The sequence below is a fragment of the Rattus norvegicus genome, chromosome 4, assembly GCF_021556685.1.
Source record: "Rattus norvegicus strain SHRSP/BbbUtx chromosome 4, alternate assembly SHRSP_T2T, whole genome shotgun sequence".
NCBI classification, from domain to species: Eukaryota; Metazoa; Chordata; class Mammalia; order Rodentia; family Muridae; genus Rattus; species Rattus norvegicus.
Window position 1 is genome coordinate 157,210,258 of NC_141537.1, and position 144,179 is coordinate 157,354,436.

The 144,179-nt window shown below is 41.7% G+C and overlaps 1 protein-coding gene and 1 pseudogene across 3 annotated transcripts; one reads left to right on the forward strand and one right to left on the reverse strand.

The window, feature by feature from the left end:
- Nucleotides 1-2,388: 2,388 nt before the first annotated feature.
- Nucleotides 2,389-75,230, forward strand: Mug2 (murinoglobulin 2). 3 transcript variants are annotated; one of them, NM_001395728.1, is given in 36 exon segments: nt 2,459-2,612; nt 3,753-3,936; nt 10,865-11,024; nt 11,132-11,184; nt 19,763-19,783; nt 20,050-20,218; nt 20,586-20,670; nt 28,408-28,516; nt 32,684-32,804; nt 32,944-33,053; nt 33,723-33,884; nt 42,984-43,211; nt 43,549-43,612; nt 44,579-44,721; nt 46,575-46,724; nt 49,095-49,256; nt 49,872-49,953; nt 52,252-52,450; nt 53,034-53,262; nt 53,955-54,081; nt 54,339-54,460; nt 55,364-55,415; nt 57,190-57,273; nt 57,538-57,714; nt 57,929-58,016; nt 59,056-59,212; nt 59,435-59,509; nt 60,328-60,508; nt 68,628-68,851; nt 69,636-69,854; nt 70,007-70,134; nt 71,960-72,050; nt 72,657-72,725; nt 73,532-73,634; nt 74,731-74,772; nt 75,084-75,230. In NM_001395728.1, coding segments are annotated over 36 exon segments (4,473 nt in total). In that variant the 5' UTR covers nt 2,459-2,526; the 3' UTR covers nt 75,101-75,230.
- A 52,726-nt stretch (nt 75,231-127,956) lies between these two features.
- LOC147995050 (uncharacterized) lies at nt 127,957-132,179 on the reverse strand (annotated as a pseudogene).
- Between the last annotated feature and the right edge of the window lie 12,000 nt (nt 132,180-144,179).

The window sequence follows — 144,179 nt, forward strand, 5'->3', positions numbered from 1 at the left end:
CTAGAAAAAAGCTAATGCAAACTTCAGGACATGAGCTTAGAATTCTTTATGACTTAAGAGCCTTGCATGGCAGTGGTGTGCCTATAATCCTACTTCTATGGAGTTAGAAGGAGACCAATCCCTTAGGATTCCTGTGTTAGATGGTCTAAGCTAATTTATAACTTTCAACATCAAGAAAAGGGTCTCCATAAGCAAGATAAAAAGTGGCACAATACTCTTGTCCTATACACAAATGAGTACACACATTCAAGTACTATAACCAGACATAGAAACTTAGACACACATACTCAGATACACACAAACAGACATACACATAAACAAACACACATTCACACAAACAAACACCACACACAGACACACACACACACACACACACACACGCACACACACTCACACACAGAGGCTTGAAAAAGAGGAAAAAGAGAACACTATTGATTAACATTTCATCTTTCTGAAATGACAGTTCTTAACCAGCACCAGATACTCATGGTGCCAGAACAGAATCTGAGAGCACTCTCAAGATGTAGCTATGAATTACACTAGTAAGGGGATTATAAAGGCAAAACTCACAAGGGTATCTACTTCCTGCTTATGTGCAACCAGCCACACATCTGACCTATATGCAGAAAAGCACACATCTTTCATGCTGTCAGAGGCAAGCAAGTTTGTTTACAGGACTGAAAACACCTGATTTGTTATCTTACATAAACAAATCAGGTAATTCCAGGTATAATTTTCTCATTCTAGAAAAGACATTTCTCCTCGGCCGACTGAGCTCCCAGGTTAGAGCCATTTTGTTTTATATTATTTTAATCTTTTAAACATATTATTCATCACACCATGTTCTATTTTTTTCTGATAGTTTTTGTTTGTTTTCCATATGTCTAGGAAATAAGTGTCTCTTGATCGACATACCTTAGACATAACCGATATTTTTAAGTTAAAATATAAAACTACCTCTGTATTTTTCCCACTGTTGTTTTTATTTCTTGTGTTAGTATCTTCGCACATAACTTGAAGCAATAAAATGAACAATACGTCTTAATACATGTCCTGTTTCCCTCATACCTGAGTGTCTCTGACTCTCATGGTCAATGTGAGAGACCAGACCATCTCCAGCATGGGTTCAGGCTCTATCTTAAAGGATCTGACCTGCTCTCTTCCTCCCTTCTTACCCCCTCTTGTTCTATGTTCTTCACTGCTCTTGTCCCCAAACCCCGCCCCCCTCCATGTGCCCATGACCGGCTATCTTTTCGTTTTTTTTTTCTACTCTTCTCTCATTAAACCCCTACACCTGGGAAAAACCAAGTATCTGAACTAAGGTTGAACTCAAGTTAACCAGCAAGCCTGCATCTAGCACAAGCTTCCTATTGATTAATTTGGGTACAGAGGTCAATCAGAGAAATACATAAGTTTTGTGCTGTTTTTCCCTTCAAACCAAGGCATATGTCTGTGAAAGTTCTAGCTGTCCTGGACTAGCTTTGTAGTCTCTCCCCTCAAAATCACAGAGATGTGCCTGCCTCTGCCTCCTGAGTTTTGGGGCTAACGGCATGCACCAGCATGCCAGGCATGAGTTTTAATTTTTTCATCGCTTACATGCTTGCATTACATTCCCTTCTAGCATGTTCTTTCTTTCTACTCAGTGTCTCAACATTAAAGTTGATTCAGCTTATGCTATACCTCCCTCTCAAACCAATGTCACAGGATCATTGCAAAACTAAACAGCCCTCTGACCTAGACTAGAAATTCTAATGTGGTTCCCAACTCATACCTTAATTACCTTCCAAAGGAATGGAGCTGTGTCCCAAATATTGATACCTCATCATTTTACACAATCACCTGTAATTGCACAGGTTACACTGGCCTCCTAGTAAACCGCAGAGATAGAAGATCAGGTTTGTGGGTTTCTGTTCTAACAAAGAAGATTTATGCACAGTGACTTGTAACAGGGGAGTTTTTGAGCTTGCCCAGTATCCACAGTCCCCTTTTTATACACAAGACCCAGAAAAGTAGATACTTGAACAGAGACAGGAGAACTTAAAATCTCCAACCTGGACCACTCTAGTGACTCTCAAATAAGAAAGGAGAGAAACGGAGATGCCACATCCCAGAGCGTGCTACTAGATTCTAAGTGAGTAGAAGAGAGTGAGGTGGTAAATGTCACACAATCATAGCAGAGTCATGCACGGAGAAGGCTTACTGGTCATTAAGATGAGAAAGTCTGCTCTAATTCAGACCAAGCAAAATCTGTGGCCTTGATCCTTTACCAACACTGTCGACAGATCCCCTGGCACCTTTCCTGCAACTGTTGTAATTTATTTGAGTTGTGCTCTGGCCACCACTGAACACAGTGACATTCACAGAGAACAAATATTCTATTTTGCTTTTTGAACACCTTGGGCAGAGTTCTGTTTACAGAGAGGACTCATAAATAAGCTGCTGTGGATTGGAGGACTCTGGAAACAGTGTTAAGGAAAAGAATAGCATAAGCTTTGTCCTGTCGTCCTGTCCTCTTGTCCTTCCATCATGTGGAAGAATAGAGAGGCTCAGCTGTGCCTTTTTTCAGTTCTGCTTGCTTTCCTATCTTCTGCTTCCTTACTCTTTGGAAATTCGTGAGTACCACCAAGGCCCTCTTCCACATTATCCCTCCTCCAATCAGAAACTATCCATTTCCGTTCACAGTTCCTTCCCTTGAAAATCTCCTAAAATTCTTTTTGCTTTTTAATTAACAATTATATATATTTTATCATACGATTCTAGGTGATCTTTTTTCCAACTCTAAAGCAACCAGTGTTAAACTGAGGTGTGCTGTGATTCGGAATAATGTTGCTCTTATTACTGAACAAGTAGTATCTCAAATCCCAATCATCAGAGACATTCTCAGCTGTTGAAACTATTTAATCACTTTGAAAATAAGCATTTAATTGAGTGGCATCCTTGGTTGGGAATGTGTAGCCTTTGGTTTACCCTTCAGATAGATTTAGATGTCTGGCACATCAGAACCCTGTGGATGTTTGTGTCCTAAAACAATACTCTCCTTATATATCAAAGACTTTGGAACTTGTTATTTGATGGCCATAATAACCATATAATTAGGATTATATTGTTGAGTGATTTTATTTGTATCTGTGATCATAAAAATTATATTTAAGGTGGTAAAAATGAAAAGAAAGCTAGTGATATTTTTGCATACTGTGATATAGCAATGACCAACTAGATTTTGGGGGGCAAAAATTTCTAATTATAGGAAAAGGTAGAGAATGATTCCTACAGATAGCCTTTGGCACTTGCTCAAGTATAACATAGGTGAATTATACCAGTGTGAATTTCACAGTCACATTATAAATCATCAGTTGAAAAGTACCCCAAAATAAAAACCGGGTATTGAGTTATTTTTACAGATTAAAAATGTTAATGAAAAAAATCTTGATAAATTTCTATAAAAATAACAATTATTCCTCCCGGATTTTCATTTAAAAAAGTAGAAACTTTCTAGAACGTGCATGCTGGTTGCTTAGTGAAGGGAGTACATGCCATTCAAACCTGCCCTGGCAGGTATCACTGCTGAAGCTGGTGATTGACGAGTTAATAATTGTCTTTCCACTCTGCTGTGTGACAAACTGTGACACTGCCACACTGTCAACCTGCCATCTCAGACTGTTGAAACATGGATGGTAATGGTGACTGTGATGAAACTCCAGTTATAGACAATGACATCTGTCGTCAGCTGTGCGGAACCCCTTCCTTTCCAGGAAGTATATGGTGCTGGTCCCTTCCCAGCTCTACACCGAGACCCCTGAGAAAATCTGCCTGCATCTATACCATCTGAATGAGACAGTGACTGTGACAGCTTCCTTGATATCTCAAAGGGGAACGAGAAAACTGTTCGATGAGCCTGTGGTTGACAAGGACTTGTTCCACTGTGTTTCCTTCACTGTGAGTACTAAGTACCCGTCCTGATTTGTTTACATACTTATGCACATGCGTGTGAGTATGTACATACAATACCCATACATGTTTCCAAAAAAAGGTTAATCTAAAAATATATCTGTGAACTCAAAACAATAGGAATTTAGAGCATTTATCCAAAAAACAAATAGAATACATCATCTCACCCCGAACTGAGAAGGTTCAATACTTGTCCCATTGAATTCCCTCAAAAAAGCCCACATCCCAGAGAAAGAAAGGGTTCTCCAGTTCATAGCACTTCCTGGTGCTGAGTTAGTAAACTTTCAAACAGCACTGATCAAATTAGGACCACAGCTCCTATGCATAATCCTGAGATCCTGAATAAGGGCTGGGTTTCTTCTTCAGGACCTCTCTTCAAGACTTAATTCCTACCACTGTTAAAACATTACCATTCTCTCTACCTCAGTTTCAGAGTTAGAGCTAAGTTTCTCTCATGTCTTAGAGTTAATTTTCTTTCTTTTTTATTAACTTGAGTATTTCTTATATACATTTCAAGTGTTATTCCCTTTCCCGGTTTCCGGGCAAACATCCCCCTCCCCCCTCCACTTCCTTATGGGTGTTCCCCTCCCAACCCTCCCCCCATTGCCGCCCTCCCCCCAACAGTCTAGTTCACTGGGGGTTCAGTCTTAGCAGGACCCAGGGCTTCCCCTTCCACTGGTGCTCTTACTAGGATATTCATTGCTACCTATGGGGTCAGAGTCCAGGGTCAGTCCATGTATAGTCTTTAGGTAGTGGCTTAGTCCCTGGAAGCTCTGGTTGCTTGGCATTGTTGTTCATATGGGGTCTCGAGCCCCTTCAAGCTCTTCCAGTTCTTTCTCTGATTCCTTCAACAGGGGTCCTATTCTCAGTTCAGTGGTTTGCTGCTGGCATTCGCCTCTGTATTTGCTGTATTCTGGCTGTGTCTCTCCGGAGCGATCTACATCCGGCTCCTGTCGGTCTGCACTTCTTTGCTTCATCCATTTTGTCTAATTGGGCGGCTGTATATGTATGGGCCACATGTGGGGCAGACTCTGAATGGGTGTTCCTTCAGTCTCTGTTTTAATCTTTGCCTCTCCCTTCCCTGCCAAGGGTATTCTTTTTCCTCGTTTAAAGAAGGAGTGAAGCATTCACATTTTGATCATCCGTCTTGAGTTTCGTTTGTTCTAGGGATCTAGGGTAATTCAAGCATTTGGGCTAATAGCCACTTATCAATGAGTGCATACCATGTATGTCTTTCTGTGAATGGGTTAGCTCACTCAGGATGATATTTTCCAGTTCCAACCATTTGCCTACGAATTTCATAAACTCGTTTTTGATAGCTGAGTAATATTCCATTGTGTAGATGTACCACATTTTCTGTATCCATTCCTCTGTTGAAGGGCATCTGGGTTCTTTCCATTTTCTGGCTATTATTAATAAGGCTGCGATGAACATAGTGGAGCACGTGTCTCTTTTGTATGTTGAGGAATCTTTTGGGTATATGCCCAAGAGAGGTATAGCTGGATCCTCAGGCAGTTCAATGTCCAATTTTCTGAGGAACCTCCAGACTGATTTCCAGAATGGTTTTACCAGTCTGCAATCCCACCAACAATGGAGGAGTGTTCCTCTTTCTCCACATCCTCGCCAGCATCTGCTGTCACCTGAGTTTTTGATCGTAGCCATTCTCACTGGTGTGAGGTGAAATCTCAGGGTTGTTTTGATTTGCATTTCCCTTATGACTAAAGATGTTGAAATTTCTTTAGGTGTTTCTCAGCCATTCGGCATTCCTCAGCTGTGAATTCTTTGTTTAGCTCTGAACCCCATTTTTAATAGGGTTATTTGTTTCCCTGCGGTCTAACTTCTTGAGTTCTTTGTATATTTTGGATATAAGGCCTCTATCTGTTGTAGGATTGGTAAAGATCTTTTCCCAATCTGTTGGTTGCCGTTTTGTCCTAACCACAGTGTCCTTTGCCTTACAGAAGCTTTGCAGTTTTATGAGATCCCATTTGTCGATTCTTGATCTTAGAGTATAAGCCATTGGTGTTTTGTTCAGGAAATTTTTTCCAGTGCCCATGTGTTCGAGATGCTTCCCTAGTTTTTCTTCTATTAGTTTGAGTGTGTCTGGTTTGATGTGGAGGTCCTTGATCCACTTGGACTTAAGCTTTGTACAGGGTGATAAGCATGGATCGATCTGCATTCTTCTACATGTTGACCTCCAGTTGAACCAGCACCATTTGCTGAAAATGCTATCTTTTTTCCATTGGATGGTTTTGGCTCCTTTGTCAAAAATCAAGTGACCATAGGTGTGTAGGTTCATTTCCGGGTCTTCAATTCTATTCCATTGGTCTATCTGTCTGTCTCTGTACCAATACCATGCAGTTTTTATCACTATTGCTCTGTAATACTGCTTGAGTTCAGGGATACTGATTCCCCCTGAAGTCCTTTTATTGTTGAGGATAGCTTTAGCTATCCTGGGTTTTTTGTTATTCCAGATGAATTTGCAAATTGTTCTGTCTAACTCTTTGAAGAATTGGATTGGTATTTTGATGGGGATTGCATTGAATCTGTAGATTGCTTTTGGTAAAATGGCCATTTTTACTATATTAATCCTGCCAATCCATGAGCATGGGAGATCTTTCCATCTTCTGAGGCCTTCTTCAATTTCTTTCCTCAGTGTCTTGAAGTTCTTATTGTACAGATCTTTTACTTGCTTGGTTAAAGTCACACCGAGGTACTTTATATTATTTGGGTCTATTATGAAGGGTGTCGTTTCCCTAATTTCTTTCTCGGCTTGTTTCTCTTTTGTATAGAGGAAGGCAACTGATTTATTTGAGTTAATTTTATACCCAGCCACTTTGCTGAAGTTGTTTATCAGCTTTAGTAGTTCTCTGGTGGAACTTTTGGGATCACTTAAATATACTATCATGTCATCTGCAATTAGTGATATTTTGACCTCTTCTTTTCCGATCTGTATCCCCTTGACATCCTTTTGTTGACTGATTGCTCTGGCTAGAACTTCAAGAACTATATTGAATAAGTAGGGAGAGAGTGGGCAGCCTTGTCTAGTCCCTGATTTTAGTGGGATTGCTTCAAGTTTCTCTCCATTTAGTTTAATGTTAGCAACTGGTTTGCTGTATATGGCTTTTCCTATGTTTAGGTATGGGCCTTGAATTCCTATTCTTTCCAGGACTTTTATCATGAAGGGGTGTTGAATTTTGTCAAATGCTTTCTCAGCATCTAATGAAATGATCATGTGGTTCTGTTCTTTCAGTTTATTTATATAATGGATCACGTTGATGGTTTTCCATATATTAAACCATCCCTGCATGCCTGGGATGAAGCCTACTTGATCATGGTGGATGATTGTTTTGATGTGCTCTTGAATTCGGTTTGCCAGAATTTTGTTGAGTATTTTTGCGTCGATATTCATAAGGGAAATTGGTCTGAAGTTCTCTTTCTTTGTTGTGTCTTTGTGTGGTTTAGGTATAAGAGTAATTGTGGCTTTGTAGAAGGAATTCGGTAGTGCTCCATCTGTTTCAATTTTGTGGAATAGTTTGGATAATATTGGTATGAGGTCTTCTATGAAGGTTTGATAGAATTCTGCACTAAACCTGTCTGGACCTGGGCTCTTTTTGGTTGGGAGACCTTTAATGACTGCTTCTATTTCCTTAGGAGTTATGGGGTTGTTTAACTGGTTTATCTGTTCCTGATTTAACTTCGATACCTGGTATCTGTCTAGGAAATTGTCCATTTCCTGAAGATTTTCAAGTTTTGTTGCATATAGGTTTTTATAGTAAGATCTGATGATTTTTTGAATTTCCTCTGAATCTGTAGTTATGTCTCCCTTTTCATTTCTGATTTTGTTAATTTGGACGCACTCTCTGTGTCCTCTCGTTAGTCTGGCTAAGGGTTTATCTATCTTGTTGATTTTCTCAAAGAACCAACTTTTGGTTCTGTTGATTCTTTCTATGGTCCTTTTTGTTTCTACTTGGTTGATTTCAGCTCTGAGTTTGATTATTTCCTGCCTTCTACTCCTCCTGGGTGTATTTGCTTCTTTTTGTTCTAGAGCTTTTAGGTGTGCTGTCAAGCTGCTGACATATGCTCTTTCCTGTTTCTTTCTGCAGGCACTCAGCGCTATGAGTTTTCCTCTTAGCACAGCTTTCATTGTGTCCCATAAGTTTGGGTATGTTGTACCTTCATTTTCATTAAATTCTAAAAAGTTTTTAATTTCTTTCTTTATTTCTTCCTTGACCAGGTTATCATTGAGTAGAGCATTGTTCAATTTCCACGTATATGTGGGCATTCTTCCCTTATTGTTCTTGAAGACCAGTTTTAGGCCGTGGTGGTCCGATAGCACGCATGGGATTATTTCAATCTTTCTGTACCTGTTGAGGCCCGTTTTTTGACCAATTATATGGTCAATTTTGGAGAAAGTACCATGAGGAGCTGAGAAGAAGGTATATCCTTTTGCTTTAGGATAGAATGTTCTATAAATATCCGTTAGGTCCATTTGGCTCATGACTTCTCTTAGTCTGTCGACATCACTGTTTAATTTCTGTTTCCATGATCTGTCCATTGATGAGATTGGGGTGTTGAAATCTCCCACTATTATTGTGTGAGGTGCAATGTGTGTTTTGAGCTTTAGTAAGGTTTCTTTTACTTATGTAGGTGCCCTTGTATTTGGGGCATAGATATTTAGGATTGAGAGTTCATCTTGGTGGATTTTTCCTTTGATGAATATAAAGTGTCCTTCCTTATCTTTTTTGATGACCTTTAGTTGGAAATTGATTTTATTTGATATTAGAATGGCTACTCCAGCTTGCTTCTTCTGACCATTCGCTTGGAAAGTTGTTTTCCAGCCTTTCACTCTGAGGTAGTGTCTGTCTTTGTCTCTGAGGTGTGTTTCCTGTAGGCAGCAGAATGCAGGGTCCTCGTTGCGTATCCAGTTTGTTAATCTATGTCTTTTTATTGGGGAGTTGAGGCCATTGATATTGAGAGATATTAAGGAATAGTGATTATTGCTTCCCGTTATATTCATATTTGGATGTGAGGTTATGTTTGTGTGCTTTCATTCTCTTTGTTTTGTTGCCAAGACGATTAGTTTCTTGCTTCTTCTAGGGTATAGCTTGCCTCCTTATGTTGGGCTTTACCATTTATTATCCTTTGTAGTGCTGGATTTGTAGAAAGATATTGTGTAAATTTGGTTTTGTCATGGAATATCTTGGTTTCTCCATCAATGTTAATTGAGAGTTTTGCTGGATACAGTAACCTGGGCTGGCATTTGTGTTCTCTTAGGGTCTGTATGACATCAGTCCAGGATCTTCTGGCCTTCATAGTTTCTGGCGAGAAGTCTGGTGTGATTCTGATAGGTCTGCCTTTATATGTTACTTGACATTTTTCCCTTACTGCTTTTAATATTCTTTCTTTATTTTGTGCGTTTGGTATTTTGACCATTATGTGACGGGAGGTGTTTCTTTTCTGGTCCAATCTATTTGGAGTTCTGTAGGCTTCTTGTATGTCTATGGGTATCTCTTTTTTTAGGTTAGGGAAGTTTTCTTCTATGATTTTGTTTAAGATATTTACTGGTCCTTTGAGCTGGGAATCTTCACTCTCTTCTATACCTATTATCCTTAGGTTTGATCTTCCCATTGAGTCCTGGATTTCCTGTATGTTTTGGACCAGTAGCTTTTTCCGCTTTACATTATCTTTGACAGTTGAGTCAATGATTTCTATGGAATCTTCTGCTCCTGAGATTCTCTCTTCCATCTCTCGTATTCTGTTGGTGAAGCTTGTATCTACAGCTCCTTGTCTCTTCTTTTGGTTTTCTATATCCAGGGTTGTTTCCTTGTGTTCTTTCTTGATTGCTTCTATTTCCATTTTTAATTCCTTCAACTGTTTGATTGTGTTTTCCTGGAATTCTTTCAGGCATTTTTGCGATTCCTCTCTGTAGGCTTCTACTTGTTCTCTAAGGGAGTTCTTCATGTCTTTCTTGAAGTCCTCCAGCATCATGATCAAATATGATTTTGAAACTAGATCTTGCTTTTCTGGTGTGTTTGGATATTCCATGTTTGTTCTGATGGGAGAATTGGGCTCCAATGGTGCCATGTTGTCTTGGTTTCTGTTGCTTGGGTTCCTGTGCTTGCCTCTCGCCATCAGATTATCTCTAGTGTTACTTTGTTCTGCTATTTCTGACAGTGGCTAGACTGTCCTATAAGCCTGTGTGTCAGGAGTGCTGTAGACCTGTTTTCCTCTCTTTCAGTCAGTTATGGGGACAGAATGTTCTGCTTTCGGGCGTGTAGTTTTTCCTCTCTACAGGTCTTCAGCTGTTCCTGTGGGCCTGTGTCTTGAGTTCACCAGGCAGCTTTCTTGCAGCAGAAAATTTGGTCTTACCTGTGGTCCCGAGGCTCAAGTTCGCTCGTGGGGTGCTGCCCACGGGCTCTCTGCAGCGGCAGCAACCAGGAAGACCTGTGCCACCCCTTCCGGGAGCTTCAGTGCACCAGGGTTCCAGATGGTCTTTGGCTTTTTCCTCTGGCGTCCAAGATGTGTGTGCAGAGAGCAGTCTCTTCTGGTTTCCCAGGCTTGTCTGCCTCTCTGAAGGTTTAGCTCTCCCTCCCACGGGATTTGGGTGCAGAGAACTGTTTATCCTATCTGTTTCCTTCAGGTTCCGGCGGTCGAGTTAATTTTCAATGAAGATTATATTTACTCTGTAAAAATGACTGTTTTTATTGTTCACATAAACTCCCACTGACATACAGAAAATGATTTTTCTTTTCATCCCTTTCTTTTCCTGACAATTTTTTCCCTCCATGTAATACTTAAACAGAAACTGATGGAGCCTCCACCTCTTTCCTGGGAGGTGGAAGGAGAAAAGGTTAATGAGGTAATGTAAGAAAGGTAGAGGGAGATGGTGAAGGGTCTGTGTTCCTGTTGTTCTCAGATCCCTAGATTGCCCTCTTCTGAAGAGGAGGAGTCACTCGACATCAACATTGAAGGGGCAAAGCATAAATTCAGCAAAAGGCATGTGGTGCTTGTGAAGAACAAAGAAAGTGTTGTCTTTGTCCAGACTGATAAGCCCGTGTACAAGCCAGGACAGTCAGGTATGAAGCTCCACAGTGGGCAAAGGAATTAAGACACCAACCTAAACATGGTGTGAAGAAGGTCTGGGTCTTTGGAACTCACTAGAAAATTCTTTCTCTTTTTCCAGTTAAATTTCGGGTTGTCTCTATGGATAAAAATCTATACCCCCTGAAGGAGTTGGTGAGTTTTTACACGTGGGTATTGGTTGGTTCTTCAAGACAAAATGTCAGAGCAATATTCTAATTTCCAGCTCCTTCTGGGACATGAGTTAGCCTTTTTTTCTATTCTGTTCTTTTGCCTAATTATACCCCTTACTCTTTTACCTTTGGCTTCCTTATATGTGACTGTTCTTCTTTGGACTCCATTACTGGATAAGTATCTCTGGGTTTTCTTCATACTCTGTGGAGACTTATACTGTATAGAACCTTTTAGGTTTTTCATTCATTTCTTTTGCAGATTCTGTTACTTTGTGCCATCCCTCAGAAATCCATTCCTAGTGTAACAGGGATATTTTTCACACAGTCTCTATTATTTTTAGAACTTTGTATTTAACACTTGGGTTCTTCACTAGATGGATTCTTCTAAGAATAAAATTGCATTTCAATCTCTTGTGCTCTGTGCTTAGGCCAGTTGTGTGTATCTGTGTTAAATATTCTGTCCTATGAATAGACGGTTCTTTGAAGAGGGATGAGGGATGCTTGAATCTAGAAACATAAAGATAAATCAGCAACAGTTGGCTTAAAACTGTGACCTCTAGCACAATGATAGTGTGTTCTCACATGGGGCCTATGATGCATAAAGCCTATGATTCCAAGTGTGTGGGTTTCATCTTTCACAGATTGGACTTAAGTCCAGTCAGACAATGGTTAGTTACTTCCTTGTCATTTGTGCCACTATTGTGCCACCAGTGGGCATGTCTTACCTGGACAGTGGTTCTCATAGTTTATAGGCTTCATAACTGGGTGAGGTTGCTTGTTATCTCCCCCCACTGATACTATGCATCACACCTTCTAGCTATATGGAAACCAGCCCATAGGGGTGATGGTTCCCGTCTGTACCAGCTTTACTGTAGAATATGAAATCCTAAATTAAACATCTAAATCCCATCCTCCCTCCCAAGACACCAAGATTATTGTGTCATGAGGAAAGAAAAACCGTAAGAGGCAGAGGTGAATCCTGTTAGATCCAGAATGCATGCAAGGGAACAATCCCTAACACAGCATGGTGGCTGCACATATGAACTTACAGTTGCATTAGCATACACAAGCATATGCAAAACACTGCTATGGAGAGGGGAGATGGACACGAAGTCCAAACCCTAGCTGAGGAGTTCTTGTTAGGACAGCTACTGGGAGAAAGTCAGTTATCTTTACTAGGATAGACCCTGCTAAGTCAACCATCCTCCAGTGGAAGTCCACTCCAAGAATATAAGGGTATGCAGCACAAATTGTACTTAATGGATAGAGAAAAAGGAGAGAACACTAATCCAGTATGTAGGGAAAGGAAGTAGATCCAGAAGGGATAAAAATCATTAGAAAATACTGTTTAAAAAATCTTAAAAGAAAACTTAAAAAATAAACAAAATCTCAATCAGCTTTTACTTAATTTGTTCTTTACAAATAGAAAATTACAATAGACACAATTTTTTGGAGACTCTAAAAGTTCTACTTATCCCAATAATCTGTTGTAAAATTTTTATCAAATATATATTTTTCTTTTTTCTATGATTTATTCTTCTCTTCCAAAACATCGTGACCTTAGCTTCCCTTCCCCCTGCTCCTCCTAGTCTCCCCGCAACCTCCCCTTTGCTCCAAATCAATTTCCCTTCAGAAAAAAATAGCCCTCCCAGTGTTATCAACTGAATATGGCACAACAAGATACAATACGTCTAGGTACAAACCTTCATATAAAGGCTGGGCAAGACAACACAGTATGGGATAGAGGGTCCCAAGGGCAGGCAAAAGAGTCAAAGACTCCCAGTCCCACTGTTAGGACTCCCACAAACACCCTGAGCTAAACCAGCACTGTATGCAGAGAATCTAGCACAGAGCCCACAGGGCTCCATGATTGTCACTTTAGTCTCTGTGAACTCCTATGGGTCATGGTTTACTGATTCTGAGGGCTACATTCTCTTGATGTTCTTGACCCCTCTATCTCCTACAATCCTTCCTCCCACTTTTTCAGGGTTTCCCAATCTCTGCCTATTGTTTGGATGTGGATCTCTGCATCTGCTCCCATAAGTTTCTGGGGGAAAGCCTTGCTAAAGATGACTGAGCTGGACACTGGCCATTTGAGTATAGCAGGATATCATTAGGAATCATTTCATTGACCCTTTCCCCCTCAGTTAGTCGAGTTTGGTTCTATACAAGGTCCCTGAACCATCTAGCTTCTCATTCCTGGCCTTCTAAGCAGTATGGGGCATGGGCTCCCTCTCATGCCTTGGGCTTCAAGTTAGGGCAGTCATTAGTTGGCTGCTCCCACAAGCTCTGAGCCACCACTGCCTTGGCACATCTTGCTGGTAGGACAGGGGTGAGTCAAAGGTTTTGTGGCTGGGTTGGTGTCAAAATCTCTTCACTAAGAGCCTTGCCTGGTCATAGAAGATGGCCCCATATTATCCATTACTTGGAGTCCTCACAAAGGTCACCCTCATAGATTCCAGGAAGTTTCCACATCATCCCCCAAATGTCTCCTATTCCAATCATCTCACCCTACACTCTCTCCCTCCTCCTCTCCCTTCCTGACCTGATCCCTCCTGTTTCATTCCCCACCCTCCTTGAGTCCACCTGCAAAATCTATTCTGTTTTCTCTTCCCAGGAAGATCCATGTATCCCCTAAAGTCCTCCTTGTTAATTAACCTGTCTGGGACTGTGGATTCAAATATAATTACCTTTTACTTTACAGCTAATGTCTGCTTATAAGAGACATCATGTTTGTCTTTCTCTGTCTGGATTGCCTCAACTTAGGATCATTATGTCTAGTTCCATCATTCATTTGTGTGTGTGTGTGTGTGTGTGTGTGTGTGTGTGTGTGTGTATGTGTGTGTGCTTGATTCTGCTGGACAATCCGGCAATCTCCTTACCTATGACTATAAGCTTATAACACTGTAAACTTTCCATGTAGGTTGTCTTGGGTTTTATTATTCTTCTGCAACACCATGACTATGGCAACTCTTATAAAAAGACAAAAAACAAAAACATTTCATTGGGACTGGCTTACAATTTCAAAGGTTTAGTCCACTTTCATGGTTTGAAGCAGGCAGACATGGTACTATAGATGCTGGAAGTTCTACGTCTTAAACCGCAGACAGCACACTGTGCATAGGTTGAGCATTTGAGACCTCAAAGACCACCCACTCAGTAACATATTTCCACCAATGAGACCACACCTAGTTTATCAAGGTCACACCTCCTAATAGTGCCACTCCCTATGAGCCAAACATTTCAACACATGAGTCTTTGGAAGTCACTCCTACTCAAAACACCGCAGTTGTTGACTCACTTTCTAGTACTTTGTGTGGCTGTGTAGTACGTGTTCAGTTGTGTGTGTGTATGTGTGTGTGTGTGTGTGTGTGTGTGTTTCCCAGAAGACAATCTGACAATCTCAGGTGTCAGTTTTAGGGTATCATTCAACCTGGGTTCTGAGTCACAGCCTCTGACTGCCCTGGGACTTGATGGTCAGGTTAGGCTGCCTGACCTGTGACCCCTTAAAAGCTGTCTGTTCTCCTTGCATCTCCATCTGGGATTACTGAAAATACTTGTGCATCCTAGGATGAAACCCAAGTCCTTACACTGGCAGCCAGAACATTGCCAACTGTGTCTCCCTTCCTTTGTTCACCTCCCCAAAGGAGAGTGGACATCATAGTTTCAATATTTCCTTTTTAATTAGTTAATTTACATCCCAAACACTGTTCCCCTTCCCAGTCCCTCCCTCAGAATCCCTCCCACTTCTCCCCTTCTCTGAAAGGATGAGGCCTCCCCTATGTATCTCCCCCACCATGGCACATCGAGTCTGCCAGATTAATCTCATCCTCTCCCACTGAGGCCAGACAAGGTAGCCATGAAGACTGAGCTGCCAATCTGCTACACATGGAGTTGGGGATGTGAGGGGACGGAGGCTCATTCTAGCTTATGTATTCTCTTTGTCTGATGGCTCAGACTCTGAGAGCTCCCACGGTCGGGGTTTGTTGGTTCTGTTGGTCTTTACATGGGGTTTGTACTTCCTTTGTGACCTTCAATCCTTCAACCTACTCTTCCATAAGTGTTCCTGAGCTCCATCCAATGTTGTCAGTATCTGCATCTGCTTCACTAAGATGCTTGGTTGAGTCTCTCAGAGGAGTGCACTTCCATTTTTATTTAGGATAAATTCGCTTCCGTGAATAAATTTTTTCTTTGGAATTTCATCAACTGCTCCTGAATGTTTTATATAAATTTTACTATCAGGTTGCACTTCTACAGTCAGCCTTGGAGATTTGATTGACATATTAATAACATATTGCTTTTGAAAGAGTATGAATAATAACAACCTTTTCTCTCCAATGCATATATATCTATTATTTTAGATTTTTTATATATTCCTTATGGTTTGCAATATTCTTCTTAGGTATACTGGATTTCTTATCTGAGGTTAACTTATTCCTCAAACAATAGTTGTCATGAGTGAATGAATGTATAGAATTTATAATTTGTTGCCTAAATTTTCAGTGCAATTAAAATTTTTCTAAATGCCTCATTACTTTTTATCATGTTGATCTTGCTGGATTCACTAGTAAAACTGACTGACCTTGGATTCCAATACGTGTAGTGTGCTGGTTATAAGGTGGTCTCGCTATTACTGTTTAGGGTACATTTCTCTGCCACTTAAAGAATAAATGGCAGGAAAAACCTTGAGCACAGAGCAGACAAAAATCGGCCACTGAAGAAAGGCTTTTATCAGAGCCGAGGAAACACACACACACACTGAAGGGGGGGAGGGAAGTAGAGAGGCAGGAAGGGAGGGAGGGAAGGAGAGAGGAGAGAGAGAGAGAGAGAGAGAGAGAGAGAGAGAGAGAGAGAGAGTAGACACATGGGTGAGAAGACTCTGTAGGAGGGGAGTGCGAACTCCTGTCTCTCTCTAAGACTGAGACCTTTAAGGATCTTTGAGATGTCTTCTTTCTTTAATTTACGGTTGATCAGTTTGATCAAAGACAGAAACTTTAGGGTAAACTTGTCCTGGTCTTAGCCTTGTGACAGACTGGTCTACTGCAGAGGTGCCCTAGTATTAGGAGGTAGAGCCCTAAGGCATTTTTCTGAGATCAGGAGTGTGAGGAAGAAAGCAGAATTTCACCATTTTTATGATCTGTTTTTGTTTCCTCTTTCAGTATTTCAACTTGCCTGGAACTGGTCTAATATTTAGTCCCCCAGTCGATAGTAACAGTTTTACTTCTTCACTCACCGTTTTTATAACTTAGTTTTCTTTGATGTCCATATAGGCCAGGGCCTCAAGGATGAGATTAAAGGATATCATATGTAGGACTTCTGTGAATAGTTTTTTACTTCACAAATTTAATTACTTTGCTGTGTCTATTGTTTTGTTTTATTTTGTTTTGTTTCACCATGTAATTCTGGCTGACCTGGAATATTGTATGTAGACCAGGATGGCTTGGAATTCATAGATATTCACCTGCCTCTGCTTCTGCCTCTGCCTCTGCCTCCGCCTCTGCCTAATATTTCTACTTTTAAAACATATGCCACCATGCCTGCCTGACTAAAGTGATGTTCTTAAAGTGTGTTAAGTCAATGAGTACCCCTTTCCCCCCTTCGTTCATCCTAATCCTATAAAATTCAAACTTCAGTTTTCACCTTCCTTCCTCCCCCCCTCCTCCTCCTCCTCTTCCTCCTCTTCCTCCTCCTCCTCTGCCTCCTCCTCCTCCTCTTCCCCTCTTCCTCCTCTTCCTCCTCCTCCTCCTCCTCTTCCCCCTCCTCCTCTTCCTCCTTCCCCCCTCCTCCTCCTCCTCCCCCTCCTCCTCTTCCTCCTTCCCCCCTCCTCCTCCTCCTCTTCCCCTCTTCCTCCTCTTCCTCCTCCTCCTCCTCTTCCTCCTCCTCCTCTGCCTCCTCCTCCTCCTCTTCCCCTCTTCCTCCTCTTCCTCCTCCTCCTCCTCCTCTTCCCCTCCTCCTCTTCCTCCTTCCCCCCCTCCTCCTCCTCCTCCTCCTCTCCCCCTCTTCCTCCTCTTCCTCCTCCTCCTCCTCTTCCTCCTCCTCCTCCTCCTCCTCCTCCTCCTCCTCCTCCTCCTCCTCTTCCTCCTCCATACTTAAAGGTGAAAGTGAAAACAGGAAGGAGAAGGTGTCTGTCCTATTAGCAGTTAGTTCAGAGGTCAGGAGATAAGTCACAAACATGGAGGGTGCCTTTTGTCCAGAAAGCAGGTCACACTGAGTGAAGCTTTTCTCGTTCCATCTGAATGTAGTATTTGTCTATGAATAAAAGCATAAGTCATTAAGAAGGCAGCTTAGCACCATGATTATTAAGTTAAACCAAAGTATCGTCCCCAGGCCCTGACCCTTGGGCTTAAGACTTCCGCAGTCATGGGTTGTTGACTGGGTTTTCAGTACCTGGTATGAACTCCATCTTGCAGAACCAAATTCAAACCTAATCAGGGATCAGTTGGTTGCCACCATAAAAGTTGTGCCGCTAGTGCATGGGCACATCTTACCTGGCAGGTCGGTGTTCTACACCATAGGGTTCTCAGCTGGATGAGACCATAGATGTCTGCTCTCCTGCAGCAATCTCTACACTACCTTGTAGCACCGAGAAAGCTGCTAAGCAGGGAGGAAGCCACAGTATCAGCTTCATTTCTCTCCACCATTTATCTAAGGTGTGCGGTGTCTTGCACAATAGAATATTATCAACTAGTTACTGCAGGCAATCAAGAAGAGTAACAAGATGCTTTATTGTTTCGGGGCATCTCTCTGGCCTCCCTGACAAACACGTCATTGAGTAATATCTCATGCCTAGCACTGAGACCTTTGTTTAGTGACCCTTGACCCTGAGGTACAGCATCATCTAGACATGCAATGCCTCTCCTTCTACCTTTCCTTTCAACTTATGTTTCTCAATTCCTGTGTACAGCAGTGAATTTCCACATGGCTTTTTCACAGATCCTTAGTATTGGTTAGCTCTCCTCTCTCCCTTCTCACACCTTCCCTTGCCTCTCTCCCCTCTCAAACCCTCCTGCTTCTCTTCTCACACCCTCCTCTCTCACCTTTCCCACCCTTCCCCTTCCCTCTCAAACCTTCCCCTCTCCCCTCTCCCTTCTCACACCCTCCCCCTTCCCTCTCACACTCTCACGTCTCACTTCTGTCTCTTCTCACCTCTCTCCCTCTCCTCTCCCACCTCCCACCCCACACACTCATCCCAGTTTCAACTTTCTGTCCCCCACCTAGTACACTGTGATTTCATGTCACCTGCATCACGCTATCTCCCCTACTTGAGGAATTTCCCACCTAGAAGGCAGCCTCCTCTAGTTTTTTTCCTTCCAAGGGTACTCCAGATTAAACACATAGCCCTAAATATTTGAATTGTGGAGCTACATTTGGGAAAGGACCTTTCTGAGCCTGCCTTACCTGTCTAATTTTTGCTGTTGTTGTTTTATCCATTGCATGTTTTCTGACTTCATGTTTTACAGTTGAATAAAATTCCATTTTGTACCCGTGTACCACATTTCCACCATTGCTGTCATGGTTTATTTTCCTAGGCTTTCAGAAGTGAGTTCAACATCACTAAAATTCCCTGACAACTGGATTGTCCTCTCCCTTGTTCACTGCTAGAAGTGGCTGTGTCTTCTTTAAGTTTATGCTCACCTGAAATACCTTGCCACTTCAGACAGCTCAGTTACTAAAGAACCTTTAATGGCTTTGTCCCTGTCTGTCTCTACTGTGTACACATCATCTAATTGATCAAAAACACTTCATCCACAGACACTCAGACCATTCAGCCCTTGCCCTGGTCAGCAGCAACTCTCCTGTGAAGCAAGAGTAGTGACTGAGTCATTTCTTTATATTTCTCAGTCAGAGTTAGGTACTGGTTTATTATGTTGAACTGTTTTCACAAGGTGAGTACTGACTACACAAGGTATTACCCTTTGTAGCTCATTATACAGGGAATGAGAAGGTGCTGCCTGGTGTATTGTGGGTATATATGGCTTACCCAGGACACCCCCAAGTTAGACATTTTGATTACATATATTTAAAGCTTCTAAAGACACTTCACATCAAAAATATTCCTGCTTTGGACATTAAATTTTGTAATCTCCATAAATGCTCAGGGTGGGTCTCCCAGAACATCAGAGAAATCATACTGATGATGTCCCTCAAATTTCTGTTTGTGAGTTCCAATCTATTGAGTGATTCGTAAGAGTTCTAGAAAATATACTGAAAAGTTCTCTTTGGTGGTGAATAGGCTTACACTTGACTTTCTTACTGGATATTAAGTTCATTAAATTTTGGCTGAAACTCCCATCCTAGGGCCTACTCTATAAATCTATTGAATTTGCTGTGTTGGGTGACATTTTTAAATCAGTGGTTCTTATCCTTCCTAATACTGCCATCCTGTGATGTAGTTTTTCATGTTGTGGTAGCCCCCAACCACATTTTCTATTATTTTTATTGCTACTTCATAACCATAATTTTGATACTGTTATGAATGGTAATGTAAATAATTTTGAAAAGAGTTTTGCCAAAGGGGTTGTGACCCGCTGTTCTAACCTAACATTTTTCTTGTGTTTCAGTTTCCTCTGGCTTACATTGAGGTAAGAAATTTAAATGTTTCATAATCAGAGAGAAATCAATCTGATAAAAGTAACCTGATGGTGGAATGTTGTTGAATGTTGTTGGATCAGTAGCCCCCTGCCATTCGAGATAACTAGTTTGCTATTTCCCACTTCACTGTTATTTCTTTTTCCCCAAAGAAATATAACTGAGTTCCCAAGTGCTTCTATCACCAGCACAGTGATCCTAGAAGCATTGTTATACTTAACACTACAATAACTTAGAAAATTTACACCCTCATTCACAGGATCCGAAAATGAACCGAATTATGCAGTGGCAAGACGTTAAGACTGAGAATGGGCTTAAGCAACTGTCCTTCAGCCTGTCAGCAGAGCCCATTCAGGGCCCCTACAAGATAGTGGTTCTCAAACAGTCAGGAGTGAAGGAAGAGCATTCCTTCACCGTCATGGAATTCGGTATGGATTGGGGAAACCAAAAAGAGAAAGTGGGTATCATAGGTTTCTTTGGGTTTTAGGCTGGGTTTCATCTGACTCTAGCTAAGGCTATTCATCTCCCAACTTCCAGAAAGTCCTGGGATTTTTCAGAAGCAAATTACTTGTTTTGTTGTTTTTCTGTTTGTTTGTTTAATCAAGTAGATACCCCTGTGGTTTGCAAGAAGTGATATAGCACATAACCACTCAACATTCTAACTTTATTGGGGGTGAGGACATTGCCTTAATAATGTGAAATCTCTATTTCTGGACAGAGTATGATCCTTTAGGCAACAAGACAACACATTTCACATCTCCTCTCTGAGCATCTCCTCTCTCTTTCTCCCATTAGTGCTTCCCAGATTTGGTGTCGATGTGAAGGTTCCAAACGCCATCTCTGTGTACGATGAGATAATCAGTGTGACTGCCTGTGCAACGTGAGTTACCTGCTTCTGTCCTTCTTTCCTTAAGAATGTACTCGGACACAGAAGATCCCTGGAATAATGCCTCATTTTAGAATATGTAGAAATGCTACACTTGTGTCCTTCCCCAACTAGAACATTTCCCCTGTGTTGTTCATTTGTGTCCTTTACTGCTCTGCATCAATCGCAGTGCAATCATTCTCTGCGTCCATTGCTGATATCAATGGATAAAATCAATTGTTTGAGGCAGTAAAGAGCTCCTGCCTTTGGAGACAGGAAGGGACCTAATAAGATCCACTGACCCATGTGAAGAGAACATAAGCACTAAGTCAAGGCATCTCCCTGACCTCTTATGGTCTGACAGAAAGAACAGAGAGACAAGAGCTTCCTGTCTGCCTCCACCTCAAACCATTGCCACCCAAGTTTAACCTTAGACATCTCAGCCTTCTGCTTGAATTTCTGGACCTGATAAATGAGGGCCTTGCACTACAACCAATAAAAGTTCTATTTAAGTCTAGAACCATAAAGAAGGAACTTGCAGTATGTGCCTGAATCAAACAGAAGACACACCCCAGCCTACATTGGCTTTTCATTCCAGAGAACCAGCTCAAAAACTAAACAATAGGACAAAGGCCAAGGACTGAGAGGTGTGTTAGGCTCTGCATTATTTCCCATCCTCCCCACTCATTTCAGCCCCATCATCTAGTAGCTGAGGATCCTGGTTTGGTTACTTAATCTTTTCAAACCACAAAAAGGAGAAAACCAGGTCTTCCTAGGTCCTTAATAGAGCTAAGAACCTATGTTTTTTGTTTATTAATTAATTAATTAATTTACACTGCTAATTCTTTTTTTTTACATTTTATTTTTTTTATTAACTTGAGTATTTCTTATATACATTTTGAGTGTTATTCCCTTTCCCAGTATCCGGGCAAACATCCCCCTCCCCCCTCCACTTCCTTATGGGTGTTCCCCTCCCAACCCTTCCCCCATTGCCGCCCTACCCCCAATAGTCTAGTTCACTGGTGGTTCAGTCTTAGCAGGACCCAGGGCTTCCCCTTCCACTGGTGCTCTTACTAGGATATTCATTGCTACCTATGAGGTCAGAGTCCAGGGTCAGTCCATGTATAGTCTTTAGGTAGTGGCTTAGTCCTTGGAAGCTCTGGTTGCATGGCATTGTTGTACATATGGGGTCTCGAGCCCCTTCAAGCTCTTCCAGTTCTTTCTCTGATTCCTTCAACAGGGGTCCTATTCTCAGTTCAGTGGTTTGCTGCTGGCATTCGCCTCTGTATTTGCTGTATTCTGGCTGTGTCTCTCAGGAGCGATCTACATCCGGCTCCTGTCAGTCTGCACTTCTGTGCTTCATCCATCTTGTCTAATTGGGTGGCTGTATATGTATGGGCCACATGTGGGGCAGGCTCTGAATGGGTGTTCCTTTAGTCTCTGTTTTAATCTTTGCCACTCTCTTCCCTGCCAAGGGTATTCTTGTTCCCCTTTTAAAGAAGGAGTGAAGCATTCACATTTTGATCATCCGTCTTGAGTTTCATTTGTTCTAGGCATCTAGGGTAATTCAAGCATTTGGGCTAATAGCCACTTATCAATGAGTGCATACCATGTATGTCTTTCTGTGATTTGGTTAGCTCACTCAGGATGATATTTTCCAGTTCCAACCATTTGCCTATGAATTTCATAAACTCGTTGTTTTTGATAGCTGAGTAATATTCCATTGTGTAGATGTACCACATTTTCTGTATCCATTACTCTGTTGAAGGGCATCTGGGTTCTTTCCAGCTTCTGGCTATTATAAATAAGGCTGCAATGAACATAGTGGAGCACGTGTCTTTTTTATATGTTGGGGCATCTTTTGGGTATATGCCCAAGAGAGGTATAGCTGGATCCTCAGGCAGTTCAATGTCCAATTTTCTGAGGATCCTCCAGACTGATTTCCAGAATGGTTGTACCAGTATGCAATCCCACCAACAATGGAGGAGTGTTCCTCTTTCTCCACATCCTCGCCAGCATCTGCTGTCCTCTGAGTTTTTGATCTTAGCCATTCTCACTGGTGTGAGGTGAAATCTCAGGGTTGTTTTGATTTGCATTTCCCTTATGACTAAAGATGTTGAACATTTCTTTAGGTGTTTCTCAGCCATTCGGCATTCCTCAGCTGTGAATTCTTTGTTTAGCTCTGAACCCCATTTTTTAATAGGGTTCTTTGTTTCCTGCGGTCTAACTTCTTGAGTTCTTTGTATATTTTGGATATAAGGCCTCTATCTGTTGTAGGATTGGTAAAGATCTTTTCCCAATCTGTTGGTTGCCGTTTTGTCCTAACCACAGTGTCCTTTGCCTTACAGAAGCTTTGCAGTTTTATGAGATCCCATTTGTCGATTCTTGATCTTAGAGTGTAAGCCATTGGTGTTTTGTTTAGGAAATTTTTTCCAGTGCCCATGTGTTCCAGATGCTTCCCTAGTTTTTCTTCTATTAGTTTGAGTGTGTCTGGTTTGATGTGGAGGTCCTTGATCCACTTGGACTTAAGCTTTGTACAGGGTGATAAGCATGGATCAATCTGCATTCTTCTACATGTTGACCTCCAGTTGAACCAGCACCATTTGCTGAAAATGCTATCTTTTTTCCATTGGATGGTTTTGGCTCCTTTGTCAAAAATCAAGTGACCATAGGTGTGTGGGTTCATTTCTGGGTCTTCAATTCTATTCCATTGGTCTATCTGTCTGTCTCTGTACCAATACCATGCAGTTTTTATCACTATTGCTCTGTAATACTGCTTGAGTTCAGGGATAGTGATTCCCCCTGAAGTCCTTTTATTGTTAAGGATAGTTTTAGCTATCCTGGGTTTTTTGTTATTCCAGATGAATTTGCAAATTGTTTTGTCTAACTCTTTGAAGAATTGGATTGGTATTTTGATGGGGATTGCATGGAATCTGTAGATTGCTTTTGGTAAAATGGCCATTTTTACTATATTAATCCTGCCAATCCATGAGCATGGGAGATCTTTCCATCTTCTGAGATCTTCTTCAATTTCCTTCTTCAGTGTCTTGAAGTTTTTATTGTACAGATCTTTTACTTGCTTTGTTAAAGTCACACTTAGTTATTTTATATTATTTGGGACTATTATGAAGGGTGTTATTTCCCTAATTTCTTTCTCGGCTTGTTTCTCTTTTGTATAGAGGAAGGCTGATTTATTTGAGTTAATTTTATACCCAGCCACTTTGCTGAAGTTGTTTATCAGCTTTAGTAGTTCTCTGGTGGAACTTTTGGGATCACTTAAATATACTATCATATCATCTGCAAATAGTGATATTTTGACTTCTTCTTTTCCGATCTGTATCCGCTTGACCTCCTTTTGTTGTCTGATTGCTCTGGCTAGAACTTCAAGAACTATATTGAATAAGTAGGGAGAGAGTGGGCAGCCTTGTCTAGTCCCTGATTTTAGTGGGATTGCTTCAAGTTTCTCTCCATTTAGTTTAATGTTAGCAACTGGTTTGCTGTATATGGCTTTTACTATGTTCAGGTATGGGCCTTGCATTCCTATTCTTTCCAGGACTTTTATCATGAAGGGGTGTTGAATTTTGTCAAATTCTTTCTCAGCATGTAATGAAATGATCATGTGGTTTTGTTCTTTCAGTTTGTTTATATAATGGATCATGTTGATGGTTTTCCGTATATTAAACCATCCCTGCATGCCTGGGATGAAGCCTACTTGGTCATGGTCGATGACTGTTTTGATGTGCTCTTGGATTCGGTTTGCCAGAATTTTGTTGAGTATTTTTGCGTCGATATTCATAAGGGAAATTGGTCTGAAGTTCTCTTTCTTTGTTGTGTCTTTGTGTGGTTTAGTTATAAGAGTAATTGTGGCTTCGTAGAAGGTATTCGGTAGTGATCCATCTGTTTCAATTTTGTGGAATAGTTTGGATAATATTGGTATGAGGTCTTCTATGAAGGTTTGATAGAATTCTGCACTAAACCTGTCTGGACCTGGGCTCTTTTTGATTGGGAGACCTTTAATGACTGCTTCTATTTCCTTAGGAGTTATGGGGTTGTTTAACTGGTTTATCTGTTCCTGATTTAACTTCGGTACCTGGTATCTGTCTAGGAAATTGTCCATTTCCTGAAGATTTTCAAGTTTTGTTGAATATAGGTTTTTATAGTAAGATCTGATGATTTTTTGAATTTCCTCTGAATCTGTTGTTATGTCTCCCTTTTCATTTCTGATTTTGTTAATTTGGACGCACTCTCTGTGTCCTCTCGTTAGTCTGGCTAAGGGTTTATCTATCTTGTTGATTTTCTCAAAGAACCAACTTTTGGTTCTGTTGATTCTTTCTATGGTCCTTTTTGTTTCTACTTGGTTGATTTCCGCTCTGAGTTTGATTATTTCCTGCCTTCTACTCCTCCTGGGTGTATTTGCTTCTTTTTGTTCTAGAGCTTTTAGGTGTGCTGTCAAGCTGCTGACATATGCTCTTTCCTGTTTCTTTCTGCAGGCACTCAGCGCTATGAGTTTTACTCTTAGCACAGCTTACATTGTGTCCCATAAGTTTGGGTATGTTGTACCTTCATTTTCATTAAATTCTAAAAAGTTTTTAATTTCTTTCTATATTTCTTCCTTGACCAGGTTATCATTGAGTAGAGCATTGTTCAATTTCCAAGTATATGTGGGCATTCTTCCTTGATTGTTATTGAAGACCAGTTTTAGGCCGTGGTGGTCCGATAGCACGCATGGGATTATTTCTATCTTTCTGTACCTGTTGAGGCCCGTTTTTTGACCAATTATATGGTCAATCTTGGAGAAAGGACCATGAGGAGCTGAGAAGAAGGTATATCCTTTTGCTTTAGGATAGAATGTTCTATAAATATCTGTTAAGTCCATTTGGCTCATGACTTCTCTTAGTCTGTCGACATCACTGTTTAATTTCTGTTTCCATGATCTGTCCATTGATGAGAGTGGGGTGTTGAAATCTCCCACTATTATTGTGTGAGGTCCAATGTGTGTTTTGAGCTTTAGTAAGGTTTCTTTTACTTATGTAGGTGCCCTTGTATTTGGGGCATAGATATTTAGGATTGAGAGTTCATCTTGGTGGATTTTTCCTTGGATGAATATGAAGTGTCCTTCCTTATCTTTTTTGATGACTTTTAGTTGAAAATTGATTTTATTTTGATATTAGAATGGCTACTCCAGCTTGCTTCTTCTGACCATTTGCTTGGAAAATTGTTTTCCAGCCTTTCACTCTGAGGTAATGTCTGTCTTTGTCTCTGAGGTGTGTTTCCTGTAGGCAGCAGAATGCAGGGTCCTCGTTGCGTATCCAGTTTGTTAATCTATGTCTTTTTATTGGGGAGTTGAGGCCATTGATATTGAGAGATATTAAGGAATAGTGATTATTGCTTCCCGTTATATTCATATTTGGATGTGAGGTTATGTTTGTGTGCTTTCATTCTCTTTGTTTTGTTGCCAAGACGATTAGTTTCTTGCTTCTTCTAGGGTATAGCTTGCCTCCTTATGTTGGGCTTTACCATTTATTATCCTTTGTAGTGCTGGATTTGTAGAAAGATATTGTGTAAATTTGGTTTTGTCATGGAATATCTTGGTTTCTCCATCTATGTTAATTAAGAGTTTTGCAGGATACAGTAACCTGGGCTGGCATTTGTGTTCCCTTAGGGTCTGTATGACATCAGTCCAGGATCTTCTGGCCTTCATAGTTTCTGGCGAGAAGTCTGGTGTGATTCTGATAGGTCTGCCTTTATATGTTACTTGACATTTTTCCCTTACTGCTTTTAATATTCTTTCTTTATTTTGTGCATTTGGTGTTTTGACTATTATGTGACGGGAGGTGTTTCTTTTCTGGTCCAATCTATTTGGAGTTCTGTAGGCTTCTTGTATGCCTATGGGTATCTCTTTTTTTTTTAGGTTAGGGAAGTTTTTTTCTATGATTTTGTTGAAGATAAATCCTGGTCCTTTGAGCTGGGAGTCTTCACTCTCTTCTATACCTATTATCCTTAGGTTTGATCTTCTCATTGAGTCCTGGATTTCCTTTATGTTTTGGACCCGTAGCTTTTTCCGCTTTACATTATCTTTGACAGTTGAGTCAATGATTTCTATGGAATCTTCTGCTCCTGAGATTCTCTCTTCCATCTCTTGTATTCTGTTGGTGAAGCTTGTATCTACAGCTCCTTGTCTCTTCTTTTGGTTTTCTATATCCAGGGTTGTTTCCATGTGTCTTTCTTGATTGCTTCTATTTCCATTTTTAATTCCTTCAACTGTTTGATTGTGTTTTCCTCGAATTCTTTCAGGGATTTTTGTGACTCCTCTCTATGGGCTTCTACTTGTTTATTTATGATTTCCTGACATCCTTTCAGGGATTTTTGTGTCTCCTCTCTATGGGCTTCTACTTGTTTATTTATGTTTTCCTGGAATTCTTTCAGGCATTTTTGCGATTCCTCTCTGTAGGCTTCTACTTGTTTATTAATGTTTTCCTGTGTTTCTCTAAGGGAGTTCTTCACGTCTTTCTTGAAGTCCTCCAGCATCATGATCAAATATGATTTTGAAACTAGATCTTGCTTTTCTGGTGTGTTTGGACATTCCATGTTTGTTTTGGTGGGAGAATTGGGCTCCGATGATGCCATGTAGTCTTGGTTTCTGTTGCTTGGGTTCCTGCGCTTGCCTCTCGCCATTGGATTATCTCTAGTGTTACTTTGTTCTGCTATTTCTGACAGTGGCTAGACTGTCCCTATAAGCCTGTGTGTCAGGAGTGTGGTAGACCTGTTTTACTGTTTTCTTTCAGCCAGTTATGGGGACAGAGTGTTCTGCTTTCGTGCGTGTAGTTTTTCCTCTGTACAGGTCTTCAGCTGTTCCTGTGGGCCTGTGTCTTGAGTTCACCAGGCAGGTCACTTGCAGCATACAAGTTGGTCTTACCTGTGGTCCCGAGGCTCAAGTTCGCTCGCAGGGTGCTGCCCATGGGCTCTTTGCGGCGGCAGCAACCAGGAAGACCTGTGCCGCCCCATCTGGGAGCTTCAGTGCACCTGGGTTCCAGATGGCCTTTGGTGTTTACCTCTGGCGTCCGAGATGTGTGTGCAGAGAGCAGTCTCTTCTGGTTTCCCAGGCTTGTCTGCCTCTCTGAAGGTTTAGCTCTCCCTCCCACGGGATTTGGGTGCAGAGAACTGTTTATCCGGTCTGTTTCCTTCAGGTTCCTGCGGTGTCTCAGGCAGGGGTCCTGCCACTCCTGGGCCCTCCCCCACGGGAGCCCAGAGGCCTTATACAGTTTCCTCTTGGGCCAGGGATGTGGGCAGGGGTGGGCAGTGTTGGTGGTCTCTTCCGCTCTGCAGCCTCAGGAGTGCCCACCTGACCAGGCGGTGAGGTCTCTTTCCCACGGGGTCTGGGAGCAGAGAGCTGCTGCGGGCCAGGATCTGCAGGTGTGGGACTTCCGGTAAACACAGCACATGCCCGGTCCTAGAGGAATTCTGCCTCTGTGTGTCCCGATTTCACCAGGCAGCTTTCTTGCAACAGACAAGTTGGTCTTACCTGTGGTCCCAAGGCTCAAGTTTGCTCGAGGGGTGCTGCCCACAGGCTCTCTGCATCGGCAGCAACCAGGAAGCTACACTGCTAATTCTTAGCATATACACTTAGAATGTGTCAGGAGGCAATGGTGGTCCTTGTTTGTGCCCATTATGAAACCATACAGTCTCAGTGAGAAGACAATGGGTCTCCACTTTAGAAAGACCCTGGGTCTCTGTGACTTTATCTTGTGACAGATATACCTATGGGAAGCCTGTCCTGGGACGTGTAAAGGTAAGACTTTGCCATGGAAATCCGTCCTTTAGCTCTGAGACAAAGTCTGCATGCAAAGAAGAGAACTCCAAGGTGAGTGAATCTGTTCAAAGACCTTTTTTAAATATCTAAGGTTAACCAACAGAAAGGCACACAGCAAAGATCAGAGGAAACACTTAGCCAGATGTTGACAGAGGATGTTCTGGAATTTGGATTGTAGCTCAGGGATGGAACAGTAGTCCAGGCATGTGTGCAATGCCCAGAAGACCATGCTGACTGAAGTGATAATCCTCAGACCCACTACTGTTAAAGGCACATTTCAACAAGTTTACTTGGCCACCAAATTTATGTTAAGCATATATTCATTGTATGAAATAGTAGGTTTACGTCATTTCCATACACGAGTGTCATGTCTTTTAACAGTATTCCCGTCCCATTGCTACTTCTGTTCTCTCGGGTCCCCATTCTTATGTGTCCTCTTCTCTTCCTAGGTAACCCACTACTTTTGTGCCTTGGAGACTATTCTTGGAAGGTGCATTTTAATTAGCACATATAAAATATAAATAGTTGTTCAAAACAATAGCCTTCTTTACAATATATTCATTCATGCACATCATGTACTTGATTACCTATCTCAACACTTACCCAATTCTCTCCATTCTTACTCCCGCCAGAACCTTCCTCCTCCCAAATGGAACAACTGTTTTGCTGTCTTTTGGTTCTGTTTTGTTTTACCTCCCATAGGAGAGAAAGCATGCACTGTTGTGTGTCAGAGTCTGGTATATTTTGTAAAAGGTGGTCATCTCCATACCCCTAACATATTCCTATTTGGTTTGATTATCAGTTTATCTGGTGGACTCACTTGTCTGTGACTCATTTAAATGACAAGTCATGCATGGGAACACATTTTAGTATGCAGATATAGATTCTTTTTGTAGGTTCCTTATAGCTGATCATATGGTACCTGGACCTCTCATTTTCTGAGGATCTTCTAGACTGACTTGGGTGTGGCTGTACTAGGATGTAGCCTCACCCACAGTGTATGAGATGGGTAGGGCATGAGGCTCTTGTGCTCACCTTAAGCATTAGAAAAAACAGGGATGTTAAACACAAGCTTTTCTCCTCAACAGAGGACACAAGGCCACACCTGAACTCTTAAAACTCTTTCTTCTAGACTCTTATCCTGAGCAGTTTCTTTGTCAATAAAACCCATTGTTATGGGAGATGCCAATTGTATATTCCAGCAGCCTGTGTGACCCACATGCTATCTGTAGAGCCAAGTGACTCCTGACTCCCACAGACTTTTACCTTTATCTTAGTCATTCTCAGCAGCTATGGTTACCTGTAGCTCTTGATCTAGGAGTGGAGCTTTGTGAAATTTCCGCTTTCCACTACATTGACAGGTTAACTTGTTTTACCATTATTTATATCTTCTTCTGGCAACCACGTTGTTGAGATTTTTATGGGTGTCTTTCCCTGTTGTGTCTGAAAGACCCTATTTTTGCAACAGGCATTCTGGTCTTTTACAATCTTCTGACTCTTGTTCCATGATTTTCTCTGATCCTTCAATGTAGGGTTATGTTGGAGATGCACTGTTGGGGTTGGGTAATTCTAGGCAACTCTGCACTTTGATGGGTTGTGTATCTCTAAAAAGGTCTCTATCTCTTGAAAAATAAGGTTCTTTGATGAGATGAGACCCTCATGCATCTGTAATGACAAGACTTTAGATACAGTAAACGACTATATTGGTTAAGGAAAATGGCAGTAGTAGGCTGCTCTCTACAGAGTCCATGTGACTGTTGAAGTTATCCATTTCTTCTTAGTTTAACATTTGTATTTTGGATGAATGTAGAAATCTTTTCACTTTTAAGTTTTCTAAATTAATTCAGTATAGGTTTTTGATGTATTCCCTTACAACAGTCCAAATCTCTTTAATGTCTGTATATTACCCTGCACATTTCTGATTCTATTAATTTGGGTCATTTTCTTTCTTTTGTTTGGTTAATTGTTCCAAATATTAGTCTTGATCTCATCTTCTTAAATAACTGTCTTATTCTTTGTATTCTTTCTTTCTCCTCTACTAGTTTCTGCTCTAGTTTTTATTATTTCTTATTATCTGCCAATATAGTGTTTGGATTGACCTTTCTGTTTTTATGAATCCTTGATGTATATTATCAAGTCACTTATTTGTGTTAAATCTTTTCCTTATTTTAAGCAGCACTCAGAACTAGTTATGTCTCCCTTGCTTGGAATACCTTCAAGAGACTTTTGTGTCATGTTTTCATTTTCATTTAGTTCCAGGATTTTCAATTTTATTCTTGAGTTCTTTGAATCATTCATTATTAGGTAGTGTTTTGTTTGATTTTCATGAATTCATCCAATTTCTTTAACTCCTTGTGCTGTTGATTTTAAGGAGGTATTTCTTTCACTAATAGGTAGTGACTATTTTATTCCTTGTAACTAAATTTGGACTAGTCGATTCTATCATATATGAGTATTGATATTTCTGTTTCTTCTCAACTTGGATTTTCTTGAACTATCCCTTCCAATTCTTTCATTTTTGATGTGTGTGTGTTCTTTGGAGTCTAACTAGACAGCATTTTTTTGCCACAAGGTGCATCTTATTTTCACAGTGTAGCTTGTGGCTTGTGTCTGTCCATCTTCCCCATCAGAATGGGGTCTCAGAAATGATGAGGTGAGGAGGAGAAATCCTCCTAGGGTTCTTGGAAATTTTAATCCTCTTTTCCTGCTGAATGGTCTCTTTGGTTGGCTGGTGTTCTTCTCATGCTCTTTGGTTTTCTCCAGCTTGGCTTTATTGAAGCTGGCAATTTCCCCCATGGATGGCTTGTCTGACTTTTTCTTGGAAATCTTGGACTGACTCTCTCTCTCTCTCTCTCTCTCTCTCTCTCTCTCTCTCTCTCTCTCTCTCTGATCTTGTGTTCCAGTTGCTCCCACTCACATTTCTGCAGCAAAGATCTAGCCTGTGTCTCTTAATTAAAGAGTTAAAATCATTTATACTTAGAGTTACTGGTGATAATTACGTGTTCATGGCATTGACTATTGGATGATATTTATCTTTTATTAAACATCACATATGTTGCTGATCTTCTCAGTCTTGTTCTGAATTGAGCATTCAGATCTGTCTCTGCTTGCTTAAATCCTCTGTGAGATCACTAGTCATTTCCAAGACTACATACACTATTATTTGTCCAGCATTATGACAATTTGCATATCCTAGGATTCAGTTAGTGAAGAGCTGTGCCCCTTTGTACATGTCATGTTTCCCTGCTTGTTTGTGTTTACTGTATTTCATTTTTTATTAAATTATTTCCTTACTCTATATCCTATTCACAGCTTCCACTCCTTCCTCACCTCCCAGACCCTCCTTCTCACCTCCTCTCACCCCTCCTCCCTTTCTCTTCAGAAAAGGGATGGTTTCCCATGGATATCAACCAGCCTTGGCATACCAAGTTGCACTAAGACTAGGCATATCTTCTATTGAGGCTGGACAGACAAGGCAGCCCAGAAAGGAGAAAGGGATCCAGACAAACTGCCACAACAGCAGAAAACCAAAGTTGTTAGAGCAATGCAATTTAAATGAAGTAAAGTAGACTACTATGCTGACAATAATTGTAACAATGAAAATGGCACAAAAATAAGCTGTGAAGCTAAACTTTAATTAAAAACAAAATAATGATCCTGGTGACTCTTATCTTTCACATTTCAGAATAATGTCAGTTTTTTTCCTATGAAGGATGTTCTCATTCATAGAACCACAGAATGGCAGCTTCTAAGTACCATTTCACTCTGAAAATGGATTTCACTTTACTTGCTGCCACTAGGTATCAAGCCAACAGGTTCATGTCTGCTAGTAAAAAGTACCATTGAGCTACATCCATGCCTGTATTTGATATTTTAATAATAGAAAGTAATTATTAAGTTCTAATGGCATGCAAGTTAAATGCTCTGTATATTATAATTGTGATATTGTATTATACTTAATATTCCTTATTAGATATATTGAATACTAAGTGAATACTTAGAATATAATCACTGTTTTAATAGATGACCAAAGCAAGGCAGCATTGTGACTGGTCATGCTCACACAGCAGCACAGTGTTTAAGCTGAGTCCCAGGCTTAGAACCAGAAGACCATGCACTAAGCACTCTCTTTCTGAAATAAGCCCTCGTGTGTGGGTTTCAGTAGACCATCAACATGACCAGTGTGCCATGTCACCTTGCTTTTATCTTAAATATCAGCTAGACAACAATGGCTGCAGCACACAAGAAGTGAACATCACTGAGTTCCAATTAAAGGAAAATTACCTCAAAGTGCGCCAGGCTTTCCATGTGAACGCAACTGTTACAGAAGAAGGAACAGGTATGTGAGTAAGAATATAGAAGATGGCACTGTGAAAACTGATACCTTTTCACATAGAGATGGTAGCTCAGAGACGCAGAAAGCAAGCAACTCTCTAACCAGCTTGGGCCTTCAATGTCGTCACTAATTTCTTCCTCAGGGTCAGAGTTCGGTGGATATGGAAGAATTGAAGTCGAAAGAACCAGGAACAAATTCCTATTTCTGAAAGCAGACTCACACTTCAGACATGGGATCCCATTCTTTGTGAAAGTAAGGTGGTTTTTGGTTCATAGGTGGCAGAACTGTGAAAGGTGCTTCAAGGCTGTTCTGCCAATGTTCAGCGTTTCTGACATCATGGGTTGCAAGACTAGAAGTGCAGCTTAGTGGTGGAGTTTGTATTTCACATGGTCAAGCACACGAGTTCAATTCCCAGAACTAAAGTGAAGGCTAGGAAAGTTTATCAAGAGGCTTCAAATCTCAAACCTATGCAGCAGAGTTTTCGTTTATAACTGCTGCGCCTGAAAACCTTAAACCCCAGAGTATCACCGTGTTTCAATGGTGAAGTAACATGAGCTACATATTCATAACACACCCATGCTCACTGGCAGCCTCTGCTCTTTCACAAGCTGTTCTTGTGATGGTGTCAGAGCATGTACTTGCAGTGTTTTACAGGATGGGTTCATTGATGGTCCTTGTGAATAATAGGAAAATAGGAAGCATCTATAAAGCGTCTGTTATGAAATTAAGAGTATGATACCTTCAGTCTCTGTACTTTCACAGCATAGCTAGTTCTACAGGTATAGATTTTCAGAAACTAATTTTTGCAGACTGAATTAGTGACTGCATCTTTGGAATCTTTGTATAATACTGAAACAGGGGTTTCTCTTCTGTGTCATATACCCATCCCTAGACTATACTTTTCTTCCTTGTTCAATTTAGGTCCGCCTAGTGGATATCAAGGGAGATCCTATCCCAAATGAGCAAGTCTTCATCAAAGCACAAGAAGCTGGCTACACCAATGCTACTACCACTGATCAGCATGGCTTGGCAAAGTTCTCCATAGATACCAGCAGCATCTCAGGCTATTCCCTCAATATCAAAGTAAGTCAGAAATGAGGAGGACATAAGATACAAGGTGAGACTTTGCAACAGCTTGAGCTCAATGTGTAGCTTAATGAAAAAAAAGTTTCATGCCAAACTCTTATTTTTAGGCAAAACACAAAAAGTTTCTGAGCACTCATAGAAGTATCAGCATATATTGTGAACACATTTTAAATACAATTATTTTCCATAGTCTCTTTTACTTTATTTATGTTTGAAATATCTCAAGTTAGGACCTTGAAGCAAAAAAAAATGATTAAAGTTCATTTTCATCTACTTAGTCAAGGTTATTTGTTGTGTATCCTCAAATTCATTACCCAAATATGTTGTGCCCATTTTCTCAAACAAGAGATACTTATGTATAACTGAATGTGACTGACATTATACTAGTTCCTACTTGAGATGCACATTTGGGGTGGGGGGTGGGGAGAGGATAGAGAGAGATTCAACACTTTCTAGAAATGCAATTTGGAAATACAAAAACTCTAGAGATCTGCAATCTGCAGTCAGCTGGAATTTGACAGAGTTCCCCCTGTATATCATAGCTTAGTCAGTTATGTAACAAAGGGGAGCCATTTGAAGAGAAGATCACTATCTGACTTTCCAGGAGAAGTCTCTGAAGACCCTGCAGCCTTACATCTCTAATCCCAATAGCCTTTTCCCCAGCTGTCTCAGCAGGCCCCTCTCTGAGAATCCCTGTGGGGACAGCAATGCCAGGGGTGACTTACACACATCTCTGGCTGCAAATTTAAATGGTGGAACTCATAATCTATCTTATAGAAAGAAGCTTAAAAGCATGTCCCTTTGCAAACAACAGATGGACCTAGAGATAGGGTGGAGTGTGGACTTCGAAGGAGGAGGGAAAGAGCAGTGTGGCACTCACTAAGGTGGCCAGCCAGTGTCTCATTACTCAGATGGCTTTGGGTTGGAGGTTTTCTGCAAGCTCAGAGGCTCGGAGTCACATACAGGATAAGATGTCAAACTTAATTATCTCCAGTCCTCCACCACAACACCCGTCCATGCAGTCACACACGCACACATGGACTGATACGGTTCCTCGGTTGTAAGGAGAAACTCCATCAGAATAGGTTTAGCTGATCGGATTTGATCACATGTAGCTCACATTGTCATTATCTAACAACTCCCTACAGAAACACATACCTATACTCAGTGACCAGAAGTGAGCCCTGCAGAGCGGCATACATTATGCTAGCTCAGTTAATGGCTTAGGCAGGTGCGCTCATCCCTCTGATTGCCCATCTGCCTTGATCGGCTTGTCTGGATCTCAGATAGCACAAGGCCCACAACTGTCTACTCTTCTCCTGGGACTCCTGGTGACCCTAGAAATGAAGCCTGAGGGAAAACCCTGTGTCTTCCTAAGTCAAGAAAATTGGTTTTCCTTTTTCCTTTGTGATCTTATTTCAGGTTTTCATCCTTCTCCCTCTTTAAATTTGATATGTTTTTGTTTTGTTTTGGTCTTTACTGAGGATTGAAAGTATCAGGAATGGAATTTCATACATTTTGTCGCTTAATCCTCCTCTCCCGATTATCCCTCCATCCCCCCAAGTTGCTCCCCACTCATATACTTCAGCTCCCAAGAGTCTTCCTTCCATGTCCTCATAACGGAGTGCAGACTCCTCTTGTGTTCTTCACTGATTTTCTTTCTCCTTCTTTGGCCTTGTTTCCTTTCTCTCTGATTTTAATTATTTTTTTCTTTTTCTTCCAGTCTTCCTTTACTGCTGCTTGAGTTATAAAGTTTATTTTTTTCTTGACTTAATGTTTAATGGATATTGTGTTTTCCACTCTCTATGCATTGGACTTTGGGGTAGAGTGGCTATTTTTAATTGTTTTTTAATTACATCCACACATGTGATTTGCTTTGTTGTTGATGGATTTATTAAAATGTCCTCCATGTTCCTGGGGTTTATTGAAAGTCAAGCTTTTGAAAAAGGGTTACTCATGATGAAAATGCCCTTATTATAGCAGATTTTCTATAGCCATCAGGAGAGATGTATACATGGAAACATTGAAATAGAAGGAAAAAAGTTAATGCAAAGCACTTAATTTTTCAATAACTGAGCTCAAAGATATTGAAGCACATGAAATGTTATATAAATAATATTACAGTTAGAATTTTCAAAATTATTTATGACAAAATTGGACACATGTACAACACCTAACACACACACACACACACATACATGCACACACACACACATACACACACATAGACACACACACTGCTCAGTGGAATAAAGAATAGATTATAGATTTTGACCAAGAAATCAACAAACCAAAATTCTGAATATTTTTTTAAAATGTAAATATAAAAAATAACCTAAATAAGAAAAAAACTAAGTAGATGGTTTCACTGATAGACTAGATATAATGGAAGAAAAATACCAGGATTTATAGGTAATGAAAAATTATTATTACACATAATGAGTAGAAACAAAAAAGTAAAAAATTATGGCCCTAACTCTCAAGGCCTCTAGAACTCAGTTAGGAGACAAGGCATGAAGGTGTTGGCATTGCACAGAGTGGAACATGCAAGCAAGTGTCATGGAAACCCACTCAGTGGACGAACAGAACATTCCCCAAGGCTGAGAAAAGATACAGACATGAGAGTACAGGACACATTTAGAATGACAGACAACTAGAAAAGAACTCCTGAATTAAAATGCCAAGAATACAGACACAACAATGAGCAGATTACTAAGTGCTGCAAGAGGGAAGAACCAGCTAACTTACAAAGACAAACTATTAAAGTAGTAACAGTCCTAGCCACAGAAACTCTGAAGGCCTGGACCCTGGGCCTTAAAGTTGAAAATAAGTAAATAAATGGATAAAACAAAACAAAAAGCTGGCATCCAACTTTACTATTCAGATGAAGTTGAATGAATAATTGAAAGAAAATTGATAAGATGAGATGAGACCCAATACAGACCTGAAGAAATACTGCAGAAGTGTTGAGTTCTTGATAACCACGAGAGGACTTAGGTTCTGTTCCCAGAACACACTTGGTAGCTTACAACCATCCATCACTCCAATCTCAAGTGATACAATATCCTCTGCTGACCTCTTCAGGCATCTGGTATATAAATGGTGCACATACATGCATGCAGAAGAAGCATTCATTTAAACTAAACTAAAATAAATAATATTTTAAAATAAGTTGAGTAAATTAAAGCCATCATGAATACCATACCTGCATTGTAGAAGATACTTCAAGAAATACTACTCACAGAAAAGCGAGAAAATATGCAATCATCAGAAGTTAGAAAGAATAATCTTTCATAAAAAGATAAAATAGAAAAACACAAACATTATCAATTCATTAAGCTAAGAAACTTCTAAGATGAACAAAGGAGGAAGAAAATAACAGAGACCATCCAAAACCAGTATGATCGTAATATTTACTTCAACTTGGCAAGATGCAGAACCACCTCTGCAGCAAGTGGAGATATTAGGTTAACCTCTAGTCATGCTGCGAATAAATTCATGGGTTAATTTAAATAAATAACCCATAAATATGGATCTCACTTCCAGCATGGCCATGCTTACCTCCACCTCTCACTATCAGTGCTACTGCTATTGATATTGCAACCATTTGCAGACATCAGAACCAGGTTTGTTGTGGTTGTTTGCTTGCTTGCTGGCTTTGGATATCCAATGTGCTCTAGAGACCAGTGGCTATCCAGGAATACTCCAGGCCTTTGAAACCAGATTGGGACTGCTAAGACACACAGCCTTGTAGTCTGGGGATGTTTACATGTCTCCCAGCCTCTCTAACAGCCTAAGACAACTATTGTTGAACTACCCAGACCACACTGTAAGTTAATCTAATACTCTTTTAGTATGGAGTGCTGTCTAAAAGAAACTCATTTCATAAAAAAGATAGCACAGAGACTGTATCGCGTGAAATAAAAATTACATTTCAGCTAAATAAAACTCTAAAACAAAAAATAATTACTATGCCCTTATCTGACAAGAAGATTTCAAGCATTTTAAACATAAATAATTCATCAGGAAGATCCACATGTAAATGTATATCTCCCAAAAGTTGGTTCAATGATTTTCATAAAAAACATATACAGGTATAGTAATAGGACAAATATGTATAAGTGCAAATTATTGTGTAAGTAAGTTCATATATAGTGTGCATTGATAGATATATCATCCGTACCAAGAAATCTCAGATTAAACTGCACCTTGCATCACACGGCCTTAACATCCACCTACAGAATGCGATATCCAACAGTAATGAGATACACATTCCCATTAGCAACTGATGGGGGTTTCTTTAAGATAGATCTCATTTTAGATCAGAGAGTAAATGTTAACCAGTTCAAATAATTTGAATCATGTTATCATGATATAAAACACTATAATTACAAATAAACAATGAGACAAACTAGAGATATATAAACACATGTATTTATACCAAATAATATTCTTGACAGTGATCATTGAAACACTGACAGTATCAGACACATTTTTTTAATATCTAGAGGCAATAAAGCACACCAGAATTTGTACAGTCTACAGGGAATGAACTTCTAAGAGGTGTGTGTATAGTAAACCCCTACACTAAATAATCAGAACCCTATCAAATAAATAACCTTATGCTGTATCTCAAACCATTACCAAGAATAGGACAAATACAAAATTAGTGAAAGGAAGGAAATAATAGATATGGCTGAAAGTAATGATGGGGACAAAAGGAACAGTAAAGATGTTTGCTAATTGAACAAAACATAAACAAAATTTGGCATAAAGACTCAAAATAAGAAATGTTTTCTAAGCCATTCTATGAATCTAGAATTACCAAGAGACCACAACTACATGAGGAAATACTGACAAGAAACCTTCAGACTAACTTACCACATGGACATTAAAGGAAAGTCTTCATTGAAATTCTTTCATGCCAAATTCAACCACACATTAAACAAATTATGTACCATGATCAACCTGATTTCATACTAAGAATGCATGGGTGGTTTCACATTTGTAAGCTGATAACTGTGAAACAGCATATGAACAGAATCAAGAGTTAAGAATCACATGGTCATCTCAGTAGATCCAACAAATCATCTATTTTCAAGACATTAATTACAAATGGTCAGGGACACCCCTTCATGATAAAAGTCCTGGAAAGAATAGGAATTCAAGGCCCATACCTAAACATAGGGAAAGACATATACAGCAAACCAGTAGCTAATATTAAACTAAAAGGAGAGAAACTTGAAGCAATCCCACTAAAATCAGGGACTAGACAAGGCTGTCCACTCTCTCCCTACTTATTCAATATAGTTTTTGAAGTTCTAGCCAGAGTAATCAGAAAACAAAAGGAGATCAAAGGGATATAGATTGGAAAGGAAGAAGTCAAAATATCACTATTTGCAGATGATATGATAGTATATTTAAGTGATCCCAAAAGTCCAACCAGAGAACTACTAAACCTGATAAACACCTTCAGCAAAGTGGCTGGGTATAAAATTAACTTAAATAAATCAGTAGCCTTCCTCTACACAAAAGAGAACCAAGCCGAGAAAGAAATTAGGGAAACGACACCCTTCATAATAGTCCCAAATAATATAAAATTTCTTAGTGTGACTTTAACCAAGCAGGTGAAAGATCTGTATGATATGAACTTCAAGCCTCTGAAGAAAGAAATTGAAGAAGATCTCAGAAGATGGAAAGATCTCCTATGCTCATGGATTGGCAGGATTAATACAGTAAAAATGGCCATTTTACCAAAAATGATCTACAGATTCAATGCAATCCCCATCAAAATACCAATCCAATTATTCAGAGAGTTAGACAGAAAAATTTGCAAATTCATCTGCAAAAACAAAAAACCCAGGATAGCTGAAACTATCCTCAACAATAAAAGGACTTCTGGGGGAATCACTATCCCTGAACTCAAGCAGTATTACAGAGCAATAGTGATAAAAACTGCATGGTATTGGTACAGAGACAGACAGACCAGTGGAGTAGGATTGAAGACCCAGAAATGAACTCACACACCTATGGTCACTTGATTTTTGACAAAGGAGCCAAAACCATCAAATGGAAAAAAGATAGCATTTTCAGCAAATGGTGCTGGTTCAACTGGAGGTCAGCATGTAGAAGAATGCAGATCGATCCATTCTTATCACCCTGTACAAAGCTTAAGTCCAAGTGGATCAAGGACCTCCATATCAAACCAGATACACTCAAATAGAAGAAAAAGTGGGGAAGCATCTCAAACACATGAGCACTGGAGAAAATTTCCTGAACAAAACACCAATGGCTTATGCTCTAAGATCAAGAATCGACAAATTGCATCTCATAAAACTGCAAAACATCTGTAAGGCAAAGGACACTGTTGTTAGGACAAAGCAACAACCAACAGATTGGGAAAAGATCTTTACCAATCGTACAACTGATAGAGGGCTGTTATCCAAAATATACAAAGAATTCAAGAAGTTAGACCGCAGGGAGATAAATAACCCTATTAAAAATGGGGTTCAGGGCTAAACAAAGAATTCACAGCTGAGGAATGCTGAATGGCTGTAAAATACCTAAAGTAATGTTCAACATCTTTAGTCATAAGGGAAATGCAAATCAAAACAACCCTGAGATTTTCACCTCACACCAGTGAGAATGGCTAAGATCAAAAACTCAGGTGACAGCAAATGCTGGAGAGGATGTGGAGAAAGAGGAACACTCCTCCATTGTTGGTGGGATTGCAGACTGGTACAATCATTCTAGAAATCAGTCTGGAGGTTCCTCAGAAAATTAGACATTTAAATACCTGAGGACCCAGCTATACCTCTCTTGGGCATATACCCAAAAGATGCCCCAACATATAACAAAGACACGCGCTCTTCTATGTTCAAAGCAGCCTTATTTATAATAGCCAGAAGCTGGAAAGAACCCATATGCCCTTCAACAGAAAAATGGATACAGAAAATGTGGTATATCTACACAATGGAATATTACTCAGCCATCAAAAACAATGACTTTATGAAATTCATAGGCAAATGGATGGAACTGGAAAATATCATCCTGAGTGTGGTAACCTAATCACAGCAAAACACACATGGTATGCACTCATAAATAAGTGGCTATTAGCCCAAATGCTTGAATTACCCTAGGTGGACAGAACACACGAAACTCAAGAAGGATGACCAAAATGCGAATGCTTCACTCCTTCTTTAAAAGGGGAACAAGAACACCCTTGGCAGGGAAGAGAGAGGCAAAGTTTAGAACAGAGGGAGAAGGAACACCTATTCAGAGCCTGCCCCACAAGTGGCCCATACATATACAGCCACCAAACTAGATAAGATGGATGAAACAAAAAAGTGCAGGCCCACAGGAACCAGATATAGATCTTTCCTGAGAGACACAGACAGAATACAGCAAATACATAGGCAAATGCCAGCAGCAAACCACTGAACTGAGAACGGGACCCCTGAGAAGGAATCAGAGAAAGGACTGAAAGAGCTTGAAGGTGCTTGAGACCCCATATGAACAACAATGGCAACCAACCAGAGCTTCCAGGGACTAAGCCACTACCCAAAGACTATACATGGACTGACCCTGGGCTCCAACCTCATAGGTAGCAATGAATAGCCTAGTAAGAGCAGGAGTTAAAGGGAAAGCCCTTGGTCCTACCAAGACTGAACCCCCAGTGAACATGATTGTTGGGGGGAGGGCCGTAATGGGGAGAGGCTGGGGAGGAGAACAACCATATAGAAGGGGAGGGGGAGGGGTTAGGAAGATATTGGCCTGGAAACCAGGAAAGGGAATAACAATTGAAATGTAAATAAGAAATTCCCAAATTAATAAAGATAAAAAAATGATCAGGAAACACATGCAAAGATGCTCACCACACTTGGCTCTCAATAAATGCAGGCTAACACTATGTTGAAAGTTCATCTCACCCATCAAAATGGCTATCATCAGGAAAGCAAATGTTGACAAGGTTATGAGAACAAGGGAACCTATGTGCACAGCTGCTCAGAAGGCAAATTAGTATGACCATGAGACTCAGAGCTTCTACAAAAACCCAAAATGAAAGCAGTGTATAGTGCAGGCATGCCACAGCGGTATGCATGTCCATATGAGTCAAAGGTAACATATAATAGAGATCTACATCCCCATGGCAATCTCAGCAGTTCTCAACACAGTTGGGCAATGGAGCCAACTTTAATGCGTAGTGATGCATGAGTGTTTACAGAGACTCTCTTATGCAATGTATAGAAGCATCACCTGTCAATAAAATGCTGTTGGCCTATTACCTTAGGCAGGAAGCAGGGAGGTCGAAATTCTGGCACAGAGAAGATTTCTGGGATAAAGTCAGGCATGGGAGATTCACCCCAAACTGAGGAGAGGTAACCAACAGAATAGAATAAACAGGACAATTAAATTCCATTATAATCCAGTCTCGGAGTCATTATTTCATGGACTTGGGCACAGGTGGAAAAGCCCACTGTTACATGAGTGGATAGAGAAAATTGAAAATACATGCACATTTACTCATAACTTTTAATCAGATGATTATAAGAAAGCCATCTTGCGTATAGAGAGATGAATGGATATAGAAATTGTCAACTAAAGAAAAAAGTATAAGACTAGGAGAAAATGTCCGCCATGTGTGGAAAGAACACAGTGGAAGTAGAAGGGTCTATTAAGGAAGAAGGAAGGCAGCACGAAGCATAGGATTGGGTAGTACGGTGGATGAGTACACTCAGAGTACTTTACATTAATATATGAAAAGGTTCTCATCAGCCCATTAATTTGTACATTCATTATGCACTAAAATTTATATATGTAAAAAAATTCATTATATATTAGATGCACAAAAAATACTTCCTTTGTCTCATAAAAATAATTCACTTCCCTTTTCTCTCTTCCCAAGTATAAATATTTGCCTCAATTCTGAAAATTTGGGGTGTTAGACATCAATTCATTTAATGAAATTTCCCTCCATTTTTAATAAGATATACAAAATATTCAATCATTAAAAGAGATGGGAAAATCTGCTGAGTCATCACAGAAGAGATATTCTGCCTAGGCAGTCTACGGCATAGTATTTTCTTGTTTCTCCAGGTCTACCACAAGGAGGAAAATTTATGCATCCATTCCTCTTGCACAGCAGAAAGACACGCAGAGGCACATCATACGGCCTATGCTGTTTACTCCCTCAGCAAGAGCTACATCTACCTCGACACAGAAGCTGGCGTCTTGCCCTGCAACCAGATCCACACAGTTCAGGCACATTTTATTCTGAAGGGGCAGGTCTTGGGAGTGCTGCCACAGATTGTTTTCCACTACCTGGTGAGTTCTGGGTCCAAATTGGAAAAGAAGAGAAAGAAAAGGAAAGAAAGGAAAGGAGAGGAGAGGAGAGGAGAGGAGAGGAGAGGAGAGGAGAGGAGAGGAGAGGAAAGGAAAGGAAAGGAAAGGAAAGGAAAGGAAAGGAAAGGAAAGGAAAGGAAAGGAAAAAAAGATAAGAAAAATAAATCTTTCCTCTCCTGACCGTGTCTCTCCTGACACATTGAGATCTAGGCTGGGTATTTCTGCCTGGAGTACAATAGATTCTTCTATTTCTCTAGCACAGTTAGAAGAAAGCCTTGCAAAACAGAGATGTAAGTTTGGAAATTACTTTCCATTGTAGGTCATGGCCCAGGGCAGCATCCTCCAGACTGGAAACCACACTCATCAAGTGGAGTCAGGAGTATGTAAGTGTTTCCTCACACCGAAACATTTCTCCAACTGAGTGTCCACATACGCACCATGGAATCTCATGACTGAGCAACTAGCAGTGCCATCATGTTTATGTGTCTCCGTAAACATTCTCCACAGTAGGAACTCATGGCTCTGCCCTCTAATGTGTGTTATTACTCATACCACGCCCTTCAGGGATAAAGTCCCAGAGTCCCAAACTGAGTATCCTTCGACATGGTGAAATATCTATTGTGAATAAGTAACACAAAGTACTCCGAGATACAACCCATGTGCAGAAACTGTGCACTCACATGCAGATTATCCCCAACATGGCAAAGGAGTTATCTTAGTGTCTGTCCAAAAAATAATAATAATCTGTAGCCTTGGTATTTCCCATTCTGGCCACAATGATTTTCATGTATTTGATTCATTTTTATTATATTTAAATTATGTGTGAAGTGTTTGTGGGTAACTATGGGCATGCCAATACAGGTACTCTGAAAGCCTTAGGAATCAGATCCCCCTGGATATCCAGGAGCTAGAATTACAGAGATATGAGCACCCTGGTGTGGGTGCTGGGAATCCAACTTAAAGAGTATCAAGTGATCTTAACTTCTGAACTCTCTCTCCAGTCCTTTATTTTTACCTTTAAAGACATTTTATCTATTCTTTGAAAGTTATATTCATTTATCCAATGTATTTTAATCATACCCTCTCCCCACTAATCCGCTCTCTCCAACTCCTCTCTGCCCACCTCACCAGGCCCCTGTCCTATTTTATGTCTTCTTTTTAACTTATTGAATTCAGTGAGTGCCACGCATACATGAGGAGGTATTGGGCCAGTCCCTGAAACATGGGCAGTCTACCAGGAGCCACATCACTGAAGAGATCTGACTCTTCCTCCTCTCAGCAGCCATCAACTGTGTTAGCTCCTTAGCTAAGAGTGGGTCTTCACAAACCCCTCCTCTTCCATGCTCCAGTACAGGGCAACTTCGCCTTGGAGATCCCTGTGGAGTTCAGCATGGTTCCCATGGCTAAAATGCTCATCTACACCATCTTGCCTGATGGAGAAGTGATTGCAGACTCTGTAAAGTTTCAAGTTGAAAAATGTCTTCGCAACAAAGTAAGGGATTTATTACCTAAAGTTTCTATTTAAAACAGGGGAGTCTTAAAGACACAGATTTCAGATCAATATGCTAAACCCAGTCATTGTTGTGTGCCTATTGGCAAAGAATGGTACCAGAGTGCCTGGTTTGAATTCACAAGCCACACACATGGTCAGAGGTTTACAAGAAAGGAAACAAGGAGATGGACAGCAGGAGAGGAGAAGGACTCCTTAGTACCTACTTTAACATTGTGAAGCTTACTTTGTGCTGTATTTATCTGTGTATGCACAAGCACATGTGAATGAACACTTGTGGCAGAAAGAGAAGTTTTAGAAGTCCATGTTCTCCTTATTCGTGAGTCACAGAGGTCATGCTCAGGTCAACAGATTTGCCAGTAGGTGCCTTTACCCACTGAGTCATCTCATAGACCCTTAATGTCACATGATCTCAGTCACATAATGCAGTCAGAGGATCACAGGCCTATCAATTGTTGGTGCCTTTATTTCCCTCCAGTGTTTCATTATGATTTTTCTATACGTGTGGTAAGAACCTGAGACCCTTGCTATTGAATGTGTGTAGTATCATAGATCTTCAGTACCTGTTCACATTAGGCCGTTGAAACTATGTCTGCTGGTGAGCATCTATGCTTTGCTTGGTCTAGAGTAGTTAACGTTGCCTCTGATCTGCTTTCTCGGCCCCTTTCACTGCAAACCAATTTGTTTCACTCACTGAAATGAAATAGGAAACATTGAGAGATGAAGATGAATGATAGATGATCGGTAGACAGAGAGAGAGAGAGAGAGAGAGAGAGAGAGAGAGAGAGAGAGAGGTAGACATATTTCCAACTAGAATATTGATTTTTCTACCCCATGTATAAGATTCTTTGTTAAAAAAAAAGTCCTTTAAAATGAGTAATTTTGTTGGGGGTTTTTGTTGTGAGCCCTTTATTCTAGCACTCAGGAGGCAGGCAGATTTCTGACTTTGATGCTAGCCTGGTCTACAGAGAGAGAGTTCCAGGACAGCCAGGGCTGCACACACACACACACACACACACACACACACACACACACACACACACACACACATTGTCTCAAAAAGCTCACTAGAGAGAGATACACAGAAAGAGAAGGGGGAGAGCCAGAGGGAGGGATGGAGGAAGGGAGGGAGAAGGACAGGGACAGGGGCAGGGACAGAGAAAGACAGAGATGGTGAGGGAGAAGGAGGGGGAAATGGGGAGGAGAAGATGGGGAGGGGAAGATGGGGAGGCGAGAGGGAGGAGAAGGGGAGGTGGAGAAAGTGTAACTTCAGGGCTGCAGAGATGGCTTGGTAGGTAATGGCACTACTGCCGCTGAATTCTGATTCTAGCACTCATGTAAAAGCCAGGCATGACCAAAGGGTCCTATAACCCAAATGATGTGGAGATTAGAGGCAGGAGAGTTGCTGGGAGTTGCCTGCTGCCAGTTTGGTTTCACAGACATTCTCAAGAGAATAAGGTACTGTGTGGTAGCAGGGCACCCACACCCTCCTGTAGCCTCTGCTGGGTGCATGGGTACATACACCTGCACACGTGTGTGCTTTGCTTCAGTCACTTACATGTGCAAGCACATCAAAAAATGAACTATTCGCAAGATTTCAGGGATCCGAAATCATCATTTGTTGTTTTGGAGTTTGACTGACTCATTTCCTGTCTTCCTAAATTAATCCTAGGGCAGAAAGGGGAAGCAAGGAAACTCAGTTATGCTTCTGACAGTATTCATAATCTGGACAACCAGATGCGTGTGCAGAGTTCCCGAGTGACTTCATTGGGCAGGTTTCAGGGCTGCAAGGCAGGAACCCAACCCCTGCTAAAGCTTGATTTTCCTTCCCGCAGGTGCACCTGAGCTTCAGCCCATCCCAAAGTCTTCCAGCCTCACAAACCCATATGCGGGTTACAGCTTCTCCTCAGTCCCTCTGTGGACTGAGAGCTGTGGACCAAAGCGTGCTGCTGCTGAGGCCTGAGGCTGAGCTCTCCCCTTCCTTGGTGAGTCCCCTTTAACTTCTGTTCAAAAAAGGTCAACAGAGTGGGCTCTGGGACGGAAGTGACCCTAGTTCTTTTTTTTTATCTTTATTAACTTGAGTATTTCTTATTTACATTTCGATTGTTATTCCCCTTCCCAGTTTCCCGGCCAATATCCCCCTAACCCCTACCTGTCCCCTTCTATATGGAATTACCCTCCCCATCCTTCCCCCATTATGACCCTCCCCCCAACAATCACGTTCACTGGGGGTTCAGTCTTGGTAGGACCAAGGGCTTTCCCTTCAACTCCTGCTCTTACTAGGCTATTCATTGCTACCTATGAGGTTGGAGCCCAGGGTCAGTCCATGTATAGTCTTTGGGTAGTGGCTTAGTCCCTGGAAACTCTGGTTGGTTGGCATTGTTGTTCATATGGGGTCTCAAGCCCCTTCAAGCTCTTCCATTCCTCTCCCTGATTCCTTCAATGTGGGTCCCGTTCTCAGTTCAGTGGATTTCTGCTGCCATTTGACTATGTATTTGCTGTATTCTGGGTGTGTCTCTCAGGAGAGATCTACATCCGGTTCCTGTCAGCCTGCACTTCTCTGCTTCATCCATCTTATCTAGTTTGGTGGCTGTATATGTATGGGTCACATGTGGGGCAGGCTCTGAATAGGTGTTATTTCTGCCTCTGTTCTAAACTTTGCCTCCCTATTCCCTGCCAAGGGTGTTCTTGTTCCCCTTTTAAAAAAGGAGTGAAGCATTCACATTTTGATCATCTGTCTTGAGTTTCATTTGTTCTAGGCATCTAGGGTAATTCAAGCATTTGGGCTAATAGGCACTTATCAATGAGTGCATACCATGTGTGTTTCTCTGTGATTGGGTTACCTCACTCAGGATGATATTTTCCAGTTCCCTGCATTTGCCTATGAATTTCATAAAGTCATTGTTTTTGATAGTTGAGTAATATTCCATTGTGTAGATGTACCACATTTTCTGTATCCATTCCTCTGTTGAAGGGCATCTGGGTTCTTTCCAGCTTCTGGCTATTATAAATAAGGCTGCTTTGAACATAGTGGAGCACATGTCTTTGTTTTATATTGGGGCGTCTTTTGGGTATATGCCCAAGAGAGGTATAGCTGGGTCCTCAGGTAGTTCAATGTCCAATTTTCTGAGGAACCTCCAGACTGATTTCCAGAATGGTTGTACCAGTCTGCAATCCCACCAACAATGGAGGAGTGTTCCTCTTTCTCCACATCCTTGCCAGCATTTGCTTTAACCCTAGTTCTGATGAAACTGCTTGTTCGGCCACGAGAGCTCTTGAACACAAAAATACTGCATTTCATGCTGACGGTGTCTGTAAGGGAGCTCTTCATTGTAAAGTCCCAGAGAACAGATTAGAAAACTTTAGCCAATAAACTGAAGACAGAGAAGGAAATGAGGCTCTCTGAACTGCAAAGCCTTCTGTGCTCTTACTGCATCTGTCCTACCCCAGAGGTGGCTTGTCCTCTTCATATGTTCATGACTGAGCTTTTCAGACTCATACTGCATGTGGGAGCCAAACGAAACCGTTTGTACAAATAGAATCTTGCACATCTCAAGAGTTCTCCAGAATAAGAAATAAAAGGATATATAGTGGTTTAAAATTTTAAATTTTAAAATGCAAGGTTCTCACCTCGTTTTGAAAATTCTCAGAAGCACAAATGAACCACGCACTATTTACAAGAGTCTCACCCAAAATAATGAAGAAAACCTCTTCTTTATATTGAATTAAAAACAGGACAGATTAGGAATAATTTTATGATCGCTAATAGTGTAAAAATTATTATTGACACTGGCTAATAGCATGTTTTAGAATGTAAGGTAGATATGTAAATTTAAAAACAGAAATCTTTAGTCCCGATAATGTTCGGAACATACCAGTCCTAAACTGACATATAAATTACACCAGTATTTAATTAGTTTAATGATGAGATTTTGTGATGCACGTGTAGAAAATGCTTTGGAAAGTATCCTGCTAAAATGTTTCTCTGTTTGATTTTTACTTTCCCCAAATATTTTAAACAAGAAATTTCCTGACCAGTTGTTTTTAGCTGACAAATAAAAGCAATTAGTTTGAAAACACAAGGGTTGTTTAAAAGGGGTGGGGTTTCCTTGCTCAGCCCACACTGCCCTCTCCATGCTCTGGGTATCCACACTTTTGATGAGGACAGCTATTTTCTTGAACATTCAGGTATTTGTGGTGATCACAGTGATTTTTTCTTTTGAGAATCCTCGAAGAAACCCAAGAAAGAGGACCCTGCCAGAGCCAACCAGCCAGTCAACTCTGGAACCACAATGTCAGCCAAAGATAACTCGGAAAGTGCTCCAACATGCCTTCTCATCTCCTGTCTCTTACAGATATATGATCTACCAGGTATGCAAGACAGCAACTTCATTCCACGTTCCCACCATCCATTTGAAGACGAAGATGACTGTTTGATGTACCAACCAAGAGACACTGAAGAGCTCACGTACTCAGTACCATATGGACGAGAGAAGGATGTCTACAGATACGTGAGGGTGAGTCAGGCTGTCCATTGACCTGCTGCTATGTGAATTATTTAGGTTTAATGAAACCCTATATTAGTAAAGAATTTTAGGCTTAGGCTTAGGGTTCACTCCTAAGCTTTCCAAAATCTATATCTTGGAAAGTGGACAGTCTAGACTATTGTTTTCTCTCTATGGAGGAACTGGCACAGAGAGGGGAACTGACTTTATTATCATTATCATTATCATTATTATTATTAACTATTATCATTATTGTTAATGGTTTTAAGGACAGGCTCTCATTATGTAGCTCTGATTGTCCTGGTTCTCACTCTGTAGACCAGGCTGGCCTCAAAGTCACAGAGATCTGTCTGCCTCTCAAATGCTGGAATTAAAGGCATGTGCCACCATGCATGGCTGAGAGCGACTTCTAAAAATAGCAGCACTGTACGAGAAAGCAGGCCTGCACATGAGCCTCTCTATAAACTCTGGGTTCCTCACTGCACTCCATGAGTATGAGACAAACAATTGGAGTAGGAATTCTACTTGATAATGTAAAACTGTGTGTAAAATAGTTACTGAGATTTTCATAGACAGGTTTTTTCAGAATTTTGAGATATTTTGCTTGATTAGTACTTTTCTTTCTAGGACATGGGTTTAACAGCATTCACCAACTTGAAGATCAAACATCCTACATATTGTTATGATGATGAAATATTTGAAATATTTGGTAAATATAAATCTGTATTTTCAGAACAAAATAAATGTGAGTGATTTATCAAAGCTGGTAAAATGAAATTGGTGTACATGTAGAGTATCCGAGTAGAGGAAAAGAGCCCAAGCTTAGCAGAACAAAATGTGCCTAGAAAATATGCTGCTACTACAACGAAGTTAAAGGTTGGAGGTCCTTAAGTCAATGTTAAAAGAAGACAAAAAATGCAATAGTCATTGTGGTACAGGATCATTGTGTGAAGTGGGAAGAACTTTTGCAGAAGGGTCATGAGAGGTGAAGAGAGTTCCCTATGCATTAGAGAGGAAAGGGACAGAAAAGTCAGGCATTGCAAATAAAGGAGAGGACAGTAAGACAAAAAGCACACTCATATACTAACCAACTGACCACTTAGTCTTCCCCTCTTCCTCTCATCTGAGCTCCTTTCAGAGTGACTGCACCATTTGCACCCCACCAAGAGTGAATGAGGGCTTCCTTTTTCCATATTTTCTCTAGCACTTGTCAGATATTTTGTGGCCCTTAGCCATCCTGATTCGGATGAGATGAAATCTGGGTTGTTTTAACTTGCATTTCCCTAATTTCTAGCATACAAACAATATTAAAAGGTATGTCTTAACTTTTTATTGTTTTGAAATCATTGTTCAGGTCCACAACACACTTTTTAAGTTAAGCTGTTTGTTTACTCCACTCTTGGTTTTTTGAGTCCTTTATATAGTTGGGATATCTATCCTCTATCAGATACATAGCTAGGAAACATTTTTCTCCCACTCTCTGGGCTTCCACTTCACTCAATTGATTGCCCCCTAGTTGTGCAAAAGCATTTCAGTTTTTTAAAGTCTCCATTTGTCAAGTATGTACCTTAAATTCTAAGTGAATGGATCTCCTTCAGAGAGCCCTTTCCTACACATACATTTTGTAGGGTTGCTGCCTATGTTTCCTCCACTACCAGTTTTGAGTTTCATGCTGAGGGTATTGATCCATTTGGTGTTGATTTTTGTGCAGGGTCATAGATATAGGTTGACTTCCATTCTTCTATATGTGAACATTCTTTTTTCCAAGCACCATTTGTTAAAGACACTATCTTTCCTCTGTCACCTCTGTCCTCTGGCATCTCTGTCAACTATCAGTTGGCTGTGGTTAATTGAGTGTGTTTGGGTCTTGTATTTTTTTCCATTGATCTATATGTCTATATTTTTGTGTTTCCCATGCCAGTTTATTACTCTACCTCTGTAATATAACTTGAAATCATGAAGCCTTATCTTTATTATCATTTATATTCTAAATACTAAAATGTATTATTATAACTGTTAACATAAAATGAAACATTATTCTGACTGGACTGTATTAATTTAACTCATACTGGTTTGAAAGGAAATTGAAATGTCTTCACAAGTTTCTAAAAGCAGCAGAACCTGAGGCACTGTGAGGACTCTAGACAGTGGAATAATAGGGAAACTAGCCCTGTAGCTGTTAAGGTGATGGGTGTAGAATGTAAAATACTAGAAAATATATCTTGAAGGTAAATATAAAGACCGAGGTCGGGTTACAGGTTGTGGCGATCACAGGGATGGAACTATAGAAATGCAGCTCTGTGTGTGTATGAATTAAAAAATAGGGAGAGATTCTCCATGCTTAGAAGTCAATAGGGAATACTTAGGCGAAGCCCTAACTAAATTTGCATGTATAATTGTTCTTGAAAAAAAAAAGCAGAGTACAGAACCTCAATCGCCAGCTTTAAATCTACATTCTTGCCAGTCCAAACTCAAGTCAATGCTATGATTCTTGGGTAATAAACTTTCTGTTTCTAACCCAAGAGTTTGTACTTACACCTATTTCCATTTTTATATAAATTGAAAACCTATTAAAATATTGGGTCAATCCTACAGATCTTAAGAAATAAAAAAGATGGCAAGAGTATCTCCTACGACAATGTAGACATCATTCAACTCTTTTCTGCAGTGATTTTCATTGTAGCCACGAGATCTGTTACCTAGGATCGCATTACGGATATTCATTCCTTCTGTGGGAAACAGTAGATCTGTAAGCATTGACTAACCTTCCAATTTCAACCCAGGAAATATGCTTCATAGTTCCTTCCAATTCCAACTGCTCCAGATGAGGTTTCACCTTGTTGAAAAGATGTTTCTTAGTCTCCTCCAAAATGAGTGATTCAGGGCATCATTTCCAGTGTAACCATAATAGTGTCTAACAGTCAGGAAGAAACTGAAGATTAAGCTACATTTACACTGTACCATTGTGTCTCATTGTGTATTCATTTCTTCCATTGTAACTTCATAGAACCTACTGTGGAACTGAATACTTCACCTATGTGGGAAAAGATTGAAATCATGGCCTTGATAGCAAATGAAAATCCCCTACCTAAAGAGCCACCACGTAAAGATCCACCACGTAAAGATCCAGAACCTAAAGATACAGTTGTTGAGACCATTAGGAATTATTTTCCTGAAACTTGGGTCTGGGATTTAGTCACAGTAAAGTAAGTGATTTCCATTTGTATGCTTTGGGTTTCATATAAAATTTTTCTTTATTTTCTTGTATTTCACTAATTAATTGATTTTTATCATAAGCAAAGAAATTAGTCATTTACAAAACCATAGCATATCAACGCAACAATTATAAAGTACATGTATTTCTATCATTCCCAGAAAATGCACATAAAATGTGTCATGTACCTTTCTGATAGTTAAAACCATTCAGGATCATCATGTTGAAAAGTAGGTGAGGCCATCTTACATGGGGCAGACCATGGGACTGCTGCATGGAGCAGACCATATACATCATAAAACTGTTGAATATTTTGAACATGGGAATTCAGAGAAAACCTCAAATCTATGTTCAGCTTTCCACTAACATATGAACTTGGAGATGTTGTGGGGCTACGACTTGAGTTGGAGAAACAAGATTTCATTCTTCCATCTGGAGCCGCATTTACCCTGTTCACTTCCTACCACTCCTTTGAATGGCTCATGGGATGCTGCCTTGTCACACTCAGTTATCACCTCAGAGAGAACTAACTCATGTGTTCCCTCTCTCTGTGCTTCACTCTTCCGTTCTCCCAGCTCCTCAGGAGTGACTGAAGTGGAAATGACAGTCCCTGACACCATCACTGAGTGGAAGGCTGGAGCCCTCTGCCTGTCTAATGACACTGGTCTTGGCCTCTCTTCTGTGGCAACTCTCCAAGCCTTCCAGCCCTTCTTTGTGGAGCTCACAATGCCCTACTCTGTGATCCGTGGAGAAGCCTTCACGCTCAAGGCCACAGTGATGAACTACCTCCCTACAAGCTTGCCGGTAAACGCCTTTCCGAACTAAGGGTGACCAGAGGGGAAGAGAGCAATTAATGTGTGTAGATTATAACTAAGACTTAAATGAAAAGGAGAGAGAAAGGAAGGAAAAGATTGTATTGGACCAGTCAGCAAGTGGTTCTAAATGCTTAAACAATTTCCAGAGTCTAGCTACATATACACAGCAAAGGGTTGTTCAGTAATATGGACACTACATAAAATTAGGTGATTTGGCCAGTATTTAACCAGCATGTACTGTACTGACAGAGATAGGATATTCCAAGTAGCCTCTGTATACCATCAAAGGACATGGTTCACATAGATATATGAGGTTGTTGTCAGTGGATTTTGCTTTTGTTCCAGGTACGTATACACTTAAAAATAGTAGTTAAAAATTTAGTACAGTAAATGTAGTACTGCCATCAAAATAAGACACATATAAATTGACACATATGTAATTATCTCCTCAATGGTTTGTGTAGATAATACATAGATGACAGCTGAATAAAGTTCTAGACATGTATCTGCAGATGAAATCTAGGCAAGCCTTCTGTGTAACTTACAGGATATTTTAGGCATGTCCTCTATCACCTCCTAGACTCTTTTGCCTACATATCCCCATGCATGCTATTTGACCTTCTATGGCAACATTGGTTTTCATTTATTTAGTTTGCTATTTCTTTCCCTGTGGGGCCACAGATGACAGTGCAGCTGGAAGCTTCTCCTGATTTCACAGCTGTCCCAGTGGGAAATGACCAAGATTCTTACTGCCTTGGTGCCAATGGGAGGCACACCTCATCCTGGTTGGTAACTCCCAAATCTTTAGGTGAGTGAACATTTTGTAAGTGGACTCTACCCAGAAGAGGTGAAGGTAGCAAGGTTCTTTCAGTTACTTTCTTCATACTGGGTTCCCAAGAGGAAGCTCTCAGTCATTGCTACTTCTGGCCAATGCTTGCCACCTTCTTCAATAAAAGACAAGCTATTGACTCACTCATAAAACTGAGGATACCCTGCAGATCTGTCTTTGGTGGATGCCAGGGTCCTGGAAGATCTGAGCTCAGCTCTCTGGACCATGTGTTTCAGGGAATGTGAATTTCTCTGTGTCTGTGGAAGCACAACAGTCCCCAGAGCCCTGTGGTTCCGAGGTGGCCACAGTGCCTGAAACTGGGAGAAAGGACACAGTCATCAAAGTCTTGATAGTTGAGGTGAGTAAACCTCCTCAGTCAGCAGTGTGCTTAGTCCAGAAACTGGAGCAATGTTGACTATATTTAGATGAAAAAGAAAAGATAATAACATAAGACACTGAGATAGTTCATAGCTGGGGACCCCATGCTTTTAAATCCATGTGTTCTGTCTTCTTTTCCCTACCTAGTCTTTTAACTGAAGCATGGGGTAGGGGGGATAATCTAAGCTTGTCTATCTTTCTAAAGCTAAACCTCTTTCTAATGATTATACCCTGCCCATTTTTTTTATTTATTGCGTTTAATATCTGAAATTTGCTTATAGTAGATCATATATACATGTACCTTTAAATGTGTATATACTTGATATCAGAATTTTAGTAGTTTTTATCTTTTTTTTTAATATTTATTTATTATATATGAGTACACTGTAGCTGTCTTCAGACACACCAGAAGAGGGCATCAAATCTCATTACAGATGGTTGTGAGCCACCATGTGGTTGCTGGGATTTGAACTCAGGACCTTTGGAAGAGCAGTCGGTGCTCTTAACCACTGAGCCATCTCTCCAGCCCAGTTTTTATCTTTTTTTCTGGTCACTTATTTCTTTTTTTTTATTAACTTGAGTATTTCTTATATACATTTCGAGTGTTATTCCCTTTCCCGGTTTCCGGGGAAACATCCCCCCCCTCCTCCCCTTCCTTATGGGCCATTTTTCTTTATTATCTTTCCCTATTACCCTTGTTTTGACCTGGCATGCCCAAATTCTCACATGCTGAAACCATTCTAGCCCATGACCTCACAAGGAAATCTGTCACTCAAAAAATTAAGAAAAAAAAAACATAAAACTGCCTCCTGTGTTTGCACACTCAGTGTTTGCACACACTGTGATTTCTCATGTCATGTGATTTCCTATCCTTTTGTCCAAGCCTGAAGGAATCAAGAAAGAGCATACCTTCAGCTCACTTCTCTGCGCATCAGGTGAGAATCTTTCAAAACAAAAATGAAATAATAACTTAAGTTGCCTACTTAGAGATCTTGCAATATTCCTATAAGATAACCAGGATACTACAAACCTTATAGCCCCCAAAAAACTAACAAAACTGAGTCTTATAAATTAAGATCATCACTTACTCAATGCAGCTCTCAAGAGTATTATTTATGCAGAACCTCACACTGTGGCCCTTTTTATTTTTAGAATACAGAAACCTCTTCTTCAATCTCAATACTCAGCAAGTTATAGATAGAAAGTGAGTAAGAAGAGGTCACAATTAAAATTTTATTTTAAAAAAGGTAGGAATGGGAATATAGAGAATACCCCGAGAAACATATTTGTTTTTGTTAGATCATAAATAAAAACAAAGATTTATATGACTGAAAAATTTCGTACGTAAGCCAAGCTAAATTATGATGTGTAATTAGCATATCATTGTTCTCTAGTAGTTGTTTTTATACCTTGCTCTTTTATCCTTGTTCCCCACTGGAAGACAACGATTGCAAAGGAACTATAGCAACACTTGGTACAAGAGGAAACTCACTATCCCCTATGAGGGACAAACATAAGGTCAGGTACTGTCCACTCATAATAGTGGCTCTACAACCAGCACCTGTGTTAGCCAGTGCTTGTAGTGTCTACCCAAAACATATTTGTCAATAGAATAAAAAAAAGCCCTATTTTTTCCACTGGTCAATTGTGCTTCCCCTCCCAATTACTGATTACAATGTAGTCTACCCATCATCCCTGCCTTAGAAAGCCATCATGACAGCTGCATGGGAGGGAACAGAAAGCCTCCCAAGCTGCTCAGGGAACAAGGAAGAACAAAAGCTGGCTCAGGATTTCTCCACTCATTTATTGTGACATATTGGATGTTTCTTCACATTGCTTTGTTGTAGGATTCCGTCATTGTGATAAAACACAAGGACCCAAAGAAAATTGGAGTGTTGATCAGCTTACATGATCACTGTCCATCACAAAGTGAAGGCAGGCAGGGATCTGGAAGCAGGAACTGAAGCAGAAGCTATGGAGGGATGCAACTGCCTAGCTTGCTCTGCTCTGGCTCAGTTTGCTTTCTTAATACAGCACAGATGGTGCACACTGGACCAGGACTTCTCACATGTATTATTTATTGAAAGAAAAAAGAGCTTCAAGACGGGCTTACAGCCCAGTGTCATGGAGGATTTTCACAATTGAGGTTCCCCAGTCCAAGAAAACACAACTTACGACAAAGTTCACACACACACACACAAACACACACACACAAACACACACACACACACACACAGAGCGAGAGAGAGAGAGAGAGAGAGAGAGAGAGAGAGAGAGAGACATGAGGGAGAGAGAGAAAATGAGGGAGAGAGGAAGGAGAGAGAGAGAGAGAGAGAGAGAGAGAGAGAGAGAGAGAGAAGCAGGATGTTCCTAAACCAAAATTCAATAAATAACACATTTTCATGTGTCTATTTAAATAACTAATTAGGGTTTTGACAGAAGTAGAGGAACAGGTCACAGAGCCTCAGACGTTCCGTTTTGGACAGATGCTGCGCTTCAAAACAATAGGTGATAAAGGGGAAGAGGGTGGGGTTTGACAAGCCAGTGGTACCAGGGAATGTCGATTTCTGATATTTAATCTCAAAATCATTTTTCTAGGGAGACAAGAACTCAAAGCTTAGGGCACAGTTTTGAAGCCACTGATCTTAGGGCACTTTAGATATGCAGAGAACAGAGAAGATCATCTACCTGTCTGTTTTGCTTATTAAGATGCTGAGCTATCAGAAACATTGTCTCTGTTGCTTCCACCAAGAGTAGTGAAAGATTCAGCCAGAGCACATTTCTCTGTGATGGGTGAGTCAATCCATCTCTGAAGGACTTGGAACAATCTTCACTACCACTGCCCTGCCCCCACCATGATTTCAAATATAGCTTTCAAACTACTACCCTTGATCTCTTTCACAACCTTCTTCTGACTTTATCCCCTCAATATCCCCTGGGATCCAAAACATGTCACCCATAAAACGCCTTCACATCACTGAGAAGTGATTCTAATAAAGATGTTATTTGGTTCTTAAAGATAATGGCTATTCTGATGTCTGACCCTCTCAATTCCAGGTGATATCTTGAGTTCAGCCATAAAAAATACACAAAATCTTATCCAAATGCCCTATGGCTGTGGGGAGCAGAACATGGTCCTTTTTGCTCCAAACATCTATGTTCTGAAATATCTGAATGAAACCCAACAGCTGACAGAGAATATCAAGTCCAAGGCCCTTGGCTACCTCAGAGCTGGTCAGTAAGTCTCAGAAACTCTGCCTTGTTCTTGTAAACATTCTCTCTAGAAATGTCTAGAAATGGGCTTAGCACTGGATGGGAGAGCTGAGCAGTGTTCTTGGTCAGTTCTATAAGCCAGGGTACATGAGAGTCTTTCTTACCTCAGATTTATAGCCTGCCAGTCTCTACTGTAATCATTTCCTTAGAACACACCCAAAGCCTTCTCTTCCAGGTTATCAGAGAGAGCTGAACTACAAACACAAGGATGGCTCCTACAGTGCCTTTGGGGATCACAATGGCCAGGGTCAAGGAAACACTTGGTAAGAGGAGTCCACTGTGTACCTGGCCTTGTTCAACTCTTGTTCCTCACAGCCGCTCTACATGCATCTAATTTCATGGAAGTCTAGGGGATGCCTGGGCCTGAGAGGAACATGTTTGTGGTAGCACAAATCATTAATTGCAGAAGTAAGATTCCCTTGAGCCTTTGAATCTGCACCATGTGCTTTAGTGGGTTTGGTAAGCCGAATTTTTCATTTCTCTCCAAAATTGTTCATCAATAAGTGCCTGGCTACATTTTACTGAACATTCAAAGATGTTCATACCTCAGACTTAAAAACCTCTTGCCAGTCTTCATGCAACCTTGCATTGCTTAAGAATGTATTATTGACGGCTAGAGAGGTGGCTCAGCGGTTAAGAGCACTGACTGCTCTACCAGAAGCCCTGAGTTCAATTCCCAATAACCACATGGTGGCTCACAACCATCTGTAATGGGATCTGATGCCCTCTTCTGGTGCATCTGAAGAAAGCAACAGTTCTTCACATAAAATACTAAATATTTTTTTAAAAAAAATTACTCACAAACCACAAAGCAAAACAGAACAAAAGGACTGTGTTAATGAGATAAAACATACAGACAACCAACCAACAGGTGACAAAGGAAAAAGAGACTGGCACAAACTGGACATAAATCAAGAAAAGGGACCTAATTTTTTGAGGCACAAAACATATGGCTTTGGCTTTTAGGAAAGGAGATTCCTCCTTCTAAAAAAGGAAATATAGGAAGTGAGGGGAAGCCTAGGATAAGCATGCAGATGTGTTAGAGAAACACCAGAGGGCGCAATATAGGAGCAACAAGAGAGGAAGCAGGAAGCACCTGAAACCACACCTAGTGCATCTCCATCCAAGTGGACCATGGAACGTTTGACCACTTGGGAGTAGCCAGAGACACTGTCCAGCTGGTCTGCTCAGAGACACTTAGACTGATTGCTCATAAGTGTGAACCTGGCCCCTGGAAGCCCATGTGTGGTGATGCTGCCTCAGAACAAAGGCTTCATCTCCACGCTCTCCCTCCCCCATCAGGCTCACAGCCTTTGTGCTCAAATCTTTTGCCCAAGCTCGAGCCTTCATCTTCATCGACGAATCACACATCACCGATGCCTTCACCTGGCTCTCCAAGCAGCAGAAGGACACTGGCTGCTTCAGGAGCTCTGGATCCCTGTTCAACAATGCCATGAAGGTGATCTTTTCTGAAGTGCTTATAAGCATGGTGACCTAGGAACTCCTCAAGGTCAGGTCCTACTACTTACCATGGGGAGGAATAAGCCTCTAGGTTGGGATGTACTTTTTCATAATGGGGATGTGAATGGGAACTTCCATTGAATACTTGGATTGGCCATGAGAGGAGAAGACATCTTGCTTCCTGTATTTTCTGCTGATTACTCTCCTTTGTTGTTGGCAGGGGGGAGTCGATGATGAAATCACCCTCTCTGCCTATATAACCATGGCCCTTCTGGAAAGTTCACTCCCAGACGCGGTAGGTGCCACATTGCTTTCCAGCATCCAAAGTGGTACAAAGCCTGTGACTTCCTATCCTTTCTAAAGCCAAGAGGAAGCTTTCCTTTTTTTTTTTTTTGTTCTTTTTTTTCGGAGCTGGGCTTTCCTTTTTTACAATGCTTTGCACTTGTCAGATTTTGTTAATAATCACCTACTTGCTCAACAAAATCCTGGATATGTTCCAAAAAAATCAACTTGAAATCACAGCCTCTGATGCTGTCCCTGTGCGTCTGTATCTTATATAGAACATAGTTTATAAAAAGGAATGGTTCACAAAAGGTAGCAGAGAAGTAGGCAGATAATCAATGACAGAAAGAAGATAGGGAAGGAGGAATGGAAGAAGGAAAGGAGGAAAGGGAGGACGAAAGGAAGGGATGGAAAGAGAAGGAAGGAGAAAGAGAGGGAGGAAGAAGGGGAGGGAGGGAGAGGGAAGGAGAAAGAGGGAGAAAGAATGGGGAGGATGGAGGGAGGGAAGAAAAGGGAGGGAGGAAATGGAAGGAGGACAGAGAGGGAGAGGCAGACAGAGAGAGAGACAGAGAGGAGCAAATAAGGGAAGAAGGGAAGGAAAAAGGAAGGGAGAGAGATGCATGGAGGAAGAAGGGGGAGGGTAAAGGGAGGGAGGGACAGAGAAAGAGTGGGGAGGTGGAAGGGAAGGAGGAGAATGAATGGGAGGGGATGGGAGGAGAGGGGAAGGAACATTGATTTGAAAATTGTAAACACAGTAGCCTCCATATTTGTCCCAGATCTGCTAGGACCCTTTGTTTCCAAATAGCTCAGTTTTTCTTTTTCTGCCAACAGGATCCTGTTGTCTCCAAAGCCCTGGGCTGCCTAGAGGCATCTTGGGAGACCATAGAGCAAGGAAGAAATGGCAGCTTTGTGTACACAAAGGCACTGATGGCCTATGCTTTCACTCTTGCGGGAAACCAGGAGAAAAGAAACGAAATCCTGAAATCCCTTGATAAGGAAGCTATAAAGGAAGGTAGGAATGTGTGTTCTCAAGTTTGTCTCCATCCAGCCCCCATGAAAGAAAACAGGAGAGCACATGGAGAATGGATACAGCATTACATTTTAGTCCCAGCTCTATGGCACACTGAGGTTTCTCCTTGGACTTCCCCATTACCAAATGACTTTTCCTTCACTACAAAAGCCTTCTGTTCGGCATCTGCTCATAGTGTGACCAAAACCAACAAATATAATATCACAGTAGAATGCACAGAGGTCTACCTGTCTTACTAAGGTGAAGGTAGTTAAGCTTAGCTTTTTTCCTTTTGTGAAAAGAAATTTATTTTTATAATGTTTTAGAACTAAAGAAGGCCAAAGTTTCTAAATTGTTCCTAAGACCAAGAAGGAAAGTCACTCTTTAGGAAAATCTTTCACTGCTTCTCAGTGAATTATGATAGAACTGCCATATTTACATGGATCCTTGACAGTTTAAAAGAGTATCTGAAAAATAAGGATTTTTTAAAACTTTTTAATTAGATATATTTCTTTTTTTTTTTAGATTTTTTTTATTAACTTGAGTATTTCCTATATACATTTCGAGTGTTATTCCCTTTCCCGGTTTCCGGGCAAACATCCCCCTAACCCTTCCCCCTCCCCTTCTTTATGGGTGTTTCCCTCCCCATCCTCCCCCCATTGCCGCCCTCCCCCCAACAATCACGTTCACTGGGGGTTCAGTCTTAGCAGGACAAAGGGCTTCCCCTTCCACTGGTGATCTTACTAGAATACTCATTGCTACCTATGAGGTCAGAGTCCAGGGTCAGTCCATGTATAGTCCTTAGGCAGTGGCTTAGTCCCTGAAAGCTCTGGTTGCTTGGCATTGTTGTTCATAAGGGGTCTCGAGCTCCTTCAAGCTTGAGTTCTTTCTCTGATTCTTTCAACTGGAGTCCTATTCTCAGTTCAGTGGTTTGCTGCTGGCATTCGCCTCTGTATTTGCTGTATTCTGGCTGTGTCTCTCAGGAGCGATCTACATCCGGCTCCTGTCGGTCTGCACTTCTTTGCTTCATCCATCTTGTCTAATTGGGTGGCTGTATATGTATGGGCCACATGTGGGGCAGGCTCTGAATGGGTGTTCCTTCTGTCTCTGTTTTAATCTTTGCCTCTCTATTCCCTGCCAAGGGTATTCTTGTTCCCCTTTTAAAGAAGGAGTGAAGCATTCACATTTTGATCATCCTTCTTGAGTTTCATGTGTTCTAAGCATCTTTAAAAGGGGAACAAGAATGAGTGCATACCATGTGTGTTTTTCTGTGATTGGGTTACCTCACTCAGGATGATATTTTCCAGTTCCAACCATTTGCCTACGAATTTCATAAAGTCATTGTTTTTGATAGCAGAATAATATTCCATTGTGTAGATGTACCACATTTTCTGTATCCATTCCTCTGTTGAAGGGCATCTGGGTTCTTTCCAGCTTCTAGGGGTACTATTCTTAATTCGGCAGTTTGCTGATAGCATTGACTCTATTGTCTTTATTGGACATCCTCTGGATGTATCTCTCAGGAGAAATCTATATCCAGTCCCGTTCAGCAAGCATTTTCTGACTTCATCAATCTTATCTAGTTTTGGTGGCTGTGTGTGGGTCAGGCTCTGAATGGCCTTTCCTTGAGTTGCTGCTCTAAACTTTGCTTCCATATACCCTCCTATGGATTTTTTTTACCCCTTTTAAGAAGGAGTGGGAGCATCTGTATTTTGGTCATCCGTTTTCTTGCGCTTTCTGTGGTCTGTGGATTGCATCTTGGGTAATTTGAGGATTTTGGCTAATATCCACTTATCAATAAGTGCACACCAAGTGTGTTTTTCTGTGCTTGAGTAACCTCACTCAGGATGATATTTTCTAGTTCATTCCATTTGCCTATGAATTTCATGAAGTCATTGTGTTTGATAGCTAAGTAGTAATCCATTGTGTAGATGTAGTACATCTTTTGAATCCATTCCTCTGTCGAAGGGCATCTGGGTTCTTTCCAACTTCTGGCTATTGTAAATAAGGCTGCTAAGAACTCAGTGGAGCATGTATCTTTGTTGAATGTTGGAGCATCGTTTAGGTATGTGCCCAAGAGAGGTATAGCTGGATCCTCAGGTAGTGGAATGTCCAATTTTCTGAGGAACCTCCAGACTGATTTCCAGAGTGGTTCTACCAGTTTGCAATTCCATCAACAATGTAGGAGTGTTCCTCTTTCTCCATATCCTCGCCAGCATTTGCTGTCACAAGTTTTATCTTAGCTATCCTGACTGGTGTGAGGTGGAATCTCAGTGTTGCATTTCCCTAATGACTAAGGATATTGAACATTTCTTTAGGTTCTTTTTGGCCATTCATTAATCCTCAGCTGAGAATATTTAGTTTAGCTCTGTACCCCATTTTAATAGGGTTATTTGACTCTCTGGAGGCTAACTTCTTGAGTTCTGTGTATATTTTGGATATTAGCCCTCTATCAGATGTAGGATTGGTAAAGATCTTCTCCCAATCTGTTGCTTGCCATTTTGTCCTAATGACAGTGTCTTTTACTTTACAAAAGTTTTGCAGTTTTATGAGGTCCCATTTGTCGATTCTTGATCTTAGAGCATAAGCCATTGGTGTTTTGTTCGGGAAATTTTCTCCAGTGCCCATGTGTTCGAGACTCTTTCCCACTTTTTCTTCTACTAGTTTGAGTGTATCTGGTTTGATATGGAGGTCCTTGATTCACTTGGACTTAAGTTTTGTACATGGTGATAAGAGTGGATCGATTTGCATTCTTCTACATGCTGACTTCCAGTTGAACCATCACCATTTGCTGAAAATGCTATCTTTCTTCCATTGGATGGTTTTAGAGCCTTTGTCAAAGATTGAGTGACTATAGGTGTGTGGGTTCATTTCTGGGTCTTCAATTCTGTTCCACTGATCTGCCTGTCCCTGTACCAATCCCATACAGTTTATATGACTGTTGCTCTGTAATATAGCTTGAAGTCAGGGATGGTGATTCCCTCAGGAGTTCTATTGTTGAGTAAAGTTTTTGCTACCCTGCACTTTCTTTTATTCCAAATGAATTTGCAAATTGTTCTATCTCTATAAAGAATTGAGTAGGAATTTTGGTGGGGATTGCATTGAATCTGTAGATTGTTTTTGGCAGAATGGCCATCTTCCAATATTACTCCTGCCAATCCATGAGAATGGAAGATTCTTCCATCTTCTGAGATCTTCCTCAATTTCTTTCTTTAGAGACTTGAAGTTCTTGTCATACAGATCTTTCACTTGCTTGGTTAAAGTCATACCAAGATATTTTATATAATTTGGGACTATTGTGAAGGGTGTCATTTCCTTAATTTCTTTCTCAGACTGTTACCCCTTTGAGTAGAGGAAGGCTTCTGATTTGTTTGAGTTAATTTTATACCCCAAGATTTTGCTGAAGCTGTTTTTCAGGTTAAGAAGTTCTCTGGTGTAACTTTTGGGGGTCACTTAAGTACAGTATCATATCATCTGCAAATAGTGATATTTTGATTTCTTCCCTTCCAATTTGTACCCTTTGACGTCCTTTGGCTGTCTCATTGCTCTGGCTAGGACTTTGAGTACTATATTGAATAAGTAGAGAAAGAGTGGGCAGCATTGTCTAGTCCCTGATTTTAGTGGGATTGCTTCAAGTTTCTCTCTATTTACTTTGATGTTACCTACTGGTTTGCTGTATATTGCTTTTACTATGTTTAGGTATGGGCCTTGAATTCCTGATCTTTCCTGGACTTTTATCATGAAGGGGTGTTGAATTTTGTCAAATGCTTTCTCAGCATCTAATGAGGTGATCACGTGGTTCTTATCTTTGACTTTGTTTATATAGTGGATTACATTCATTGATTTTTATATATTAAAACATCCCTGCATCCCTGGTATGAAGCCTACTTGATCATGATGGAAGATCATTTTGATGTGTTCTTGTATTTGGTTTGCAAGAAATTTATTGAGTATTTTTGCATCAATATTCATGAGGGAAATTGGTCTGAAGTTCTATTTCTTTGTTGGGTCTTTGTGTAGTTTCAGTATAAGAGTAATTGTGGCTTCATAGAAGGAATTTGGTAGTGCCCCATCTGTTTCTGTTTTATGAAATAGTTTCGACAGTATTGGTATGAGGTCTTCTATGAAGGTCTGATAGAATTCTTCACTGAACCCATTTGGACCTGGGCTCTTTTTGGTTGGGAGACTTTTAATAATTGCTTCTATTTCTTTAGAAGTTATGGAGTTGTTTAGATGGTTTATTTGTTCCTGATTTAACTTTGATACCTCGTATCTGTCTAGACAATTGTCCACTTCCTCCAGATTTTCCAATTTTGTTGAATATAGGCTTTTGTAGTAGGATCTGATGATTTTTTTTAATTTCTTCAGATTCTGTTGTTATGTCTCCCTTTTCATCTCTGATTTTATTAATTTGGATACACTTTCTGTGACCTCTGGTTAGTCTGGCTAAGGGTTGATCCATCTTGTTGATTTTCTCAAAGAACCAACTCCTGGTTTTGCTGATTCTTTGTATAGTCCTTTTCCTTTCTACTTGGTGGATTTTACCTCTGAGATTGTTTGTTTCCTGCCTTCTACTCCTCTTGGGTTTATTTATTTCTTTTTGTTCTAGAGCTTTTAGGTATGCTGTCAAGCTCCTAAGATATGCTCTGTCCTCTTTCTTTTTGCAGGCACTCAGAGCTATGAGTTTTCCTCTTAGTACCACTTTCATTGTGTACCGTAAGTTTGAGAATGTTGTGTATTCATTTTTGTTAAATTTTAAGAAGTCTTTAATTTCTTTCTTTATTTCTTCCTTGACCCAGTTGTCATTAAGTAGAACATTGTTCAACTCCCATGTATATGTGGGCTTTCTGTCATTATTGCCTTATTGAAGACCAGTCTTAGATCGTGGTGATCTGATAGGATGCATGGGATTATTTCTATCTTCCTGTATCTGTTGAGGCCTGTTATGTGACCAATTACATGGTCAATTTTGTGGAAGATTCCATGAGGTGCTGAGAATAGGGTATATCCTTTTGTTTTAGGATGGAATGTTCTATAAATATCTGTAAAATCCATTGGGTTCATAACTTCTAGTAGTTTCTCTATGTCTCTGTTTAATTTCTGTTTCCATGGTCTGTCCAGTGATGAGAGTGGGGTGTTGAAATTCTCTACTATTATTGTATGATGTGCAATGTGTTCTTTGAGCTTTAGTAAGGTTTCTTTTATGAATATAGGTGCCCTTGCATTTGGTGCATTGATATTTAGGATAGAGTTCATCTTGGTGGATTTTTCCTTTGATGAATATGAAGTGTCCTTCCTTATCTTTTTTTAATGACTTTTGGCTGAAAGTCAATTTTATTTGATATTAGAATGGCAAATCCAGCTTCTTTCTTCAGACCATTTGCTTGGAAAGCTGTTTTCCAGCCATTTACTCTGAGATAGTGTCTGTTTGTGTCAATGAGGTGTGTCTCCTGCATGCAGCAAAATGCTGGTTCCTCTTTACGTATCCACTCTGTTAGTCTATGTCTTTTTATTGGGGAATTGAGTCCATTGATGTTGAGAGATACTAAGGAATAGTGATTGTCACTTTCTGTTATTTTCATTGTTAGAAGTGGAATTATGTTTGTTTGTCTTTCTTTTTGTTTCATTGCAAGGACATTCTGTTTCTGCTTTCTATATGGTGTAGTTTCTCTACTTGTGTTGGAGTTTTCATCTATTATCCTTTGTAAGGCTGGATTTGTAGAAAGATATTGTGTAAATTTGGTTTTGTCAAGGAATATCTTGGTTTCTCCATCTATTTTAATTGAAAGTTTTGCTGGATACAGAAACTTGAGCTAGCATTTGTGTTCTCTTACGGTCTATATGACATCTGTCCAGGATCTTCTGGTTTTCATAGTCTCTGGTGAGAAGTCTGGTGTAATTCTTATAGGTCTGACTTTACATGTCACTTGACCTTTTTCCCTTACTGCTTTTAATATTCTTTCTTTGTTTTGTGAATTTGGTGTTTTAACTATTATGTGACGGGAGGAATTTCTCTTCTGGTCCAATCTATTTGGAGTTCTGTAGGCTTCTTGTATGTTTATGGGCATCTCTTTCTTTAGGTTAGGGAAGTTTTCTTGAATAATTTTGTTGAATATATTTACTGGCCCTTTAAATTGCGAGTCTTTACTTTCTTCTACACCTATTATCCTTAGGTTTGAGCTTTTCATTGTGTCCTAGATTTCCTGTATCTTTTGGGCTTAGAGCTTTTTGCATTTCACATTATCTTTGACAGTTATGTCAATGTTTTTTATGGTATCTTCTGACGCTGACAGTCTCTCTTCTATCTCTTGTATTCCGTTGATGATGCTTGTATCTACAGTTCCTTGTCTCTTTCTCTGGTTTTCTATATCCAGGGTTGTCTCCCTTGGTGCTTTCTTCATTGTTTCTATTTCAATTTTCAATTCGTTCACCTGTTTGGTTGTATTTTCCTGTAATTCTTTCAGAGATTTTTGTGTTTCCTCTCTAAGGGCTTCTATTTATTTACTTGTGGTTTCTTGCATTTCTTTAAGGGAGTTTTTTATGTCTTTCTTAAACTCCTCCATCATTATCAAAAGAATGTGATTTTAAATCTAAATCTTGCTTCTCTGTTATGTTTAGATATCCAGTATTTTCTTTGGTGGGAGTACTGGGCTTTGATGTTGACAACTAGTCTTGGTTTCTGTTGCTTAGATTCCTGCGCTTGCCTCTAGCCATTGGGTTGTCTCTGGTGTTTGCTTGTCTTGCTGTTTCTGAGAGTGACTTGACCCTGGTGTAGGCCTCTGAGTCAATATTCCTGTAGAACTGTTTTCCAGTTTTCTTTCCAGCCTTTCCTGAGAATAGGGGCTCTGATTTCAGATATGTCAGTTCTCCTGGAGTCTGTCTTCCTTCTCTCGGCGTGGGCAGGAATCAAAGGGTCCTGCCCCTGATTTCTCATGTAGGTCCTTGTACCACACTGGCACAATTGGCACTATGCGATTCCCTCTTGGGTCTGGACTGTTGGCAGAGAGTACTCTCCACTTACTTCTCAGGACTATCCACATTTCTGAGGATCCAGCTCTCTCCCCCATGGGATTTGGGTGCAGGGAACTCTGGAATGGTATCAACTCACTTCTGGGCAGATTCAGAAACAGGAAGTACCCTGACCCAGAGGACTTCTGCCTCTGTGTATCCTGAATCTACCAGGCAGGTCACTTGGTAGCAGAAAAGTAGGTCTTACCTCTGCTCTCAGCTGTGTCAGCGCTCCTGGAGACTGTCTACCTTCTCTAGGTGTGGGCAGGAATCAAAGGGTCCTGCCCCTGATTGTTCCTATAGGTCCTTGCACTCCGAGGGCACAGTTGGCACTATGCGATTCCTTCTTGGGTCTGGACTGTTGGCAGGGGGAATTCTCTAACTTCTCAGGAGTATCCACACTTCTGAGTGTACAGCTCTCTCCCCCATGGAATTTGGGTGCAGGGAGCTGTTTGGCCAGTTCAGTTTGGTTCTGGGCACAGACCAGAACCACAGGTACTGGAGGCTGTCTGTTCCTATATCCCTGTGTCCAGGAGCACTGTGCAGATTCTCCTTGGACCAGTGATGTGAGCTAAGATGTACAGAGGTGGCAGTCTGTCGTGCAGCCTCAAAATGTCTGCACTCCTGTGGTGTCCACTCTCAAAGCTTAGCATTTCTCTCTGCTACATGTATTCCTATCCAGAGCAGCAAAGACTATGAAGAACACACAGAAGAAAGAGGTTTCAAGGTTCTGGTATTTCAACTGAAACTCCGAACCCATTGGGAAACTTTAATAAGTCATTTGGTTTGAATGGTGAACAAGTGACAGTTTGTTGGTTGTGAGGGAGTTAATGAGTAAAAGAGTCGTGTCGGCTATTGTCTCTTCAACAGCTCTGCTAGAGCTCTATTGAGGACTTAATTTAATTAATAACATACTATTTCTGTCCATGGTCTTTCTCAATCACAACCCATCTGCACCAACTGAACATTTTTACTGTAAATTAGTAAACCTGAGTGTATTGTGAGGAAAAACTTTAAAACCTTCTACAACCTTTTACTGGTCCTTCTTTCTAAATACTGTCATGCAATCATTCTCCATTCAGACTTTTAATTTTCTCTCTATTTTTACCCTAAGATAACTCCATCCACTGGGAAAGACCTCAGAAACCCATGAAATCAGAGCACTATCTGTACACACCCCAGGCTTCTTCTGTTGAAGTAGAGATGAGTGCCTATGTTGTCTTAGCTCGCCTCACTGCCCACCCAGCCCCATCCCCTGAGGACCTGGCTTTGTCAACGGGCACCATCAAGTGGCTCACAAAGCAGCAGAATTCCCATGGCGGCTTCTCCTCCACACAGGTCAGTGGTTTTCCTTCAGAATCTACATGGGGTTAGGGGATTTGAACAAGAGACACAGGAACCATAAAAAGGTGAAGAGAAGAGAACAAGGAAATGTTACTCTTAGATAGTTTGTGTCTGTAGGAAGAGAGGGATGATAAAATCTAGCAATAAATTGCCCTCGTTCCTGTTCCCAGCCACAGTTCTCTTGATACCAGGATTAGTTCTATGTTTCTATGTTTCTGAGAACTTCCTAACCCAGATCCAATCATTAATATAGAACAGTGGACAAAATCCTGGATTATCCAGAATCCTAGGCATAGTTCCCTCACCCTAGACATAGCTCCTTCACCCTAGAACAGCATACGGAGACCCAAGACGAAACCGACATGTCTGCTGCCCTACTGACCTTAGGTACAGCTGTTTCCCTTCTCCTGATAGGCCCTCCTAATCTTATGTGGGATAGATCACTCTCAGCAAGGATGTGGTTTTGTGGAGAGATGGACTTGATCACCATGGGAGTTGGGGACAAAGGAGAAAAACAATGAATGCTGGGAGGAAAATCTAATCTATTTCCTCTGGCTAGGGAGGATTTGCATATGACAGAATACTCTAAGGAGGAAGCCATTTTGGAGGTTTTTGACCCTCAAATGTTTCTATATTAAAGCCTGAAATAATGTTTAGAGCTCAAATAATTAGAGACAGAAGTTTCATGACAGTTTGTCACAGCTAGAGCAAACTTTGGGAAGAGCTCAAGGCCTTCCAAATGGATGCTATCCTGAACGTTTTCATTCACTCCTGCCAGGACACTGTGGTGGCCCTCGATGCTCTGTCCAAATACGGAGCAGCTACTTTTTCCAAAAGCCAGAAAACTCCTTCGGTGACCGTCCAATCTTCAGGGTCATTTTCCCAAAAGTTCCAAGTGGACAAGAGTAATCGCCTGTTACTGCAGCAGGTCTCATTACCAGACATTCCTGGGAACTATACCGTCAGTGTGTCAGGGGAAGGATGTGTGTATGCTCAGGTAAGATGCTGGGAAGTTGTGGGTATGTGGCTGTGAGCCTCCTTCCCCAAAATGGAAAGTCTGACTTTGCACACACTATGCTCAAATTGAGGAAAATTGATCCAAGGACTCAGTGAAAAGGAGGTGAAGTATTTCTGTTCACTACTTATCAGACTACGCTGAGATACAACCTGCCCTTGGAGAAGCAGCAGCCTGCGTTTGCTCTAAAGGTGAAGACCGTACCCCTGACTTGTAACAACCCCAAAGGCCAGAACAGCTTCCAGATCTCACTAGAAATCAGGTATGAGATAGGCATGTGTCTCTGTCTCTGTATGAGCATCTATCTCTGTCTTTTTCTCTCACCTACTATAGGACTATCTTCCTAACGCTCTTCATGGAACGCGTTCAAAGATACCTAGAGTGGGTCTCTTCATTAACATTTTTTGCCTGTAAAAATAAATGATTAAAAATACTGGACTTCAACAAAGTGAACAATGAGGAATTGTAAAATTATAATTTCTTATTAGTCTGATTTTAGGGTTCCTTTCTAGTCCACTCTCATAATAAAATAATACATCATTCTTTTCCAGGAGACTTTGACATGGATTGTTCTTCTTCACCAAGAAGGACTATACTTCCTGGGCTTTCAAAATTCCATTTTCTATAAGAAAAAAGATATTCAGTTCCTCTGAGGCTCATCAAAAGTTTCATAGGAAACATAACTAGTACTTGGGTCTAACTGTAGGAAGCAAAGGGATCTTGTGTAGAGATAATACACCCACTGTGTGACTTGCCATACATATGTGCATGTGTGTGTGTGTGTTTGTGTGTGTGTGTGTGTGTGCCTGCGCGCGCCCGCTTGCCCACATGCACTTGTCAGCACACGTGCATGTGACAAGTGACAAAATCAGCCCTCAGGTTCCATACATACTTGTTTTTTATACTAGGTCTCTTACTAGCTAAGCAGACTGCTGACTTACTAACATGGCTGGAGAATCCAGTCATTAATGCACTCTGCACATGATATTATTTTTTTATGCTCCTTTTTGTTTCTACTTGGTTGATTTCAGCTCTGAGTTTGATTATTTCCTGCCTTCTACTCCTCCTGGGTGTATTTGCTTCTTTTTGTTCTAGAGCTTTTAGGTGTGCTGTCAAGTTGGTGACATATGCTCTTTCCTGTTTCTTTTTGCAGGCACTCAGCGCTATGAGTTTTCCTCTTTTTTTTTTATTAACTTGAGTATTTCTTATATACATTTCGAGTGTTATTCCATTTCCTGGTTTCCGGGCAAACATCCCCCTCCCCCCTCCCCTTCCTTATGGGTGTTCCCCTCCCCATCCTCCCCCCATTGCCGCCCTCCCCCCAACAATCACGTTCACTGGGGGTTCAGTCTTAGCAGGCCCCAGGGCTTCCCCTTCCACTGGTGCTCTTACTAGGATATTCATTGCTACCTATGAGGTCAGAGTCCAGGGTCAGTCTTTAGGTAGTGGCTTAGTCCCTGGAAGCTCTGGTTGCTTGGCATTGTTGTACATATGGGGTCTCGAGCCCCTTCAAGCTCTTCCAGTTCTTTCTCTGATTCCTTCAATGCGGGTCCTATTCTCAGTTCAGTGGTTTGCTGCTGGCATTCGCCTCTGTGTTCGATGTATTCTGGCTGTGTCTCTCAGGAGCGATCTACATCCGGCTCCTGTCGGTCTGCACTTCTTTGCTTCATCCATCTTGTCTAATTGGGTGGCTGTATATGTATGGGCCACATGTGGGGCAGACTCTGAATGGGTGTTCCTTCAGTCTCTGTTTTAATCTTTGCCTCTCTAGTCCCTGCCAAGGGTATTCTTGTTCCCCTTTGAAAGAAGGAGTGAAGCATTCACATTTTGATCATCCGTCTTGAGTTTCATTTGTTCTAGGCATCTAGGGTAATTCAAGCATTTGGGCTAATAGCCACTTATCAATGATGCAGATGATATTATTATGCTGTCTATTCTCAGAACTATTTATATTGATGATAAAGGCCACATATTTTAAGATATGGAAAATATCACACAGGCTATATAATGAATTACTGCTGGACCTCAAAGGAAGCAGGATTCAAACTATTAAAATGACTCGTCCTGTGCACTTCTTTGGTCTGTAGTTACACGGGGAGCCGTCCAGCCTCCAACATGGTGATTGCCGATGTGAAGATGCTCTCTGGTTTCATCCCATTGAAACCAACAGTGAAGAAGGTAGGCAGAGACGAGATGTTTGTGTTCCCTGTATCCTCAGACTAGGAGCCTACCAATACCGTCATGATTACGTCAACCCATGTCAAAGCAGGTAGCGCTAATTTAACACACTTGGGTTTGTTAAAATGCTGGTGTAGGTATGGATTGTGATAGCAGCTAGCACAAGAAACATAAGAACGGGATCTGAGTTCACCGAGTCCACAATCTATCTAATGACAACTTTTAAAGTGTGATGAACCTGGTCAATGATTCATGGGAAAATATTATTAAATGGTTGCAGGTGTACTTTAAGAAATATGAAAATTAACAAAAATCTAAGGTTGATAACAGCACATTGAATATGGGGTAGGTACTACAAGATGGGTGACTATTTTTGATGTTCAAACAAAACTCAAAAATGCCTATCACTCATATTCAGCCAGGCCTTCAGTAAAGTAGCAGTCACAATTTTCTAAATATATTTTCATTTTATTGAGAAAGTTTCTTACCATTCATTTAAATGAATTCAATAACATCACCTGTTTATTATCCACCATCCCCCAGTTCATTTATCTCCCTCACCCCCCAAGGCTTTTTCAGTAACTTGGGATTTTCTCTCATTTTCAGCTTGAAAGATTAGAGCACGTGAGCAGAACAGAAGTGACCACCAACAACGTCCTGTTATATTTGGACCAGGTACGATTCTTTCCTGCCTCACTAGACCTGCCGAGGCAGCAGTCCTTGATCTATGTGGGTCAGGTGAGGGTCCTTCCCGCCTTCCTATACATGCCTAGGTGGGCAATCTTTCTTGTGAATCTATGTGGGAAGCACATAGCAGAAGAGAAGCAATTCTAAAGGCTTTATCAATTCTAATTGAGTTAGAGGCATGTTCCCTCTTACTAGATGATGCTGTGAGTTCTTTCTGTCTGGCCTGGAGACCTGATTCAGCAGTTAAGGGCACTTACTGCTCTTGCAGAAGATCAGAATTCAGTTCCCTGAAGCCAACCCAATTCAAAACGCCCTGTAACTCCATTTCCAGGGAATCTGATTCCTCCTTCTGGGCTCCATCAGTACAGAAACACAACACACACACACACACACACACACACACACACACACACACACACACAGAACAACAGTAGTAGTAATAGTAGTAAAACAAATCTTTAAGACTCTTTGCTGGCTTTCCTGGAACATAGCTTTGGGTCCCAAGTCGGCAAGTCAAAGGGTTAACTCTCACAATGGACAAAATCAAATATCAAAGGAGTAATATGGATTTTTGGAATGGTTTAATAGACTGGAAAAGCTTCACATAGTCCCAGGAACCTGTACTTCAGTTCCTCCCACCCCCACTCTAAAACCCATCTCAGCATCCACGTAGGTGGGCAGTTAAGGAACACAGTGAGTGTGAGAGCAAATGCTACCCAACACATAAGTCAGTCAGGCTGAGGAAAAACACTGGCCCCTTTTGTGAGTCCAGATCATTTTTCTCTCTCTCCCAGGTAACCAATCAGACACTGTCCTTCTCCTTCATCATTCAACAAGACATCCCAGTAAAGAACCTGCAGCCTGCCATTGTGAAAGTGTATGACTACTATGAGACAGGTGAGCGAGATGACCCTAAAGAAACTTGTTTGGGTTGTTGTTTTGAGTTGTTGTTTTTTGTTTTTCATTTTTTTAATGCTTTCCCACTATGTAACTCGGGCTGGCCCAAATCCTCAGTCCTCTTGACTCAGCCTCCCAAATGCTAATATTACAGACATACACAATCACACCTACTAGTAAAGACAATTGTTTTTCAGACCCTGACATTTTATGTAGGCCAGAAAACCATGTATAAAATTTCAGTTTATTCAGCCATTTATGCCTTGTTCCTGTGTCTGCAGGTAATCATGTGGGACCAAACATGTCCAAGTAACCCAAGGGACCAAACACTTTACAAAGTGGGGGCTATAGGTTGAAAGACACACAAATCTTAGAAATGCAGCAATGGGAAGAGGAGGAAATGTACAAATAATTAGAGTGGGAATAGAAAGGTGAGAGGGAATTGGAGCCCTTGTGCTTAGTGGTAACCAAAGAAAGAGCACAAAGCCAGAGCTACGGAATTAAATGGAGGGCTTTCTGTCAAGGGAAGAGATACAAACCAAATATTTCAGACTAGAAGAATTCAAGAAATAGTGAAGGAAAACAGGAACATAGAATGGAATCAGAAAGGACCTATGTCTTCAAGGATCGCAGCTAGTCCTCTGCTCAAACACTGTAGGAGAAGTGTTTGATTTCTCCACAGGGTAAATGACTCCACTGTTGTTGTGTTTGTTTTTTTTATATTGTGAGAGGCAGGCACATCCAGTGCTTGTGAAGGTCACCTGGCCATTTCGTTAAAATGGGCTCTCTACTTCTGCCATGCGGATCCTCACTGAGGTCAGAAGGCTTCACAGAAAGCACTTTTCCCCACTGAGCCAACTTGCTGGCCCAGGATAAAAATGCTAAGCAGTTGCTTCAAGGGGAAATGTTCCCTCCTTTGGTTTGTCTGATAACCCTAGAGAGAATGTTTTAGCAATCACCCAGGTCCTGATTGAGGAAGTGGTCAGCCCCAAAACATCACCTACCCTCCACACACCCCTCCCTCCACCTACCTGTCCCTCCACACACTCCTCTCCCAAAAACTCTGATTCTCAGGTTCTAACCCCATGTCTTTCAGATGAAGTGGCTTTTGCTGAATATAGCAGCCCCTGCAGCTCAGGTAAGCACCTAGCACTCCTCGCACAAGCCTTCCTCTGACCTCCTTCACCTCAAAATTATCCCAAACTTTTATTAGATGAGCTCAGACAATTCTCACTGAGCAAAAACACAGAAATGTGCACCTTTGGATTGGTGTACTAACCCTAGGAGACTCCTGTAACATCTCAACAAACATGTATGGTAGCTTATGGTAGAAAATCTGAAGGATGCCATTCTGGACCTTGGCCAGTTTGCTATCCAGCAGAGAACATTGCTGCCTGTACCCAGTGACATTATACTCATCACATGCTGTTTTCTCTTCTCCCCATACAGACAAACAAAATGTTTGAAACTCATATCTGTGGACAAGGCATTGCTGGAATCCCCAAACCAGAGAACTTTCAAGGTTGTGATTTGTGTTTGTCTCTGAAATAACAACTACTGAACAATCTTGGTAAATAAAGACATAATTCTAGCGAATCTCTACCTGTGATTATTTCTCCACTTAATCCAAATTTACTTCTTGCTCAGTTAGTGTTTTGCCCTACGCTCCACATTTTGGATGAACAGAGATGACTTCTAAACAGAAGAGCATGCATTGTGAGCATGGGAAACACTGCAACTGCTTCAATTAAACAGAGCTCCAGACATGGATAACCCCTGCGGCAACCGTACCTCCATAAGAAAATGACCATGGATGTATTAGTGACACAAGACTACACTGCAGGCACAAATTGCAGATTCCAGCTTACATTCAGAGAATTTTTGGAGGATTAGGCAGGAGAGTCAGAAATTCAAGACTGACCTCGGTTCCTTTTGCAAGTGCCAAGTGAGCCTGGACTTTATAACAAGATCGTCTCTCAAAAGTCCATATATTAAACCATTCCTACATGCCTGGGATGAAGCCTACTTGATCATGATGGATGTTTGTTTTGATGTGCCCTTGGATTAGGTTTGACAGAATTTAACTGAATATTTTTGCATCAATATTCATAAGGGAAATTGGTCTGATGTTCTCTTTCTTTGTTGGGTCTTTGTGTGGTTTAGGTATAAGAGTAATTGTGGCTTCATAGAAGGAATTTTGTAGTGCTCTGCCTGTTTCAACTTTGTGGAATAGTTTGGATAGTATTGGTATGAGGTATTCTATGAAGGTATAATGGAATTCTAAATTGAACCCATATGGACCGGGGCTCTTTTGGTTGGGAGACCTTTAATGACTGCCTCTATTTCTTTAGGAGATATGGGGTTGTTTAAATTGTTTATCTATTACTGATTTAACTTTGGAACCTGGTCCAAATTCCTGAAGATTTTCAAGTTTTGTTGAATGTAGGCTTTTGTAGTAGGATCTAATGATTTTTTTTTGTTGTTGTTAGAATATATATTTATATAATTTACATTTACATATATATTTTTTCTTTTTTGTATTTTTTTCTTTATTAACTTGAGTATTTCTTATTTACATTTTGAATATTCCCTTCCCAGTTTCCGGACCAAAATCCCACTAACGCCTCCCCTTACCCTTCTATATGGGTGTTCCCCTCCCCATCCTCTTGCCCATTACCACCCGGCCCCAAACAATCACGTTCACTGGGGGGTTCAGTCTTAGCAGGACCAAGGGCTTCCCCTTCCACTGGTGCTCTTACTAGGCTATTCATTGCTATCTATGAGGTTGGAGCCCAGGGTCAGTCCATGTATAGTCTTTGGGTAGTGGCTTAGTCCCTGGAAGCTCTGGTTGGTTGGCATTGTTGTTCATATGGGGTCTCAAGCCCTTTTAAGCTCTTTCAGTCCTTGCTAAGATTCATTCAACAGGAGTCTCATTCTCAGTTCAGTGGTTTGCTGCTGGCATTCGCCTATGTATTTGCTGTATTCTAGGTGTGTCTCTCAGGAGAGATCTACATCCCATTCTTGTCAGCCTGCACTTCTTTCCTTCATCAATCTTCTCTCATTGGGTTGCTGTATATATATGGGCCACATGTGGGGCAGACTCTGAATGGGTGTTCCTTCTGCCTCTGTTTTAATCTTTGCCTCCCTATTCCCTGCCAAGGGTATTCTTATTCCCCTTTTAAAGAAGGAGTGAAGCATTCGCATTTTGATCATCCTTGAGTTTCCTGGGTTCTGTGCATCTAGGGTAATTCAAGCATTTGGGTTAATAGCCACTTATCAATGAGTGCATACCATGTGTTTTTCTGTGATTGGGTTACCTTACACAGGATGATATTTTCCAGTTCCCTCCATTTGCCTATGAATTTCATAAAGTCATTGTTTTTGAAAGCTGAGTACTATTCCATTGTTTAGATGTACCACATTTTCTGTATCCATTCCTCTGTTGAAGGGCATCTGGGTTCTTTCCAGCTTCTGGCTCTTATGAATAAGGCTGCTATGAACATAGTGGAGCACTTGTCTTTGTTATATGTTGGGGCATCTTTTGAGTATATGCCCAAGAGAGGTATAGCTGGGTCCTCAGGTAGTTCAATGTACAATTTTCTGAGGTACCTCCAGATTTCCAGATTGGTTGTACCAGTCTGCAATCCCACCAACAATGGAGGAGTGTTCCTCTTTCTCTGCATCCTCGCCAGCATTTACTGTCACCTGAGTTTTTGATCTTAGCTATTCTCACTGGTGTGAGGTGAAATCTCAGGGTAGTTTTCATTTGCAATTCCCTTACCACTAAAGATGTTGAACATTTCTTTAGGTGTTTCTTAGTCATTCGGCATTACTCAGCTGTGAATTCTTTGTTTAGCTCTGAATCCCATTTTTTAATAGGGTTATTTGTCTCCCTGCGCTCTAACTTCTTGAGTTCTTTGTATATTTTGGATATAAGCCCTCTACCTGTTGTAGGATTGGTAAAGATCTTTTCCCAATCTGTTGGTTGCTGTTTTGTCCTAACCACAGTGTCCTTTGCCTTACAGAAGTTTTGCAGTTTTATGAGATCCCATTTGTCGATTCTTGATCTTAGAGCATAAGCCATTGGTGTTTTGTTCAGGAAATTTTCTTCAGTGCCCTTGTGTTCCCAACTTTTTGTTCTATTAGTTTGAGTGTATCTGGTTTGATGTGGAGGTCCTTTATCCACTTGGACTTAAGCTTTGTACAGAGTGATAAGCATGGATCGATCTGCATTCTTCTACATGCTGACTTCCAGTTGAACCAGCACCATTTGCTGAAAATGCTCTTTTTTCCATTGGATGGTTTTGGCTCCTTTGTCAAAAATCAAGTGACCATGAGTGTGTGGGTTCCTTTCTGGGTCTTCAATTCTATTCCATTGGTCTATCTGTCTGTCTCTGTGCCAATACCATGCAGTGTTTATCACTATTACTCTGTAATACTGCTTGAGTTCAGGGATAGTGATTCCCCCTGAAGGGCTTTTATTGTTGATGATAGTTTTAGCTATCCTGGGTTTTTTGTTATTTGAGATGAATTTCCAAATTGTTCTGTCTAACTCTTTGAAGAATTGGATTGGTATTTTGATGGGGATTGCATTGAATCTGTAGATTGCTTTTGGTAAAATGGCCAATTTTACTATTTTAATCCTGCCAATCCATGAGCATGGGAGATCTTTCCATCTTCTCATGTCTTCTTCAATTTCTTTCTTCAGAGGCTGGCAGTTCTTATTGTACAGATCTTTTACTTGCTTGGTTAAAGTCACTCGAGGTACTTTATATTATTTGGGACTATTATGAAGGGTGTCGTTTCCCTAATTTCTTTCTCGGCTTGTTTCTCTTTTGTGTAGAGGAGGGCTACTGATTTATTTGAGTTAATTTTATACCCAGCCACTTTGCTGAAGGTGTTTATCAGCATTAGTAGTTCTCTGGTGGAACTTTTGGGATCACGTAAATATACTATCATATCATCTGCAAATAGTGATATTTTGACTTCTTCTTTTCCAATCTGTATCCCTTTGACCTCCTTTTGTTGTCTGATTGCTCTGGCTAGAACTTCAAGAACTATATTGAATAAGTAGGGAGAGAGTGGGCAGCCTTGTCTAGTTGGTGATTTTAGTGGGATTGCTTCAAGTTTCTCTCTATTTAGTTTAATGTTAGCAACTGGTTTGCTGTATATGGCTTTTACTATGTTTAGATATGGGCTGAATTCCTATTCTTTCCAGGACTTTTGTCATGAAGGGGTGTTGAATTTTGTCAAATGCTTTCTCGGTGTCTAATGAATGATCATGTGGTTTTGTTCTTTCAGTTTGTTTATATAATGGATCACGTTGATGGTTTTCCGTATATTAAACCATCCCTGCATGCCTGGGATGAAGCCCACTTGATCATGGTGGATGATTGTTTTGATGTGCTCTTGGATTCGGTTTGCCAGAATTTTATTGAGTATTTTTGCGTCAATATTCATAAGGGCAATTGGACTGATGTTCTCTTTCTTTGTTGGGTCTTTGTGTGGTTTAGGTATAAGAGTAATTGTGGCTTCATAGAAGGAATTCGGTAGTGCTCCATCTGTTTCAATTTTGTGGAATAGTTTGGATAATATTGGTATGAGGTCTTCAAAGAAGGTCTGATAGAATTCTGCACTAAACCCGTCTGGACCTGGGCTTTTCAATTACTGCTTCTATTTTGTTATTTAAATGGTTTATCTGTTCCTGAATTGACTTTGGTACCTGGTATCTGTCTAGGTAATTGGCCATTTCCTGCAGATTTTCAAGTTTTGTTGAATATAGGTTTTTGTAGTAGGATCTGATGATTTTTTGAATTTCCTCTGATTATGTCTCCCTTTTCATTTCTGATTTTATTAATTTGGACACACTCTCTGTGTCCTCTCATTAATCTGGCTAAGGGTTTATCTATCTTGTTGATTTTCTCAAAGATCCAACATTTGGTTCTGTTGATGCTTTGTATGATCCTTTTTGTTTCTACTTGGTTAATTTCAGCTCTGAGTTTGATTATCCCCTGTCTTCTACTCCTCCTGGGTGTATTTGCCTCTTTTTGTTCTAGAGCTTTTAGGTATGCTGTCAAGCTCGTGACATATGCTCTCTCCTGTTTCTTTCTGCAGCCACTCAGAGCTATGAGTTTTCCTCTTAGCACAGCTTTCATTGTGTCCCATAAGTTTGGGTATGTTATACCTTCATTTTCATTAAATTTTAAAAAGTCTTTAATTTCTTTCTTTATTTCTTCCTTCACCAGGTTATCATTGAGTAGAGCATTGTTCAACTTCCATGTTTAGGGCGTTCTTCCCTTATTGTTATTGAAGGCCAGTTTTAGCCCGTGCTGATCTGATAGGAAGCATGGGTTTATTTCTTTCTTTCTGTATCTGTTCAGGCCTATTTTTTTTTACCAATTGTTTGTTCAGTTTTGGAGAAAGTACCATGAGGTGGTGAGAAGAAGGTATATCCTTTTGTGTTAGGATAGAATGTTCTATAAATATCTCTTAAGTCCATTTGGTTCATGACTTCTCTTAGTCTGTCTATGTCTCTGTTTAATTTCTGTTTCCATGATCTGTCCATTGTTGAGAGTGGAGTGTTGAAATTTCCTATTATCATTTTAGGAGGTGAAATGTGTGCTTTGAGCTTTAGTAAGGTTTCTTTTATGTATGTAGGTGCCCTTGTATTTGGAGCATAGATATTTAGGATTGAGAGTTCATCTTGGTGGATTTTTCCTTTGATGACTATGAAGTGTCCTTGCTTATCTTTTTTGATGACTATTAGTTGAAAATTGATTTTATTCAATATTAGAATGGCTACTCCAGCTTGCTTCTTCCGACCATTTGCTTGGAAAATTGTTTTCCAGCCTTTCACTCTGAGGTAGTGTCTGTCTTTGTCTCTGAGGTGTGTTTCCTGTCGGCAGCAGAATGCAGGGTCGTCATTGCGTATCCAGTTTGTAAATCTATGACTTTTTATTGGGGAGTTGAGTCCATTGATGTTGAGAAATATTAAGGAATAATTGCTTCCTGTTATATTCATATTTGGATGTGAGGTTATGTTTTGTTCTTTTCTTCTCTTTGTTTTGTTGCCAAGACGATGAGTTTCTTGCTTTTTCTAGGGTGTAGCTTGCTTCCTTATATTGGTCTTTACCATTTACTATACTTTGTAGGACTGGATTTGTAGAAAGATAGTGTGTAAATTTGGTTTTGTCATGGAATATCTTGGTTTCTCCATCTATGTTAATTGAGAGTTTTGCAGGATATAGTAACCTCGGCTGGCATCTGTGTTCTCTTAGTGTCTGTATGACATCTATCTAGGATCTTCTGGCTTTCACAGTCACTGGCGAGAAGTCTGGTGTGATTCTGATAGGTCTGCCTTTATATGTTACTTGACCTTTTTCCCTTACTGCTTTTAATATTCTTTATTTTTTTTTGCATTTGGTGTTTTGACTATTATGTGACAGGAGGAGTTTCTTTTCTGGTCCAATCTATTTGGAGTTCTGTAGGCTTCTTGTATGCTTATGGTCATCTCTTTCTTTAGGTTATGGAAGTTTTTTTCTATGATTTTGTTGAAGATATTTACTGGTCCTTGAAGCTGGAAATCTTCACTCTCTTCTATACCTACTATCCTTAGGTTTGGTCTTCTCATTGAGTCCTGGATTTCCTGTATGTTTTAGGACCAGTAGCTTTTTCCATTTTACATTATCTTTGACAATTGTGTCAATGATTTCTATGGAATCTTCTGCTACTGAGATTCTCTCTTCTATCTCTTGTATTCTGTTGGTGATGCTTGTATCTACGGCTCCTTGTCTCTTCCTTTGGTTTTCTATAACCAGGGTTGTTTCTCTTTGTGCTTTCTTCATTGCTTCTATTGCCATTTGTAATTCCTTCAACTGTTTGATTGTGTTTTCCTGGAATTCTTTCAGGGATTTTTGTGATTCCTCTCTATAAGCTTCTACTTGTTTATTTATGTTTTCCTGCGTTTCTCTAAGGGAGTTCTTCATGTCTTTCTTAAAGACCTCCAGCATCATGATCAAATATGATTTTAAATCTAGATCTTGCTTTTCTGGTGTGTTTGGATATTCAGTGTTTGCTTTGGTGGGAGAATTGGGCTCCAATGATGCCATGTAGTCTTGGTTTCTGTTACTTGGGTTCCTGAGCTTGCCTCTCGCCATCAGATTATCTCTGGTGTTACTTTGTTCTATTTCTGACAGTGGCTAGACCGTGCTATAGGCCTGTGTGTCAGGAGTGCTGTAGACCTGTTTTACTGTTTTCTTTCAGCCAGTTATGGGAACAGTGTGTTCTGCTTTCCGTTGTGTAGTTTTTCCTGCCTACAGGTCTTCGGCTTTCCTGTGGGCCTGGGTCCTGAGTTCACCAGGCAGGTCAATTGGAGCAGAAAAGTTGGTCTTACCTGTGGTCCTGAGGCTCAAGTTTGCTCATGGGGTGTTGCTTATGAGCTCTCCATGAGGGCAGCAAGCAGGAAGGCCTGCACTGCATTTTCCGGAAGCCCCCATGCACCGGGGTCCCAGATGGCATTTGGTGTTTTCCTCTGGAGTCAGAAATGTGGGCAGAGTGTAGTCTCTTCTGGATTCCCAGTCATGTCTGCTTCTCTGAAGGTTTAGCTCTCCCTCCTATGGGATTTGGGTGCAGAGAATTGTTGATCCGGTCCCTTCATGTTCAGGCAATGTCTGGGGTACAGGGGACCTGCGGCTCCAGTACCCCTATCTTCTGGTTCCCAGACGCCATATATAGTTTCCTCTTGGGCCAGGGATGTGGGCAGGGGTGGGCAGTATTGGTGGTGTCTTCCGCTCTGCAGTCTCAGGAGTGCCCACCTGTCCAGACTGTGAACTCTCTCTCCCACGGGGTTTGGGAGCAGTGAGCTGCAGGAGGGGATCAGCGAGGTTGGGAATCCAGCTAAAAACAGGAAGTGTCCGGTCCCAGAGGAATTTTGTCTCTGTGTGTCCTGAGGCCACCAGTCACTTGGAGCAGAAAAGTTGATCTTACCTGGGGTCCCGAGACTCAAGTTTGCTCGTGGGTGTTGGTTTTGAGCTCTCCGTGAGGGTGGCAACCAGGAGGACTTGCGCTGCCTTTTCCGGGAGCCCCATACACCAGGGTTCCAGATGGCATTTGGTGTTTTCCTATGGAGTCAGAAATGTGGGCAGAGTGTAGTCTCTTCTGGCTTCCCAGGCATGTCTGCCTCTCTGAGGGCTTAGCTCTCCCTCCCACTGGATTTGGGTGCAGAGAATTGTTGATCCGGTCCCTTCAGGTTCCAGCAGTGTCCGGAGCCATGGTTTTTTGAATTTAGTCTGATTCTGTAGTTATGTCTCCCATTCCATTTCTGATTTTGTTAATTTGGACACACTCTCTGTGTCCTCTCATTAGTCTGATTAAGGATTTATCTATCTTGTTGATTTTCTCAAAGAACAAAGTTTGGGTTCTGTTGATGCTTTGTACAGTCCTTTTTATTTCTACTTGGTTGATTTCAGCTCTGAGTTTGATTATTTCCTGCCTTCTACTCCTCCTGGGTGTATTTGCTTCTTTTTGTTCTAGAGCTTTTAGGTGTGCTGTCAAGCTCCTGATATATGTTCTCTCCTGTTTCTTTCTGCAGGCACTCAGAGCTGTGAGTTTTCCTCTTAGCACAGCTTTCATTGTGTCCCATAAGTTTGGGTATATTGTACCTTCATTTTCATTAAATTCTAAGAAGTCTTTCATTTCTTTCCTTATTTCTTCTTTCACCAGGTTATCATTGAGTAGAGCATTGTTCAATTTCCATGTATATGTAGGTGTTCTTCCCTTATTGTTATTGGAAACCAGCTTTAGCCCATGGTGGTCTGAGAGGATGCATGGGATTATTTCTATCTTTCTGTATATATTGAGCACTGTTTGATGACTGACTATATGGTCAATTTAGTAGGAAGTACCATGAGGTGGTAAGAAGAAGGTATATCCTTTTGTGTTAGGATAGAATGTTCTATAAATATCTCTTAAGTCCATTTGGTTCATGACTTCTCTAAGTCTATGTCTCCGTTTAATTTTTTTCCATGATCTGTCCATTGATGAGAGTGGAGTGTTAAAATTTCCTATTATCATTTTGAGGGGTGCAATGTGTGCTTTGAGCTTTAGTAAGGTTTCTTTTATGTATGTAGGTGCCCTTGTATTTGGAGCAATGATATTTAGGATTGAGAGTTCATCTTGGTGGATTTTTTCCTTTGATGAATATGAAGTGTCCTTCCTTATCTTTTTTGATTAATTTTGGTTGAAAATAAATTTTATTCGATATTAGAATGGCTATTCCAGCCTGCTTCTTCCTACCATTTGCTTGGAAAGCTGTTTTCCAGCCTTTCACTCTGAGGTAGTGTCTGTCTTTGTCTCTGAGGTGTGTTTCCTGTAGGCAGCAAAATGCAGGGTCCTCATTGTGTATCAAATTTGGTAATCTATGTCTTTTTATTGGGGAATTGAGTCCATTGATGTTGAGAAATATTAAGGAATAGTGATTGTTGCTTCCTGTTATATTCATATTTTGATGTGAGTTTATGTTAGTGTGCTTTCTTCTCTTTGTTTTGTTGCCAAGACGATTAGTTTCTTGCTTTTTCTAGGGTGTATCTTGCCTCCTTATGTTGGGCTTTACCATTTACTATCCTTTTTAGGGCTAGAATTGTAGAAAGATATTGTGTAAATTTGGTTTTGTCATGGAATATCTTGGTTTCTCCATCTATGTTAATTGAGAGTTTTGCTGGATCCAGTAACTTGAACTGGCATTTGTGTTCTTATAGGGTCTGTATGACATCTGTCCAGGATCTTCTGGGTTTCATAGACCCTGGTGAGAAGTCTGGTGTGAATCTGATAGGTCTGCCTTTATATGTTACTTGACCTTTTCCCCTTACTGCTTTTAATATTCTTTCTTTATTTTGTGCATTTGGTGTTTTGACTATTATATGACGGGAGGAGTTTCTTTTCTGGTCCAATCTATTTGGAGTTCTGTAGACTTCTTGTATGTTTATGGGCATCTCTTTCTTTAGATTAGGGAAGTTTTCTTCTATGATTTTGTTGAAGATGTTTACTGGTCCTTTGAGCTGGGAGTCTTCACTCTCTTCTATGCCTATTATCCTTAGGTTTGATCTCATTTTGTCCTGGATTTCCTGTATGTTTGGGACCACTACCTTTTTCCCTTTTACATTATCTTTAACAGTTGTGCCGATAATATCTATGGAGTCTTCTGCTCTTGAGATTCTCTCTTCTCTCTCTTGTATTCTGTTGGTGATGCTTGTATCTATGGCTCCTTGTCTCTTCCTTTGGCTTTCTATATCCAGGATTGTCTCCCTTTGTGCCTACTTTATTGCTTCTATATCCATTTTTAATTCCTTCACCTGTTTGATTGTGTTTTCCTGGAATTTTTCAGGGGTTTCTGTGATTCCTCTCTATAGCCTTCTACTTGCCTATTTATGTTTTACTGTGTTTCTCTATGGGAGTTCTTTATGTCTTTCTTGAAGTCCTCCATCATCATGATCAAATGTGATCTAAAATCTAGATCTTGCTTTTCTGGTGTTTTTAGATATTCACACCAGAATTGGGTGGGAGAATTGGGCTCCGATGATGCCATGTAGTCTTGGTTTCTGTTACTTGGGTTCCTGCGCTTGCCTCTTGCCATCAGGTTGTCTCTGGTGTTACCTTGTTCTGCTATTCTGACAGTGGCTATACAGTCCTATAGGCCTGTGTGTCAGGAGTGCTGTAGATCTGTTTTCCTGTTTTCTTTCAGTTATGGGAACATAGTGTAGTCTTCACTTTCTACTGGTCTTCAGCTGTTCCTGTGGGCATGTGTCCTGAGTCCACCAGGCAGGTCGTTTGGAGAATAAAAGTTGTTCTTACCTCTGGTTATGGGGCTGAAGTTGCTACTGGGGATTGCTTTTGAGCTCTCTATGATGGCAGCAACTAGAAGGGCCTGCCATGCCTCTTCCCGGGACCTGATCATCCCAGGCATGTAGGGATAGTTTAACATATGGAAAACCATCAAGGTAATCCACTATATAAACAAACTGAAACATAAAAACCACAAGCATTTGAAAAAATTCAACACCCTTTCATGATAAAAGTCTGGGAAAGAATAGGAATTCAAGGGCCATACCTAAACATAGTAAAAGCCATATAAAGAAAAACAGTAGCTAATACTAAACGAAAAGGAGAGAAACTTGAAGCACTCCCACTAACATCAGGGACTAGACAAGGCTGTCCACTCTCTCCCTACTTATTCAATATAGTTCTTGAAGTTCTAGCCAGAGCAATCAGACAGCAAAAGGAGATCAAGGGGATACAGATTGGAAAAGGAGAAGTCAAAATATCACTATTTGCAGATGATATGATAGTATATTTAAGTGAGCCAAATAGTTTCACCAGAGAACTACTAAACCTGATAAACACCTTCAGCAAAGTGGCTGGGTATAAAATTAACTCAAATAAATCAGTACCCTTCCTCTACACAAAAGAGAAACAAGCCGAGAAAGAAATTAGGGAAAAGACACCCTTCATAATAGTCCAAAATAATATAAAATACCTTGGTGTGACTTTGACCAAGCAAGTGAAAGATATGTAGGAAAAGAGCTTCAAACCTCTAAAGAAAGAAATTGAAGATCTCAGAAGATAGAAAGATCTCCCATGCTCATGGATTGGCAGGATTAATAAAGTAAAAATGGCCATTTAACCAAAAGCAATCTACAGATTCAATGCAACCCCCATCAAAATACCAATCCAATTCTTCAGAGAGTTAGACAGAACAATTTGCAAATTCATCTGGAATAAGAAAAAAACCCAGGATAGCTAAAACTATCCTCAACAATAAAAGGACTTCTGGGGTATCACTATCCCTGAACTCAAATAGTATTACAGAACAATAGTGATAAAAAACTGCATGGTATTGGTACAGAGACAGACAGATAGACCAATGGAACAGAATTAAAGGCCCAGAAATGAACCCACACACCTATAGTCACTTGATTTTTGACAAAGGAGCCAAAACCATCCAATGGAAAAAAGATAGCATTTTCAGCAAATGGTCCTGGTTCAACTGGAGGTCAACATGTAGAAGAATGCAGATCGATCCATGCTTATCACCCTGTACAAAGCTTAAGTCCAAGGGGATCAAGTACCTCCACATCAAACCACATACACTCAAACTAATAGAAGAAAAAGTGGGGAAGAATCTCAAACACATGGGCACTGGAGAAAATTTCCTGAACAAAACACCAATGGCTTATGCTCTAAGATCAAGAATCGACAAATGGGATCTCATAAAACTGCAAAACTTCTGTAAGGCAAAGAACACTGTGGTTAGGACCAAATGGCAACAAACAGATTCGGAAAAGGTCTTTACCAATCCTACAACTTATGGAGGGCTGTTATCCAAAATATACAAAGAACTCAAGAACTTAGATTGCAGGGAGCCAAATAACCCTATTGAAAATGGTGTTCAGAGCTAAACAAAGAATTCACAGCTGAGCAATGCCGACTGGCTGAGAAACCCCTAAAGAAATGTTCAACATCTTTAGCCATAAGGGAAGTGCAAATCAAAACAACCCTGAGATTCCACCTTACACAAGTGATAATTGCTAAGATCAAAAGCTCAGGTAACTGCAGATGCTGGGGAGGATAGGGAGAAGAGGAACACTCCTCCATTGTTGGTGGGATTGCAGGCTGGTACAACTATTCTGGAAATCAGTTTGGAGGTTCCTCAGAAAATTGGACATGGAACTACCTGAGGATCCAGCTATACCTCTCTTGGGCATATACACAAAAGCAGCCCCAACATATAACAAAGGCATCCAGTATGCTCAGAGCAGCCTTATTTATAATAACTAGAAGCTGGAAAAAACCCAGATGCCCTTCAACAGAGGAATGGATACCGAAAATGTGGTACATCTACACAATGGAATACTACTCAGCTATAAAAAGCAATGACTTTATGAAATTCATAGGCAAATGGATGGAACTAGAAAATATCATCCTGAGTGAGGTAACACACTCACAATCACAATCACAGCAAAACACACATGGTATGCACTCATTGATAAGTGGATATTAGCCCAAATCCTCGAATTACCCTAGATGCACAGGACACACAAAACTCAAGAAGGATGACCAAAATGTGGATGCTTCACTGCTTCTTTAAAAGGAAAACAAGAATACCCTTGGGAGAGAATAGGGAGGCAAAGTTTAGAACAGAGGCAGAAGGAACACCTATTCAGAGCCTGCCCCACGTGTGGCCCATACATATACAGCCACCAATCTAGATAAGATGGATGAAGCAAAGAAGTGCAGGCTGACAGGAATGGCATGTACATCTCTTCTGAGAGACACAGCCAGAATACAGCAAATACAGAGGCGAATGCCAGCAGCAAACCACTGAACTGACAATGAAACTCCTGTTGAAGGAATCTTAGAAAGGACTGAAAGAGCTTAAAAGGGCTTGAGACCCCATATGAACAACAATGCCAACCAACCAGAGCTTTCAGGGACTAAGCCACTACCCAAAGACTATACACGGACTGACCCTGGGCTCCAACTGCATAGGTAGCAACAAACAGCCTAGTAAGAGCACCAGTGGACGGGGAAGCCCTTGGTCCTGCCAAGACTGTACCCCCTGTGAATGTGACTTTTGCGGGGAGGGTGGTAAAGGGGGGAGGATGCGGAGGGGAACACCCATAGAGAAGGGCAGGGGGAGGAGTTCGGGGGATGTTTGCTGGGAAAGTTGGAAAAGGAATAACAATTGAAATTTAAATAAGAAATACCCAAGTTAATAAAGGTGAAAAAATCCAAAGGCAGGGATTATGTTTTGATGGCAAAATAGTTGGCGATTTTCAAATCTGTGTATTCAATTTTCTAATACAGGGGGAAAGCAGGAGACATAATACATTCAGGTAAAAGCACTTTTTCAAAGGAAAAAAAAGTGGCAAGAAAATGGCTATCCTGCCTGACAGGCAGGGTGCCATGTTGAAGATTGCAGTGATAAATCTATTCAGTTATGTAAAAGAGGGCATAGAGATCAAATGGGAAATGTTCCCTATGGGCACGGGTGTTTGAGTAATTGGTTGGTCCCAATTTGGTGCTGTTCTGCAAGGGTGTAAAAATCTTTGGAATATAGGTCAAAACTGGCAGTAGGGATGAAGCTTAAGAATTCTAGGCCAGCCAAATTCTGTTTGCTTCTTGACCTATGAAGTATGAGGAATCCATTTCACAAGTTTTGTATCCTTGAACCTAAACATTCCAAACCATTAGGCACCCCCACCAGAGCAGGCTAGTGTCCTCTGGACCTGGGAACCATCAGCTGATGACCAGGTGTTTATCCACGTGCACCTCTGGAACTATTTGAGATTCAGACCCTAGCAGATAGTTATTTTGTTGTTCTGGAGCCTGTAGCAAAGCAACATGTCACAAACTGAGGGTCAAATCTTGAACACAAATACCCAGCTGTAAAGGCCATAGTTGTTGATGTGACCTTTTTGGAGATGATGGAGACTTGAAAAGCTGGATGGTGTCCTCACAGGACTAGTGGGACCTGGCTACTCCTCACTGGCTTACTATTTTGCTTTGGGGGCCATGAGGTAAAAACTTGATTTAGTTTTGCTTTGGGTTGCGTGTCCTGTAGCCTCTCTGCCCCCTCAGCACGGAACCTAAAGAAGTAGGGACAATCAGGGGAATCAAGATGAAACTTACCCTTTCTAAATGGATTGTGACAGATGCATGCTCCAGTAAACAAAAGGCTGTCCTAGCAGAAGCAAGATGGTAGCATTTATTCATGTCAACATGGGAATGAAGAAATGTGTTGAGGCTGAGGGTCTTTATCACAGTAGTGTAATCACGGATGGCTTTGGAGGGCAATGAATGATGAACAGCACTGTGGTGGGAAGGGGACAACAGATCGGTCTCCTGGAAACTGGCAAACTAGTTATAAATATATTCGACCTCCTTAGAACATTTGTTATTTAACTTTTAGAGATAGCCAAAATTGTTTCAGCCAGTACAGTAAGTCTCCTAAGAGATTTTAGCAGTGGAACTTTTCTGAAGATTAGGCTCAGCTTCTTGTGCAAAAGTTTTTAGACTCCATTTAGGTAAGGAATCAGGATGGAAAATGTGTTTCCAGAGTCACTGTGTATCTTTTTTTATTATTATTAATCATTTTGTTCATTTCCATTTCAAATGATATCCCCCTTCCCAGTTACCCCTCCTTCAACCCCAAATCCTATCCCCCAACTCCCCCTCCCCTTTGAGAAACTTCTATGAGGGAGCTCCTCTGCCCATTCGCCCACTCCCACCTCACCCCTCTAGCCTCCCCCTATGCTGGGGCATCAGGCCTTCCTCCCTCTTTCCCATCCTACTGATGTCAAATAAGGTCATCCTAGGCTGCATATGTATCTGAAGTCCTGGCTACTTCCATGTATACACTTTGGTTGGTGGTTTAGTCCTTGGGAGCTCTGGGTGGTCCAGTTAGTTGGTATTGTTCTTCCTATGGAGTTGCAAGCCCCTTCAGCTCCTTCAGTCCTTCCCCTAGCTCTTCCATTGGGCTCCTCGGGCTCAGTCCGAAGTTTGGCTGTGAGTATCTGCATATGTGTTGGTCAGGTGCTGGCAGAGCTTCTCAGGAAACAGCCATATCAGGCTCCTGTCAGCAAGTGTTTCTTGGCATCAGCAATAGTGTAGGGGTTTGGTGTCTGAAGATGGGATAGATCCCTAGGTGGGCTGTATCTTATTTTGAAGTCATTTAGGAATGGGAGATTATTTAAATTAGGTTAGTTGCAGACTAGTGAGGTTTTAGAACATAAATACTATTATGAGAGACAGGTGACATGTGCTAGATGTGTATCTCATAGTCTGTGTGCTGCTGTTTGTTACTTACTGTGTGTTCCCTATGTTTGCTCCTGTTCTACTCAGAAGTAGCTGAAACCTCCTGCTCCCGCTCCACATATACAGTAAAGACTCAAGTTTTACAATGGATTTTGCTTTTGTTAGATGTAGGTGTAAACTTCAAAATAGTAGTTAAAAATCTAGCACAGTAAATGTAGTTCTGTCATGAAAATATAACAAATATGAATAGACAAATATATAATTAGCATTTAGATAATAATTACATAGTAGCTAAATAAAGTTCTATGTGTCTGTGTGTATGTTCTAAAGTTGTATGTGTCTGGATTACCACATGGTGGCAGCAAAAGTTAAGAATATAAGTACCTCCATTTTACTAAAAATTAGAAATTGGGAACATACACCAGTGGCCGGCCCAACACCACATGCAGACAGACAGCTCTAACTGGAGTCAGTGAATTACAAAAGAGGAAGAAGAGAAAGAAGATGAAGTTGGGAGAGGAACTTGAGGTGTGCAAGATGATCAAAGAATGAATAAATAAAATGGACAAAAGGAAGAGAGACATGGGAATGGAAAATTAAAATGATGAAATAAAAGAGAAATGTAATAGCACAATGTTCCGTTCTATTTAACCCACCAAAGCCAGAGTCCCACCTTCCAAGTCAGATCCATGTAGATTAAATTCCAGACTGGAGCAGTAGTCCAGCCCACGGCATTCCTGGACAGGCGTCAGGTTCCAGAGCCTCAGGAAATGGTCCTCCATTCTCTGTGGCTTTTGGTGAGGAGTGGATCTGCTGAAGTGTAAAACTGATTGAACTTCATACTAGGTCTCTGTGCTTTTCTTATAGACACTAATTATGGGGGTGAAAGCTCTACCCTCACAATCTAATAAATTCTCAAAGGTCCCCGTCTCTGAATAGCACCATATTGGGAATCAGGACTTGCAGATGTTGAAGGGTTAGGACCACTGAGTCCATGACAACTCTCACAATCAACAGCAGGGTCAACGTGACAGAATGAACAGTGCGACTCACACAGACCCACAATACTGAGCTGGCTAATTCATAACCACAGCCACAAATAAAGCAGATGAGCCTACTGACTCCTCTCACTTGATCTTTATAAACAGAAAACTTCCAAGTCAAATATCTGAAACTCTGGACTGAATTACAAAATCATCAAAGCTGATTCCTAGGTATGAGCCATTTTACAGGGAAGGGATGTTGATTTCCATGAGGAAAAACCCCCCATGGCACCAAACATGCACAGTGATGCTTTCTTCCCTAAAAGGACCTTGGGCCTTTTTCAGGATAGGTGTACACTGAAAACACAGCAATAATTAAATCCTTTGATTACAACTAGACACTGACTTCAGCATGACATTGTTTCCAGTAGACATAAAACATCACTGTATCCCTCTATGCAAAGGAAGAGTTAATGGGGCTGGAGGATGATGGGAACTATTTTAAAAGATTAAACTCTAGTAACCAGAAAGTCTAGAGGAAGTAATAAATTTCTAATCATGTACATGACTGATATAGTATATATGTTTCTTGGCATACATATGACTAGACCATATACATTTCTGACATATGTATGGTCTAGACCAAGACAACATCAACAGTGAAAACAAAATGAGTGACACACAGGAGATAGTTGCCCCAGCCCTCAAGGCAGTCAGCAAAGGTTGGGGACCACCTAGGAGAGAATGGGAGACAAGAGACGTGAAGAAGGACACCAAGACAAGAGTCAGATTAAGGCACCAAATTTTGCTTTTTCCCAAGGCTGAATTTATACCATAGCAGGGCTAACAGAGGAAGGGGGAAAGTGGGAAATATTTACACAAGCTGTGGAAAGCCGCAATAGCATTCGCCGTCACAAGATGGCGCTGGCTTCCGCTGCGCCAGCCCGACTTCCTTTCAGGAAACTAGCTGTGTGAGCATGTGCAAGAGTGTGTTCGCGCCAAGTCTTTGCCCACCCCGGGGCGTGCCAGTGAGATCAGGGGTAAGCGACCAATCAGGTGTGGACACGACGTGCTAGGGTTTTTATAAGCAGCGCCTTTCTGGGCCCCGGGTCTCTCCTCTTCAAGATGTAATAAACGCTTCGCTGCAGAAGGATCCTGGTGTCCACGTGCGTTCTTGCTGGCGGGACGATAGCGCGGGATATTTGGTGCCGAAACCCAGGAAAAACGCCTCACCATCGCTGGCGCCGAGGAGAGCTTCCATTCGCGGAGAGGGTCCAGAACTGCAGGTCGAGAGGTAAGCTCTGAGAGGCATGTTTGGTCTTGATACAGCATGTCAGAAACAGAGTGAGGTGAAAGCTTTAAGAAGGAAACGTGCACCTAAGAAAAAAGACCCTTCCAAGGACCTTGGATCCTAGGAAGCGAGAGATAAGGGAAAGGACACCCTGGGAGAGAAACAGAGGAAGGAGAAGAAAACCCCGAAAAAAAGCCTTTATCTGGTAGAGGAGTTAGAGGCTTTGGGGCTTGATAGTTCAGAAACAGACGAGCTTAGCCCCTCTGAGGAAGAGGATTTAGAAGATGAGGCAACTCGCTATGAAGAAGAAAGATATGGGCCTAGGTGGAGAGCCACTGTGAAGAAACCGAACGTTATGGATCCTTTGTGGGCAAGGCTGGTAATTTTGTTTATTTTTTTCTTTGTGTGGGAAGCAGTTACAGCCATTAGGACAGGTCAGAGGATCCTTGCAGAGCAACAAGGAAGTATGTCAGAGGGAGAAAAGGTCTCGAAAGAAAAAAATAAAAGAAAAGGAGATAAAAGGAACACAGTATTTTGGGAGAAAAATTTTGTCTTTGTGCTTGTAAAAGGTGTGATTAGGCTCTGGAAACTTCACAGAGTCATACTGATCAGATTTGATAGAGGTAGACCGCCTGAAACATTTATTCAGGAGAATCAAACAAAAAGATATCTCAATTCTAAACTTTTGTCTTCAGAGTTGTATTTTATTCAGGACTGTGTTTCACTTCCATACCATTTGTGAATGTCAGTCATGCTGCTCAGATATCCCGTAATATATCTCAATATCTTACAGGAATTTGGTTTCAACACGTTGATGGACTAGTTCAGGAATTGAGACAATCCATCGTCCATATCAACTCCACTCAAGTGGATGGTCACCGTGGAAGTGGTGGGAAAGGGGAAATCCTACCTCTCTGCTGACTCCTATTGGAATCTGGGTCCCTTTGGTGGGACACCATCTAGTTTTTCCTCTATGTCTATTGTCTGTCCTTGGTGCACCAAGCTGTCCATGTATGTCAGTTTATGTCTGTGGTTTTTGTTTCTCATTGTTTAAATGTTTTATGTTTCATGTTCAAAAGAAAAAATGGTAAAAACTTTATCTGTCAATTGTTCACATCTTGATTTGATTTTAGCTCATTTCAAAAAGGAACAAATGAATGAAAAGCAGTTTCAATCGGCCTTTAGAGCCCTGCACCTGTAGCTAGGAGCATAGGTCAGCTGGAGAAGCTGCCCGGGGATGAGTGTCTGCATGAACTGATTATTAGACTTAGCAGGTGACAAGGTGCTTCCCTTAAAATCACAGCTAGAAAAGTCATAATGGTGTTTGGTCTAAATATTAAAGGTATGTGTAGCCACTTCAATTTTGTTTCTGATTGGTTCTAAATGTATAATTATTCTCTACATGCCTTGGTTATGGACTATTGGCTTTTATGTTATTGGATATGGTTAAAAAGTGTAACATTGGTAACAAAGTTGACATAAAACTGGTAATTTCGATGGAGTCATTCTAGACAACATGTGGCATGAGCCAACCTAGGGAAACAGGTCTAAATTGAGATAATATTTTTATGGAACTCTTATCTTAGAAACCAGGCTTCTAAAAGAATTTAGGGCAATGTCTCTTTGTTGAGGTATTGGAGACCGCACCATCATGCGTTGATATGTAGGAATTGACAGTCAAACTTTGTAGCATGAAGGATAGATTCGGTGTTTTGGAGACTGGATTTTAGAGGCTAGTTTGTTAGAAGTTGAGTTTTGCTTTCCAAAGTTGTGGTTTGCCCTGAAGTTATCTGTATTTTGATGCTAATTCCACTGCCCCAAGAACAGCTGCCTAGTCAGATACTCAGAACTCAGGTGACCTTGTGGTTGTGCTCTGGTATTACAAGGAGAACTTAAGGATTGTGATTAAGGATTGCCAGTGTTGCATTGACTAACTCAAACTTATTTATAATTAAGAAAAAATCAAACAGGTAGAGATTGTTACAGGATTTATGAAGGATTGATGAGGTTTTAGAACTTGTGAGAGCATTACAGCTTGTTTGCTTACTTCAACCGCCATTTCAAGACAGATTTAGAGGATTGATTTTACGCAATTTGTTTACGTCATAGCGATTGTGAGTTTTCATTTTGTGAGCTTGCTTATAATTTTAGAGAGCCCATGAAGTGATATCATTAAACATTTTTACAAAAGAATAGCTAATAGCCTTATACTATGTAATTTTGTCGCTTCTTCAATGTAAGAAGTTAGAACTCTAAATCTTTCGGTGTATATAGAAATTTTTACTACAAACCTTTGCTCTCAAAATGAGCTTTAATATTTGGGGAGTAGCTGTTACACTACTCCAGAAAAGAATATTTGAAACTAATTTTAAACTTCTAAAGATATGTTAGTTGGCTAAGTATCTCACCTTACCAGAGGACTTAGGTCTTTGTTATCCTCATTGGAAATAAAGTTTGTGAGGTGCTAGAGAGATGGCTTAGTGATTAAGAACACCAAGTACTGTTCCTTTATAGGACATTTAAGAACTCAAACTAGATTGCCTGGACCCCTTAACAAGGGAGGACAATGATACTAGACAGTTTATATCTTAATAAATAAAAAGGGGGAGTTATATCCGTGTATGCTATACAATTATTTAATAATACTCTTTTTATTTCAATTTTAAAATTTGGATGCCAAGGGTTATGGCACCCTACAACTAGGCATACTTCTGCATTGGCATGATCCTGTCCAGGTATTTTTATGGGGAAGAAGGAATATTTGTGTTTTTTCTACACGATGCTACAAGAGTATGCCAGCTGCCAGAGGTGGTTGCTGAGACTTGCTGATCCTGGTTGCATGAAGATTCAGCTCTCATGGTTCGGGTCTCTGGAGTCATTCTCTGCCCTGAGAGGAAGATGGAAGATTCCCCCTCATTCCCCTGGCTACTCTTGCTGCCTTAACTGGTATTGTCATTTTACAGTCTGTAGCTTCACAGGAATGCCACCTGCATGAAGCTGCTGTGGACTGGGGAACTCTGCCCTGGTTATGCAGATCTCAGACATGGTTCCATTGCCTGCTGCTTGTTCCAGATAAGAATGACCAATCCTAAACTGTCCTGGGAAACTTTCGTTGATATTGTAGCAGCCATTACTGCTACAGCCATTGTGTCTGCAGTGTCTAGAGTTACCCTCCCCCAATCTATTGTTAGGCAACCACAGTGGGTAAACTTTCTGGAGTAGTTGCTAACAATTGGGAATTCTAAATTTTATTATAGGAGCGGCTTGACTACGGCCCTTGGCGGTAGCAGCTGAGGAGAACCAGATGAGGTGCCCACTACTTATCGGGGGTGGCTCTGTTTGGTGCAGCCCTATGCTGTGGCTTAGTGTTCATGCTATGGTTGGTTTGCAAACTCAGATCTCAACAGAAACGTGACAAGGTCATTGTCACTCAAACACTTGTGGCCATTGAACAAGGGGCCTCCCCTGGAATTTGGTTATCTATGCTCAGGAATCAGTCGGCATCTGAGTTCTCTGCTCTTGCACCCCATGGATTTGTGGATCCATTGCACTGGGATGAGAGAGACTCAATGATTCTTTGATCAGCCCTTCTACATCGCTGAGGTTTCCTCATTGCACGCGATAGGGTGATCATGATTTCCCACTAACTCATTTTCTGGCTGGCCTCTTTTGTAGAGTTCGCCCTAGGTTGTTTAGCAGTTACTGTCACACAGCACTGTGGTATCCAGAGACGGGCAACTTTCCTCATGCACAGACCAATCTAAGACATGGGGCCCAGTGGCGATAGGGTTACCCTATGACGGATAAGGCTGTGACATTAGAGGAACGACCTAAGACAGGAGCCACAGCAGATGGACATAACTGCAGAGGCCTAGACCAGCCTTATTCTAGTAAAACAAAAAGGGGGAGATGTGGAAAGCTGCAATAGCATTCGCCATCACAAGATGGCGCTGGCTTCCGCTGTGCCCCATGTGGAAAGCCGCGATAGCATTCGCCATTACAAGATGGCGCTGGCTTCCGCTGCGCCAGCCCGACTTCCTTTCAGGAAACTAGCTGTGTGAGCATGTGCAAGAGTGTGTTCACACCAAGTCTTTGCCCACCCCGGGGCGTGCCAGTGAGATCATGGGTAAGCGACCAATCAGGCGTGGACACGCCACATTAGGGTGTATATAAGCAGCGCCATTCTGGGGCTCGGTCTCTTCCTCTTTAAGATGCAATAAACGCTTTGCTGCAGAAGGATCCTGGTGTCTGTGCATCGTTCTTGCTGGCGAGACGTTAGGCGCGTGACAACAAGCCAAGGACACAGTGCTCTTGTGGTCAGGCAATTGACTGACGTCAACAGAATATTGGTTTCTCAGAAAGGTCACAAGTTTGTTATATCACTAAGCATCCTGACCACCAGATTTGTATTAGACTTCTGCAGCTGGCTGGGGATTATCCATGGTCCTGACCTCTTAATAAACCCAGTCATACTTAACTCTAACTATAATATTAACATCAATGATGGAGGGTTTTATGGGCATAGCTCCCAACATCTCTCCATTCCTTATAATCAAATGAAAGGGTGACCAATTGCCATGTTGTCACCCTGGAATGAGCCTTTCAGGAACTGCTTTTGTCTTAAGTTGAAGAGATATTTGTCACATGGCCAAGAGAATCTCATGGCCAGGGTCCATCATGAGATAAGGCAGCAGCTAATGGCGGCCCTCCTGTCTTAGGCTCTTTGCTCGTGAGTATGTCACTCTCTTACCCATCATTGACTGTCCAGCTCAGCACGCAGGGGTGACGATTTGTTGATGTTTCAGCAAAGGCATCAGGACAGCAGGCAGGAAAAGAATATTGGCCTCATTTGGCCCAAGGACAAAAAGGTCCTTGCTTGGGCTGAGAGGAGATGTGTAGGTGAGCTTGGTCCTCATCAAAGACATCCTCCATAGCTAGCCTATGATAATATACCTTAATAGGTTTTGCTGCCGTATTATCTACCTGTTGTTTCATCAAGCTGATTAATTGATTAAATGCCCAAGGGCCAAAAGATATAAGCAAAAGAAGGTGCTACTAGGGTGCCCAACAGGGAGGGAAGCAGGGCAGACAACCAAGGGGAAGTGGAGAACCAATTTTAATACCAGCTCTCAACTTTTTCTCTTTCTCATTTTCTCTTTTCTAAGCCTTCTCTGAACTTTTTCAGGCTCTCTTTAACCCTATTCTAAGACACAGGAAGTATCCAAGCACTGCCTTTCTCTCACAAACCAGAATTCACTGTGGTTGCTCAAAGTTGGGAAATTAAAGGTAAAAAGCCAATCAGAAATAAGTACACTTGTTAGCATGTGTGGTTTATGTAAAAGGAGGGCCAGACAATTGTTCTTTCTGATTAAGCTCTGACTTTTAAAGACAGTGTGGGTCAAAATTAAAATAGTCACATAAACACTGCTCCATTTTGGATGGATGAAGAAGTTTAAAAATTGAATGAATTTATAAAATTGTAAATGTTTACCATGAAATATCACAGAACGGATGCCACCAGGCAGGGGATTGCAATTTTAACTGATATTAAATGTCTTAAATAATTTGGAGAAACCTCAGCATTGAATTATAACCATCAAGAAAAATATAAAGACATAAATAGGTATCCTGTGCATGTCATGTAAGAAATAAACAAACCCCAAGTCAGTACAGTACAGTATCAATTACTGGAAGTTAAATAATATGTTGATATATAGAAGGAAAGGATAACGTGTTGACTACCATTGATGAAATTCCCAAAATAATTCCAATAGACAATTCAATTTGGGTTCCTGCAACATTCATAATTGCATTATCCAAAAAAGCCAAACCCTATGAAAGGCATTGCATTGTGGAAGAATACATATCTCAGCTGTCCTGGAGTAGGTGGTAGAGTTTCGAATTCTTGTGCGATGGCAATGGACTTGAAGTGCTGCAGCTCTTTGAGCAAGCAGTTCCTCTCAGTGGAGTACAGGCTGTAGACGAAGTCACATGCACCCTGTACCTTATTCAGTGCCTCCATGGGTTCCTTCTTGTGGTGAGTGCCCAGAGGCCTGGGACCACGGGGGACCCAGAGAGCCAGCAGTCCCTGGCCGCAGCTGCACCAGGACAGCAGGTGGTGCCCAGTGGCAGGCAGCCACGAGGCCAGGCTGGAGTCATTATATATAATGGGGACCTTCGTAGGGCTCTGGAAAATTCTTGGAGGGACAGGAGGAACCAAGACTGGATTAGGGCCCACGGAGCCTGAGGAGGAGGAATGTACAGGACCTTTTAACAATTTTATGGTAAATATAATCCCTGTATTGGCACCTGATTAAAACATTCTAAGGCCCCAAGTATATCCACATGTCCAATCCTGGTTTCAACCCTCAAGGTAAATTTAATATTTAAGGTGATGCACAATCCCTGTTTTAAAATTAGAACCTTCACAATGGGAATCTGGGATATTCGTATTAGTAGGAGAGGAGGTATTATAGGTCAAACAACGCAGTGTTTTAGGTGATAAAATTCTTAAGAACAGGGGAAAGGGGCCAGGCAAGAAAGCTAGGGGGTGGCCCAGTGAGAACTGGTGGAACAACCAGATCAGGTGACAAATAGCATCCAGTCACACTGATAAACAAGGAAGCTTTCTTAGGATGAAAAGGCCAGTGAAAAACCTTTGTGCCTCGCTCATCACAGCGCTGCTGCTAGGACCCTGGCATAAAATCACCCAGGCACCCATTCACAGATGGAGGGATCTCTACAAGTGTGGTATATACATGCACCAGAGGTTTATTCATCCATTATAAATATTAAATTATGCCATTTGCCTACAGTTTGATGGAATGCTATCATCATGTATGCAAAAGAAGCCAGGTTTGCAAAGACAAACATCATATGTTTCCTCATATATGTGGAATTTGGGGGAACAAGGAGGTGTGAAAGGAAAAGGGGGACCAGAGAGAGTGGAAAGGGAAAGAAATGAGAAGGAAGTGGATGTGAGAGAGGATAACAGAAGACAAATATGATAAGAGGCTAAACTTATTAAGGATATATCTAAATAAAACACTACTGCAGGGACTGGAGAGATGGCTCAATGGTTAAGAGCACTGACCACTCTTCCAGAGTTCCTGAGCTCAATTCCCAAAAACCATGTGGTGGCTCACAACTATCTGTAATGGGATCTGATGCCCTCTTCTGGTGTGTCTGAAGACAGCTACAGTGTGTTCATATACATAAAATAAAGAAAAAACACTACTGAAAACCACAAAGGAATCAATCATTAAACAAAAGGAATAGTAAGTCAGTATGAAAAATCTACCAATATGATTCTAATGAACACATAGATAAATTAGCAAAGAAGAAGCAGGAAAATTCTAAGAATGAAATGAACAGGGCAGTTTTACTGAATCTCAAGCTATATCATGATGCCATCATTTACCTGTGGTAACTGAAAAAGCACACTGCTCAGGAGAACAAAATAGGAAGCCATAAATAGTTCTATGTTCCGGGAAGGTAATATATGATGTAGGTAAGGTTTCAAATTGTTCTAAGAAAAAAGGGTATTAATTCACCAATGTTATAGGGACAGTTAGACAGTCTTGATGGAGATAGTCAGGTTACAGTTGATATCACATTTTACACCAAAAGGAGTTCCAAACATTTTAAATACTTAAAATATAAAGCAGGAAAAATAAAAATGCCCTATGAGAAAATGTGGGAAATGTGCTTTCTGTATTGTTAAAGGTTAAAGAAATGGTTTGGATTATAAAAACTCAGAACAATGAAGTTGCCGTGTAAAAATCAAAATTCTTACAGCAGAGGCAAAATTCTAACACATGCTAATTCAGAGAAGAGCAAACCAAGGTAAGATATATTCAGCTAGCATCAGGCTCAAATGACTTACTTACATAGGTAGGTAGATAAGTAGACAGAGAGACAAATGATGGATGGATACATGGGTGGGTGGAGAGAGAGAGAGAGAGAGAGAGAGAGAGAGAGAGAGAGAGAGAGAGAGAGAGAGAGAGTTTAGCCATGAGCAGTGAGTGACACATGTCAACCACTTGTTAGGACAAGTCTGTACTATATTACAGGTTAGGGCTAGCCTGTACTATATGACAAGAACCCGTGTACCTTGATCATGCCAATTTTTTTAAACCAGACCTCACTATGTCCCAGACTGGCCCCTGATGCAAGAGCTCAAGTAACTCATAAGCCTCAACTGGGAGAACAAGCTCACACCATTTGACTGGTTAGCCCATTAGGGAAAGTAGCATTCATGCAGAGTTGGTTTTTTGTTTTGTTCTGTTTACTTTTTAAAGATAGAGGCCTATGAACTTCACAGAGATAGAAATGCAAATAACTCTTCAGTGTGTGAAAAGATGCTATCATATTTTTATCTTTATTTACTTGGTTATATCTTTTTTTTAACTTTTTTCCCATCTTCATTAACTTGAGTATTTCTTATTTACATTTTGATTGTTATTCCCCTTCCTGGTTTCCAGGCCAACATCCCCCAACCCCTGCCCACTCCCTTCTATATGGGTGTTCCCCTCCCCATCCTCCCCCCATACCACCATCCACACAACAATGCCACTCACTGGGGGTTCAGTCTTGGCAGGACAAAGGGCTTGCCCTTCCACTGGTGCCCTTACTAGGCTATTCATTGCTACCTATGAGGTTGGAGCCCAGGGTCAGTCCATGTATAGTCTTTGGGTAGTGGCTTAGTCCCTGGAAGCTCTGGTTGGTTGGCATTGTTGTTCATATGGGGTCTCAAGCCCCTTCAAGCTCTTTCAGTCCTTAATAAGATTCCTTCAATGGGGGTCCCATTCTCAGTTCACTGGTTTGCTGCTGGCATTCACCTATGTATTTGCTGTATTCTGGGTGTGTCTCTCAGGAGAGATCTACATCCGGTTCCTGCTGGTCTGCACTTCTTTCCCTTATACATCTTATCTAGTTTGGTGGTTGTATATGTATGGACCACATGTGGGGCAGACTCTGAATGGGTGTGCCTTCTGCCTCTGTTCTAAACTTTGCCTCCCTATTCCCTCCCAAGGGTATTCTTGTTCCCCTTTTAAAGAAGGAGTGAAGCATTCACACTTTGGTAATCCTTCTTGATTTTCATGTGTTCTGTGCACTTAGGGTAATTGGAGCATTTGGCTAATAACCACGTATCAATGAGTGCATACCATGTGTTTTTCTGTGATTGGGTTACCTCACTCAGTATGATATTTTCCAGTTCTATCCATTTGCCTATGAATTTCATACAGTCATTGTTTTTGATAGCTGAGTAATATTCCATTGTATAGATGTACCATATTTTCTGTACCCATTCCTCTGTTGAAGGGCATCTGGGTTCTTTCCAGCTTCTGGCTATTATAAATAAGGCTGCTATGAACATAGTGGAGCATGTGTCTTTGTTATATGTTGGGGCATCTTTTGGGTATATGCCCAAGAGAGGTATAGCTGGATCCTCAGGTAGTTCAATGTCCAATATTCTGAGGAACCTCCAGACTGATTTCCAGAATGGTTGTACCAGTCTGCAATCCCACCAACAATGGAGGAGTGTTCTTCTTTCTCCACATCCTCACCAACATTTGCTGTCACCTGAGTTTTTGATCTTAGCCATTCTCAATTGTGTGAGGTGAAATCTCAGGGTTGTTTTGATTTGCAAATCCCTTATGACTGAAGATGTTGAACATTTCTTTAGGTTTTTCTCAGCCATTTGGCAATGCTCAGCTGTGAATTCTTTGCTTAGCTCTGAACCCCATTTTCTAATAGGATTATTTGGCTCCCTGCAGTATAATTTCTTGAGTTCTTTGTATATATTAGGTAACAGCCCTCTATCAGTTGTAGCATTGGTAAAGATCTTTCCCCAATCTGTTGGTTGCCATTTTGTCCTAACAAGAGTGTCCTTTGCCTTACAGAAGCTTTGCAATTTTATGAGATTCTATTTGAGAAATCTTGATCAACATAAGCCATTGGTGTTTTGTTCAGGAAATTTTCTCCAGTGCCCATGTGTTCGAGATGCTTCCCCAGTTTTTCTTCTATTAGTTTGAATGTATCTGGTTTGATGTGGAGGTCCTTGATCCCCTTGGACTTAAGCTTTGTACAAGGTGATAAGCATGGATAGATCTCCATTCTTCTATATGCTGACCCCCAGTTGAACCAGTGCCATTTGCTGAAAATGTTATCTTTTTTCCATTGGATGGTTTTGGCTCCTTTGTCAAAAATCAAGTGACCATAAGTGTTTTGGTTCATTTTTGGGTCTTCAATTCTATTCCACTTGTCTATCGTTGTGTCTCTGTACCAATACCATGCAGTTTTTATCACTATTGTTCTGTAATGCAGCTTTAAGTTCAGGGATAGTGATTTCCTCAGAAGACCTTTCATTGTTGAGGATAGTTTTATCTACCCTGGGTTTTTTGTTATTCCAGACTGTAGCGCCCACCTCGACCAGCAAGGAAGACGCAACACCGTTGGATTCTTCTCAACAGCTTTTATTGCAGGAACACATCATTTTTGATACGGGGGACCCCGGGGGAACAAAGGCACTCACCTTAAATACAAGACAGACAGTGGCTGTAAACTTGTCCTCTAGGGACTGGTGGAGTATGAAATACCTTATTAGCATGAATATCACCCTGGCCTTGTAGATGCCAGAGGAATGCCAAGGACATTCCTTTAATGGTTGTATACCACAAACGACCACTAGATGCCAGCGCCATCTTATCTATATGTGCTGCTCCCAACACCAGCTGAATCTGCAAATTGTTCTAACTCCTTGAAGAATTGGATTGGTATTTTGATGGGGATTGCATTGAATCTGTGGATCACTTTTGGCAAAATGGGCATTTTTACTATATTAATCCTGGCAATCCATGAGCATGGGAAATCTTTCCATTTTCTTTCTTCAGAGGTTTGAAGTTCTTATCATACAGATCTTTCACTTGTTTCGTTAAAGTCACACCGACGTATTTTATATTATTTGAGACTATTATGAAGTGTCTTTTCCCTAATTTCTTTCTCAGCTTGTTTCTCTTTTGTGTAGAGGAAGGCTACTGATTTATTTGAGTTAATTTTATACCCAGCCACTTTGCTAAAGGTGTATATCAGGTTTAGTAGTTCTCTGGTGGAACTTTTGGGATCACTTAAAAATACTATCATATCATCTGCAAATAGTGATATTTTGACTTCTCCTTTTCCAATCTGCATCACTTTGATCTCCTTTTGTTGTCTGATTGCTCTAGCTAGAACTTCAAGAACTATATTGAATAAGTAGGGAGAGAGTGGGCAGCCTTGTCTAGTTCCAGATTTTAGTGAGATTGCTTCAAGTTTCTCTCTATTTAGTTTAATGTTAGCTACTGGTTTACTGTATGTGGTTTTTACTATGTTTAGGTATGAGCCTTTAATTCCTACTCTGTCCAGGACTTTTATCATGAACGGGTGTTGAATTTTGTCAAATGCTTTCTCAGCATCTAATGAAATGATCACGTGGTTTTTATCTTTCAGTTTTTTTATATAGTGGATTACGTTGATGGTTTTCCGTATATTAAACCATCCATGCATGCCTGGGATGAAGCCTACTTGATCATGGTGGATTATTGTTTTGATGTGCTCTTGGATTCGGGTTGGCAGAATTTTTTTGAATGTTTTTGCATTGATATTCATAAGTGAAATTGGCCTGAGGTTCTCTCTTTCTTTGTTGGGTCTTTGTGTGGTTTAGGTATAAGAGTAATTGTGGCTTCATAGAAGGAATTAGGTAGCGCTCCATCTGCACTAAACCCATCTGGACCTGGACTCTTTTTGGTTGGGAGACCCTTAATGACTGCTTCTATTTCTTTAGCAGATTTAGCTTCAGTACCTGGTGTCTGTCTAGGAAACTGTCCATTTCATGCAGATTATCAAGTTTTGTTGAATATAGGCTTCTGTAGTAGGATCTGATGATTTTTTTCAATTTGCTCTGATTCTGTAGTTATGTCTCCCTTTTCATTTCTGATTTTGTTAATTTGGACACACTCTCTGTGTCCTCTCGTTAGTCTGCCTAAGGGTTTATCTATCTTGTTGATTTTCTCAAAGAATCAACTTTAAGTTCTGTGGATTGTTTTTATGGTCCTTTTTGTTTCTACTTGGTTGATTTCAGCTCTGAGTTTGATTATTTCCTGCCTTCTACTCCTCCTGGGTGTATTTGCTTCTCTTTGTTCTTGAGCTTTTAGGTGTGTTGTCAAGCTGCTGATATACGTTCTCTCCTGTTTCTTTCTGCAGGCACTCAGAGCTATGAGTTTTCCTCTTAGCAAAGCTTTCATTCTTTCCCATAAGTTTGGGTATGCTGTATCTTAATTTTCATTAAATTCTAAGAAGTCTTTAATTTTTTATTTATTTCTTCCTTGACCAGGTTATCATTGAGTAGAGCATTGTTCAACTTCTATGTATTTGTGGGCGTTCTTCCCTTATTGTTATTGAAGACCAGCTTTAGCCCATGGTGGTCTGAGAGGATGCATGGGATTATTTCTATCTTTCTGTATCTATTGAGCCCTGTTTGATGACTGACTATATGGTCAATTTAGGAGAAAGTACCATGAGGTGGTGAGAAGAAGGTATATCCTTTTGTTTTAGGATAGAATGTTCTATAAATATCTCTTAAGTCCCTTTGGTTCATGACTTCTCTTAGTCTGTCTATGTCTCTGTTTAATTTCTGTTTCCATGATCTGTCCATTGATGAGAGTGGGGTGTTGAAATTACCTATTATCATTTTGAGAGGTGCAATGTGTGCTTTGATCTTTAGTAAGGTTTCTTTTATGTATGTAGGTGCCCTTGTATTTGGAGCATAGATATTTAGGATTGAGAGTTCATCTTGGTGGATTTTTCCTTTGATGAATATGAAGTGTCCTTCTTTATCTTTTTTGATGACTTTTAGTAGAAAATCGATTTTACTCGATATTAGAATGGATACTCCAGCTTGCTTCTTCAGACCATTTGCTTGGAAAGTTGTTTTCCAGCCTTTCACTCTGAGGTAGTGTCTGTCTTTGTCTCTGAGGTGTGTTTCCTGTAGGCAACAGAATGCAGGGTCCTCATTGCATATCCAGTTTGTTAATCTGTGTCTTTTTATTTTGATGTTGAGTCCATTGATGTTGAGCGATATTAAGGAATAGTGATTGTGGCTTCCTGTTATATTCATATTTGGATGTGAGATTATGTTTGTGTGCTTTTCTTCTCTTTGTTTTGTTGCCAAGATGATTAGTTTCTTTCTTTTTCTAGAGTGTAGCTTGCCTCCTTATGTTTGGCTTTACCATTTATTATCCTTTGTAGGACTGGATTTGTAGAAAGATATTGTGTAAATTTGATTTTGTCATGGAATATCTTTGTTTCTCCATCTATGTTAATTGAGAGTTTTGCAGGTTACAGTAACCTGGGCTGGCATTTGTATTCTCTTGGGGTCTGTATGACATCTGTTCAGGATCTTCTGGCTTTCGTAGTCTCGTAGTCTCTCGTGAGAAGTCTGGTGTGATTCTGATAGGTCTGCCTTTATATGTTACTTGACCATTTTCCCTTACTACTTTTAATATTCTTTCTTTGTTTGGTGCATTTGGTGTTTTGACTATTATGTGACAGGAGGATTTTCTTTTCTGGTCCAATCTATTTGGAGTTCTGTAGGCTTCTTTATGTTCATGGGCATGTCTTTCTTTAGGTTAGGGAAGTTTTCTTCTATGATTTTGTTGAAGATATTTACTGGTCCTTTGAGCTGGGAGTCTTCACTGTCTTCTATACCTATTATCCTTATTTTGATCTTTTCATTGGGTCCCGGATTTCCTGTGTGTCTTATTGTTATTGAAGACCAGCTTTAGCCCATGGTGGTCTGAGAGGATGCATGGGATTATTTCTATCTTTCTGTATCTATTGAGCCCTGTTTGATGACTGACTATATGGTCAATTTAGGAGAAAGTACCATGAGGTGGTGAGAAGAAGGTATATCCTTTTGTTTTAGGATAGAATGTTCTATAAATATCTCTTAAGTCCCTTTGGTTCATGACTTCTCTTAGTCTGTCTATGTCTCTGTTTAATTTCTGTTTCCATGATCTGTCCATTGATGAGAGTGGGGTGTTGAAATTACCTATTATCATTTTGAGAGGTGCAATGTGTGCTTTGATCTTTAGTAAGGTTTCTTTTATGTATGTAGGTGCCCTTGTATTTGGAGCATAGATATTTAGGATTGAGAGTTCATCTTGGTGGATTTTTCCTTTGATGAATATGAAGTGTCCTTCTTTATCTTTTTTGATGACTTTTAGTAGAAAATCGATTTTACTCGATATTAGAATGGATACTCCAGCTTGCTTCTTCAGACCATTTGCTTGGAAAGTTGTTTTCCAGCCTTTCACTCTGAGGTAGTGTCTGTCTTTGTCTCTGAGGTGTGTTTCCTGTAGGCAACAGAATGCAGGGTCCTCATTGCATATCCAGTTTGTTAATCTGTGTCTTTTTATTTTGATGTTGAGTCCATTGATGTTGAGCGATATTAAGGAATAGTGATTGTGGCTTCCTGTTATATTCATATTTGGATGTGAGATTATGTTTGTGTGCTTTTCTTCTCTTTGTTTTGTTGCCAAGATGATTAGTTTCTTTCTTTTTCTAGAGTGTAGCTTGCCTCCTTATGTTTGGCTTTACCATTTATTATCCTTTGTAGGACTGGATTTGTAGAAAGATATTGTGTAAATTTGATTTTGTCATGGAATATCTTTGTTTCTCCATCTATGTTAATTGAGAGTTTTGCAGGTTACAGTAACCTGGGCTGGCATTTGTATTCTCTTGGGGTCTGTATGACATCTGTTCAGGATCTTCTGGCTTTCGTAGTCTCGTAGTCTCTCGTGAGAAGTCTGGTGTGATTCTGATAGGTCTGCCTTTATATGTTACTTGACCATTTTCCCTTACTACTTTTAATATTCTTTCTTTGTTTGGTGCATTTGGTGTTTTGACTATTATGTGACAGGAGGATTTTCTTTTCTGGTCCAATCTATTTGGAGTTCTGTAGGCTTCTTTATGTTCATGGGCATGTCTTTCTTTAGGTTAGGGAAGTTTTCTTCTATGATTTTGTTGAAGATATTTACTGGTCCTTTGAGCTGGGAGTCTTCACTGTCTTCTATACCTATTATCCTTATTTTGATCTTTTCATTGGGTCCCGGATTTCCTGTGTGTTTTGGACCAGTAGATTTTTCCATTTTACATTATCTTTGACTGTAGGGAGCTGCGAGGTCCCACGCCCCGGGGATGGCGCCAGTTTCCGCCTTCTGCTCCTTAAGAAAAACAAGTCCAGTTTCCGCCTTCTGCTCCTTGAGAAAAACAAGTCCTTATTTGGCTGTTCCTGCTTGGCCTGGTTGCTTCCACATAGATACAACCTATCCGCTATCCCCACGTGGCTTGCTAGGATTGGCCAGCGCTAACTATTTAAGTGTAGTGCGGGGATTCCCCGGGGTCAGAAGATTGTATCAAGGTTCCTGAGTAAAACTGCTTGAAGAAGATCTTCACTGGTCGTGTCTTCCTTGCTGGTCGAGTTTGGGCGCGACAAGTGGTGGCCTGTACAGGGATCTGCAGATCAGAACTTCTCACAGTCAGGGCAGTGCTGGAAAGTTCCCAAGGTAAGGTGGGACTATAAGGACCGAGGGAAATTGATGGCTATAAAGTTTCAGGGTAGTGAGCAAGAAAGTTTGCAGTAGTAGTGAACCAAAAGTAAAGTTCGAGGAAGTAGCGCACCAAAGGTAAAAACAGACAGCCTTGTAGTCAATGGACTTTTTCATCCTGCTTATTTTGTGGCTGCTTGTAAACCTCCTTTTTCATTTGGGAATCATTTTTGCCTATTGCTGTGAGGATTGTGTACAGTAACGATGAGCTACACAATATCATGGGGAATTCACAATCCCACCCTTTTCTGGCTCTTCAGGAGCTGTCTGAATCAAGAAACTTGAAGATGAAAAGGAGCACAATAGAGAGGTTTTTGAGTGAATGCAATGCTGTTGCACCCTGGTTCACAGTCTCGGGTAATCTTTCTGTTGCTTGTTGGGACAAGCTAGGCGAAGACTTAGACTTTGCATGGTCCCAAGGAACCTTAAAACCAGGAGTTCGCCCAGTTTGGCGTCTAGTGCGTAGTTGCCTGGAGGATCAAAGGTGTTGTCAGGAAGCATCAGAAAGGGGACGTGGCCCTTGAAATGCTCCAGGAAGAAAGATCGGAAAAGCAAGGAAGTATGAAAGAAACAGATATGTAAAGATCATATACAGACAGAGAGATGGAGGGGACGGATACTGAGGATGAGTTACAGGAATTAATAGGACAAGTGAAAAGACAGATTTTAAAGCCAAAGCATAGGGAAAGGGAAGTAAGTGTAGAATGGAGGGTGAACCCCCTGGACGACACCCATCTGCTCCTCCTCCATTTAATCCTGTAGAAGGGGGAAGTAGAATCCAGGGGCATACTTTCTGCCCAGAAGTGTGGAAGGCAGTCCGCACAGAACTACATCTGGCCTATCCTGTTTATGTGGATGCTAATCAACAAAGGTATCATGAGCCTTTAGACTTTAAGGTGATCAAGTCCCTGCGGAATCAGTCAGGACATATGGCATTACGGCCTCATTTACCATAGCTCAGGTTGAGACCTTACATAGATTTTTGCATGATCCTAGAGATTGGACTAACCTTGCTTGGGCCTGTCTTAGTCCGGGACAGTATTTGGACTGGAAAGCTTTTCTTATTGAGTTTGCCAATGAACAGGCTGCCGCTAACTTGGCAGCGGGGGGGTGGCCAGGCTGCCTGGGATAGGGATATGCTGCTGGGTCAAGGATGCTTTGCCAATGCTCAGACAGGGTATCCAGGACAGGTTTATCAGCAGATTAATGAAGTTGCAACAAAGGCATGGAAAATCCTTGCCTAATAAGGGAGAAGTGAGTGGAAACCTTACCAAGATCCTTCAAGGACCTATGGAGCCATTCTCTGACTTTGTAGCCCAATTAGTGGAAGCAGCGGGGAGAGTCTTTGGAGACCCCGATAGTGCTGTGCCCATGATTAAACAGTTGGCCTATGAACAGTACACAAAAGAATGTCAAGCCGTTATCACTCCTTACAAGAACAAGGGACTTGAAGCTTGGATGAAGGTCTGTAGAGAAATAGGGGGACCTTTGACTAAAGCTGGACTTGCGGCTGCTGTTATGCAGATGACGCAGAGAAAAGGAGGAAGCTCAGGAGCGTGTTTTAAGTGTGGTAAACAGGGGCACCTAAAAAGGCAATGTCCAGAAAGGAGAAGTCTAGTCAGTACAGGAAGTGGTCAACGCCCAAGGCAACCAGGGCTGTGCCCCAAGTGCAAAAAGGGGAACCATTGGGCTAATGAGTGCCGCTCAATAAAAGACATCAATGGGCAGCCTCTTAGCTTGGGTTTTGGTGGAGCATGTCCAAAAAATGGACAGCAGGGCCCACGACACCAGGGCCCACAAATATATGGGGCAGTCGAGAATCAGGATGTAGAACAGAGTCACGAGAGATGGCCATCCCTTCGCCATCTGAGGGCCCAAGGAGAGCCACTAAGGGCTCCGTAGGACTGGACCTCCGCTCCACCGCCAGACTCGTACTAACTCCTCGGATGGGGGTCCAATTGATAGAAACTGATTTTAAAGGACCCCTTGAGCCTGGCACAGTAGGGTTACTTAGAGGGAGATCATCTACAGCTTTAAGAGGACTACATGTCCATCCAGGAGTTATTGACCAAGATTATACCGAGGTAGCCAAGATCATGGTAGAATCACCGAATGGGATTACTGCCATTTCCCCTGGGGACAGAGTAGCCCAACTATTACTTTTATCTAGCCTTCATGAAAGATTTGCAGCCCAGTCTAGAGAGAGGGGAGAGAAGGGTTTCAATTCCACAGGCTCCGACCTTACATTTTTAGCCTTGGGTTTAGACCAACGCTCAGTAATGGAGCTAAGGGTAGATGGTAAAAGGATCCTAGGACTGTTGGATAGGGGCCGATAGAAGTATAATAGCTAGATTATACTTAGAGATTGGCCCTCTGGATGGCCAGTACAGGCCTCATCTCAAACATTACAAGGTCTCGGTTATGCAAGAGCTCCTGATATGAGTGCAAGACAACTGAGTTGGAGAGATCAGGAAGGGCATTCAGGAGTTATGCAACCCTATGTGTTGGATCTACCCATTTCTCTTTGGGGGAGAGATTTGCTGAAAGATATGGGTTTCAAATTGACCACTGAGTATTCTGAAACTTCACAAAAGATTATGAAAAATATGGGCTATTTTCCTGGTAAAGGAATAGGGAAATACCTGCAGGGTAGGACTAGCCCTATAACTGCCCAACAGAGAGAAAGGAATCAGGACCTGGGTTTTTCCTAGGGGCCGCTGAGGAAGGCATTCCCATTGCCTGGAAAACAGAGGAGCCAGAGTGGGTTCCTCAGTGGCCACTTTCATCTGAGAAGCTTGCCGCAGTTAAAGCCCTGGTAGATGAACAGCTGGCTATGAAGCATATAAAACCATCAGTGTCACCTTGGAATACCCCAGTATTTGTGGTTAAAAAGAAGTCAGGGAAATGGAGACTGTTGCATGATTTATGAGTTATTAATCAACAGATGCAAATCATGGGCCCAGTGCAACGTGGGCTTCCTCTTTTTTCCTCTCTGCCAGCCTGTTGGCCTGTTGTAGTGATTGATATAAAAGATTGCTTTTTCTTCATACTTCTTTGTCCAAGGGATAGTGAAAGATTTGCTTTTACTGTTCCATCATGCCATCATGAAGAACCTGATCAAAGATATGAATGGGTGGTTTTACCACAGGGTATGGCCAATAGCCCTACTATGTGTCAACTTTTTGTGGGCAATGCCATTGCCCCATTAAGACAGAAGTTTCCTGCACTGAGATGCGTCCATTTTATGGATGATATCCTTTTAACTGCAAAGAATGAAGAGATTTTAAATTTAGCATGTGGAAATTTAGTTAAATTGCTAGAAGGTAAAGGATTGATTATTGCCCTTGAAAAGGTACAAAAGGGCAATCTTGTAAATTATTTAGGAGCAAAAGTAAGCCCTTATATCATTATCCCCCAGAAGGTTGAATTGAGGAAAGATAATCTTAAGACTCTTAATGATTTTCAAAAATTATTGGGAGATATTAATTGGGTCAGATGTTATTTAAAATTACCAAATTATGAATTAAAACCATTGTATAATACTTTAGTTGGGGATTCAGCCTTGGATTCTCCTAGACAATTGACTGATGAAGCAAGGGAAGCTTTAAAGAAGGTTGAAAAAGGATTACAAGGCGCAATTTTACATCGATGGAAGGAGGGTGCAGACATTGTGCTATGCATTCTAGCCACCTACATGCAGCCCACGGGATTGTTGTGGCAAGATGGCCCTCTGCCTTGGGTTTATCCCAGAGCTTCTCCAGCTAGATCAGTAGAGTATTATCCTACAGCGGTTGCACAATTACCCCTGAATGGAATCCAACACTGCATACAGTTTTTTGGTGTTTCCCCAACCTCGACCATAGTGCCCTATGCAGGTCAGCAGATGAAGATCTTGTGTGGCACTGTGGATGGTTGGGCTATATTATGCTGTGGATTCCATGGAGAGATAGATAATCATTATCCAAAACACCCTTTGCTATCCTTCTTTAAGGAACATCCCATGATCTTTCCTAAGGTTACCTCCAGTGTTCCTATACAGGGGGTGCCAAACATTTTTACAGATGGATCCAAAAATGGCTGTGGAGCCTATATAGTTGACCATCAAGAGCCAATTTTGTGTCAATATCAACCTGGCTCTCCACAAGTAATTGAACTCAAGATTGTGCTGGAAGTGTTTAAAAATTGTTCTTTTGCCTTTAATTTGCTCTCTGATTCATCATATGTTGTTAATGCAGTTAAGATATTAGAAGTGGCTGGCCCTGTTAAAATTAGCAGCACGGTATGCCAGCTGCTGAGGGAACTTCAGGAATTGATCTGGAAAAGAGGTCACAAGTTTTTTGTCCAACATATTAGAGCTCATACAGGTTTGCCTGGTCCTCTCAGTGAGGGAAATGATCTTGTGGATAGATGTACCCGAATGGAGTTTATCTTCTTAAGCTCATCATTGGATCAAGCCCAACAGTTTCATCAACAATTTCATGTGCCTACTAAAACCTTACAGTAGAAGTTTCATCTGTCTCAAGCAGATGCTCGACAGATAGTTTTAGGATGTCAACTGTGTATCACTTTTCACCATCCCCCTAGTGTAGGGGTTAATCCTAGGGGCCTCCTACCCCTAAAGATTTGGCAAATGGATGTAACTCACATATCTGGATTTGGGACTCTAAAATACATTCATGTTTCTGTGGATACTTGTTCAGGTGTCATTCATGCTACCCCTATGAGTGGAGAAAAGACACGCAATGTTATTGGACACTGCCTAGAAGCCTGGGCTGCTTGGGGAAAGCACCAACACTTAAAAACTGATAATGGCCCAACATACACTGCCCAGTCTTTCAAATCCTTTTGTAAACAGATGGATGTGCATTGAGCCACGGCCTGCCTTATAATCCCCAAGGACAAGGTATTGTTGAGCGAGCTCATTGTACATTAAAGGAATGCCTAATTAAACAAAAGGGGGGAATAGGCCATGGTAGAACCCCCAAGGAACAGATATCCTTGGCCCGTTTTACTCTTAATTTTTTAATTTTGGATGATGATGGCCTTTCTGCCACTGACCGACATCAATGTCGGGCGGGCACGTTGAAAAGTTATGTGAAATGGAAAGATGTGATCACTGGCTTATGGCATGGGCCAGATCCCGTGCTGGCATGGGCGAGAGGATCTGTTTGTGTGTTTCCTCAGGACCGGCAAGATCCGTTGTGGGTCCCTGAAAGATTGACCAGGAGGTGCAACAAGAATGAAGATCCTGCTGTTGCTGACACTTCTCCGTGTGACCCAAGTGCTGGTCCAAATGGAGCCCTGGTGGGGGATACTATCGGTGTTCCCAAGACCCATGCCGATACATCATGACCATTAAGCCCACTCCTTTAATTTGGCTAAACAGTTGTTAAGTTATCTTTTGGGTAATTGGACTGGAGAATTCGATTTCTTAATGGATCAGCTATGTGTAGCCATTGTGACCGTGAGCTCCACACGTGCGGATGCTGGACTGGCTACGGGATTGTCATCTTGGATTGCTACTGCTATGAATCATCTGAGGGGGTGGGCGGGTACGGGAGCCCTAGCTGGACTCTTGCTGCTGGTCTCCCTAGTGAGCCTGTGGTGTTTGTGCAGGATGAGGTTTGTACAGAGGCGGCATGCAGCCATGGTCGTGCAGGCATTTGCAGTCACTGAGGCAGGACAGTCCCCCCAGGTGTGGCTAACAGTCATACAAGATATATAGCCACCCTTACTCTACTGGGCCCTGTTTCCCCTGGCATATTCCATCATCCCCAAGCATATCGAGTGACCCTACTCAGTGACGGGCAACTTCCCTTCTCATCTAAGACATGGAGCCTTGAGGACGAGAAGGTAATCCAATGAAGGGTACATGAAGGAACAATCCTAAGACAGGGGGGTCGCCACGCTCAGTATATGCCAGTGTCGTCTGGGTGCCAATAAAACAAAAAGGGGGAACTGTAGGGAACTGCGAGGTCCCGCGCCCCAGGGATGGCACCGGTTTCCTCCTTCCGCTCCTTGAGAAAAACAAGTCCTTATTTGGCTGTTCCTGCTTGGCCTGGTCACTTCCACATAGATATAACCTATCTGCTATCCCCACGTGGCTTGCTAGGATTGGCCAGCGCTAGCTATTTAAGTGTGGTGCGGGGATTCCCCGGGGTCAGAAGATTGTATCAAGGTTCCTGAGTAAAATTGCTTGAAGATCTTCACTGGTCATGTCTTCCTTGCTGGTCGAGGTTGGGTGCGACATTTGACCGTTGTGTCGATGACTTCTATGGAATCTTCTTCTCCTGAGATTCTCTCTTCTATCTCTTGTATTCTATTGGTGATGCTTGTATCTATGGCTCCTTATCTCTTCCTTTGATTTTCTATAACCAGGGTTGTTTCTCTTTGTGCTTTCTTTACTGCTTCTATTTCCATTTTGAATTCCTTCACCTGTTTGATTGTGTTTTCCTGGAATTTTTTAAGGGTATTTTGTGATTCCTCTCTATAGGCTTCTGCTTGTTTATTTATGTTTTCCTGCATTTCTTTAAGGGAGTTCTTTATGTCTTTCTTGAAGTCCTTCATCATCATGATCAAATGTGATTTTAAATCTAGATCTTGCTTTTCTTGTGTGTTTGGATATTGAGTGTTTGCTTTGGTGGGAGAATTGGGCTCCGATGATGCCATGTAGTCTTGGTTTCTGTTGCTTGGGTTCCTGTGCTTGCCTCTTGCCATCAGGTTTTCTCTGGTGTTACCTTGTTCTGCTGTTTCTGACAGTGGCTAGACCCGTCAGACCTCTAAGCCTGTGTGTCAGGAGTGCTGTAGACCTGTTTTCCTGTTTTCTTTCAGCCAGTTATGGGAACAGAGTGTTCTGCTTTCAAGCATGTAGTTTTTCCTGTCTACTGGTCTTCAGCTGTTCCTGTGTGCCCGTGTCCTGAGTCCACCAGGCAGGTCGCTTGGAGCAGAAAAGTTGGTCTTACCTCTGGTCCCGCAGCTGAAGTTGCTCCTGAGTGGCTGCTTTTGAGCCCCCCCTGTTATGGCGGCAACCAGGAGGGCCTGCATTGCCTTTTCCCATGGCCCCTATGCTCCAGGGTCCCAGATGGCCTTAGGTGTTTTCTTCTGGAGTCAGAAATGTGGGCAGAGTGTAGTCTCTTCTGGCTTCCCAGGTGTGTCTGCCCCTCTGAAGATTTAGCTCTCCCTCCCACGGGATTTGGGTGCAGGGAGCTTTTGACTGGGTCCCTTCAGGTCCGGGTGATGTCTGGATCGCAGGGGACCTGCCGCTTGAGTGGCCAAGATGCTATCATTCTTAACAAGAGAGATACAAATTAAAACCAGGTGAGAAACCATTTTTTACTTCTGTAGCTAAGATAAAAGAGTTGATTAAAATCTGTGCTTATTTGACCTACAAGGCCAGCCTTATCAATAACCAGTCAAGGAAGGGATGGGACATGGAGGACTACTCCTTACCTCTGAGTTACCTCCTATTGATAGATACTGGGAGAAGGGGTATCATTGTCTATTTATTGGGCAACCAGGCTCCAACAGATAGTTCCAAACACAGGGTTATATGGATGGCCCTTTATTCTCTATCAGTCACAAAGCAAAATGAATAAAATGAATATACTGAACACTGAGAAGGAGTTGATTGATGAGGGGTCATGAGGAAAAGCAAGGCGGGAATGGTCAACAAGCACCATGAACATGTGTCGATTTGTCTACAAATGAGAGTAATTAATAAAAATCCTCAATAAATAAATAAATAACCTGCTGGAGGGCTGGAGAAAAACTCAACCAATAAGAGCTGAGACAATTCTTACGGAGAACATATGTTCAGTTCAAAGTATCTAATTAGGAAGCTCACAACGACTTATAACTCCTACTCAAGGAATATGATGCCCTCTTTTGCACACACACACACACACACACACACACACACAGAGAGAGAGAGAGAGAGAGAGAGAGAGAGAGAGAGAGAGAACATAATTATCCTCCCAGCCAAATAGCCACCATCTTCAAGAGGTCAACTGTGTCCTAGAAAACTTTCTTGACTCGATAACTTCTATCCCAGGAAAAAAGGGCAAAAATACTTGTGGGAATCACTTGAATATTCAGCCACCCCTTCCAACCAGTTGTGTCCAATTCTGCCCCAACTGCACAGTTGACTTCAGGGTATTGGTGGCCAGGGAGAGTTAGAGCATATAATGTGGGAAGGACTAGGCGAAGGGGCTTCATCTACACAGCCTCTCTTTCAGGCCCTCAGATTGTCTCCTGCTTTTGGCCCTCTGTGGATGTCTCCTCATCGTCCACGTGAGAGAAGAATCACAGCACACTTGTGGTTCTGCAACTGGCTTACTGCACTCTCCACCACGACCTTCAGTTTTCCCCATCTTCCTGCAAGTCACAGGATTCCTCATTCCTCTTTATTGGGAGAATAGCACTGGGGCAGGGGTAGGACATGTGCATGTGTGTGCATGTGCGTTGTAGTTTCTTTATTTATGTGTGATGGCACACAGGCAAATTGCTTATCTTAGCTGTTATTGATAGTGTAACAATATGGGCTGGAGAGATCACTCAAGGGTTGAAAGCATTGTCTGCTCTTCCAGAGGTCCTGATTTTAAATCCCTGCAACCACATGGTGGCTCACAACCATCTGGAATGAGATCTGATGCCTTTTTCTGGTGTGCCTAAAGTCAGCTACAGTGTACATTTATATAATAAATAAATAAATTTTAAAATATAGTGTAACAATATGGGCTGGAGAGATGGCTCAGCAATTAAGAGCACTTGTTACAGGGTTGGAGATTTAGCTCAGTGGTAGAGCGCTTGCCTAGCAAGTACAAGGCCCTGGGTTCTGTCCTCAGCTCCGAAGGGGGGAAAAAGAGCACTTGTTCCTCTTGAAAAGGACTCCATTCATTCAATTCCCAGCACCCACATGGAGGTTCAGAACCATTTGTAACTCTACTTTGAGGGAATCCAGCACCCTCTTCTGGCCTCTGTTGGGCCCAAGCATACATGTGGTGCACATACATATTTGCAGGTAAAACACTCTTATAGGTGAAAATAAAGAAATCTTAAACAAAAAAAATGAGAAAAACAGTGCTACAATGAATTTGGATGTGATGTGGTCTGGTATGATGACCTCATTCCATTCAGATCTATGTACTGAGGAATGGGACAGCTAGACCATCTGTGCCCAGGAAATGACTATTCTGAACGCGTGTGCCAGTCATACAGGAACCTGAAGCACACTCCAAGGAATAGTTCACCAGGCTAGAAAAAAACTGAGGAAGGTTTTTGACAAGATGTTCAGGGACACCAATAATGTGGGTGGGGAAGTAATTACTGGAAAAATATTACCTGAAAGAAACTGGAGGTGCAACAGAGACCATGACAAAAGAATTCACTGTGCTCTGTCAGCTTAGTGTAGCCAGATAGCATGGATTCCATTGGAAGGATGCTAGTTTGTTCCAGAAAATGAAATAGATTGGAGGAGCCTCTGCCCTGGATCTCTGAATCACATCACCACCATTGTAAGAGAAATACCTGGAGGACATGATTATCTGTCTTTACAAAAAAAAGCCCACAGAGTCACCGAAGAGGTCAAAGTCCTGTTGTCTGAGCTTGGATGTGAATCTGGGTAATTTAGGAATGGCTGGATAGTTGCTAGACACCCAGATAGAAAGGAACAGCTTCCTGGGCACATTGTTCTAGGTGATATCAAAGGCCATTGAGACCAGAAAGCAAACACAACAACTAGTCTCTCCAGGACTTGCAAAGGCGTAGGGATGTCTTATTCTGAGCTATATGCCATGAAACTTTTATTTTCATCACCAACTGGATCTTTAAAATCTTGTGAAAAGGATTCCAAAGAAATCTCAAGAATGGAGGTTTCACCCACGAGATCTGAAAAGAAAAGCATCCCAATAAGGCCTTTCTCTTGGGGGTTCATTGGCTGTAATTTCTCGCTGCTTGCAGAACTGAGAGAGAAGAGGCGTGAATATATCATTCATGGAGAGTGGAGAGGGACTGTCTGGTGTAAAAGGAATGGCCTCTGGACCTCCTATACCATGGAGGTAACACAGAGGATCTGTTCCCTCCTCTAGTCATCAGTGCCTGTCTGGAAAAACACAGTCCTAACTTTAACACAGTCAAATGAAGTCTATCAGATAGGGTGGGAATTGTGTCACGGTGCATGCATGTAGTGCCGCTGTTGTAGGACCCTGTAGTGGCCTTACCTCAGGAGTACAACCTACAGAACACAAATTGACAAAGGGAACATTGCAATAGCAAGAGGATTTATAATCCATGTAAATGGGGTTGCTAATCCATGCAGGGAGAGGTAACCCCGAACACAAAAAGTAAACAACTTTTATTCTTTACAGAGGGCAGACTTCAGCAACAGAGTTAGCTGGCTTATTCTCATTGGTAGAACACAGGACAAAGGATCTCGTCAGGTACTGACTGGCCTGCTCAAGAGGCTGTTCTTGGCTCAGGTGGTCACTTTCCTCATCCAGCCCTACACCTGGCCTTGGAAAATTACTGGGAAAGGGCTAAATTGGAAAGATCCTCAGAAGGGGGTAAGGAACTAGGTGGTCGGGCAAGGTCAGGATGACATCTTGTGGTTGTTCTCAGAATCTACCTCAGGGAGGGATAGGGAGAACAGTTGTTTTTCTTTTGGCTGGTTTCCATTAAGCTTAGTCACTCTGACCACCAAGACCTTGCTTCTGTATTCCCAGAACTTCGTTCTTACAGATTTGTTTCTTGCATCTATGAAACTTACTTCTTCATTCTCCCCTTTTTCTTTTGTCATGGTTTTAATCTTAAAATCATGACTCAGTCTCATCACTAGCAATGGGCTCATAGTGTTGCCTTAAGATCATTATGTGTACTGTGCTAATACATTCTCTAATAAAAGCAACTAAGCAACTTAAAATGCAAGGGCCAAAAGTAAGCAATAGCAGGAGTATGATCAAAGGTCCTATAAGAGCAGAGACCAAAGTTTTAAACCAAGGGGAGGAAATGAACCAGGTTTCAAACCAACTTTTATCTTGAGCTCTCTCCCTTCTTTGTTCTAAACCTTGTCTAATCTTAGCTAAATTGTCTTTAACTCTTCCTGAGTGGTCTATGTAAAAACAGCATTCTTCCTTCAATGCAGCACACAGACCTCCTTCTTTAAGGATTAACAGGTCTAATCCTCTCCTATTTTGAAGGACCACTTCTGAGAGGGGAGGTCAGAGATTATTGGGGGTCAGTTAAAGTCTTTTCTATCCTTTCAATATCTAAGTCAATGGCAGCTCTTAATTCTCCATAAGCCTTGGGTTGTAAGGGAATAGCAGATGTTCCAATAGCTGCCCCTGTGGCCCCCAAACCCAGTCCCAAAAGAACTGCCAGAGTAATTCCCACTTCCCTTTTGGGTCTTACTAATCCTCTAGTATCTGAACCCCAATAGTTCAGTACATCCTCATAAGGATGGTATAACAATCTGGGCACTCTCTGAACTAACATACGAAAGTCGTGATTGCCTTTTAGAACTTCTAAACTTATACAGGTGGTAATCCCAGAGGCACAGGCCCAGCAGCCATCTAGAGGCAGAAGGAGGTACCCAGTTAGACTCTCTACCAGAGAGTAAGAAGCACTACACAGATGTTGATGGGTTTGTGGGACCTGACCCACACAAAGGCCTTCTCCAGTGACAGCTGAGAGGGTTAGGCAGACTTATTGCTGATTCCACCGCAATGGGAGGCTTCTAGAGAAGTGTTAGGAGTACTAACGTAAGTAATGCCTTCATAGTAAGGTGGTGCTACATCATAGCACAGCCAACATCATTTAGTCATTTCAGGGTTTGTAACATTGAGTACCAAAAAGGCATTGGTAAGCATACTGAGGAGGGGGTTATAACAAATCTAATTGTGGAGGTTGCATGGTAGGAGGTGTGGGAAAAGTCTTCTGATCTACATGGGATGTAGATGAACTTACAGCCAACAAGGTTGGTCACTTCAGCAGGCCCAGATCTAACTCAAGTGGTGGGTAGTGGAGGGTTTGGAAGTGGACAGGGATGGCTCAGGGCCAAATTAGGGCCTACTAGAATATAGTAAGTTTCTATATTAAGCTTGATGGTAAATACTAATCCATCATCATATCCATCAACATAAAGTCTGAGACCCCAATTGTATCCTCTCACTCAATTGGTAGCCTTTTTCCCTTGGTCAGTGAAGGTAATATGGAATGGATGACACCAGTCCCATTCACACTCTCCTTTTGGTACCTTATAATAATCTGATAGAGTATAATTTGCGGCTATTGTAATATAGTCCCAACTTGACTTAGGATTCCAGTATGCCTGTCCCGTAGTCTCACAACCCCAACTCTTACAATAAAATTCATCAAGACCTCCACACTTAGGATTGAGGAACCTCTTTCGATGGGACCCAGGGCAAACATAGAACTCCTGTTTCTGAAGTAACTTTCTCCAGCCTTCGTCACAGCAAACCCCATGGAAATGCCTGGTGGTGTCCCGGTCCCAGGGTGACACACAGGTCTGGGAAACTCTATGAAAATCAGATCCAATTCTGGAGCCCCTGAAGCTAATTTACACGTCAGGAAACAGGTCTGGCCACCATTGGTTGTGGACAGCAACTTTAGAAATACTCCATACCACATCTCTGTCTCGATTGATCACCATCCAAGTCAAGTTTCCTGGCTGGTGAGGACTGGCATTAGATGGGCTTAAGGGGAGAGAACTAAAACACAATATCACTGTCAGGAGGAGGAGGAGCCCTATTTTCAATTTTCTTAATAATTTTTAACTTCAGAGGGTTTTCAGTGGCCTGAATTGTCCAGTTGTGAGTGTTGATCTTTGCTTTCACCAATGGGGTGGCCTTCACGTGGGATGTATGGTTCCAGGCAGCTATCCCATCTACCTTGATGGCCATTGGAGTGGTCAACAGCACTAGGTATGGTCTTTTCCAACATGGCTCAAGCATCTGGGCTCAGTGTCATCGCATGTAGACCAAATCTTCGACCTGGAATGGATGAGATGTCTCAGGGGTCCCTGGCTCATAGGTGGTTGCCACCAGCAGCGACCTTCCTTTTGTACCAGTTGCAGTCCCTTCAACCTTGGGCACTCCAAATCGGGGAAAGATTGCAATGCTCACCTCGTCCAGCAAGGAAGACGCAACACCGTTGGATTCTTCTCAACAGCCTTTATTGGAGGAACACCTCATTGTTGATACAGGAACCCCGAGCAACAAAAGCACCAGCCTTATATACAAAACAGGCTATGGCTATATACTGGTCCTCTAGGGATTGGTGGAGCATGAAATACCTCATTAGCATGAATATCACTCCAGCCTGATACCTGCCAGAGAAATGCCAGGACATGTGCTTTGTGGGTGTTAACCACAAACGACCATCAGATGTCAGAGCCGTCTTTTATCTATATGTGCCACTCCCTACAACTCCTCCTTTTTTGTATTATAAAAAAAAGAGCCATTAGGTGGAGGTAGTGGTCTGAGAGAGATCAGACATGTCTCACAGAGTGCCCAGCTCGGCTATGGCGAGCCACTCTTGCAGTTAGGACTGCACCCCAATGGCAAGAAATGAACTTATGCTGTAACACACCGTTCTGGGCTATACGTGTGTTTTTATTGGGGGAGAAACTGGGCAGAGGAGCATTTGACCAGCCCGTATGTTCAAACGGGGTGTAGCCATCTCTGTCTATGACTGGTTTAGATCAGGGTGTCACGTCAATATTGTCATTGCTCCTGTCTTAGGTCGTTCCTCTCAGTAGATTGGTATTTCCCGTCTTTGGGTTACCCTATTGCCACCAGGCCCCTGCCTTAGGTTGGTCCGAGCCCGAGGAAAGTTGCCTGTCTCTGGATACAATGACTTCACCTGACAGTGACAAAATATGACCTAGGGCAAACTCTTAATTTTTCAAAGAGGCCAGCCATATGTTGGGAGAAGCACCACTTTCTTTTTTTTATTAACTTAAGTATTTCTTATTTACATTTCGAGTGTTATTCCCTTTCCCGGTTTCTGGGCCGACATCACCCTAACCCACCCTACCCTTCCTTATGGGTGTTCCTCTCCCCATCCTCCCCCCATTGCCGCCCTCTACCCAACAATCACATTCACTGGGGGTTCAGTCTTATCAGGACCAAGGGCTTCCCCCGCCACTGGTGACCTTACTAGAATATTCATTGCTACCTATGAGGTCAGAGTCCAGGGTCAGTCCATGTATAGTCCTTAGGTAGTGGCTTAGTCCCTGAAAGCTCTGGTTGCTTGGCATTGTTGTTAATAAGGGGTCTCGAGCTCCTTCAAGCTTGAGTTCTTTCTCTGATTCTTTCAACTGGGGTCCTATTCTCAGTTCAGTGGTTTGCTGCTGGCATTCGCCTCTGTATTTGCTGTATTCTGGCTGTGTCTCTCAGGAGAGATCTATATCCGGCTCCTGTCGGCCTGCACTTCTTTTCTTCATCCATCTTGTCTAATTGGGTGGCTGTATATGTATGGGCCACATGTGGGGCAGGCTCTGAATGGGTGTTCCTTCTGTGTCTGTTTTAATCTTTGCCTCTCTATTCCCTGCTAAGGGTATTCTTGTTCCCGTTTTAAAGAAGGAGTGAAGCATTCACGTTTTGATCAGGAATGGATACAGAAAATGTGGTACATCTACACAATGGAATATTACTCAGCTATCAAAAACAATGCCTTTATGAAATTCATAGGCAAATGGTTGGAACTGGAAAATATCATCCTGAGTGAGGTAACCCAATCACAGAAAAACACACATGGTATGTATGCACTCATTGATAAGTGGCTATTAGCCCAAATGCTTGAATTACCCTAGATGCATAGAACACATGAAACTCGAGAAGCACCACTTTCAATGGTGGCCATAACCTGGTAAACAATCGCTTTGTGTCTGGCATGTTCTCCTTGTAAACGGCAGAAGAGCCATAGACATACTCCGCATCCCAAAAGGACAATGCCCCCCCCCAGGCAAACATGCCAGTCCATTCTTTAAAAAAGGAGAAAGCATTGGTAATCCATGAGGTGAAATCTCCAAACGTGATAGGATCCAATCTAGTGTTGTTAAGGACAGCAATCTGCATCAGTAATTGTCTCGATAGTTGCTCTGCTTTCATGGACCAGTTTCCTTTCAGATAATTGGAGATTTCTTTGCTCTGTTGAGAATACTGAGAAAAATTAGCTTGCAAAGGAGTAATGCATAAACCTCTAAGGGAGGAAACGCAGGACAGCTGTGTCATATGATATAGTGCTTCAATTTGTTCTTGGATTAAATCTATTCGTTGATTAGCTAATAAAAAGCCAGATGCCAAGTGGGCATTAAATTCTTCTTGTATCTCTAAGGCCACTGCAGTTCTTTCCACAATCTGATTGATAGTCTCAGCCATCTGTACTTGATTAGTCATAGCAAACGCGGCTGTTGTTGCTGCAGCGGCTGATAGTACAATGGCTGAAATTATACCTGCCGTAATACCAAAATCCCTTTTGGTTCTTAGTAAATGAAGTATAGGAAAGCTATCTGGGTTGGCCTCTACTGGGATTGGCACAAAGGAGGGAATCTTGACCATCACTGCGGTATCATTGGTGCCATTCCAGCATTCAGCTAAATAGCAGACTACATCAGAGTTATTACAATTTAAAGCATCATCACTTACATTAGTGCCTATCAGAAAGAAGAAAGGTGGTCTAACACATACTGAAGCACCAACGGCAGTATCATTTGCTAAAAGGCCATTAATCTTTATATTTACTAAACTGGTTTTGTTATTTGTTCTAGTGGCTGAAATATTATACAATGTAAAGTCTTCACCTAATAATTGGGCAAAAGGAATTAGATGTGTATGCTCCCTGCTCATTTGATAATACCCATTGATACCAAGGCCAAAAATTATGCTTGCCAGTCTTACTATGAACTGGCATGGGTACTGGCCAGGATCTGGTAATACCCACAGAGTGAGTGAATCAACCTGGATTACCATTCCCAGCAATAATAGAGTAAGTAGTTCCATTGTCAGGAGTAGCAGGAGGCAGTTTGCGAGTCAAACGCTCAGGCACCCAAATTGGATTGTCTTGATTCTGTGGAAAAACACAAACAGCTCCCCTCGATCTCAAAATCACGGGATCTGGGCCACACCATTCAACAGTTAAGACTTCCTTCCACTTTACTTCTGCATTAGTTATAGGTGTAGTGGCAGCATGGCGATCCGCAGCAGAGCGGCCATGCGCATCCAAAATTAAGAAATTTAGAGTAAATAAAGCTAAAGAAAGTTGTTCTTTTGGCGTTCGGCCACTGGCAATTCCCTATTTTTGTTTTTGTATAAGCTCTTTTAAGGTATGAAGTGCTCTTTATACAATCCCTTGACCCTGGGAATTGTACGGTAATCCAGTAGTATGCTTGACCTGCATTGTCTGGCAAAATGCCTGAAAGGACTTTGCAGTGTAGGCAGGCCCATTGTCTGTCTTGAGACTATCAGGCTTTCCCCAGGCTTCCCACGCCTCTAAGCAATGACTAATGGAATTACAAGCCTTTTCCCCAGTCATCAGAGTGGCATGTATAATCCCGGAACAGGTATCAACAGAAACATGAGCATATTTTAAATTTCCAAATTGAGATATGTGTGTGACATCCATCTGCCAAATTTTCAGCGGAATCAGACCACGAGGGTTAATTCCCACCTGAGGAGGGTGGTGAAATTGAACACAATTCTGGCAACGTAATACCACATCATGAGCTGCAGCTCTAGAGATTTTAAATTTTTGTTGAAGAGTGAAGGCAGGAACATGAAACTTTTGATGAAATTCTCTAGCGAGATCAACCGGAGCTGCATGAAAAATAAACTCTCTACGAGTACTAGAATCCACCAGGGCGTTATTGCTGGTCATGGGACCAGGCAAATTAGTATGGGCTCGAATATGTTGTATGAAAAATTTATTTTTTCTGGACCAGATCAATTTTTGTAATTCTAAAAGAATTTGACATACAGTACTAGTCGACCTAATTGGTCCTGCAATTTCAAGTGAGCACACAGCATTAACTACATAAGCTTAATCAGAAATTAAATTAAACGAATCATGAAATCTTTTAAAAACTTAAGCTGAGAATCACCTTTCAGGATCTCAGTAGCAGCCCTTTATCAAACTGTCTCAGTGGGCTAAAGGCCCATGGAAAAGAAAACATTAATCTTGACCTTGGCCATAGCCTCCAGTTGGAGTAAGCTGAAAAGCCGGTGCCAAGACTTTCTCCTCTTATCATCCTAGAGTAAAGCCTGTTCTGTCTGGCAAAACAAAGTTACTCACAGTCTGTTGTAGACTTTTTCTGAAACTACTTCAGGGACTCCCCTGTCCCCAAACCTGGGGCATTTTAACCATAGGGGCAGGAACTGGCTGCTGAGGGGATAGGATCAAAGGCACTCTCCATGTTAATGATGACCAACGGGAAAGGTAACTTAATGTTGGAGATCAACTCCTCTCTTGGAATAAGGCCAGCAGATAAGGTAGGCTCCCTTAAAGAATTTCTCTTAATGAACACTCTCCTTCTGTGAGCAAATGTTGAAGGTCAGGCCACTAAAGGCAGCAACTGGAATTTTTTTTTCTGACCCTGTTCTTTGAGGGATGGATAAATTCCTTTCTTGTTCTTGTTTTCCTTAGAGTCCTCCCCCGCCTCGCTCTCAGCCTTTTCAGATCGTACCTCCTATAGCATTTCTAACACAGCCTGTCCCTTTTTTATAGCCTGCTGACAGCATTTCTGATCTTCTAGGCAGCTACGCACTAAGTGCCATACCAGCTGAACCCCCGCCTTCAAGGTTCTTTCCTCCCAGGCAAAATCTAAATTCCTTCTCCAGCTTATCTCAGCTGTCCACTGTGAGATTCCCAGAGACAGCAAACCAAGGTGCAATGGCATCGCACTCACTAAGAAATCTCTCTATAGTGCTTCTTTTCATCCTAAGCCTTTTTCTTTCAAACAGCTCCTGAAGAGCCAGAAAAATTGGGTGAGACTGAGAAGTCTCCATGCTCGCTACAGGGGCTCCGCGGCTAGTTTCGCTTTCCCCTACTGTGTGGGCTGTGAGCACAAGCACAGATAAAACACTATGTTTCAAAAAATTACATCGGCTATCAACCAACACACCGCCACTACAGCGGGGTTCATAAAATTAAATTTCCTATTCACTACACTTGCTCCATACCTGGAGGCCTTATCTGGGGAACTTTTATTTACGAGCGGTTTTATGAGCAAGGTGAGCTGGTGTGTTTGTTTACACACGATCTTGTAGCTCATCATTAGTGGGCTCTTCCCAGCAAATGCACTCATGCCCGGGACGGTGGCAATTCAAACAGTAACAATACCACCACACAAAAAGGGTAAAAGGCAAAAGTGCTAGTTCAACCCACAGAGGATCAATTGGGGAAAACAACATTGCTGTGTTCCACAAATCTTTTTGCCTCTAAACCAAGGCTTTCATCATCTCTGCTTACTCCAGAGAACTTTATTGTCCCTACTTGGGAACTTTATAGTCCCTTTACCTGGGAGCTTTATAGTCCCTCGTCCGGGAACTTTATAGTCCCTCACCCCGGGAGCTTTATTGTCCCATATCCAGGAGCTTTATTGTCCCATCTGGGAACTTACCAACGTCGCCGTCCTGAGTTGTAGAGTTCTGAATCCATGAGGATGTCCTCTGGTCCCCTATAGGCCACCAGTTGCAACGCCCACCTCGTCCAGCAAGGAAGATGGAACACCGTTGGATTCTTCTCAACAGCCTTTATTGCAGGAACACCTCATTGTTGATACGGGAACCCCGAGCAACAAAGGCACCAGCCTTATATACAAAACAGGCTATGGCTATATACTTGTCCTCTAGGGATTGGTGGAGCATGGAATACTTCATTAGCATGAATATCACTCCAGCCTGATAGCTGCCGGAGAAATGCCAGGACATGCGCTTTGTGGGTGTAACCACAATTGACCACCAGATGTCAGCACCATCTTTTATCTATATATGCCGCTCCCTACAAAAGATTTCTTCCAGTATCTTCTTGACAACTACCAAAGCCATCTCTTGCTTGGTGGGGAAAGCTTCTACCCATCCTGAGAAAGTATCTACAAACACTAGGAGGTACTTATAACCATATTTTCCTGGTTTGATTTCAGTAAAGTATACTTCCCAGTAGGCCTCGGGCCGGTCTCCATGAGGCCTCCTACCAGAGTCAACTTTATTCCTGAAAACATTTACCTTTTGTCATGATACACAGTTGTGGACAATTTCCTCCACCAGGTGTTTTAGCCCCATAACATAATATTTAGTCTTTAAGATGGTTTGAATCAATTTGCTCACCCCCATGTGAGTCCATTAATGCGTTTGCTTAATCATTGCTTTAGCTGATTCTCGGGGCAAAATTTTCTTTTCCTCAGGTGTCTACCAAATGCCTGTTTTTTGGCTAAACCAGTTGCCACGGCTTTTTGTTATAAACGCTAGGTCTTCAGCAGTATATTTGAACTTTAGATCTGTCATATAAGGCCCTTTTAATACCATCACAGGGGCTACACCTGAAGCTATAGCCTGAGCTTCTTGATCTGCCTGGTTATTTCCTCAGGCTACTAGAGAGTTTCCTTTCTGATGTCCCAGGCAGTGTATGATACTCATTTTTTCAGGTTTCATCAGGGCTTCAAGCAGTGCTAGGATCTCAGGTTTGTCTTTAATCTCTTTGCCCCCTGAAGTCAGGTAGCCTCGCTGCTGATAGATCGCACCATGTATATGTGCAGTGGCAAAGGCGTAACTGCTGTCAGTATGGATGTTGATCCTCTTGCCCTTGGCCAATTCTAATGCCTTTGTAAGGGTAATAAGTTCAGCTTTTTGTGCGGATGTCCCTTCAGGCAGGGACTGGGCCCGTATCACATCATGTCCATCAACTACTGCTGCTCCTGCTTTTTTCTGCCCTTCCCTCACAAAGCTGCTGCCATCAGTGAACCAAGTAATTTCTGCATCTGGAAGACGCTGATCTGACAGATCTTGATGCCAACCATGTGCCTCAGCCAGCACCTGCTTATAATCATGGATGGGAGGCGCCAGGTCTGGATCTGGCAACATTGTGGCAGGGTTTAGACTGATAGGTTGGACGAATGTTATTCTATCAGAGTTGAGCAACAGAGTCTGGTAATGAGTCATGCGGCCATTAGTCAGCCATCGATCAGGAGACTGTCAGACCACACTCTCCAGTGCATGTGGTGCCAAAATCACCAAGTCCTGCCCCAGAGTCAGTTTATCTGCATCCTTGACCAATAATGCTACAGCAGCTACTATGCGTAAGCAGGCAGGCCATCCTGCAGCCATGGGGTCTAATTTTTTTGACAGGTATGCCACAGGTCTTTTCCAGGGCCCCAATTTCTGGGTGAGGACCCCCTTGCCAATACCTTTGTTTTCAGCTACAAATAGATGTAAGGGCTTCGTTACATCTGGGAGACCCAATGCTGGGGCTGACATTAAGGCAGTCTTAATGGCATCGAATGCCTGTTATTCTTTGTCTTCCCATAGAAAAGGTTGTTTATCTTTGGTGATGGAATACAGTGGGGATGCCAACTCAGCAAAACCTGGAAACCACAATCTGCAGAAGCCTGAAGAGCCCAGGAACTCTCTAACCTGTTTTAGACTTGTCAGTGGAGGAATATGAAACACAGTTTCTTTCCTAGCTTCAGAGAGCCACTGTTGTCTTCCCTTTATTAAATAGCCCAAGTAACTGAACTGTTGTTTCCAGATCTGTGCTTTCTTAGCCGACGCTCAATATCCCAGTTTCCCAAGTTCAGCAAGTAAATGTCAGGTTCCTTCTAGGCACGATTCTCTATCTCTGTCGCCACCAAGAGGTCATCTACATATTACAGAAGGGTTACCTGATGTTTGGGGTCTCTGAAAGCAACCAGATCTTGGTGTAAGGCTTCGTCAAAGATGGCAGGCAAGTTCTTAAACCCTTGGGGCACACGAGTCCATGTCATTTGTCCAGTTGTCCCTGACTCAGGATCTTTCCATTCGAAGGTGAAGTACTCTTGGCTTGAGTGAGTCAGGGTCAGGCAGAAGAAGGAATCTTTGAGATCTAATACCGTGTACCACACCTGTTATGGTGACAAGGTACTCAAGAGATTATAGGGGTTGGGCACCACTGGGTATAGGTCAGTTACCCATTTGTTCACCTCCCTTAGATCCTGAACTGGGTGATAATCCTTGGTTCCTCTTTTTGTACTGGAAGAAGAGGGGTATTCCAGGAAGAGTGGCAGTTTCTTAGAATACCAAATTTAAGAATGCACTGGATATGAGGTCTTAATCCATCTTGAGCCTCTTTAGACTTGGGGTACTGCTGGACTGCTATGGAAGAAGCATGAGCTTTAAGTTCAACATGGACTTGGGGCCAATATGTAGCCTTGCCCATGCCAGCTGTCTCTGCCCAAGCCTCTGAAAACTCACAGAGCCACCTGTTCATTTTCTTATCTCATGGTTGTGTCTGTTCGAAAAGTCTATATTCATCTTCTAGTTTAACAGTCAGGAGCTACAAGGGCTAGACCCTCTGCCCTTTAACCACAGGCCATTTCGGGGAGGAAATGGATTTGGGCCCCTAATTTGGTGAAAAGCTCCTGTCCCAGCAATGGATATGGGCATTCTGGTACAACAAGGAATGAGTGGGATATCCTGTCCATTCCAGGGTCCACCATTCTTCGTGTAGTCCATGAATATTGCTGACTCCCAATAGCCCCTTGTACCCACGATTTCTTGTGGTACAGAGGCCCATTAGTTTGCAGTAAAACCGAATGTTGTGCTCCCGTATCTACTAAAAAACAAGTGGGCTTCTCCTCCACCTCGAGATTTACCCTGGGTTCAGGGAGGGGCTCCAAACCCTGACCCCTCTATTCACTATCTTCTCCCTGCATAGTCAGTACTCTGGTGTTTGGGAAAATCCTCTTCTTACACTGGTTAGGGCATTCTTTTGTCCAGTGCCCTTTCTCTTTGCAGCACGCACACTGATCCCTAGCCAGGAGCTCTCTTCTGCTGCCAGGTACTGTCCTACTAGACCCCTGCAGTCCTCTAGCCTCTTCTAGCACAGTGGCCAGGATTCTGTGGAGATTTATTTCCTGCCTCTTATGTCTCCTTAACTCTCTACCCTCTTTTTCTTTTTGTCTTTTATCTTCCCTAGCTTCTTGCTCCTTTTTGCTTTCTTCTTTTTCTTCCTCCACTCTCTGATATAAAACACTTTCTCGGCTACTTGTACTAATTCTCTTAGTGTCTTATCCTGCAACCCCCCCTCTAACTTTTGTAGCTTCCTTTTAATGTCTCTGACTGACTGGTCTATAAAGGCACCGTGATTGTAGCCTTAAGTTCCTCTGCTTTGGGGTCATAGAACATGAACTGGTGGAATGCCTCCATCAAGTGTTCTAGGAACGCTGAGGGGGATTCAGTTGGCCCCTTGGCCATTTCCCTTACCTTGGCCAGATTAGTGGGGCATCATGCTGCCCCTCAGAGACACGCCATCAGAGTCTGGCAATAGACCTTCAAGTAATCCCTACTTTCAGGGGAGTTGTAGTTCTATGTAGGCCTAGTAAGGGGAAACCCGGCATCTATCTCATTGATCAGAAGAGGGGGTCTTTCGTCTGCTCCAGGCACATTTTTTCCTAGCCTCTATGAGGATCCGCCTCTATGAGGATCCGCTGCCTCTCCTCAGGTGTAAAGAGAGTTTGTAGTAATTGTTGGCAGTCATCCCAGGTTGGCTGGTAAGAAAACAAGATAGCATCTAGGAGATCAATTAGATCCTTAGGGCTCTTGGAAAAGGAGGGATTATAAGTTTTCCAGTTATACAAGTCAGCTGATGAAAATGGTCAATACTGGAGGGGCTGGTTTCCCTGTTCATCCGGGGGCCCATAGGGGAGGAGGGGCAAGACAGTGGAGTCAGGGGCAGGGGGCAAATCTGGAGTCCCTGCTCATCTACTTCGAGTTCCCACTGCTGGGCCTCCCTCCCTGATTGTGCCTGACACCTGCACCAGTGGAGCTATCAGTACTAAGGGAGCCATAGGTTCTGGGACAACTACCCCTGCCTGTGGGGCTACTTCTGAGGGGCAAAGTAGAGGGTAAAGAGGTGGGGGCTCTAAAAGAAGTAGATCCGCATCCTCAGATGGTTGGATAATCTTCTTTTCCTTTTCAGTTTTCACAGCACAAACTCTTGATAGACTCAAATCTGAAAGTGAAACAAAAGGGTGACCCTACGAAGGGGTAACTGGATCAAATCCTCCCAGACCATGATATAGGGAATCTGGTCAGGGTGCCCCCCCCCCGGGACCAGGAAGATCTTGTCTCTTACCTCCTCTATCTTATCTAAGCAGAAAGAGCCCTGGGGCGGTCATTGGTCTGAAAGGATGGCCTCTCCAAAGTGCATAAAGTCTGCAACTTTCCCTTTTTGACTTCAACAGACAAATTGTGTGCCCTAACTTTAACGTACGTCCAGTGGTCTAGGGTGATAGTCAAGGGGGTGGAAATCGTCTGTCCCATTGTCTTATCCAAGTAGAGCGCTACTACAGCACCACAGAAAACAAATAAGAAAATAAGACCAAAACAAGTTGTCCTTTTCATGATTTCCACAGATGCCTGATACTTTCAGTACCTGGCTCAGACTGCAGCTGAACCATAGCTGCTTCCGGGTAGAGGTGAACTGTTGCTGATCCCACCTCCCAACCGTATTCTGGATGGTCCTCCAGATTCCCCCCTCCTGGAGCATCCTCCAGGGCCTGTAGCCTGTGACGACCTGGCATGGCTGCCTGGTACGGCCGTAAAACCCTCATGACACTTACAGTAGCCACCCACAAAGGGACACTAACCCCTCACTGAAGGTACTCTGACCCCTCAGAATGAAGCTGGTCTCTCCCGACTTGAGACCTCCCATGAAGGGACTATAACTCCCCTCGAACTCTGAACACAGACAGCAGATGCAGACAACACAAAACAGAAAGTAACATAGAACACAGAACACAGACTTGCTCGAGCTTACCTCCGATCTCTTCACCAATTGCTGGTCTTGGGGGGCATGATTCCCAGCCAGCGCTCCAAAATGTCGTAAGACCCTGTAGTGGCCTTACCTCAGGAGCACAACCCATGGAACACAAATTTGACAAAGGGAACGATGCAGTAGCAAGAGGTTTAATAATCCACATATGTGGGGTTACTCATCCATGCAGGGAGAGGCAACCCCAAAGCCAAAAAGCACACAACTTTCATTCTTTACAGAGGGCAAACTTCAGCAACAGGGTTAGCTGGCCCATTCTCATTGGTGGAACACAGGACAAAGGATCCGGTCAGGTATTGACTGGCCTGCTCAAGGGGCTGTTCTTGGCTCCGTTAGTTACTTTCCTCAACCAGCCCTACACCTGGCCTTGGAAAATTACTGGGAAAGGGCTAAGTTGGAAAGTTCTTCAGAAGCGGGGAGGAACTAGGTGGTCAGGCAAGGTCAGGATGACATCTTGTGGTTGATCTCATAATTTACCACAGGGAGAAGTAGGGAGAACTTTGTTTTTGTTTTGACTGGTTTCCATTAAGCTTGGTTACTCTGACCACCAAGACCTTGCTCCTGTATTCCCAGAACTTCGTTCTTACACCTTTGTTTCTTGTATCTATGAAACTTATTTCTTCACTACCATGCAGAGGGAGGCAGTGTAGTCCTGAGTTCCACACTAGCCCGGGCTTCATCAGGAAGACTGCCTCAACAAAATTCTAAAGGGGATATTGTAATCAAGAGGGTGCATAAGAAAATGTGGCGTGATGGATCCATCATGAGAGAAAGGTTTGCATTGTGAATAAGAGGGAGAATACCCAGAGGCATCTGGGAAAATCCAGTCAGACAGAAAGAAAAGCAGACTGGGCATGGCCACGGCTAGGAAAGCAACAGAGCAGGAGAGAGCATAGTGGGGAAGGGGAGTGGAGTTAGACAGATAGCAAGAAATAGAAAGTAGAGCATGGTGAGAAAGCAAAAGGGTACAAGACAGCGGCAAAGAGGCTTGAAGGAGAGTCAATAGTAAGAGTAGTTGGGTTGTAAAGAGGGCCAGTAACTGAAGGAGGGCAGCCTGGGAACTGGAGGGAGTTTAGGGTTAGGTTAGGATACTAGGATGCAGACTTTGAAATGTATAACTGGTCCTTGTGATACCAAGGGAGCCTGGAGGCCAGCATGGGCTTTGATATACTGAGAGGGGCAGTGGGTATATATCAATTGCAGAGCCATATGTCTGTTCTGCCAGAGTAAGGGAAATGAATGACTCCTCTTGGGGGACAGAAAAATGTTTCACAAGTTCCTAGAGAGTGCTGGCTTTGATCTATCCACGAAACATCCTTCTGTAGTCCACTTTGAGCTCGGTTCTGCTTCAATGAGCTGCCGAGACCTGACAAATAAGAAGTTTCACCATAAAAATGGAAGGTATGTGATTTCGGGCTCTGGTAATCGAAACTTTGCTCTGGGTCATCTGGGTTTTGTGCCTCCAAGGCAATGAGTCATTCATGACCTTTGCACACCAAGTTCTTCTGGCTGTGGAGCCCACCGGGTACTATAGAAGTGACCAGGCAGCATCTAAATGACGTTTTCTCCCGCCAGGGTTCTGACCTGAACAAGAGAGCAGAGAGTGGGCCAATCCAGGCACATAATCCTCCAGAGATTCTTACCAAAGCGGGTGGGACAGGGATCTTCTCAATGCCACTGAAAAAGCAGGTGAATCCCAAAGGTCTGTGCTGGCAGGAGGGCAGGATTCTCTTCAGTATTGCCCCATAAAACCACAGGCAAGTGTGCTAAATCCTATCTCCATGTCATGCCTTCCACCAGAGGGCAAGCTCACTGCCCACCAGTTTCCAGGATCATTATCCTCAGCTCCTGATGCCAACAGATTGGTTTCTCTCAAGATTTTTGTCAGTCACCCTGCAGTATAAGATTAACTCATGAAGCCGCAGTGGTTGTCCATAAATGCCCAAAGATGAACGTACCCTGAGATCTGACACTAGAGCTGTGAGGACCAAGAAGGAAATCTGTCTCTGAGGCTACCAGCCTCCTGTGGAGTCTATGTCCCTTTATTTAGGCTGGATGGCTGTAACATCCAGGCTTCCGTGCCAATCTGAGATGCTCTCTCTTTCATTTTTTCCGTTCGGTGAAGCAAATTCCCTCCTTTGATCATGGCCACAGACTCTCACTACTGAATATGCTACTCTCTGAAATTTGACCACATACCAGTCTCTCCGGGGGCTCACTCCCAGCGAATCGCATCCACATACATCAGCTCCATCCCTCAGAACAGCAGGCAAGCCTTCAGTGGCTGCCTTACTCCATCTTGCCCTCTCTGTGCATGCCTGTTTGGTGTTTTTAAACATGATGAACAGGTGATCAAGACTGTATGAAAAAAAACAGCTGCTCTACAATAAGTACTTTTGAATACCAGTACACTTTAACGTGATTTTAGTCATACACCAATAAGTCTTATTTTTCTTTTTTTGTTTTTTTTTTTACAAATTGGTAATTTTAATGTATACAAATAATAACATGATCACATCCTTCTGGACCCTGATAATTACAATATCTAATCACCATTTCTCTGCTGCACACTTTTTGATTTCATCTTAACCCTTAAGGTATTTACTTTTCTTTTTAATGGTTTATCATTATGCATTAATGTTAAGGAATAATGGGTTTCATTATGGCATTTTTTTCTTTTTTTTTCCATCTTTATTAAATTGGGTATTTCTTATTTACACCCCCCCCCACGGAGCTGAGTATCAAAGCCAGGGCATTGCTCTTGCTAGGCAAGCACACTACCACCTCACACAATAATAGTAGGAGACTTCAACACCCCACCTTAAATGCTCTAGAACAAAAAGAAGCAAATACACCCAGGAGGAGTAGAAGGCAGGAAATAATCAAACTCAGAGCTGAAATCAACCAAGTAGAAACGAAAAGGACCATAGAAAGAATCCACAGAACCAAAAGTTGGTTCTTTGAGAAAATCAACAAGATAGATAAACCCTTAGCCAGACTAATGAGAGGACACAGAGAGTGTGTCCAAATTAACAAAATCAGAAATGAAAAGGGAGACATAACTACAGATTCAGAGGAAATTCAAAAAATCATCAGATCTTACTATAAAAGCCTATATTCAACAAAACTTGAAAATCTGCAGAAAATGGACAATTTCATAGACAGATACCAGGTACTGAAGTTAAACCAGGAACAGATAAACCTGTTAAACAACCCCATAACTCCTAAGGAAATAGAAGCAATCACTAAAGGTCTCCCAACCAAAAAGAGCCCAGATCCAGACGGCTTTAGTGCAGAATTCTATCAGACCTTCATAGAAGGCCTCATACCAATATTGTCCAACCTATAACACAAATTGAAACAGATGAAGCACTACCGAATTCCTTCTATGAAGCCACAATTACTCTTATACCTAAACCACACAAAGACCCAACAAAGAAAGAGAACTTCAGACAAATTTCCCTTATGAATATCGACGCAAAAATACTCAATAAACTTCTGGCAAACCGAATCCAAGAGCACATCAAAACAATCATCCACCATGATCAAGCAGGCTTCATCCCAGGCATGCAGGGATGGTTTAATATACGGAAAACCATCCATATGATCCATTATATAAACAAACTGAAAGAACAAAACCAAATGATCATTTCATTAGATGCTGAGAAAGCATTTGACAAAATTCAACACCCCTTCATGATAAAAGTCCTGGAAAGAATAGGAATTCAAGGTCCATACCTAAACATAGTAAAAGCCATATACAGCAAACCAGTCGCTAACATAACACTAAATGGATAGAAACTTGAAGCAATCTCACTAAAATCAGGGACTACACAAGGCTGCCCACTCTCTCCCTACTTATTCAATACAGTTCTTGAAGTTCTAGCCAGAGCAATCAGACAACAAAAGGAAATCAAGGGGATTCAGATAGGTAAAGAAGTCAAAATATCACTATTTGCAGATGATGTGATAGTATATTTAAGTGATCCCAACAGTTCCACCAGAGAACTACTAAAGCTGATAAACAACTTCAGCAAAGTGGCTGGGTATAAAATTAACTCAAATAAATCTGCAGCTTTCCTCTACACAAAAGAGAAACAAGCCAAGAAAGAAAGTAGGGAAAGGACACCCTTCATAATAGACCCAAACAATATAAAGTACCTCGGTGTGACTTTAACCAAGCAAATAAGAGATCTGTACAATAAGAATTCCAAGCCTCTGAAGAAGGAAATTGAAGAAGACCTCAGAAGATGGAAAGATCTCCCATGCTCATGGATTGGCAGGATTAATATAGTAAAAATGGCCATTCTACCAAAAGCCATCTACAGATTCAATGCAATCCCCATCAAAATTCCAATCCAATTCTTCAGAGACTTAGACAGAACAATTTGCAAATTCATCTGGAAAAACAAAAAACCCAGGATAGCTAAAACTATTCTCAACAATAAAAGGACTTCAGGGGGAATCACTATCCCTGAACTCAAGCAATATTACAGAGAAATAGTGATAAAAACTGCATGGTATTGGTACAGAGACAGACAGATAGACAAATGGAACAGAATTGAAGACCCAGAAATGAACCCACACACCTATGGTCACCTGATTTTTGACAAAGGAGCCAAAACCATTCAATGGAAAAAAGATAGCATTTTCAGCAAATGGTGCTGGTTCAACTAGAGGTCAACATGTAGAAGAATGCAAATCGATCCATGCTTATCACCCTGTACATAGCTTAAGTCCAAGTGGATCAAGTACCTCCACATCAAACCAGACACACTCAAACTAATAGAAGAAAAACTAGGGAAGCATCTGGAACACATGGGCACTGGAGAAAATTTCCTGAACAAAACACCAATGGCTTATGCTCTAAGATCAAGAATCGACAAATGGGATCTCATAAAACTGCAAAGCTTCTGTAAGGCAAAGGACACTGTGTTTAGGACAAAACGGCAACCAACAGATTGGGAAAAGATCCTTACCAATCCTACAACAGATAGAGGCCTTATATCCAAAATATACAAAGAACTCAAGAAGTTAGACCGCAGGGAGACAAATAACCCTATTAAAAATGGGGTTCAGAACAAAAAAAAGAGTTCACAGCTGAGGAATGCTGAATGGCTGAGAAACACCTAAAGAAATGTTCAACATCTTTAGTCATAAGGGAAATGCAAATCAAAACAACCCTGAGATTTCACCTCACACCAGTGAGAATGGCTAAGATCAAAAACTCAGGTGACAACAAATGCTGGAGAGGATGTGGAGAAAGAGGAACACTCCTCCATTGTTGGTGGGATGGAAGACTGGTACAACCATTCTGGAAATCAGTCTGGAGGTTCCTCAGAAAATTGGACATTGAACTGCCTGAGGATCCAGCTATACCTCTCTTGGGCATATACCCACAAGATGCCCCAACATATAACAAAGACACATGCCCCACTATGTTCATAGCAGCCTTATTTATAATAGCCAGGAGCTGGAAAGAACCCAGATGCCCTTCAGCAGAGGAATGGATACAGAAAATGTGGTACATCTACACAATGGAATATTATTCAGCTATCAAAAACAATGCCTTTATGAAATTCATAGACAAATGGTTGGAACTGGAAAATATCATCCTGAGTGAGGTAATCCAATCACAGAAAAACACACATGGTATGCACTCATTGATAAGTGGCTATTAGCCCAAATGCTTGAATTACCCTAGATGCAGAGAACACATGAAACTCGAGACGGATGATCAAAATATGAATGCTTCACTCCTTCTTTTAAACGGGAACAAGAATACCCTTAGCAGGGAATAGAGAGGCAAAGATTAAAACAGACACAGAAGGAACACCCATTCAGTGCCTGCCCCACATGTGGCCCATACATATACAGCCACCCAATTAGACTAGATGGATGAAGAAAATAAGTGCAGGCCGACAGGAGCCGGATATAGATCTCTCCTGAGAGACACAGCCAGAATACAGCAAATACAGAGGCGTATGCCAGCAGCAAACCACTGAACTGAGAATAGGACCCCCGTTGAAGGAATCAGAGAAAGGACCGGAAGAGCTTGAAGGGGCTCGAGACCCCTTATTAACAACAATGCCGAGCAACCAGAGCTTCCAGGGACTAAGCCACTACCTACACACTACACATGGACTGACCCTGGACTATGACCTCATAGGTAGCAATGAATATCCTAGTAAGATCACCAGTGGAAGGGGAAGCCCTTGCTACTGCTAAGACTGAACCCCCAGTGAACGTGATTTTTGGGGGTAGGGCGGCAATGGGGGGAGGATGGGGAGGAGAACACCCATACAGAAGGGCAGGGGGAGGGATTAGGGGGATGTTTGCCCAGAAATCGGGAAAGGGAATAACATTCGAAATGTAAATAAGAAATACTCAAGTTAATAAAAAATAAAATAAAATAAAATAAAATAAAAGAAGTAACAAAAAAATCGATTTTATTTGCTATTAGAATTGTATTCAAGCTTGCTTCTTAAGACCATTTACTTGGAAAGTTGTTTTCCAGCCTTTTACTCTGAGGTAGTGTTTGTCTTTGTCTCTGAGCTGTGTTTCCTGTGGCAGCAGAATTCAGGGTCCTCATTGCGTATCCAGTTTGTTAATCTGTGTCTTTTTATTGGGGGAATTGAGTCCACTGATGTTGAGAGATATTAAGGAATAGTGATTATTGTTTCCTATTATCTTTGTATTTGGAGGTGATTTTATGTTTGTGTTCTTGTCTTTTCTTTGTTGCAAAACGATGAGTTTCTTGCTTTTTCTAGGGTGTAGCTTGCCTCCTTGTGTTGGGCTTTACCATTTATTATCCTTTGTAGTGCTGGATTTGTAGAAAGATATTGTGTAAGTATGGTTTTGTCATGGAATATCTTGGTTTCTCTATCTATGTTAATTGAATTTTGCAAGATACAGTAACCTGGGCTGGCATTTATGTTCTCTTAGGGTCTGTATGACATCTGTCCAGGATCTTCTGACTTTCATTGTCTCTGGTGAGAAATCTGGTGTAATTCTGATAGGTCTGGCTTTATATGTTACTTGACCTTTTTCCCTTACGGCTTTTAATATTTTTTCTTTGTTTTGTGCATTTGGTGTCTTGACTATTATGTAATGGGAGGAGTTTCTTTTCTGGTCCAGTCTATTTGGAGTTCTGTAGGCTTCCTGTATGTTTATGGGCATCACTTTCTTTAGGTTAGGGAAGTTTTCTTCTATGATTTTGTTGAAGATATTTACTGGACCTTTTAGTTGGGAGGCTTCACTCTCTTCTATACCTGTTACCCTTAGGTTTGATCTTCTCACTGTGTCCTGCATTTCCTGTATGTTTTGGGTCAGTAGCTTTTTCCATTTTACGTTATCTTTGACAGTTGTGTCAATGATTTCTATGGAATCTTCTTCTCCTGAGAGTGTCTCTTCTATCTCTTGTATTCTGTTGGTGATGCTTGTATCTACAGCTCCTTGTCTCTTCCTTTGGTTTCCTATATCCAGGGTTGTCTCCCTTTGTGCTTTCTTTATTGCTTCTATTTCCATTTTGAATTCCTTCACCTGTTTTATTCTGTTTTCCTGTAATTCTTTCAGGGATTTTTGTGTTTCCTCTCTAAGGGCTTCTACTTGTTTATTTGTATTTTCCTGCATTTCCCTAAGGGAGTTCTTTATGTCTTTCTTGAAGTCCTCCATCATCAAGATCAAATGTGATTTAAAATCTAGATCTTGCTTTTCTTGTGTGTTAGGATATTCAGTGTTTGCTTTGGTGGGAGAATTGGGCTCCAATGATGCCATGTAGTCTTGGTTTCTGTTGCTTGGGTGCCTGCACTTGCCTCTCACCATCTGGTTGTCTCTGGTGTTACCTTGTTCTGCTATTTCTGACAGTGGCTAGACCGTCCTATAGGCCTGTGTGTCAGGAATGCTGTAGACCTGTTTTCCTGTTTTCTTTCCGCCAGTTATGGAAACAGAGTGTTCTGCTTTCAGGCATGTAGTCATTCCTGTCTACTGGTTTTCAGCTTTTCTTGTGGGCCTGTGTCCTGAGTCTACCACACAGGTCACTTGGAGCAGAAATGTTGATCTTACCACTGGTCTAGAGCATGAAGTCGCTCGTCAGGGCTGGTTTCCAGCTCTCTGTGAGGGCAATAACCAGAAGGGCCTGCCCCTACTTCTCCGGGGTCCCTGTGCACAGGGGACCCAGATAGAGCTAGGCGTTTTCCTCTAGAGTCAGAAATGTGGGCAGAGATTAGTCTCCTCTGCCTTCCCAGGTGTGTCTCCCCCTCTGAAGGTCTAGCTCTCCCTTCCATGGGATTTGGGTGCAGGGAGCTGTTTGACTGGATCCCTTCAGATCCGGGCACAGTCTAGACCTTAGGGCTCCTGCAGCTTGAGTGCACTATCTTCCTGTTCCCAGAGGCCCTATACAATTAGTTTCCTCTTGGGCCAGGAATGTGGGCAAAGATGGGCAGTACTGGCGGTCTCTCCTGCCCTGCAGTCTCAGGAGTGCCCACACGTCTGGGCGATCAGATCACTCTCCCACGGGGTTTGGGAGCAGGGAGCTGTGGGCTGGGATCAGCGATATTCTGGCGCCAGCTCTCATTATGGCATTTTTCAAAGTGTATATAATGTATTTCAGCCATAGCCATACAGCCCTGTTACCCTTTCCTGTCCCCATCCCACTCCCATTAATTCCTTCTCCTTTTCTGTCAGTGTGTCCCCCCCACCCCATCCTGGTGTGTGTTTGTCTGTCTGTCTGTCTGTGTGTGTTTCTGTCTGTCTACCTGTGTTTGTGTTTGTGTGTGTGTGTGTCTATGTCTGTGTCTGTGTCTGTGTATACCTGTCTGTGTGTATGTGTGTTTGTCTCTGTGTGTCCGTGTCTTTGTGTCTGTCTGTGTATGTGTATGTGTGTTTGTCTGTCTGTCTGTGTCTCTATGTATGTGTCTATGTCTGTGTTTTTGTGTGTGTGTATCTGTGTGTGTGTGTGTGTGTGTGTGTGTGTGTGTGTGTGTGTGTGTGTATCAGTGAGTTTATTATGGCTCTTTAGAGGCACATGAGTGGAATGTCCCTTCATCCTTGGTGATGGGGTATGGTAGTTTCTGTAGGTCCTTTTAAGACTGAGCCATCACATATTCTCAACACTGTGACCACCTGTGGGTCTCTGCACTAACCACTGTACACTGCAGAAAAACATTTCTCTGGCTAAAGTTGATAGCAACAGAGATATAAACAAATACTTAGAGGGCAGTCTATAACCATGACCATTTAACAAAACAACAGCATGTAAAGAAATTGTAATTCAGACTATGGCAGCTCTACCAAGAGATCATATCCAAAGACCCTTCTAACTCTATGTGGTCTGTTTGGAATACAGACATGCCTTTAATCTCAGGAGATAGAAGCAAGCAAATCCCTGAGTTCAAAACCAGCCTGGTACAGAGCAAGTTTCAGGGAAAAAGAAAAAAGAAAAAAAAACCTTAAATCCAGTCCTTTAATCCTAGCACTCAGGAGAGAGATACCTGAGTATCTCTGAGTTCTAGTCAGTTCTGTTCTGTCAGTTCATGGAATTCAGAGGCAGTTTTACTGGGAGTGTTTTACAGAGAGAGGTTAAAGAGAGAACAAATAGATGCAGGTGAAGATAGAACGAGCCAGAGAATGCGAAGGAGCTAGAAGTTTAGAGCAAATTGCTAGAATTTGTTTGAAGCCAAGCAGAGCAATTCTGTGAGAAGTGGAAAGAAGTCAATTTGGATCAGTCAGCTTGGAGAGGAGTTTGAGACAGAACAGCTGAGTTGAGCCAGCCAGCCAGTTCTCAGAAAGAACTAGAAACGGTGAACTCATTCAGCAGTAAGTTTCAGAGGCTGAAAATATTCTAGACCCAGAGAAGATTGTACAGAGCTAGAAACTTCCAGGACAAGGCCTAGGTTAGCCGATACACACATACACAAATAAATAAATGTAATTTTTAAAATGCAAAGAAACGCATTTCAGATAAAACACATGTGATGATAGGGCTCGATTTGGGGGAAGAGAAAACCAGCTGGAAAGGGGCGGGGCACAGAGTCGAGGTGGAGGAGGAGACTGAATGCAAAAGGTGAATGACCTGTGTAGGTGGCGCTTGCCTAAAACTCCAGCAGAGGCAGGCAGAGTTCCAGGCTCACCTGTTCTACAGGATGAGTTCAGGACAGTCAGAGTTATGCAAAGAAACCATGTCTCACAAAAACAAACAACAAAAAAGCCATGCTGAAATCCATGACTTTATGTGTTAACCTTAAAATGTAATTTTAAAAGAATGAAAAGTAAAAGAACTATATGACAGAGAAATGATGGCACATGTGTAGAAAATGGTTTTACTTCATGTCCTACAGACAAATATTTTCCTGTCCTGCAGACCCCTCCCTCCCAGTCTCCTACTATTGGGGTTTCTTGTCCACTCCTGTCTCTTTCAAGTGCTTAGAATTCTTTTTTCCCCTTCTCTAAACCACCCTGTAAGCGCTGCACCTCCACACTCCACCATCACTACCATCAGACTTGTCCATTGCAACAACCAAGCTGATGGAGGCCACTGCCCAAGGTTGGCCTTTGTGCAGACAGAGACTCTGTCTGCTGCCTCTGCTGGCTGTGACCAGTGACACTGGCTGCAACCTCTGCTCACACCTCTCTGAGCAGATATCTATCTTGTCCTGATCTCGTGTTCCCCACCGCTCCCTCCCTTGTTCTCCATCAGTGGTTTTATCAGTGCTTCCGCTGCGAAGATAAATTCACTAGGCAAGAAGAGTGAGCATTCTCTCTCCAATCATTCAGTCTTCTTCAATGGGAAATTGGATGCTTCCTCTACACAGACCCTCTCCTGAGCTGTCTGTTGGGATTCACAAAGGAAACGTTCTTCCTCTGGCATGTGCTTTTAATCTCCTTTGGACTGAATTTTTCACCTCCAGTCCTAGTTCGTCTTGGTCTTAGACAAGTTTGACCTCACCTGTGACTGCTTAAATATTATCTCTGTCTTTCCTGCCTCGAGCTCTTTCATGAGTCCTCTCTGCTGCCTTACCCCCCTTTCATTTGCCAGGTCACCAAAACACACATCTGTCAGCATCAAACCAATAAAGAGTATTGAACAACCAACGGCTTCCCCAGTGTTACATCCATTGAGTTCTCCTCATCAATCTACTTTACAGCTCAGTAACATTTCATGGGAATGGTTTTCCCATGTGCTCTGAAAACTGCTCCTCCTATGACTTCCTAGGCTTGACTGAACACTCGCATTCAGCGCGAGAGCAAAAGCCTTCTCCATCCTCTTGACTTCTGTCTCCATGTCAGTACTAACATAGAAACACAAACTATCATCATCAAAGCTTTGCTTCAGAGAGATGATTGCCAGCACAAGACTCTCGTTTTAGTCAGGGTTCTCTGGAGTCACAGAACCTATGGAATGCGTGTGTAGGTGTGTATTTCCATTATATTCAATTACATGTCAGCCATTATGCTGTGTGTGTGTTGTGTGTGTGTGTGTGTATGCTGCAATCCAGAAGAAGCAGGCTTCAGTGTCAGTGAAGGAATGGATGTGTTAGCAAGGTGAGTGCAAGCAGGAAAAGAGCAAAATTTTCCTTCTTCCGTGTCCCTATATAACTTTTCATCAGAGAGTGTGGCCAAGATTAAAAGTGTCATCCACCTCAAGATCCAGATCACAGGTGTATCTTCCAACCTCAAAGGTCCAGACTAGAAGTGGATTTACTCACCTCAGACTAAGTAGAAAATCTCTCACAAGTGAGCCCTCCATCTCTGGGTCTTAGCTCATTCATTCCAGATACAG

Coding starts and splice junctions, on each gene's coding strand:
- Mug2 (XM_087658423.1), top strand. CDS start 2,527: ATGTGGAAGAATAGAGAGGCTCAGCTGTGCCTTTTTTCAGTTCTGCTT. Junction 19,784..20,049: donor TTCCTCTGGCTTACATTGAG/GTAAGAAATTTA, acceptor CCTCATTCACAG/GATCCGAAAATGAACCGAAT. Junction 53,263..53,954: donor ACCTCCCTACAAGCTTGCCG/GTAAACGCCTTT, acceptor GTGGGGCCACAG/ATGACAGTGCAGCTGGAAGC.